The sequence below is a fragment of the Marmota marmota genome, unplaced genomic scaffold (genome assembly GCF_001458135.2).
Source record: "Marmota marmota marmota unplaced genomic scaffold, marMar, whole genome shotgun sequence".
Classification (NCBI taxonomy): domain Eukaryota; kingdom Metazoa; phylum Chordata; class Mammalia; order Rodentia; family Sciuridae; genus Marmota; species Marmota marmota.
This window is the reverse complement of record NW_026000075.1, coordinates 11,906,350-12,037,225: the sequence shown is the minus strand read 5'-3', so window position 1 is coordinate 12,037,225 and position 130,876 is coordinate 11,906,350. Positions and strand designations below refer to the sequence as shown.

Here is a 130,876-nt window from a genome sequence, read left to right as displayed (position 1 = left end):
GCCTGTTTTGGTACCAGTACCATGCTGTTTTTGTTACTATTGCTCTGTCGTATAGTTTGAAGTCTGGTATCGCTATACCGCCTGATTCACACTTCCTGCTTAGCATTGTTTTTGCTATTCTGGGTCTTTTATTTTCCCATATGAATTTCATGATTGCTTTCTCTATTTCTACAAGAAATGCTGTTGGGATTTTGATTGGCATTGCATTAAACCTATAGAGAACTTTTGGTAATATCGCCATTTTGATGATGTTAGTTCTGCCTATCCATGAACAGGGTATATTTTCCCATCTTCTAAGATCTTCTTCTATTTCTCTCTTTAGGGTTCTGTAGTTTTCATTGTATAAACTCTAGAAAAACTAGGGATAACAGGAACATACCTCAATATTGTAAAAGCAATCTATGCTAAGCCTCAGGCTAGCATCATTCTGAATGGAGAAAAATTGAAGGCATTCCCTCTAAAATCTGGAACAAGACAGGGATGCCCTCTCTCACCACTTCTGTTCAACAGAGTTCTCGAAACACTGGCCAGAGCAATTAGACAGACAAAAGAAATTAAAGGCATAAAAATAGGAAAAGAAGAACTTAAATTATCACTATTTGCAGATGACATGATTCTATACCTAGCAGACCCAAAAGGGTCTACAAAGAAACTATTAGAGCTAATAAATGAATTCAGCAAAGTGGCAGGATATAAAATCAACACACATAAATCAAAGGCATTCCTGTATATCAGCGACAAATCCTCTGAAATGGAAATGAGGACAACCACTCCATTCACAATATCCTCAAAAAAAAAAAATAAATAAAGGCATCCATATTCTGATCTGTTAAGTGGAAACAAAAGCAAAACAAGTATGTTTCAATCTCATTTTCAAAGCACTAAATTGCTACATAATGATAAGTGATAAAAATGCCTCTAATTTTCCTCTCTGTTCTTTTCCCTAACTGGCTGGACATTTTCTGGCTACATAGAATATCATCATATTCATGAATTCAAATTAGAGTGTTCTTAGGAAAGATACCAGAATATGCCTTTGTTTGGTCAAGGGAATTTATTTAAGGATTAGATCTTCAGAATTTGCCAGAAAATACCACTAAACTTTATATAATTCCTCTCTATTATGCTTTCTTATATGGATATATCTATAATTTGACATAATTATATTTTAAGTTCTAGGGTGCCAAAAATTTTAGAGGGATTTTATGTTTTCCTTCACACTCTCTGTATAGGACTCATGGTACTTTTTATATGCGTACTAGTAGACCTTATAAGAGGACTGAGATGTAGCTCAGTGATAGAGCATTTGCCTAGCATGTGCAAGGCCCTGGGTTCAATCCTGAGCACTGGAAATAAAATAAAATAAAATAAAAACCTTAAAAGAAGATTTTCATTCTGTGACCTTTTATTAACTATGTTCTATGGCTACACATGTACCTATGTATAGTTATTTAATTATTTATAAATGTGCAACTGTACTAATATGTTATATATGGTATAAAATGTACATCAAATATTAAAAGAATGGGAAAAAGATAGCATAGCATCTGAATTATTGATGCTAATTCTTTTTCTTCATTTAATACTTGTAATATTTTAGCAAGAGCACTGAGTTTGAACTTACTTCATTGTTTAATACTTGGAATTAAAAACATTTAAAATTTTATTACTTGGTTTTATTGGCTTCTTTTGTTTTTGTTTTTCTGGTTTGCTGCAGTGTTGGGGATTGAACCTAAGACCTTGCTAAGCATGCCCTCTATCAGTGAGCTACAACCCCCAGCTCTGTAATGGCTTCTTTGAGATATAAATGATCTCTTATTAATACATAGAATTATATTGGAGAAATACATCATTAAATCATTACATTCTTGTGTCAACTTCCTCCTCCAGTTTTGCAAAGCCTTGCATTAAAATTTGGCAGTATTTCTCTATTTTCCTTGATGTCTTTCAGTTCTTGAAAACTAATCAGAACATGTTGCATTTTTATATTTCTAACAAATGGTTTGAACACTCACAGAGACCCTTGATTAGTAAGATTGTTGAAAAAGGCTTAAAAATTCTATGTTTTCTGTATTTATAACTATATAACAGGACCATTTTAATAGTTTTTATATATCATTTTTAGTAATAAGATCTCATGCATGTCCATATATCTCTTTTCAACCTGGCTTCTTCTTAGCATTAATTTCCTTAGAAAAGCAATTGCTTTTTCATGAGTTGTTATACTACCACGGATTAGTAGTGTTCCTTTTATTTTTAAACTCTTGTTAGGTGGCAAACTTTTGTGCTTTTTGCTTCACTGTTTTTGCTACAATGATTATGTTTATAATGCTGTTGTCAGGATCTTTCTAAACAATTGTTTGTTTGTTTGTGTGTGTGTGTGTGTGTGTAATGTGTTTAGTGAAAACAGACAATACAATATAACTTTGAACATGTAAATTGCCATATACATAAATAAAGAATGCGATGGGAACCTATGATTGGAGGAGGCGGGTAGAGGGTAAATCCTAGAAATTCAAAGAGAGGAGATATATTTGAGAGCAACTTGAAGTGGGAGTTTGCTGAATGGAAGAGCCAGTGAAGGTTGTGCATGACACAGAGTGACTTACCCATTGAAGAGTCAAAATATGGTACGCCTGGACGAGGGTTAGATCCTGGACCCTGGATGGGATATAGACTGCGAAGGGCAACAGGGAGCCACTGGAGATAGGTAAATTTTGAAAATAACTACATTTTTGGCAGTTCTAGAGAAAACTCTGTTCAATCTAATTTAATGAATAACTATTGAATATATTCTATGTGGCAGTCATTGCAAAACAAAAGTATATTTGTGCATATTTTACTTGGTGGAAGATTTAAGCTGAATATTTACAAATGAAATATACAAATACATAAAATTGTCCTCTAACTTGTGACTTTTTTGGGGAGTTATCCTTGACATCCAGAACACATTAACACTAGCTCTTAAAAATACACAATTAAGTGCCCTATAATGATGTTTTAGTTAGTGACAGATGGTGTATACGACTCTGGTCTGTGTCTTGCTCAGTGCTATCATAGCCATCTCAGTTTGTGCGACTGTACTCTGTGACATCTGCACAGGGATGAATCACCTAGAGATGCATGGCTCATTATGTGATGCGTGACGGTGTTATGTTTGGGGTTTACACTGTGGTACTACATTATGAATGAGGCAGTATTACCATGACATTCTTCAGAGACTGAGTCCCTAAATGTCCAAGGCTGACCTAGAGCTAGAGGATTCTGTGTTATCACACTGATGACCATATTTTCAGAAACCCCAAATACACTTTTTTTTCCCCAATTGAGAATTTATACACATTTATGTAAAATGATGCTTATATCCTGAACCCCACTCCCCCATATACATGTGAGCCAAGCTTCCATGCTAAAGAAATCTATTCAAGTGTGGACTCCTGAAGGAGTAGAAGAATCCTAAACTGATACGTGCCAGTTTAGAGAGAGTGGCCGCGTATGCGGTGACCTTGAAGGTGCAGCTTCCAGTGTTTTCCTCATTGCTTGATGAGAGGTGCCCGGATGCCCTTGTGGTTTGCCACTTAGGACACGTTAAATATCTGAAAAGACTCTTATGTCACAGGAAATAAAGATGAATTCATTTATTTCTGATTATAACAGTAAAAATGTGCTTTGAAGAAAATCTATAAAATGTGAAAAGTAAAAAGAGGAAAATGCAAAACCATCCCAAATCAAACTCCTCAGACAAAGGGGAATGAGGGAAAGGAGAGGGAATGAGAATAGGAAAGACAGTAGAATGAATTAGACAGAATTTTCCTATGTTCATACAGGAATACATTACCAGTGAAATTCCACATCATGTACAACCACAAGAATGGGATCCTAATTAGAATAAGTTATACTCTATGTATGTATAATATGTCAAAATACACTCTATTGTCATATGTATCTAAAAAGAACAAATAAAAAAATAAAACCCTCAGAGGTAAAAGTAATTGATATTTTATATAATTTTCTTCTAAGCATTTTTCTATGCTATATAAAATTCATATATTTTCAAAGTAAAAGACTCATTATATATAATTTTTGCATACTGCTTTTAGAATTTAACATGACTAATGAAGATTTCCCATGCTGTTAAACATTTTTTTGAACACGTGTTTTTAGATGGCTGCATAGTTCAGTTGGTTCTTGATTTTGGAGGTGTTCTGCATCTTGGATTTAAATAACCACAGATTGAAAATATTCAGGAAAAATGCATTTGTACTGAAAGTGCACGGATTTGTTTTTTGTCCTTATCCCAAACAATACAGTGTGACACTATTTACATACCATTTACATTGTATTAGGTATTGTAAATGATCTCAAGATGATTTAAGGTACATGGAAAGATGTGTAGGTTGGTTATATGCAATTAGTATACCATTTTATAGGGAACTTGAGAATCTGTGGATTTTGGTATCCTCAGGAGGTGTCCTGAAACCAATCCCCTGGGGCTATCAGTCACCCCTGAGGAGTGACTGTATTGAGTTCTTTTGTTGTGTTGTAATTAATTCAAACAATTTCCATTTTGGGATATTAGGTTGATTTCAATATTTTTGGTTATTTCCCCCCTGTAATAATAAATATATTATTTAGCATAAACTCTTGGCCATATCTCTGATTATTTATTTTCTTGGGATCTATTTCTAAAAGTGATTCAAAGTATATAAAATCTGTCAGAGGTGAACTGTTATTTTACAGAGTGATGGAAAATATCTCCATGTCGGCGAAAGTGCAGTATGACAGCGAGGGCCTCTGGATGATGGAGAAATATTTAAATTTAATTTCCATTTATTCATTTCTTTGTGTCTTGCTCAGTGCTATCATATTTTTAAAAAATATTTTCAGTTGTAGTTGGACACAATATCTTTATTTATTTATTTACTTAATGTGGTGCTGAGAATTGAACCCAGTGCCTCACACATGCTAGGCAAGTGCTCTACTACTGAGCCACAACCCCAGCCCAACAGATATTTATTGAATACCTTTCGTATCCCAGGCTAGGCACTGGCTGCTGGGGTACGGCAGGAAGCTAAAGGGATGTGTTCACTGTCCTCTTGGCAGTGACCTGGGAAGTTAGAAATCGTGGGTCAACTTCTTGTTTACACATAAAGAAAGAGGGGAGGTGGCTTGCCCATGCTTATGAAGCCAATGATGGAGAGCTGAGTGCAAGCCACTCACAGTCAGGGCTCTGTGCACATCTTTCCCCTCAGTGGTACCCAAGGCTTCATTTCAGGGTAGATTTTTGGTGTCCTCTAGCCTATCATATTTACATTTAGCTCTGGGCAAGGTTGTAAGTGTGTCTTTGGTACCCTGGTCTCTCCCTTCTGTGCCCTTTCCCCACTTTGGGTTCCCCCCAACTCTTCCCAGGCATGCAGGGACCTCATAATCTTTTTTGTTTTTCATGATTTATGAAAATCTGCTTTCTATGAAGGAGCCTATGGTATCAGTCATTTATATTTCATGGTGGACAAGTTAAGACACTGTGTTCCTTCTTCTGGGGGGAGTTAGCAGTGAAGGTATTTAAAGATTCCCTTCTTATTGAGAAACACCAGACTTTGTTTCCAGTGGGAGAATTCTAAGCATCAGGCAACAGATAGGGCAGAGGTGCTTTTCTCTGCTGGGCTTCAAAGTTCCCAGCTTGCTATGGAAGGATCCTTGGCAAAACATCTGCTTCTAGGGCTGGGGTTGTGGCTTAGTGGTAGAGCACTTGCCTGGCCTGTGTGAGGCCCTGGGTTTGATCCTTAGTACACCATAAAAATAAACAAAATAAAGGTATTGTGTCCATCTACAACTAAAAAATTAATAACAACAACAACAAATCTGCTTCTAGCTGGGTGCAATGGGGCACACCTGTAATCCCAGTGACTCAGGAGGCTGAGGTAGGAGTATTGCAAGTTCAAAGCCAGTCTCAGCAACTTAGCGAGGCCCTTAAGAAACTTAACGAGACCCTGTTTCAAAAGAAAAATTGAAAAGGGCTGGAGATGTGTCTCAGGAGTTAAGTGTCCCTGGGTTCAATCCCTGGTACCAAACAAACAAAAATAGAAACAAACAAACAAACAAAAAATCTGCTTCTGCTTCTCTGCCCTTTCCACCAAGTTTGCTTAGCCCAGTTTCCATCTTCTTGTACAAGACAGACAAAGCTGGGAGAGAATGTCAAGGACATTGTATCAAACCTTGAACAAACTTAATCCCAGTCTTTTCTAGAGGCCGCTTTGGAGCTTTATGGAACAGGGAACCCCATTGCCAGGAAGCCCCTTTCCTTTTCCCCACCCCTCCCAATGAGGAGGGTCTCTGCTCGGAAGGAAATTCAATCATGGTCGCCCAGCCACCAGAACTGAATTTGGATGGACTGTTTCCTCTTTGGATTCGGTTCCAAATTGCATTCCTGTTTCTGTGTTTGAAGTTAATTAGAGTCACAAATCATTTGTATTTCCCTTCTATGAAAGAAAGCCTGCCATGGTACTTATCTCATCGAGTTAATTGACTAACAGAAGGCTCGTTCTTTCCTGAAAACACTCTAAATGGCACCGATGGGTAAACACCAGGCTTGATCATCCATGTAATAAAAGCTTAGAGAATTGGAATTTCTAGGTTTTAGAAATGGGGGTATGTGATTTCTTTCTCTGAGCCACACAGCGAAGCATTCTGATGTCCTGGATTTGATTGAGACGAAGTTGAGAATGGATGAACCTACCCACTGGTAGGGGACACAGTGTGTGTGGACAAAGGAGAGGAAGTGAACAGAGCATAATAGCCAGCCAGTGGGCTATTGACAGCTGGAAATCAAATGTGGAAGCTCTGTCAATGTAATAATGTTTGAATTATGAGGACCCCTTAAATTTCTATTAGAATATTTAATTTTTAAAAGAGTTTTGAGTTATAACCTCAGGAGAAGATGCCTCTAAACCAGCTTTGATACTCTGAATAAACTTTTAACCTTCCCCAACTTGAAACAACTGTGATGAAATACACATAATGTAAAATATGCATGTTAACTATTTTTAAGGGTAAAGTTCAGTGGCACTAAGTATATTTCCATTGTTTTGTGATTTTCATCACCATCATCTCCTGAACTCTTCATCTTACAAAATGGAAACTCTGTATCTCCTAAATAATAACTCCTCATTCCCACTGGCAACCACATTCTAGTTTCTGTGTCTAGATTTTGACTAGTCAAAGTACCTTATGTAAATGGAACCATACAGTATTTTTCTTTTTTTTGGGACTGGCTTATCCAGTTAGCACAATGTCGTCAAAGTTCATCATGTCATAGCCCGTGTCAGGATTTCTTTCCTTTTCAATTGTATGAATTTTACCACTTGTGTAGTAGCATCTATATTTTGGCTAATGTGAATAATGCTGCTACAAGCTGGGTATACAAATGTCTCTTTGAGATCCTGTTTTCAGTTCTTTTGGATACATGTAAAGATTTGCTTGGAGGAGGTCAAGGTGCAAGTCTCTTTGGTCATCCTGAATCTGGCTTCATTTGACACCAGCCATCTCTACCATGCCACCCAAGTTTGATCCCAATGAAATCAAAGTCACGTACCTGAGGTGCACTGTTGGTGAGGTTGGTGCCATGTCTCTCTGGCCCCCAAGATTGGCCCCCTGGGTCTGGCTCCCAAGAAGGTTGGTGATGACATTGCCAAAGCAACTAGTGATTGGAAGTGTCTGAGGATTACAGTGAAACTGACTATTCAGAACAGACAGGCCCAGATTGAAGTGATACCTTCTGCTTCTGCCCCATCATAAAAGCCCTCAAGGAGCCACCAAGAAACAGAAAACATTAAACACAGTGGCAATATCACTTTCGATGAAATTGTCAACATTTCCTGACAGATGTGTCACCAATCTTTAGCTAGAGAACTTTCTGGAATGATTAAGGAGATTCTGGGGACTGCCCAGTCTGTGGGTTGTAGTGTTGATGGCCACCATCCTCATGACATCATAGAAGACATCATTAATGGTGCAGTGGAGTGCCCAGCTAGTTAAGAAGTACATGGGAGAATTTCTTTCCCACAGAGTTAAGAAATACATGGGAGAATATTTTAATAAAGGATCATCTGATATAAAATAAAAGAATTGCTAGATCATATGGTAATTATATTTTGAATTTTTTGAGGAACTATATTGTTTTCCATCGCAGCTGTACTATTTTACATTCCCATCAATGTAAAAGGGTTCCAGTTCTCCACATTCTAACACTTGTTTTCAGTAAACTTTGAATTGCAAGATCCATGTAATGAAGTTATATTTTGAAATATTAAATAATTATTTTTTATATTGATAACATAGTAGTGCCAGGTTGGCCAGTGACTCCTCTTGGATACTCTATGGTTTCTTTCATGATAAAATATGGACAACTCTTCCATGAGTCATGAGACTTATTGTCCCTAAGAAGAAGAATGAGGTGTAGAGTCCTTGTCAGACAAAAGGAAGAATGGAAATCTAGCCCCTCCTGGTCCTGCTGGATGGTGATCTGGGGAAGGGAAATCGAGGTAGGAAGGGGAGGGAAAAATACTGATTCAGACTTTTCCCTCCTCTATGGGTAGAGGTGTGGCAGGAGTGAGGAAATTTAAAAACTGTGAATGAGTTAGTGGCGTACTTGGTTGAAAGGGATATAAGCTGTAGTGTGCTGGTAAATATTTGCAGCCAGCTCTTTGTAGAAACTCAAATTCTCACTTTTGTATCGTGTGCCAGTTTCCATGGTCTAATCCCACCATGGCCAATTTCAAGTTACCAAGGTGAACTCTCCACAATGCAACTGGGGAGAGATGTGCAACAGCTCATCATTAGGGAGCATCCCTTTCCCCAGACAAAGCAGTTGTAATTAACTTCAAGAACATAAATAGTAAAATGTAATAAAAATAATTAGCTTTGAGTATTTATTACCTTTTTTGAATATTTAATTTTAAGTTTTAATAATGGTTGTGTTTAGCAACCGAAAAGTCATGAAAAATTAGCCATCATTCTCATGATCAGATTGCAGCACACCACTGGCTCTAAGCCTGCATGGACAGAGCCCAGAGATGATAGTGTTTACTGATGGAGGAAATGGCCTGAGGTGCTGCTCCTGGTTCCTTCCTCAAGTCTCAAGGCAATATTACAATGGATCCTAAAGTGGACCAGCAAAGTCTGGAGTCTGAACAAAGAGGCATCAATGTGCAAGAACTTCACGATTGATTGAATTCAATGCCGGACTAGTGGACTTTGAAAATAAACATCCTCATGAAGTCTACATGACTGGATGGACCGGTGATCACCTGTCCAGGAAGAGTCCAGGTAGACACTGTGCAGCAGCCTCCATTTAAGGTCCAGAGCATCCTATTTCTCATCTGCAACCCCAATCTCCTCCTCCTTAGGAGATCATATAAGCTCTGTTCCCAGATGCCATTTTAGAGAGAAGCAAGGTGTTGGGTAGAGAGTGGTAGGAGGAGATCCAAAAGATTGAGCATTTATCCCAAAGAGATTCACCCATCTAAAAGACACTAAGCTGGAAGGTAACTGTGATTCTGTAAATTAACACATTTAACATATGTTTTTTTTCCTCTGCTACCCAGGAAGGTGGAACTGTGCAAGGGAGATCAATGAGTTGTAGGAAATGAAGAAGTTGTAGGTTCTTTGCATTTCATGTTTTGTGGAAATTATGTGAGTCTGTTACATCCTCTACCTTTTCTTCAGGTGTCAACCTGTACAATCAAAAAGAAAAATAAATTAAGCCACCATTATGCTATGGTAATTGGGTTTGGGGCTGAAGGCAGATAATATATTTTTTTAAAAAACTTGGCTTTAAAATGAATAGGAACAGTGATGTAATGTTCTGTATTAACCATGCTGAGGGTAGTGAGCTGCTATGGCTTGAGTAGCAGCTGGTACTGGGGATGGCATAATCAAGGAGGCAGTATAGTGAGCAGGGTCCAGATATAGACCTTGTATCTTTATTAGAGGGAGAATGAACTTCACTTTGGGTTATCCCAAGTTCACTAATGTGGAACTTCTCTGCTCTTCTTTCAAAAGTCAAGTAAATTTAAAAAGGTTGGATGGTACTGACTTTCTTCAAGTTTAAATTTTATTAGTCGATCAGCTGTCATTTTTAAAATATTTTTATTCTGAAAATGAATTTTCCACAATAATGCAATAAGTTTCAAAATGAGATATTTATCTGTCTCTTCTACAAGGAAAATTAAAACACTTAAGGCAAAACTCACTCATTCATCTCCATTTTAGGATGTAAAAAAAAGTAACAGACTTCAGATACTTGTTAAGGTTAGTATAATATGGGAAGCTTCTTTGATTTTTTTCCCCCTCTTTCTTTCTCTCATTGTCTCCTATGTAAGAGCTTTCCATTACTATGGATATTTTTAAAGTAAGACACTTTTGTTTCCAACTTTCTTTATAAACTCATTTTTAAATTTAAAGGCACACCAAAAAGCTTTATGCATTTATTAAAATATACACATTTTGGTAAATTTAGAATTTTCCCTTAGAATTTTGACAAATCAATATATTGTCAACATCACAGTCATTTAAAAATAAAATACACTCCATAATACATCTGCATATTATTTCTTTCTTCATGGTACATTACAACACCCCATTGTACAGTGCACCAATGGGAATTAAAAACCACACAACAAACAAACTTTAACAAGTACAGCAATTCTATACAGAAAAAAAAAAAGTAGCAGAAAACGACACCAGAAATCACCATCTGCAAAATGCAAGTTGAATTTCTCAAGGACCAAACAAAAAATGAAACAAGTTAGTAGAATTTACAAGCTGTATTTATAACTTTGGATATGAATTAAACAGTAACATTTCTTTACCACAGTGAGAGAGACTAGAATGTCAAGTCCTGTTGTCAGATGGTTGGAACCACACGGAATGAGGACTGTAGCTGCTCTCTTATAAACTTGCAGCCCCTTCTCTCAGCCCAGACAGTTGAGGTATTTATGCGCCATCGTAACATTAACAGTGTCTCTGCTTGGGAAAGTGAGGGTTCATGGTTTCCAGTGTAAATTCTCAACTTTGGGACCATGAGTGAGACAAGTGTATCAGCAACTGCCAAGACCAAGCAATAGGTGTGCATGGAACAAACAGTTTCCCCATCCCAATATTGGAATGAACACAATCCTTCAAAGTCTGTAACGTTGGGAAAAATTCACATGACCCACAATTTCCTTTAGACAATGTCACCCATGTCAATGTCAAGAAAGCATAATAGAAATAAATAAATAAATAAATAAATAAATAAGCACAGAGGAAGTCCCTAGCATGAAAATCCAGGCTGCCCTTGTTTCCTATTAGTAATAAAGAGCCATTTTCTTTCCTCATATGCCACGGACATGCACTGCATGTCTCAAAGAGTTAAGAAAGCAGAGCTACCTGCTGTCAGGCCCAAGCTGATTCTGGGAAAGTTCTGTATGGGTTGTGGAATTCCATGCATGTAGTGTACTGGTTAGTGACTTATAACACTATTTTAGTTGATACTACAGAATACATGTTCACTTTTGATGGGCTTTCAAAATTCCACTGATTCCTTTCAGGCTTTAAATCCTAAAAAGAAAAACAAAAAGACCATTCTATTTTTCTTAGAGAATTAATTTTGGCAAAAGGCAACTGCCTGGGTATTTCAGAATGATGCACACGCTCCTCCAGCACGTGAGAGAAAAGCATTTCAGAAAGGAAGCTGCTCTTGAGGAGGAAAATAAAAATCTAAATAGCCTCCTCTCAAAAGTCTTAGAGAAAATCAAAGTAGGACACAGAACTAATTATTATTTGCACAAAAGGGGCTTTTTGCTACCCATCACTATTGAATGGAGAAATGCAAAGGAAACACCTCATGAACAACATTCCGGCTCTTGCTCATGGCCTGGGATGCTGTTTCTGTGCTTGCAGATTGTTTAATTACAGATATTGGCTTGTTCATGGCCAGGCCACCACTGGTTCCCTGCTGGGGTGTCTTTATTAGGGTCTCCAAAGGAACTCTGTAGACAAATGGATCTACAGCATCAGAGGGGTATGTGTGAATGGGGAAGCAGAGGGTCCACGAAAATTGTAATGGAAACACTTATCTGAACAAATCTTGTTGCAAAGGGCATGAAAATGGAACACTGAGACACAGCCTGAATGGCCAGCTTTGGGGTGAGTTTCCTTGCTCTCCTTCCTCTCTCTGTTCCACAGGAAATTAAGGCCATCTCTGGATAGCTCACTAATCTGAGGTTTCAATCCAAGAGTGGACCGACCACTCACTGCCACCAGAACTCCACATGAGCAGATCCCAGCTCTGGCTTCAGATAGTTTCCTATCTGTCTTCACACAACAAAACAGTGTAATCTGAGACTCAAAATTAGGCCAACCTGTGATTGACTTGCAGGGGATTTTCTACTGACATCTCAGGTCCCTGGTAAAACCTGGTGGTAAAGGGGACAGCGATTTCTTTAGCCCTGTCTGTGGACTCTCAATCTCCTGTAGCTTCTATTTATGATGCAGAGAAGAGGTAGTCTCTTGAAAGCAGGCTTCCAACAAGCATGACTTAAAGGATAAGTTTGTCAACCTTTTCAGCAGTAGAGAGTAAAGACATTTCTTTGAGTTTTGTTTCCTAATAATTCCTGGGTTTGTATCCTGACTGATCCATAGGTTCTAGAGAAGGATGAATTGTTAATTTCACCCACTTTCCCCCCATTTATTTAAACAGGTTCATCATGACCACCATATAGGTATTTTACTAGTTACTTTTTACTAAGAAGTAGAACTGGATTCTTCACCTAATTCTACTATTCAGCTTCTTCTCTATTTCAAAGTGGCTTCAAATTGAATAAAACCAGGAGCTGAAGTTTTAGTGTTTAGATAAACATAAAAATTGTTAGATTTGTTGTTGAAATTTATTATTGAAAACTTTAAAGTAGCTGTAAATAACTTTAGATTGTGAGCTTGCTGTGTTAGTATTTTAACCTGCCTTCCCAGCATCATTTTGTATTGTTCCATGTTTAAATCATGCAAAAATTGTAAGCTCCAGTCAGACTAGCTCCTTGCTTTCCCTTGAAGGAGGCACAGTACAAATTATTAGTCAGAGGACAGCCATCAGCCACAGTCTATGTTTTACTCACCCCCTGCTTGGCAGGCCTTCCTCCCATTTCTACCTGGCAAGATTCTGCTCACTCCACAGGCTCAACACAGGGCTGCCTTCTTTATGATCTTTCCAATGGAAGGAGTTCTTTTCCATATTCGAACCCCCACAGCATATTCTCATCTTCATCTCATCTGGTCACATTCACTGTGGTTCTTTACTTGTATATCTCAGTCCCCTATTTCTTAAGGTCTGGATTTCTATCTTACTGATTATTGTATCAACATATGCCATGTCATAGGGACTCTATGAATAATTGCTGAATAAAATTTTGTTTTCCTTCAGTTTGCTCATCCATCCATCCATCAGACATTTATTGAATACCTACTATACACCAGGCACATACTTAGTGAAATCCAGGTTTAAAGAGTATCTACGATCTGTGACATTCAAGTCTTGTTATTTCAATACTTTGCCATAGCCTTCTGTTTCTATATTTATTGAGTTGCTCACTTTTGTGTATTTTAATAGCAGCCTCACACCCTTTAGAAACAACACAGTACCAATAAACAAATAAAGAACTTTTAAAAATCAAGTAACTAGCTCCAAACCACAAATCCACACACTGAAACTTCACTGGAAGAACTCTTGCTGTAGAGAAAAATTCAATAAAATGTAGATCTTCCATGAACCTTTTTCAAGGGAAATGAGTTTCTAAGTTAATTATTATATGATCTTACTTCTAATGTGTCCCACAAACATGGTGTTCAGAAATCTGATTAGAAAACCCTGATATATTAATTCTAGTGGTTGATGGTATATGACAATTGCATTGTGAAATCTGGGACCATTTCCCAAGCTGGGAAACATGAGAAAAACACGTCTACATGCCTTGAAAACTTTCCCTACCATTTTAATTTTTATTTTTGAGCCAAGGTTACCAGGATACAAAATTTTTTTGCCATCAACCTAGGGATCTTCCCAGGTAGTCATTCTGAGAACCCTTCTAATATCCTTGCATCCATTAGGATGCTTGTAGCTACAAGAAGGTTTCCTATCACCTTTTAAAAAAAGGAGAGCAAGGCTTAAAATACATAAAGATACAGTTTTGGAAAAATGGCTTCTGAAATGTGAGTGGCTCCTAGGATCTGTACAAAACCAAGACCAATCGTGTTAATTAAAGCTTGTGTTTTCTCTTCTTGTGCTACAGAAATTTCATATACTTGTCATCTGGCTAATGCTACTTTAATACCTAAATGTCACCAGTAAAAGGAAATTATTTACCCACATCCTCACATGGGTAAATTGGTTATTTTGGTTATTTTGCATTCATATTTCTCTTGAGTGTATTTGATGATTATCTAGATATATATCAAGCTTAACAGATTCTATTTAAACTGAGAAGATTCCTTGATCTGTAAAACTGATTTAAAACTTTGTTTTCATGAAGACTACCCGATAGTTAGTTTACAGTAAATCCCCAAGGATATATTGTCACAAACCAGATCCTCTCTTTATGGTTCAGCTTAGGGAGGAGAAAACAGCACTGTCAAGTCTACATTAAAATACAAAATGAACAGAGACAGCTGGCATTCTAAACAATTAATATGGAGAAATAAAAAAAGAAGATCTAACAGATTGTTGTGTTTGAATTTAATGGTATACTTTGGCTAGGGAAATGAAATGCAATTTATCTAAAGGCATATTTTTAAAAAACCTGGTTTCAATTGATCTTGGTTATGTTAAAGCCCAGTTCACCAGTCATGAAGACTTATGTTTGTTTGTTTCATCTACATTTGTCAGGCTCCAGAGCTGCTCCTCCCTGGATTGTAATCTTCCAAGGGCAGCTGTTGTAATTGTCATGCCCATGGTTAGCACTTGGTATATTATCAATCACTGTTAGTTGATTGAAGAAAAAAATTGGACTTTGGCCTTCTTTCCACAACCCTAAAGTATTGCCAAAAAGTCATGAGCCTCAAATTTCAATAGATTTGCTGGGTGCAGTGGTGTATGCATGTACTCCCAACAGCTTGGAAGGTTGAGGCAGGGGGATTACAAGTTCGAAGCCAGCCTCAACAACTTAGTGAGACCCTGTCTCAAAATTAAAAAATAAAAAGATAATAAATAAAAAGGGCTGGGCATGCAGTTCATTGGTTGAGCTCCCTTGCCCCTGGGTTCAATTGCTGGTTATATATTAAAAAAAAAAAAAAAGACTTAAATGTTAGTTGATGTGTTTTGGTAAACTTTCGGCAAGATGATAAATTGAGGAGACAGAGGGCAAAGATTTTTTCCCCCCTTTCAGAAAATTCTCATGAAGATTTTAACATTATACATCTCAACTCTGCCATTGGAATCCTTGCAGGGTTAGAGTAGAATTTACAGCCTTTGTTGTTGTTGTTGTTTTCCTTGTTGCAAATTCTCTCATCTATCCTATTTCTGAGATAATTCTTTTAAGAAACCCTCTGTGGCCCCAATTCACATCTATTCTGGTAGATATTTTGCTGGACTTTGATGAAACTGCTTTGGGAAATAATAGGAAAAATAAAAGTGGGTTACCCCAGAGAAATAAGGTTCTGAAGTGCAATGTGATCTCATGGAATGCAATTACCTAAGTGGATGTGCTTCCACATTTCTTTGTTTCCAGAGTGGCCTTCACTAATCAAGTGGTTGTATGTCTCAAAAAACTACATAATTTATAATTTTGGAAATATGAAATAGAACTTGCAATGTGATCTCAGTGGCTGGGTCACTTATCTTTGCAAGGATTTTTATCTGATTCTAAAACAAATGGGCTACTTCTTCAAGGCATATTAATGCTATGAAATCATGTTCCACCTTTGCCCCCTTTCATGTCAGCAGGAGCTTAGGGAAGGTATGACAGACAGTTCATTTCTGCCAATGCGTTTCTGGCCTTCACTTCAAGAGAAGGCTATTTCATTTTGTCTGGGCCTGTAAGTAGAGCTTTGATGGTGCTTCTTACTATATTATTGGGTCTGCATGATGCTTTACAGTGAATCTAAAATCTTTGGAGGAAAGATCTCAAGAGTCCTTGACCCTTGCTGGGTTCTAAAATTATAGTGTGGAAATTAAATAAAAAGAAGTTTGTGTCTTCTTCATGGAAAATTTTTTTGGGTGAGATTTCAGGACCAAATGTTGCTTATCGAGGGAGAGCTGACCCCTACCCACCGTGACCCTGGAGAGCAGCTGTCAGCCCTACAGGCTGAGAACAGAGCTTTGCCCTGGTGGTCTCCGGTGGTTGAAATGCTGCCTTGTGCCCATATGGCCTGCTTCCGTGCATCTCCAAAGGAGTTGCACAGTCTTTATGGGGTCCAAGAAGTTTTCCCCTTGCTTCTTGGGAATCTCAAAAAAGAAGCAAAAACGATTCAACCAGCAAAGCAAAGGCCTGAGAAATATTTGCAGCCAACAGATCATGGTTGTACCTAAGATGGAATTTTGTGTAGCCTTTTGTTTAGTGTTGTTTACAAGGGGACCAGTTAGGAACCCTGGGTTAAACACTTTGACAGATCTATCCTGAAGAGCAAAAATAGCAAATGACAGGCTATGACTGGGGATTGACTCCGAGAGCAGGCTGGATTTGTGAAATGAGAATCAAAAAAGTTTTCGCCTTCTAGCCCACAGGTTAAATTACTGAAGATCAATCACCATCATCATCTCTACCCTCTTGTGTTTACTCTTACTCTGGAGAGTAATCTAACTCATCATTTGCAATCAGGGCCTCCGAGTTCTGTTTGTGTTTGCTTTTGCTCTTTGCTTTGCTACTCGTCCGGCTGTTTGTCTTCGCATCTGACATCTGTTGGTAATAGAAGCCTTTGTCTTCCGCCGGCCCGCCGCAGTCCTCCTGGCTCTCGCCCTCAGTGGCGTAGGAGAAACCGTCCTCCACCGAGAAGGGCTCATCCACGTCGTAGCGCTGGTACGTGCTTTGATGCAGGGCCTCCTCGCGGGCGCTGATTTCCAGGGTGCTGTTCCAGATGCCGTATCCAAAGTAGATGAGCACACCTGCAGAGGAAGGCACAGGCGAATGAATAAGAAGTTGCTTGGGGATCAAGGACACTAGCAGGGGAATCACCTTCGCTGAAACCAGAGCAGGAAGCGATATGTATTCTTGGATCTGTGGAGTGTCTAGAATTAGATGCTGTTTAAAAATTAGGAGATCTTGATAGGGTGTGGTGGCGCATGCCTGTAATCCCAGCGATTCAGGAGACTGAGGCAAGAAGATCGCCAAGTTCAAGGCCAATTTAGAAAGACCCTGTCTTGAAATAAAAAGGTCTGGGAATGTAGCTCAGTGGTGGAGTGCCCCTGGTCATTCCCTAGTAGGGGAAAGGGTTGGGGGGTGATCTTGCTGTAAGCATAATACAGCTTCCCTAAGGTCAAAAAATCTGACAACATTGCACCCACATTCCTATGTGGCAATTTTTGGCTAGAGGTGAGAACTAGCTACCTTTTAGACAGGATACAGACCCACTTCCCCTGCTGACATCCCGTTCATTACTGTCATATAACTGCTAGCCAGGAATTTGCATTTTCTGGCCTGGGTTAAATATTTATGGATCAGCAACAGTATATTCCCAACCTTCTCATAACATGTTATTATCCCTTGCCTTCACTTATGGACTCCGTCTCTTGTTTCTTGGCTTAGCAACATGTATGAATCATTTTATTTCGTATCTTACCATTTGTCAACTTGCCAATAGCATAATACATTGCTGCCCTCCAAGTTGCCCACTTTCTTCTCTGGGCTCTCAGAGTGTCTAGTGCACAGCACTTCTGTGGCCCTTAGAACATCTGTTGTGTGATTATCAGCACAGGGTGGTTCTGTTTTACAGGCTGCAGAAAACTGGCACTCAATGTTTGCCAAATGAATGAATGAGAATTCCTGATGAGCATGAAATGCCCAGTGCAACTTCTCTGTGTGGATTCCATCCAAACGAAATTCACCTCCCTTATGGGATCATGCTTCATTTCTATGATCTTTTTGGAGTCATATGATAATATAGTTTGAGAGCCCCCGTCTTCCACTTTGAAAGGCCCATGAGAACCAGAGTGGTGGCAGCCATAGGGCAGGAGGAATGAGAGTGTGGGCTCCATGTTCAGTATCCTGCCTCTGTCACTGCTAACTGTGCAACCCTGGGCTGTTACTCAACCTTTCAGGTTTCTGTTCTGTAAAACCAGGAGTGTCAGAGCAACTATATAAAGTGGGACTGCTTGAGGATGAAATGAGTTAAGTGATAAGCCTCAACCCTGCTTGTGCTGGAGAGTCACTTGGGGGAGTTTTTGAACAACTCTGATACCCAAGCCCCATCCTTGGAATTTGGATTTAATTGGTTTTTGGTATGACCCCAATGTAGTTTTTTTTTTCTTGGTACTGGGATTGAATCCAGGGGTGCTTTACTACTGAGCTATATCCACAGCCCTTTTATTTCTTATTTTGAGACAGACAGGGTCTTGTTAAGTTGCCAACCTGCATTGAACTTGCAATCCTCCTGCCTCAGTTTCCTGAGTTGCTGAGATTATAAGCATGCAGCACTGTACCTGGCTCTAGTTAAATATTTTTTTGTAGTTGTAGATGGACACAATATCTTTATTTGATTTGTTTCATTTTTATATGGTGCTAAGGATTGAACACAGTGCCTCACACATGCTAGGCGAGTGCTCTGCCACTGAGCTACAGCCCTCATAGTTAAGATTTTTAAAAGCTTCACAGGTTATTTCATTGACCAGGTTGAGAACCCCTGGGACAAATTGTCTGATGCATATTCTCTACTGCCCACTAGCAGAGCCCTGCCACTTGGGTCCACCAGTCATGCAACCTCTTTCAGACCCTCAACACCCTCTTCTAAGTGGCACTGGCTCCTTTGACTTTACTAACCCTTGGTCCTTTGTGGTATCTGCTTGGTTGTTTGTACAGAACCACAAGTTAATCCTGCTTTCCTGTTCTGGGCTTGAGAAATCTTGCTCCCTTTTGCATCCAAAGTATGTCTTTTTAAGCTTGGATTTCTCCCTCCTTGTCTCAAATGACATTTCCCCTTCCTCCTCCCTAGTGCCCCCCCAGTGAAATAAACTTTCCAGGAGCCAAAGTAAGCAGAGATTTATAGTCCTAATTGGTAATAAATCCTAGAGTTAATCATTTGCAGATGTAGCTATTACTGCTCAAATAGCAACTTCATCTTTTTGAGCATGGGTTTTTACTCTTTCTTGTCTGGTGGGGGGTGGACATGGGAGGTAGTTATTATTCTTGTGAAGAACAAGGCATCACATTAAAGCTTATTCAAAAGGGCCAATGGGCCAGTTCTTGGAGAATGCCTGTTTGAAGCATGTCTGGGATCTGAAATGAGTTTTAAGTGACCAAGTGGAACCAGCAGGCACATACCTTGTTTTACCTGATTTTGCTCTTTTGCTATCTTTATTTCTAGATATCTAGGCAGGTGCCAAATCTTACCGCCTACTCCTGCTTGGTATCTATTATGCCATTTCTTTTCTTTCTGATCCCTTACTCTGACCCTATTTATAGATGGGTCATTTTCCTTTCGAACTGACTACAATTTACCCCTTTCCCCTAATTTCCTTCTTCTGCCACTACACAGGCACTACAGAACTCCATCATTGGTAGACACCTATTTCTTTTTTTCTTTTTTTTAAATTTATTTCTTACATACATGACAATAATGGAATGCATTACATTCATAATTATCCATTCACACCTATTTCTAAAAGGCATTTCCCTTGCCCCCACCTGGAGTGGGAATTCCATTGGGAATTCTCTAAAAACGTTGGTGTGATTGCTCATAGAATCATAGACGCTTGAGTGGAAAGGATCATATAAGTCATCTATGTATTTTAATGTCTTCACTTAACAGAAGAAACAGACTGGCCAACGTGAAGTGACATGCCCAGGCTCCTACAGGGACAGAACTGTCCTTCCCTATGGGTAAGGCCTTTTTCATATGTAATCTTTCACATTTCTCTTCCCCAACCTGTCTTATAAACATGCTTATTGCAGTAAATATTCAGTAAGTGCTTAGGTGTTTTTAGGGAGTAGCCAGGCCTGGGAAGAGCATGTTTGTGTACATGCATGTGTGCTTGTGTTTGTGTGTGTGTGTACAGACCATGATTACTCTGGAGAAGGCAACCCATGGAGACCTGCTCCATAAATATTTATGGGTCTTTTAATGTTTTTCTAGCCCCTGCAGTTCCAAAGGTGTGTCACTCTGTCTTCAAAAAATACTATTCAAATATGGAACTAAGAAGAGCCTGTGTGAGGCAGCCTGAAGGAACAATCCGTCAGTCGGCTCAGGCAGAGCCATTTTCCCAGGTCTTGGCATTTTGTCCTTTCTGCTGGGTTCTTGAATCAATTCGGGAAAAGTGGTATGACGCAGAGGAGGGGAGAAAAGGAAATATTGGAGATGGACAAAGAAACAGAAGGGAGCAAATGAAGGGAGTGAGGGAGGGAGGGAGAGAGGAGAGAAACGCGCTCTACCATCTGTCACACATAAACAAGGGCTTTGTGTGAGGAGTAAACAGCGCTGCTAAAAGCCTCCTGTGTGGAAGCAGGGTGTTTTGTTTCTGCTCCTTTTTTTTTTTCCACTTGGCTTGGAGAACTGTGCATGAGGTAGCTTCTGAAAAATCTGCCGGATTCTGGGAAACCTGAATTATCTAAACTAAACTTCGCACAACACCTGCGTGCTGAAGCTTTCTAATCATGGCAGTGAAGCTGCCCCTCTCTCCTGAGGAGCTTGAAATGTTACACAAATACTGTCTTGTTTAGACTCCATCTGGCCTGTTTGGGAAGGTGTGATGCGTGTGTGTGTGTGTGTGTGTGTGTGAGTGTGTGTGTGTGTGTGTGTTATGGGAGAGGTGGTCATTATGAACATCTCACAGACAGGAAACTGGTGGGCAGGAAAATTAAGGGACTATCCCCAGCAATGTGGTGAGAGACTGGACCATGACCATAAATCCTTCCAGGTCCTCGTGCCCTAACACAGGGGGCTTGGCCCTCTCTTATTTCTCCCATCTGCCAGAGGAGGCTCTGAGGTACATATTGATGGGAAACAATTTTGCACTTTCAAACATAAAGGAAAGGGTGATGAATGGTATAATGAGTCCCATGTCCTCTCCTGCCTGCTTCTCTTTAGGTTATTTTGAAACAAGTCCCTTCTATTGTGGGTTTCATCTGTAAATATTTCAGTATCTTTAAAAATAGGTCCTTTGAAGACCACTATTTAGAATCATTACCACATCTAAAAATTAGTAATAATTTCTTAAAATTCTCTATTATCAGTAGTATTAAAATTTCCCCCAATTATTACACACGTAGGGGAAAACTTTCCACCTTATGAGCCTACACACGTCTTCTACCAATGCTATCATTACTTGAAATAGTTTTTGGGCACTGTTATTTAAGAAAGTCATTGGTCTTGGCATCATATTCTCCTGTGAACCCTTACAGATAGCCAAGTTTTATCTTTTGAGGGTGGATTTGATTATCCGCATAAAACAGAAGTGGAAGCAAGCTTCAGGAATAAGGTAGCCAATTAAAAAAATAAGCTTTTTTTTTTTTTTGTTCTACCTCAGTATTGTGTTCTACCTGTTCTTATCCACTTTGATCTATTGCTTTGCAATTACACATCTTCTATTAGTAATGAATTATTTAAAGTAGGTGTGGTGCTAAAAATCAGAAGGGAGTAGGCTTTTGTGTTGTAGCAGGGTCTGGAGGCCTCCCTGTTGGGCTGCAGTGGTTTTCTTAGTTGTTGGGTTACACAGGGTGCGGTCAGGGCAGTGAGCCCAGAAACGCATCAGCATTTTAACAACAGCCAGGGCTGCACCGGGGCTCACCGGGCAAGTGCCAGCCCTGGTGGGGGTTCTGGCAGTGGGTCCTGTGAAAGGCTGCAGTGAAGGGGGGATATTCAAAGGGAGGCTTTGGCTTCTTTTCCAGGCAGAAGTTCCCTGGTGGAGAATGTACCTATGAGAGGTTCAGGTTAGACAGGATAAAGAACCATGCCTGTAGCAATCGAATGGACTTTGTTTATATAATAAAATATTCTGAGATCTTAAAGCCCTTAATGAAGAAGTACTGTCTCAGCCATCATCCCAGAGTGATGTCAGTCACTGAAATAGCGTTGGAGCTCACATCTCCAGATGCTAAAGCTGAGGGCTGTTCCTGGCCCACTCAGGCTCCCCTTGAGAAGATTTAGGAATGTCAGGCCTGCCTCTAGATGCTGGGGTACCTCAGCATCATCAACCAAGCACTATTCCCCTATTTGTGTTGATCCATCCTGTGCAAGTTAAGCAAATGATCCTCAAACTATAAATGAGAGGGGTCCGGGGAGGTGGATCTCCAACAGGTGGGAGAAAACCTAGAACAAAAACTGAACTCTGAAAAGAGACTGGGTACCATAAGCCATAGCAGTAGATTTCTGACTCTGAGGGTACAAACTCGTGTTGAAGAACAGGTCTCTGATCTCTAGAGTCCCCAGGGAGTTTCTTGCCCTCTGTCTGAAGCTCCATACTCAGGACCAAGAGGAGAGGGGCCACTTGACCTCAGGCTGGGTGGAGCTGCCTCTTCCTGGGGTGTACTTTCCAGCAGGAAGCCCTGCCCTCCACAGATAGCTGAGGCCCTCTGTTATGCCCGGAGGGGTTTTTATTTTGACTACTCTGGGATCAACTTTCCAAAACAGACATTTGCCAACACAGGAATGGAGACTGGATGGTAATGAGAAGGTGTCCTCCCCACCCACCACCGTCCCCACCAACTCCCAGTCTTGCTGATGATTTTTAAAAATACCACTGTGTCCTGTTGATTGTGATAACAATGAGGGTTGTTTAATATGGTGTGGTCAGGAGGAGCAGGCTTAGCATGCAGTTGATGGGAGAGGAAGGTTTTCTCCCCGGTCTTGCAACTGCTCCGAAATGAAACCCTGTGACTCTATGCTCAGTTTCTCATCTGCAAAATGGAGTTAGAGACCCTTATTTTGTTTGAGGCATATAACAGCCATGACAGGTAACGCGATCCTCTTAAAAGAATGTGGAGCCCATGCGTTGGCGCATGTCTGTAATTCCAGCTACTCAGGAGGCTGAGGCAGGATGATGGCAAGCTGGAGACCAACCTTGGCAACTTAGCAAGACCCTGTCTCAAAATGAAAAACAAAAAAGGGCTGGGGATGTAGCTCAGTCGTAGAGCACCTCTGGGTTCAGTCCCCAGGGCTGAAAGAAAAAAAAAAAAAGGTGGGGGTGGGTGGGAATCATCCAGTAATATGAACCGCAATTCCACTTCTAACTTAACAAAAATTCTAGAGATATGTCTGTATGTGTCCACCAAGGACATGCACAAGAATGTTCATAGCAGCTGTGTTCTTAACATTCCCAAACTGGAAACCACCTAATGTCTGTGGACACTGAAATGGATAGATATTGTGGTGTATGAAAGAGGTGAAGGCTAGCCAATGATACAAATAAACGATACAAATAAAACTATAAAACTACAAGCAACAATGCCAGTGAATCTCACAAACATAACGTTGAAGAAAAGAAGCCCATTGTCCCCTGTTGGTGGCTGGGTATCTGTTCCAGGTAAATGTTCAAACCAGCTCCAGGGCCTTCTACCTCTGCAACAGTTCTCTCCCGGGGCATCCTTTTGGCTCAAAGGTAGTCAACATTCTGGCTGCCACTGGTGGCAGAGCCCTGCCATTGCCCTGGCTCTTCCTGCCCATGCATCTCTGGTTGCCCTGGCACCCACTGCCTGCAGGCAGCCCCCTCTGCTGCAGGATTCATCTGCATACACCCTCTTTTTGAAATGGTATCAGCCCTATGCCTTCCTCATCCTGGACTTCATGACTTTTTTTTTTTTTTTTTTAAAGCATGATTTTGATGTGGAAAGTACAAATTGTTTTCTGCTCTGCCTCTGAGAAGAGTTTCAGACCTATCTATGGGATGCGTCATCAAGAATTTGGTCATCTTGGTGCCTTCTCTGACCCAAATTCATAACCCTCTCCTTCCCTCCTCTTCTTTCCCTAACTTTATGCTCAGTTCCCCATCTGGTCAATTTCCAATAGGACTTCAGATGATAGCTCAGGTAAAGACCACAAGGGTGTATCTTTTCTTTGGGATTTTTACATTTTGGTATGGGATTTATGAAGTCCACTGTCCAAATCCCAAGTTCTGCATGTTCTCTAAATCTATAGACAATAATCCATTCTCCTCAGAGGGATTGAAAAAATATTCCAAATGAGACCTTGGCAGGTCTCAAGGTAAGGGTGCCAATGAGCAAGGCTACCAGATGATTAATTCATAGTAAAGGCCCACAGAGAACAGTAAGCCTGAACCATGTCCTGGAAAACACCATGGTAGGGTGTTCTCTCTGAGTCCCTGCTAGTTTCACATTCCCCCAGACTCTGCCTAACCCCTTGAGATGTTCTTTTACGATTCTGCGTCAGCTAAAAGGAAATGAAGGCAGCTTTGTGTTCACTTTGTTGGGATTAATAAACATTTACTGTTTGCATTATTGCTCTTGTCTGAAGGAGAAGAAACATGTGCTGGGTAATCTTGTTGGAGATTGTATTACATTTTACTCTATGAGTTATGCTTTTCTGAAGGTCAAAAGCTTAGCAAAACATTGTTACAAAAATGCTATAATTAAGATTCATTTAGAGAAGGTTGAATAAAAAAATGTATCTAAGATTATCAAGTTATGACTCAGCTTAACCATGTAAATTTTCTTTTTAAAAAGTAGCTGATGTTTCGTAAGAAGCTCCATTTAAAAATATCTCTACTGCTCTTCCTAGGAAACTTATACTGTGAATAGAGAAATTGAGAAGAAAAATCGGATCTTTTAGAGGCTTAGAAGTGAAGATATGGGTTATTTATTCTATATGATCATTAAACATTTGATAAACCATCCGGGCGGGGTGCATGCCTGTAATCCCACCAGCGCGGGAGGCTACTCTGCAAAGTGGGCTGGCCAGTCTCAGCAAAAGCAAGGTACATCCCTAAACAGCCCTATTTTGTATTTTTATTTAGGGATGTTGCTCAGTGGCGAAGTGCTGCTGAGTTCAATCTTCAGTACTCCCCTCCAAAAAATTTGATAAGCCAATTTGGGGTTCTGGGATGACTATATTTTAAAATTTTGTAAAAATTTTTTTTTGAAAAACAATTTTTGTAATGAAATTATTTGCCCTGCTTGTTAATCTATTCTTCTTCTCTTTAGAGCAGTGGCTTTCAAATTTGAACATCCATTAGAATCCCTGTGAGGGCCTGTTAAACCCTAAATAACCCTCAGAGATTCTGATTTGGTGGGTCTGGGATGGAGTCCAAAATTGCCCTCTAACTAGTTCCCTAGTGATATTGCTGCTGGTCTGGGACCACACTTGTAGAACCATTGATCTCCATCATTGTAAACCTCACTGCCCACTAAAATTACCTGGGGGAGCTTTCAAAAGTACCCCAAACTTAGCTAACCCAGGCCAATTGAATTAAAAAATCTATGGGGGGTTGTGTGGGGAAGCCTGGGCTTACAATATTTCTAAAGGAACCCACAATATTATTGATGTATAGCCAGGGTTGTCAATCCTTGGTTGCCTTAAAAAATGCTTGATACCAAAGCAATTAGCAGCAGCTGCCCAGAAATACCAGCCATTTTCCCCAAATGTGGTTTGTGGGCTGCGCATCATGATCAGTGTGGTGCCCGCTGTCTGGCCAGCCCACTCTGCAGGGTGGCCTCCTCCTGAGTCAGTGAGTAGCGGTTTCTGCAGGGACCTTGGAATTTGTGCTATCAGCAAGATTACAAGAGGCGTTCAGGGAGTTTTCCTCCGTTTGATAATTAGAAGGGCAGCCTGAGTCAGTACATGTTCACATTGTGCTTTGTGATAACTAGTCTGTCCACACTGGCAGACAATGAATCATTTTTAGAATTTTCAAAAGAAAAGCAGGAAATAAATATTTCTTATGACTTTCTCTAATGTTTTCTCATTTGCTCCCCAAGCAGGAATCAATTTAAGGATGATAGAATTATCTGCATTTTTACAGATGAGTAAACTGAGGTCCAAAGAAATTAGGTGAATTTCTCAAAGTCATAAGACAGGAGGTAGTGGAGCTATCTATTGTTTGAAACTAGTGCTAATTCCAAAGGTGAGGGCCCCTGCCACCTCCCCAGTTTTGCAAAATGCCTCTGATGCTCCAGAAACCGTAGGTATGCAGAATCAGTTATAGAATGTGTGAAAAATGAACATATGAGGACTCTTGTTCAGAAAGTATAAGGAATTCAAGATGGCAACAGCAGAGCCTTAAACCAAGCTCAGGAGGTTGTGCACAGGTTGTATGCCCACAAAGCTGATCCTGATGCTAAGTGTTAATCCCTACCAAACATTTTTTTTTTTTTTTTTGGTGGTGCTGGGGATCAAACCCAGGACCTTGTACATGTGAGGCAAGCACTCTACCAACTGAGCTATATCCCTCGCCCTCCACTAAACATTTTGATCAAATAAGAAAGTCTGCTATGTAAGGGATATAAAAAAAGAAGCTATGTAAGGGACATAAAAAAAGTTAATAAGGAACTTTAAAATCAGGCTTCTTTTAGGTGCTTAGAGGCACCTGGTAGATAGGAGCCCCACACCTGAGTGTGAGCATATTGGATTCTAGTAACAGCCCTTCAAATAACTTCCTGTTGACCTTGCATGCTATCCAATTTCTTAAAGCTTTGTTTACTCTTTTGTAAGCCCATAGAGGGCAGGGTAGGGAGGTAGTGGACTACATTAGTGTCTCCCCACCTCTAGTTATTTATATGCCACATTTTTAATATAGTGGTTATGACCATGGACTCTGGACCCACCCTTCCTGAGTTTTAATCTTGACTTTAGTTAAGTGATCTCAGGCAAGTGCCTCAGTTTCTTAGTCTGTAAAATGAAGACCGTGAGATTAAATATGTAAGATGAGTAAATGAATTCACTAATAAAGCCTTCAGAATGATGGGTGATGTGTGATACATGCTTATTAGTATTGTTACTATAAATCATATGGCACCTTTACTAGTACTACTAGTACAAATGCTTTTTTTAAAAAACATGATTTGCTTTTTAAGTTAAAAAATCATCTATAGTTTTGTCCTAAGCAAAATTATCTGTGAAACCCCAGATTCATGTGTATGTGTGGTTTTTTTAATACATGTGAAAATCTAGGACTATGGAGTATTCTAGAAAGTTCATTTAATGTCTCTCTAAAACCAGCTGAAATATTACCAATGGGATGGGCACCACGCAGTGGGTGGCACTGTGCTAGCGATGGAAGCCCCTCCAGCTTTAATCATTTGTAAATAAGGGAATCTGTATCTTCTTTCACTTGACATATTCATGACTGAAATATTTCTATCCACTTTGGTCACTTCTCCCCAGAATAAAATCTTTCCTGGTTAGCTACATGTTCCAGTGGCAAAGTATTTAAACAGAGATGAGAGATTGTAAGTAAATAATATAAATGGTGAAAATACTGATGAATCAGTGGAGTCCTCTCAAGAAATCTCCTTAAGTCTAACAAGGGAGGAGACTTAGAGCATTGAAAGATTGGGACAAAATACAAACAGGAAGGCACAGAGTGGTCTGTAGAGGCAAGGAATCTGCTTGAAGATCCATGCCATTTCCTTTGACTGCTGCGTTTTACCCCAGTTCCTTCTACCTAAATCTTACATCACAGTCCCTGTTCAAATTCTACCTCTTCAAAGTCCTTTTTGACTGTTCTAACTTGAAGTTCCTTTTTCCCCCCATTTGCAAAGTACTGTATAATAATGTAAGACATATTTCTTAAGCATACAGCATAGGCACTGTTCTAGGCATACAGGACACATGCTAAACCCCAGTACCCTAGCCTAAAGCAGTGGACAAGTTGCTAATGAATAGGAAGGAGTTCTGTTCCCTTGCCCAGGATGGTTGATTCAGAGATTGTCTTGCCCCTTGCAGGGGGATACTTAATCTATTGCTTTTATGTTCCTCAAAGCTCTGAAGGATCCTCCTTAGCTAAGTATTTGTTATCAAAGAAGCTGTGTAAGGGACATAAAAAGAGTTAAATAAGAAACTTTAAATTAGGCTTCTTTTAGTTATCTCAAGTTGTCATGAATTCAATCTCTGACCTTCTCATAAACATCAGCAATTGTTAGATATGAAAAATCTGTAATGCAAATATAATACACATTGCTCAGAAGTAAAATTTGGAATTTCAGAAGAGGTAAGACCTTGAAGTCAATGAAAGTGACTTTACAGAACAACTTGAATTCATATGTAAAGCTGTGAACAGTTGATCTAAGAGAGTCATATTAGTTATTAACAACAGAAGAGAGACAATCAACAAGGATGATGGCATGGTGGGCACTCTCCAAGGGAATGGTTGGAATGAAGAAAATACCTTGGGGGAAGAAATGAAAAGCTCTTGAATATTCTACAAAAGTCAGTATGAAGTGAAGGCTATTAAATGGTACCATGATAGCAATGTTGTCAGAAAAATAACAGAAAAATGTTGCCCTCAAACCCACATTTAATCCATACTTTGTTCATTTTAAAAACTAGAGTATAATTGTTCTTCTCATTTAATTTTGCCAAATGAGAAACAAATTTTCATAATTTTTTGTTTCATCATTTTTATTTTCTTTAAAAAAGTTTTAAAAACATTTTTATTTATAGATGGACACAATACCTTTATTTTGTTTATTTAGCTTTTTTTATGTGCTGCTGGGGATGGGACCCAGCTAGGCAAGAGCTCTACCACTGAGCCACAACCCCAGCCCCTCACCATTTTTATTTTTTACAGCAGAATTCCAAGCAAACTCTTCCTCTTTCTCGTGTCTATGCTATTTTTGTCCCTCCCCTCTTTTATTTTTTTAAAATATTTATTTTCTAGTTGTAGGTGGACACAATACCTTTATTTTATTTATTTATTTTTATGTAGTGCTGAAGATCAAACTTAGGGCCTCGCAGGTGCTAGGCGAGTGCTCAACCGCTGAGACACAACCTCAGCCCCCTCCCCTCTTTTAAAAAATGTGTTTAAGCAATTTTTTTTCTGATACTAATTATCCTTGCACAAGAACTTCAGTCATTCACTATTCAATTCCATCAGGGTTGATCAGCATTATTCTTCTAGAACCAATGACCAAGAACAGCAGGAAGGAAGGGGACAACTGGCTTTCTTGATTCTAATGCAGAGAGCAAGGGTTCAGTTTTTCACAGATAAAAACACTTCTAAAATTCATTTAGAAAAATAAGAAACCCAGAATGGCCAAACCAATTAAAAACAAAAATAAATGCTGAAGGCATCACAATACCTGACTTCAAATTATACTACAGAGCTGTAGTAACAAAAACTTCATGGTACTGGCATAAAAACAGACACATAGGCCAGTGATACAGAATAGAAGACACAGAGACTAAGGTGCCAAAATCATATGTTGGAGAAAAGACAGCCTTTTTAGTAAACGATGCTGGGAAAACTGATTATGCATATGTAGAGGGAGAGATTAGTTCATATCTTTCACCCTGAACTCAGAGTGGATCAAAGAACTAGGAATTAGACCAGAAATACTGCAATTTCTAGAAGAAACCACAGGGCCAACCCACCAAAATATTAGTGCAGGCATTGACTTCCTTGATAAGATCCCTAATACTCAAGAAATAAAACCAAGGGCTAGGGGGCTGGGGTTGTAGCTCAGTGGTAGAGTACTTCATTAGCATGTGTGAGGCACTGGGTTTGATCCTCTGCACCACATAAAAACAAATAAATAAATAAAATAAAAGTATTGTGTCCATCTACAAACAACAACAACAACAAAATTAAAACAAACAAACAAACACCAAGGGCTGGGGTTGTGGCTCAGGGTGGAGTGCTTGCCTTCACATGTGAGGCACTGGGTTTGATTCTCAGCACCATGTTAATCAATCAATCAATCAATCAATCGTGTCCATTTACAACTAAAAATATTAAAAAAAGAAATTAAACCAAGAATCAATAAGTGGGATGGAATCAAATTATAAAGCTTTTGCATAGCAAAGGAAACAATAAAGAGTGTGAAGAGAAGCCTACAGAATGGGAGAAAATCTTTGCTAGCTACTCTCTGACAGGGGATTAATATCCAGAATATATATAAAACACTCAAAAAGCCTCCACCCCCCCAATGATCCAATTAATAAATGGACAAATAAACTAAATAGACACTTCTCAAAAGAAGAAATACAATGATCAACAAATATATGAAAAAATATCCAACATCTTTAGCAATTAGGGAGATGCAAATTAAAACTACACTGAAATTTCATTTTACTCCAGTTACAATGGCAGCCAGCGAGAATACAAAAAATAACAGATGTTGTAAAGGATATCAGGGAAACGTTGTTAGTGGTGTTGTAAATTAGTATAACTGCTATGGAAATCAGTATGAAGCTTCCTCAAAAGATTAGGAATGGAATCACCATTTGACCCAGCTATGCCTCTCCTCAGAATATATCCTAAAGAATTAACACATGCATACTCATGATTATAGTAGCTTAATTCACATAAGCCAAATTATGGAACCAGTCTAGGTGTTTCCATCAACAGATGAATGGATAAAGAAAATGTGGTCTACATACCCAATGGACTTGTATTCAGTCATAAAGAAGAATGAAATTATGTAATTTGCAGGAAAATGATGGAACTTGAAAGCATGATGTTAAGTGAAATAAGCCACATTCAGAAAGCCAAGGTCATATGTGGAAGCAAGAGAGAAAAAAGAGGGGGCAGGGGAAAGCAAGCAAGCAAGCAAAGGTCCATAGAACCAGCCAGATTTCTCTAAGAATGGAGGTGTCTAGTCCAGTTAGGAGGTAATTTTGGGATAAGCCTATTCAAGACCTTAAAAAAAGGCTCCAGGGGAAGTTGCTTACCCACAAAGCACCAGACCGCAAACCGGATCCATGTGATGGTGGAGAGCTTTAGCATGAGATAGATGTTCACCAGCATGGCAAAGGCAGGCACAAAGGGGAGGCAAGGCGCCATGTAGGGCAGCTTCTTGGGGTTCTCTGGCTGCTGCAGGATCACAAACACCAGGGCGCTGATCAGCAGCACCATCAGAACAACCAGAAGGATGGCCCACCAGCTCTGCTCTGAGATGTAGTCAGAACCAAAGATGATGAAGGAGCAGAAGATGAACATGAGGATGAAGAGCAGGAGCACGCAGATGGTCACCGTGTGCCCGGTTGCTGCTGTGGGCCGGTCCATTTTGCCTGGAAGACCCAGTCGGATTCTCAAGGTGTAGTAACGGGGCCCAATCAGCTTCTTCAACTTGATGAGATAAATGTTTTCAGATTCATCAGCTTCTATGCCTGTGGTCATGTCCACGGTGCCATAGTTGGGGTGGTTGACATTGTAGGTGGACTTGTCTGATTTCCCAATGAGCATCTCATTGTCTCCCAAAGATGGTAGGTTTTTGGCCCCACATGTATTGGTGGCCGGGCTGGAAAACTCTTCCCCTTCACTCACAGGAGAACAGGTTTCCTTCTCACATTCGGCCAGAATGCCCTCCTTCTTCTTGGTGTGCTCCTCAGACAAGAACTTGACAAAACCATCAATGTCACTCTCAGGTTGGTATCGAAGGAGCAAGACACAGACGGAGACCAAGGTGTAGGCAAGGAGTGTGCCGATGGACATCATCTCTATCAGGTCTCTCAGGCTCACCAGCAGCGAGAGCAGAGCTGCCAGGAACCCTGACACAATGCAGGCCACCACTGGAGTCTCTGTGTAGGAGCTTACGTGAGCCAGGAACCTGCAGCAGAGGAGCAAGCGGAGAGTTAATGGCATGCCACACAGATGGTGACTGATTCTAACATGGCCAATGTAGGGGACCAGAGTGTTTGTAGGTTTGTGTGGTTAGCGCCTCCTCATCCTGCCCTTCCAATTTACTTGTGCACACTGCCTTAATTCTAATTGCTATTTCTACGTTATGGGTTGGCTCCTGGAGTGTCATTTAGAGAGAATTCACTTTAATTCCTTGATTTTGAGGCAAACGTCTTCATTAAATTTTCTATTCACTATGAGACAAAAAAGGCGGAATCTAGGAGGTCTGTGGGAGATCTAAATTAGAGCCCAAGGCTATGCTGGGAAAAAGGGATGGTTAGAGGAAGTCATGCAACTGCTTGGGAATCCCCCGAACCTGTGGGTTTGCAGCATCAGCATCACCTTTAGCTTGTTAAAAGTAGATCTTGTCAGGTTTTACCAAGATCTGCTACCTCAGAATCTCTCAGGGTGGTGCTTAGCAAATTGCTCTTTAAAAGACCTCTAAAGGGTTCTAGAGCTTGAGAAAGACTGCCTTGCAATAAAAGTACAGAAGTGTAGCTGGACAAATAGCCCAATAATTAAGAAGCTGTGCTCAGAGATACAGGTTCAAGTTTAGCTAGTTACTCCCTAAAGAAGAGAAGACCAACAGGGCCGTCAATGGCATGCACTTCTGTTGCAGTTCCTATAGGATGAAGGAGGCTTCCTCTTCCTCTCTCTTCTCCTGGTCCTGCCTCCTTCATCCTCTATCATTTCTCCCTTATTTTCAAGATTCACACAGAACTATAAATTTGCCCAAAGTCCCTGCATCTTCCCTCTTTGTTTTCTTTGAAGCATAAAGCATAAAAACATTTTGGATGTGTGATGTGTTCACTCCTCCATCAATGTAAGCCCTTCTTTTTCTTTTCTTTCTTTATTATTATTATTTTTTAATTTGTTCTTTTTTAAAAAAATTTTAAGTCATTGATAGGCCTTTATTTTATTTATTTATATGTGATGCTGAGAATCAAACCCAGTGCCTCTCACATGCCAGGCAAGCGTGCTACTGCTAAGCCCCAGCCCCAGCCCCTTAATTTGTTCTTTTTAGTTATACATGACAACAGAATGTATTTTGACATATTATAAATACATGGAGTATAACTTCCCATTCTTATGATTGTACATGGTGTGGAGTTACACTGGTTGTGTATTCATACAGGAACATAGGAAAATTATGTCTGATTCAGTCTACTGTCTTTCCCATCCTCATCCTCCCATTCCCTTCTTTCCCCTTTTAGACAACATTTGGTCTTTGGTAAGCTCTTCTTGATCTGCTTACCAACCCATACATGGAGCAGATGACAGTTGGTGGTAGAGATAAAGTACCTGGGGCAGCTCTCTCTGCACTCCTGAGAGTTCCTTGGCTTCCCATGGTGGGCCTGGGGACCAAGTGGCAGGGCCACATCCCTTTATGCCCTGGGAAGATAGGCCAATTCATTGCCAATGTAGGGGATTAGAACTGTCCGTCCATATGTTAGTAGTTAAGAGTTTGGCTTTGGGAGTCAGATAGTTCTGGGTTCAAATCTTAGCCTCTGAATCAGAGATTTGAGGTAATATTTGTTTTTTAACCTCTCTAATTCCTAGTATACCCATCTGCAAAACAGAGTTGTTGTGAGAACTAAATGGGATACTATACACAAAGCACCTGGGAAAGTCCAACAATAGTAGCTATTGCTGCTACAGTTACTAGATTCTGTTGTGAGGGTTTTATCTTCTTTCTGATTGTTAATTTTTTTTTAAACTTTAGTGGAGCTGTGAAGATAGGGACAGGCAACTGGCCTCAATATGAGGGCAGGTCTAAAATGTCCCCTGGGCAGGTTCTTCCCTTTGGAGCCCCACCTACACCCTTTCCTCTAGTCCTTTGTATAGTGATTTGACACTCACCATCTTCACAAGGGGTATACAATGTCAAAGAGAGAAGGGCAGGTGAGGGAATAGGTCCATTAGTACCAGTTAGTACCAGACTGAGGAACCCTGAGTCACTCTGAGGGACTGTTTTAGGGCCTGAGCTCTTTAGACTCAAACTCTCTCTCAAGATATATAACAAGGTCCACAGTGTATGTGAAAAGCACTTATCAAAATTCTGTCCAGTTGACAGTGGGTGACAGTTTTCCTTGAAAGACACAGGACGGCAGAGGACATTTCACAGAGCATAGCCCTTACCTGAAAAGGAGCCCATCACCAGCCATGGCATAAATGACCCTTGGCATTGGGAAGAGGGAGCCCAGCAAGCTGACTGTCAGTCCTGCAACCGACCCAATAGCTACTACAAATTTTGCAGCATAGAAACCGTGAGCCACAAACATCTCCATGAGTGGGGATTCTGTGTCAATGGCGTAATATGGCACCATCAGAGTTAAGATCATGCTCACCTGTGAAAAGAAGAGAAGATATGGCTGGAGGTGGAGAAACTGACAGCATGGTAGATGGCCTGCAGGAGAAGAGGTCCTCTGGACCTGGAGGCAGAGCCTTGCACAGCAGTTTGGATCTACCACTGATTGGCATGTGGCTTTATTTTAGATCAGTTATTCAGCCTCTGGGGCTCTTGGCCTCCATTTCTTCTCACATGCAACTTTAGCGAACTGGTTCAAATAATGTCTAATATCTCTCTGTGGCCTTCTCATATCTGAGGAGTAAGTGTTTCTGCCCCATGAAATCAGAGCTACATGGATAGTGCAATGGGGACAGACACTACCAGATGGAAGGAGCTGTATCCAGGAAGGATACAGCTCCGTGAATAGCTGCCCTCAAGGACAAGACTCTCAGTTCTTTTATTCTTTCAGGGTCCTACAGGGCCTTATCTGTACTCCTTTTACTCCAAACACCCAAGATCAAAACTCCAAAGGTAAGCTCCTAGGAGGCCCATAACCAGTTAACAAATGGGACCACAATGCAGACTCATATTTCCATTTCCTCTCTCTAGCTCAGTTCTGGGGGTCATGCAGGCCAAGGAAGACAATATGGCATCAAGATGGAATCCAGTCCTACCCTGGTAAGACCACGTGGCTTTGCTTAACCAGGGAATACTTGGCTGGGGGCTCCAGGACCTATCTTCCTTCACATGGCATAGATCTTCCATGACATTGGTCTTTCAGAATTGGCTCAAGAAAATGGAGCCACCAGTCATATGATCAGATATGAGTTCCCTCAGGCCTGTGAAGACCAATCCTGAACTAAGGGAGTTCAAAGCCTGAAAGGGAGAGGGTAGTCATAGGTAGACCGTTTCTTTGCCAGGTCCCCAGGAGCCAAGATCCTCTAGTGAAAATATGAGATACTAGGGAAGATAGCAAGATGTATCATCATAGTCTAGCAATTTGGGTTTTACCACAATGATGGGGCCTGCTGACCAGTACAAGAGCAAGCAGCTCCCGAGGCAAAGCTAAAGCCCACATAGTCTAAAATAGAATGCTTCCCAGGGATACCACCACTTGCTACATTCCCTTTGGGGATGGGGTAGGGTTGGATTACAGCAAGGCACATTGAGTCTCCTGGCCATGTTAGATCAGGATGAGCAAAAATTTGGTAGAGGCATAGACTCATTCTGTAGTCTATAATGTTGCTCTTCTAAGAAAGGAACTGTGAGTATTCACTTTGTTGTGTGTGTGCTGCAAAGGCCCCTTCTGGAGAAGGGGAGGCATGAGGAAAGGGCAGAAAGCAAATGTAGAGCAGGGTGTCTCTGCTGCCCCTACTACCCTGCCACCTCTCCCTCAATTTTCTGCCCTCAGGGATAATCAAAGTGCGCATAGGATGAAGCCACTTGCACCTGTGTGTATAGAGGGAGGTGATAAATTGACCCATGCATAAAACATTTGTCTGGGCACTAAATTGCTCTCAACCATATCTAAGGATACTCTCCTGTTTTTGTTTGGCTTCTAGGACAATCCTGTTTTGCAGATTGCCTTAATCATGAATAGGTCAGACTTCCTTAATTGGTTGCTAAAGATGATTTTTTTTTTTTGAATGAGGAATGGCAGGGCTGACAGGCTGCACCCCCAGCTGCTAGCTCTTTCCTAATCATGACCCAAGTCAGTAGGACCCTCAGGACATTGGAGCATTTGTGTGACCCCACACTTGATGGCTCAGCAGCCATCAGGTTCTCTCTGTTGCAAGGCACTTAGGGGATATTGGATATGGCTGAACAATCTCTGTGATAGAAATTGGAAGTGGGAGCTGGACGATGAAACATCAAAGATGTAGGAGGAGCGTCTCAGGGGTCCTGAGAGAGGAGGCTGAGGGCTTTACTCTGAGAGCCACCTTAGGCAGGGAAACCCCGAGGATGGATTTGAGATAGTGTGAAAAGATGGGGCAACAGACGAAAGAAATTGCATCTCCCCCACCCTAGGATGAAGGGGAAGAGAGTCTCCAGAGGACAATGGATTCTCTCTCCCCATTGCGGGAGCCTCGCCTCTTTGCTGCCGGGAAGCTCCCAGAAGACAGAGGAGCATTGAGGGCTGTGCACAGAGGCCACAGTGGCTCTGCTCGCACACCACCCGTTACTGCCAGCCTATGACCTGAGCTCCTTGGACGGCAGCCCACTCCCTGCACACCATGCCCTGGGACAGCGGCAGGAACTGCGAGCCTGGGTGTAGCGGGGGATGAGGGTGGGGACTCCAGAGGTGAAGGCCGAAAGGGTCTGGGGCTGCTCCTCTCCTGAGGGAAGTCCTGAGTTTCTTCTTGACATCTTGGCATCCAAATGCCCAGAAGGCAGAAGGCAAAGCCTACTTCCTGACAGAGGAGGGGACACAGTCCTAGAGCCACATTTTCAGGTTAAATATAAAAAGTCCAGGAGGAGGGTCTGTTCAGCATTTGGTACTCACAGACACGTAGGCTGTCAAGCAGATGACCAGGGAGGCAGTGATAGCGTAAGGGATGGACGTGTTGGGATTCTTGGCTTCCTCTCCGGTGGTGGCAATGATGTCAAAGCCAATGAAAGCATAGAAACATGTGGCCGCTCCTTGCAGCACCTGTAGGGATAATGGCATCTGTCAGGCTCAGGAGTTTAGGGCAGGACCAGGGCCTTCAATGTGGCACCCACAGTGGCCCAATGTCCTGCAGAAGTTACTGAGTAGAGGAGGGAGTAACATTGTAGAGCTGGCACCGAACACCCAAGTTCTGGTCTCCTTTGCTTTCTCTCTGTGTGACTGAGCAATTTCCTCAGGTGTTAAGTGGAGATAAGAATTTTTTATGGCCAAATAAAAATTGGATCATTTAACACATTTGAATCCTTTTTTGGAAGCAAGTGGGAGTATCAGTAAATCAATATATTGGCTATCTCTATGTCTTAGGGAACTCATTAGCTTTTATTTTCCTCCAACAGTTCTCAACCACAGCCATGGGCTATGTGGCTTAAGGATGTTTGGCGAGGGAGGGAGCTTCTGACATTTAGTGGAGGGGACTCAGGTACTTCTGCACAAAGAAGAATTTTCCTGCCCCATGTCACATTAGTGTTCCTGATAGATAATCTCTGTGAGTAACTTCCAGATCTGAAATGATATAAAAGATTTTCAGATCTTTAGATGTTCTGTTGCCTTCAAAGGGAAGACAGTAGAGACGGAGTTTGATTTTCTGTTCCTTTTGGAGGTTTAAGTGACCTAGCTGGGCATGAGGCAGGAGGTCAGAGCAAAGCTGGGGAGTGGGCATCCAGCCACATCTGCTGCATGTCTGTCTGTCAGAGCCTGAAAGCCTCCAAGGGCGATGGGGTCTACGTTAAGACATCAGTGAAAATTTTCCACTGAGGAATGTGTGACTTCCTTCTAAAGAATCTATTGAAATTTAAATGAGTTTTCCCCATCTCAGTATTTTCATTATTAGCTGGAAGTAAAAAATCTTCCTCTGAATACTCGGAGGATGTCCTTGTAGGGGAAGATGAGAGATTTTTTTTGGACTTGTGTGACTGGTTGAGGGGACAAGATGCAACCTCCAGAGGGGTCCAAGAAGTGAGGTCCCTGGTAGATTGGAATATTTCCCCTGCTTTTTCTCTACATTCAACTTATAAATGATGTCATTCAAAGCCGAGCAGATGCTTGTCTAAAATTTTTGCCCTTACCTTACACACTAACTTCTTCATATGGAAAAACCAAGATACTGGATACTAGAACCTACAAGGTATATCAAAAAATTGAAGAGCTTCTTAAACCTTCAAAAGCAACCTTTGCTCATCTGTAAAATGAGCTAGTATCTTTTACAGTCCCTCCCAACTGAGATTCTAATGTTTCCATCCCTAGCCTAGCTAGGGGTTCTTACCCTCAGGGCAGGGACATTTAGGGGCTCTGCTGGGAAAGAGTTACATTTTTTATTTTCAATAATTTCCAACTGGATGTTAGCATTTCTTTCCACCATGAATGCAGGTGACTCAGAGTACCTGTGATTTCTGTCACCAATAACAATCTGATATAATAATAGATATTAGTATTTAAAGCACTAATTAAGAAGCACATTGTTTTTGTATCACAATTAAAAATATTTATTACTCTATTTAAATATGATTGATTTGCCTCGAATTACTGCATAATTGGGTTCTTCATTGAAAATCCTAATTTTCATAAGGTGTCCATAAGCCTCATCAAACTGCAAAGGGGTCTATGGCACAAAAATTTAAGAATTCCTGTCTATTCTATTAAGTCAGGCAAAAACAACTTCCCAAACATAAGTGGTTCCATCTTGCGAGTGCTACTTTCTGGAAAGCAAGAGAGCTACTTTGCCTCCTGAAAAACCCTTCATGTCAGGGTATGGAAAGTGGATTTGGCTGCCAGACAAGGAGAGAAAACAGATTTCATCTCCCTATCCAGGGAGATTCACAGTCTTGAAATGGTGCTGGCTTTCACTTGTCTAGAACATATCACTGGTATTCAAGGATGAGCAGATGATGGGATTGCAGGCTCACTAGGTTATCCTGACCAAGCCAAGCCTCACTGTAAGACAGCTTCCAGAAAACAGGTCTTGCTTTCCTTTCCTTTAGCATCTTTCTTCCCTTCCACAGAGGAAGACAGGTAGACACTCAGCCATGGGCACATCCCACTCCTGTAAATCACACGGTACCTGGCACAGTAGCAGGTAAATTTGAATAATATCCTTAGAAAAAAGCAAGAGGTCTATGAACCACAATACATGAGGCATAATGGGGGACCCAGGGATGTGTAACCTGAAGAGTGGGAGGCTCTGTAGAAAGCATGGATACCTACAAATTTCTGAAGTACCGAGAGTATCACAGCTGAGGTGGAGGTGCCCTGTAGGCTCCAGAGGGGACTCCAGAGCCATGAATTTGTGGATTTTTGTTTATTAGAACAGTAGTCCTTGTAGACTGTCAGACCTGGGCTGGTTCTGCCACATATTAGCTTGATGATGTAGAACAGATTCCTAACCTCTTAATCCTTAAGTTTCTTTATCACTAAAAGGGAGATAATAATAACATGTAGTTCAATTTCAATGAATATTAACTTTTACCACCATTACTATTATTACTATTATAAATTTTTCTAGAGCAGATAAAACCCAAGAGAACAAATTCCTTCTCCTCCTATCTTTTTTCTTTCTCCTCCTCTTCTTATTCTACTCTCCTTCATTTAGAACTGTCTCTCTCTCTCTCTCTCTCTCTCTCTCTATATATATATATATATATATATATATATAGAGAGAGAGAGAGAGAGNGAGGGGAGAAGAAGAAGAGGAGGAGGAGGAGGAGGAGGAGGGAGGAGGAGAGTGAGAGAGGAGGAGAGAGAGAGAGAGAGAGAGAGAGAGAGAGAGAGAGAGCGCTGCCATGTGTCAGGCACTGTGTTTGGTAATGGTGATAAAGTCATGAGCCAAAAGTACTCTGAACATGACCTTGGAAGATTTGAAGTCTGGAATATTTGGAGTCTGCAAGAACCTAAATGCAAACTTGACTGTAATAACAAACTGGAAAATATTATTAGGTATTTACATTATTTGGAAAACATAAATGCTTTTTATTTTCCAGATGAATGAAAGAATGGATGGCAATTATTGATAATGATTAGATACCAGAAAATTAAGTATTATCAAGCTGGGAAGAGAGAGAATGTTTATAAAGAGGATGTATGTGAGCCTGAATTTGCATCTATGGAATATGAAAAGCAATTAGAGTTGAAGAAAAACTGAACAGATCAAAGTTAGGACATCTGGAGGTTTTCCTGCATTAGGCAGTCAACAGAATTTAACTCGGATGATACAAATGAAATGACATCAAAGAAGGGACTGTAGGTGAGTATGAACCAGTGTGTAAGGCAGGGTTAAGGAGCCAACTTGGGATGTTGAGGAAATAGTAAGATGGTATAATCCTAAGCCCAGAGGCAGGGTAGAAGTGTGTTCCTGGATGCCATGGGGAGCTGGAGAGGTAGAACAGGGACTGCCAGTGTGGTTCCAGGGCTGGGAGGGAATGAGGAAGAAATCCCCTGGCCTTTTCCTCTTCTCGTCTTCTGCTCACCTGATAACATCTTCCATTGGCTAAACCCAACAGGAAGCAATGAGCAAGGAGTCTTCTGGAGCACAGGACAGAGCATGAGGGGTGGAGAATGGACCTGGGCAGTGGAGGCAAAGGGGCAAAGACCAGCACAGCTGCTAAGGTCAAGCATACCTGGCTAATCGAGACACAGATTAAATAAACAGATTATCAAAGGGAAGACAAAATTAGCAAAAAGGTTGCCTTTTTCCTTGAGTTAATTCAAATGAGTTTTTCTTCCCTGCAAATGGTAAATATAAAAGAGTCATGAAATGAGACTGTGTAGGTGCATCTCTACCCAAATAATCACTAAAACTGTTTTCCACTTCACTCTCTCCAGATCTCCTATCTGTCCGTTTATGATTAGGATACCTTTACATGCATGAAAGAATATGTGAGGTTCCCTGGGAGTGAGCATCTGGGAATACAATTGGTGAGTAAAGTGGTGTGTGTGTGTGTGTGTGTGTGTGAGAATGCATGTGTTTGTGTGTTTCTGGGGTTATTGGTACTTTATCCTAATTCTTTCCTTTAGCGTCTTACATAATTTAGAAATTGTATTGACTTTTAAATTTGATGGCAAAACTGAAGTTGTTTTCCAAAGTAAGCCGGGTGATCCAGAATGGGTCCATGCCTCTAAGAGCTTTGTGGGGAAGCAGCATGTGCCTCAGTTGCTGGAAGGCTGTGGCTTACCTAGTTGTAAAAAAAACAAGGTCACAGTGGCCTGCTACTCAGTGTGTGGGGTCCTTGAAAGCAGGCTCCCGTGCCTTGATGATATTTGAGAGGCATTAGGATGCGGTGGCCCTCCCATATTCTGTCATGGTCAGTCTGCCAGATGCCTGGGTGACAATTAGGCACCTTTACATAATTCACTTCCAAGGTACAAGACAAATTCCCACTTTAATAGCATTTTTCAACCACCCTCGTGCCCCAGCTCTATTAGCAGCCCATCCACCGTTGACACTGGAATGTGCTAATAGGTTCCAACAAATGGATTCAGATGTGGGGAACATGAGAAACAACTTTCCCTTTGTTTGGGAGGTTGTCAGAATTCCCCACACATGCTTGCTGCCGACCATTTTCCTGGGAGCTATTTGTGCTGGTAGAGTATCTTACGTGGTGAAAGAAAAACTGTAAGATAGCATCAAGAACAAATAACATAAAGGGAACACATATCCAACAATTTTCAGGGGATGAGAAATTGCAGATGGAAGCCGGGGTTCAGCTCAGGGCTGGAGTTACTTGATATAGGGGGAAAATGTTTGTTGTTCTTAAGCTCTTCAAGACCCAAGAAGCATTTGACCCAGACCTGTAAGTGAGTAAACCATTCCTTAAGCTATTTTCTTTGGAAGGAAGCAATTGGAGCAGGGGAACTAGCAGGCTTGTGAGGACTGGCTGTTCCTTAACCCTTTTGAAGTTCTTGAGAATTATGTTTAATGTCATCCTTACAAATGCATCCTTACGAATGATGGCCCCCCAAAATGGTATTCCCCAGTCCCCGAAAAATGGTGATCCCCAGTCCATCCTACCCAAAGTAGATTGGAACTCTGCATTAGTCTCCCAGTCAGCAGTAGGGGTCAGGGTTTCCCAAAGGAGTGAAGAGTTCATGCAGCTGCTAAGTAGGAAATACACTCTTGTTGATATTTGTTAGGTAAGAATGGGAAATGTGTTTACTACCTCAGTGGATAATATGCTCATGAGAGGAGACCTTCAAAAATAGGATTTAAATTCACAGGGGCCTTGCTGGACTGGAAAAGTGACCTGAAACCAAAGTTGAGAAAGAATAGGGCCAGGCCCACGTACTAGGGAGGAAATGTACTCTGTAGCAATCCAAGGCCAAGCAGAGAGCAGAGAGGATGAGTCAGCAATGTCTTCACACTGGGCTGGGCCTCAGCCTCAGATGATACTTTTAGTCACAGTCACTAGGACATACACTTGAGTTCCCTTCAGGGATAATGGATTTGCGCTGAAAATCCAAAATCCCAGTTAAGCTTTTTTGGTGACAATGACAAGTCTACTGAAGAGAGTAGGTGTGTGTTGGAGGAGGTGGTAACCAAGGTGCAAAAAAAGACAATGGGTTCCACAGGTCCAAACCTGGGGTGGGGGGGAAATGGAGTAAATATGGGCGTTGGCTCATCCAGGATGGGGATTGGATTTTCTTCTATTACAGTCCAGATCTGTGATCTTCAATTTTTAAAACCCGTTATTTTGGTCTAAGAGTGGAGATGGTCATACTTATTTTATAGGGCTCTTATGAAGATTAATTGAAACGTATATAAGAAAGAGTTTATCACACAGAAAATGGAAAACGGTAGGAAAGTCAGACTTCTTTTCTTTTTTTTTTATGCCTAAATTCTGATCTTCCCTTGGTACAGAAGCTGGTGGGAACCCCAGGACAAGGGACCCCTAAGGCTGACTTGATTACTCCTTCCTTGACAAGGTGGTCCTTAATGGAGGAGGGCTGTGGAGCCCCTGAGAAGGGAAGAAGGGACCTCAAAAGAAAATCAAGACCCCAGAACAAAGCACCAGGGGAAAGAAAAGCCTACAAGGCTTGTTTAATCTCCTTTAGAGTGTGGAAAGAGCTTTTTCACAGAGGATATGAACTCTTTCTACTCTACCTGGGGCCTGAGCTACAGTGTGCGCCATGCAGGTGAGCCATTAGGAGGACTCTGGCAAGAAAAGAGCCCGATTATCTTTTAATGTTCCTCCCAGCTCCAAGATTCCAAGACTTTGTGAAAATTTAAAAATAAATAGAACATGCCACATGAATTACCTTATTATTTTATTGTTTTAAAGAAGACTTACAACAAGGTACTTGATAAAGTAGAAAAGAGCTTGGGAGTCACACAGAACTGGGCGGGAACTTTAGTCCTGGAACTGACTGGCTAAGTGAGATCAGGTAGGTTACCCCACATAGGCTGCCCCACAGCTGGTCAGGGGTGAGTTTCTCTGCACCCTGCATTTTCTGCTTTTAAGTTGGGGCTAACATCACCCGCTTTGAAGTATTATTATAAGAGAGATAATATTCAAAAGTGTGATTCCAGCATTCAACAGGGTAGTCAGTAAGTGCCAGCTCTTTTCCTCTCACCACCATAACTATTTGTAACTGCAAGAATGTACGCATAAAAACAGCTAAGGTTTTGTTCTTGTTTGAAAGCATTTGGTGCAATTTGTTTTTCCGCTGATACGAAGAGAATACCAGGAGCACGAAGGTTAACTGATGCCAAAGTCTTGTACGGAATCCATGACCCGATAATTTCTTATGTTGTTAAGAAAATGGTGAGAACATTTTCATGAACTATAAGAAAAAAATGCAATTGAATTCCAGGAAAACATTCTCTCTTTTCACTTTTATATTTTGTTGTTTCTTTTATGTGATAGGAAGGGAACAATTTGTATCATAAGAAAATAAAGATGTGGAAATGCAGAATAGGGTCAACAGTATTTCTTTGTCTCTTCTTATGGTTTTAACCAGTTTCATTGTTTTTTCATTTCAGAAGGGAGTGATGAACTTGGTGGTTCTGCAGAATTTTTATAGATAAGCACAAAGATAGAAATTTTGATTAAATTGCTCCCTTGCTTGTTTCTCTGCATTGAACAGCATGGCACAGTTCAGAATAAACAGAAGTTATTTTGAGTGTTCTCCAAGAGTGATTTCGGATCCCTGGACATCTTGGAGGGAAACCAGTTTAAGCAAAAGCTATACAAGCAAAGCCAGTAGACTCTTGGACTTGCATTTTTGCCCCCAGAACTAAGCAGACTCTTCTCTCTTGGCCTCTGGTTATTCATTCTTTTGTCAGATGAGGGAATAGGACCAGAGGACCTCTAAGATTCCTGCCAGCTGAAAATTCTCTAGAGGATTTATGTTCTATCATCAAAAAAAAAAAAAAAAAAAAAAGCTTGTGAATTTTACCAATAAATCCCAAAATGAGCATTTTTAGTTATACTAGAGAAAGAAACCAGACACAACTTAGAACCACCTGTCATTGTAAGGAATTTGCCACTCTGACCTTCTCATTTGGGTTTAACATAAACCACACCACCAGATCATGGGGATGAGACCTGAAAATGTCCTTTGGTCTAGCCTGCTCTCTTGCCAACTCCCTGACAACACTAGGTAGATTTCTCTGCTGTGAACCATGCCTCTGGAATGGAATTTACAACCAGCCCTCCAATGAGCCAGCTCAAATGCCCTCAGACTTTCAGCGGGTCAAATGTTGGGACTGGATTAAAAACTGTCCTTTGCCTAATTTTATACCAAGGCAAGCCTCATCCTTCCCTTTTGCGTCCACTCTCCCTGGCTTCCTTTACTGCCTTGTCTGTTTATTTATGTGCCTGTTTGTCTTAGTAGACTGGAACAGACTTCTACAGAACTGAGCTGTTCTTGTACAGGCTTTGGAGTCCACAGTCCTGGTTTTGGGTCCTGATTCTGCTACTTACACAGTGTGCTTAATAGCAAGTCCTTTGTCTTCTCCAAGCATCTTTTCTTTTTGTTTCTTTTTAAAATGTGTATCTTTAAAAATTTTTTTTTAGTTGTTGATGGACCTTTATTTATTAATAAGTGGTACTGAGAATCGAACCCAGTGCCTTACACATGCTAGGCAAGTGCTGTAGCACTGAGTCACAACCCCAGCTCTCCAAGTGTGTTTTCTTTGCCCTGACTGTAAATATTTTCCTCTTGAGATTATTGGGATGATGAAATGAAATATCAAATGCAGAGTACTTTGCACTATGTTCGGCATATTGCAAGTGGCCACATGGGGGGTCATTATTATTATTTGTATAGAATAGAATCATGATAGATGTTTGTGAAACAAATACATTTAAAAAAAAGCCATTTCTTCAGAACATTCCAATTAAATTCAGATTATAAGGATGAAGAGGGTGCCATGAGAATTATGGAACAGAGCAGCATTTTCTTGAAAATATGTCTTAGACGGATCTCAGGGTGGGAGACAGACAGCATCTACAGGGCTTTAGGAATGAACTCACCCCTGACCAGCCATGGGGCAAGAACTGGCCTTCCGCCCAGTACTTTCCATTGATGAAGAAGAGGCCTGCGATCATGATGAACACCCACACTGCCAGGTTCAGCACATTGAGCACGTTGTTGAAGCCCACGGAATTCTTCACCCCCAGAGCGACAATGATGGTCACAATGACAGCAATCACCAGAGCCAGAAGGTCTGGGTATGATTCTTCACCTTTCCCTAGAGCAGAGGGACAGGGTTTAGTATTGTCCAGAGGGAAGAAAGGGTCAGGCCAACTCCTGACCCATCCCATGTTCCTGCACTCAGCTCTGTCCCTCCAAGTGATGGTCAGTCTGTAGGGAGGAGAAGGAACTCTGTGTGTGTGAGTATGTGTGTGTGTGTGTGTGTGTGTGTGTACACATGCCTATGCTGTGGTCTACAAGCAAATATAAGTGTCCATCAGGTAAGATGACCTGATATCCTGGACCCAAAATTGGGATGTGTGATGTGACAGTTACGGCAGTATCTATGGAAACATGGCGCAGAGTATTTGAAATCAGGACAGTCCTAGAACCTTTGGAATATATCTAGAGGTCTAACATGTTCTTTGAAAATGGTTTTATCTTCATGGTGGTTAATTTCCTAGTGTGTAAAATTTCCATTACCTTCCAACAATCTTTTATTAACAAATTAAAAAATTCCTGTCTCTCAGCTATCCTACTCCTCCGTCTATATCCAAAGGACTTAAAAACAGCATACTACAGGGACACAGCCACATCAATGTTTATAGGAGCACAATTCACAATAGCTAAAATGTGGAACCAACCTAGATGCCCTTCAGTAGATGAGTGGATAAAGAAAATGTGGATATATACACAATGGAATATTATTCAGCATTAAAAGAGAATAAAATCATGGCATTTGCAGGTAAATGAATGGAGTTGGAGAATATAATGCTGAGTGAAGTTATCCAGTCCCCCCAAACCAAATGCTGAATGTTTTCTCTGATTTAAGGATGCTGAGTCATAATGGGGGTGGGGGGTTGATGGGAGAAATAAATGAACTTTAGATAGGGCAAAGAGGAGGGAGGGGCCATGGGGGTAGGAAAGACGTGGAATGAGATGGACATCATTACCCTAAATACATGTATGAAGACATGAATGGTGTGACTCTACTTTGTGTACAACCAAAAATATGAACAATTGTGTTCTATATGTGTAACACGAATTGTAATGCATTCTGCTGTCATATATAACAAATTAAAAAAAATACACTGAAAAAAAATGCATGTCTCTGAAAACAATTTTAAGAGGAATTTTCTTTCGATTCGTGGGGATGTAATTGTAGAGAGAAAATGACCAGCACACAGGACCTGCCTGCTTAGTGTTGCCCATTGGTCAGTGAACTCCTGCCCTCTATAGAGTAGAAAAGGCACTGCTGCTGCAGGCATCTATGGAATATAAATGAATTTTGTGCTTAGATTTGGGTCCTGAATTTTAGCTGTGCTTTGGCCAACAGCCGGTGGTGTGGCCTTGGGCGTGTTGTCTTGTGCTAGACCTCATCTGTAAAGTTTAGGAGATGGATGACTGAATTTTGGGCCATGTCACTCCTAAATTTTCTGAGATCAGTATATGGCACAGGCACAGTCTGCGTACTTTTTATTTTGTCATGGTATCTCGGTGCTCAGCATTTTTGTCAGTTTTTCTGACACTGAATTTAAATGACTTGTCACAGCCACAGACTCATTCCTTGGGAGTTTGGAGGAAAGGCTGCAAGACTTCCTCACTTACAGGTTAATTTCCACAACTTTGAAAGGATGGAAAGTGAGTGGCAGGTGACAGATGGAGCCTGAGGTCTTGTGGTATGCTAGGTGTTTCACTGTCACTCAGCTCTATTACCCTTCCTTGACCTTTGCTAGAATGGAATCCATTTTAAATATTTTATTTTAAATTTGCTTACTTATGAAAATCTGAAAAATATATTCTGATGAAGCTACCAGAGAAGTTCTTTCCAGTTCTTTTTTCTGAGTTTGTTTTGTTTTATATAGTCATTGACATGGTGCATGTATGGTGCTTTTTATATCCCTTTATATGGGGACATTATGTTAAAATATATTTCATATTATTATCACAGGCTTCCTTAATCATCTTTTTAATTGTTATGTGCATAATATGTACAATTTACTTACTTACTTGTTCCATTAAAGAATATTTAGGCTCTTTCTAATTTTTTGATTATTATAGGTTCAGCTTCCCTAATCCAAAATTCCAAAATCTTAAATGCTGAAGAATTTGAAACTTTTTGAGTCCTGACATGATTTTGCCACAGTGGAAAAAATCACACTATGAAACTTTGTTTCATGCATGAATATATTAAAAATATTTAATGAAGCTATCTTTGGGTTATATATATAAGGCATCTATGGAACATAAATGAATTTTGTGCTTAGATTTGGGTCCTGTTGCCAAGATATCTCATTAAGTATTGGCAAATAATCCCAAGTCTGAAAAAATCCATAATTCAAAAAATTCTGATCTCAAGCATTTCAGACAAGAGATACTCAACCTTTTTAAAAATAAGGCTGTAAAGAACAACTTTTTATATAAAGTGTTCAGGGAAGTTAGAAAAATTTTCTTAGTATGAAGAATTTGCAAAACCAAAAAGAAGCAGGTGAGGTTCTTGATACATTTTGCCAAATTACAGTCTGAAAGAGGAATCCATTTGTTTGGCTCAGTAAATTTGCATGTTGGGGAAAGAGGCTACAGCATTCTCACCCAGTCCATTGAGGGTTCCCACGCTGTTCACCATCCAGCGACTGATGGTGTGGTTTGCCAGTGAGTCAAACATGCTGCTCAGAGCACTGGCGCCAGCTGCAGTGCCAATCAGGTACTCCAGGATCAGGTTCCAGCCAATGAAAAATGCCACAAATTCACCAACAGTGACATAGCTGTAGGTGTAGGCAGATCCTGTGGTTTTGGGCACTCGGACTCCAAACTCTGCATAGCACACACCTGCAAAGGACAAACACACACAGATGGTGGACTTCAGGAGTGAACTCACTTTTTGGTGGCTAACAATCTTGGGTGGAAGATATTGGGGATCTCTGGGATTTTAGAACAAATACACAAAGTTTTATGTACCAGTCATGTGTCACCTAGTAGTGGGACACTTTCTGAGAAATGTGTTAGGTGATTTTGTTGTATGAACATTAGAGAGCTTATTTTCATGAACCTAGATGGTATAAGCTACTACCTACTGAGGTTATATGACATTTATAAGTATATATATGTCTATATCTATATATGAAATAGCTGGTTTACAAGAGAAAATGATATGATCGAGAGGTGCAGTAAATACAGTATGAGGCTATTGCTCATGTAACACAGCCTACTGTTTTACAGTAACCATTTTTTATAAGTAGAAGGAGTACAGTCTAAAACACAGATAAACGATATGATATATTAAAAACACAAGCTAGTGACATAGTCATTTATTTTCATTACAAAGTATCATGTTCAGTTCATAATCATATGTGCTATATACTTATAAGCTTGGCAAGGCAATAGGTTTGTGTATACCAGTATCCCCACCAACATGTGAGTAAATGTGTTGCACTACAGATATTGAACCATTATGACAACTATGATGTAATTGATCGATAGGAAATATTCGGCTCCATTATAATCTATGACACCCCAGTCATATATGTGCTCTCTCATTCACCAAAACCTCATTATGGGACACATGACTGGACATGAATTAATTCTACACTAATGTTAGCCAATTCCAATCTCATTTCCAAAACACTTTTAAGTGGAATGTCTGGGAAGGCACACAGAACTAATTCTACAGAACTATTAAAAACTGATCTTTATTTAGAAAATTTCCCCTTTGTGTGTTGTCTCTGTTGTATTCCTTAGGTGACAAAAATCCTGAGTTACTTGGACCTAATTCAGTGTGATCTCTCCAATGGCACCAGTGTGCAATAACATTCTTTTTTCTTAAATTTTTTTTTTAGTTGTCAATGGACCTTTATTTTATTTATTTATATGCAGAGCTGAGAATAGAGCCCAGGGCCTCACACATATTAGTCAAGTGCTTTTTACCACTGAGTTACAACCCCAGCCCCCTGCAATAACATTCTTCTCATTCAGTGTTGACATGTTATAGAAGATACTCCTCATTTGAGAGTGATGCTTTAAGCAGCCTGTGAAAATGCTTTACTGTATCAAGGGGGTAAATAAAAATATAGTTATTAATAAGGAAGTTAGCACATGCAGATTATAATTTGACAAACACTTTTGGAGTGCTCTGCAGAGTGTTAAGCGCTAGGAATAAGAAATGCACATGCTGTGTACCCCTACCTTCAGGGGAAGATATGCCATAAAATCAGTGCACATGGTTGGCTGTACACACCCAACAGTGTGGAAACGCAGGAGAACAACGAGAGCCGAGATGTGAGATGTGTACTCAGTTGTTTGAGGTCTAGGGAGGAATTCATTGGATAAAAAAGAGATAAAGACATGGCAGAGAGAGACAGTGTGAAGCATTTGGGTGGAGGAGCCATGTACATGGGGTTATCAGGAGATGAGTCTGGAGGGAAGCAGAAGCTGTACATTTTCCAAAGCAGGTTCAGGGCCTCTTTTCATCAGATCATCCACTGAACCCTAATTTCCAGGGGAATTTGCAATTTAACAAGCACCTCAGTAATGCTCTTGTTCACTTACATTTGAAAAATATCAGAACATTTCTTTATTCTTCAATGTGATTAGAGACCAAATTAGAAAAAAAAAAAAAAAACTGAGCATGCACCAAACTTCTGGAAGCTGGCAACTTCTTTTGGCTGGCTGCGAATTCTGGTGTGGGGCCAGTGGGAGCACAGAGTGGGACAGCTTGGAGAAACACCAGGAGTTGGACAGATGTAGGCTGATGTACGTGGAACTCAAACTTTACCTTCAGTCCCCATTTTATTAAGGGTCAACCCTGAGGTTCTCTCATCACAAACCAGGGAACCATAGTTCACTCTTTTGTGAATAAAGAGAGCAAGTTTCTTCTCCTTTTGAAGGGGGTGAAATCAATGCAAGGAAGTGAAAACAGAGATGTCAAAAGCAGTGACACAATACACGATTCAATGTGATGTAATCTCTCTTCCTTCCCCTCGGTTGCTTCAGTTGTGAAGATGTCCCTATGGAAGAAACGCTGTACCTGTTAGGCTGGGCTCCTGTCTCCTTGACACCCCTTCAGATTCAGTTTCCTTCTTTGTAAAAGAAAAGTATTATACAAGATGCTGTCATAAGGGTCTCCGAACTCTGACACTCTAGAGTTCTATATGTTGTATTGAATCTTGCTGCAAAATATGCTGAGCATAACTTTTCTTCTGTTTTTAAGTTAACTCTTATCTATCAATTACTAAATTGTCCTGTATTATGCAGATGCTCTTGGGGATAGTCAAGCCCTTTGTCCCCACATTAAATGGCCCAGGTTGCTATTTAGTTTTAGTTCCTATGTCCTCCCCCAACTTTGAAAAATAACTTTTCTGTTTCCTTCCTTGATGTCAGACTGTCAGTTTTTACTTCTTGTTACTGTTGTGGTGCTTACCTGGAGCAGTCAGACCACCTCTTTTCTAAATTGCTGCTTCTGACACAGGATGTTTAAATTGTTAGAGTGAGTCTAGAATTAAGAGGAAATGGTCTTTGAAGGAAGGCCTGAAGAACTCTGTCATGAGGAGAGTAGAGAGTATGCATTAAGTATGAGGACCTAATGATATTTTCTTGAAAGCCTAGAGACTTTGTGTTAGCTTCTGAGTTCTTGGGTATTGAGTTTGCACATACAGATTGTGTTGATCTACTAGTTCTGGGTGAGGAAGTGATTAGGAGGCAACTAATTTCTTTTTTTGATGTAGCTTTATCCAATAATCCCTGTATACTATGAGCTTATTCTCTCTACCCATTTGAACTTCCTAAAAACGTTCAAGGCTCATAAATAGAATTTTTTTTCCAAGTGATGCTTTGAAACAGCATTGATTTGACTGTAGATTTAATTTGGAGAGCCTGTGAGTATTGTGGAGTTTGTGCAATCAAATATTCCCTCCATAATATTTGATCTGCTAGTTAAATGTAAAAACACCCAATTCACCATTAGACCCCACTTGTTGAGGGTAATTTAGTTGAAAGCCAAGTCTTCCATAGGTCTTGGGAAGGGACCAGTCCTTTGCTGTCCTGAGTCAGAGGAAGAGGACCTGACTATGCATGGTTTAAGCAGTCTTTGGAATCTCAGTCATTCATTTCACAAGGTCCTGGGGGAACCTGGTGACTATAGAGTGGGGAGAACAGGGAGAAGGTCAATCAGCCAGTAACCATAGAACACAATTTCTGTTTCAAGAAATTCTTCTTTAGACACATCTTAAGTGATCTTCTAGTGTTTTCAATTCCTTCTGATTTGTTTGTATGCAGGAATCCAGGCTTCCAGTGGGTAGGCACCAGAGATTATCTAACTGGTCATTGAAGCTTAATGGAGAAGTGAAAGTTTACAAGCCCAAATATCCTTGATAAAACTGGAAATTTTGTCAGTCAATCAACCATTCAAAAATAGCTGATGCATGAGAGAGATACATTTAAAAATATCCTTCTAATTTCAATAAAAAATAAAAACTATGGAAAGGGAAACCTGATTTTCTTCTTAGATTACCTAGTAACTGAATGTCCAAGACTAGGTTTCTTACCCCTCTCGTGGGTGAAATGAAGAGACTTACTCGATAAGCTTTAGAGTCTCTTCTATAGTGCATCCTCCTTGGATTTCACAACTAGAGTCAACTTTTATCATCTGGGCCAATGGGGGAAGCCTATAGAAAATACTGCCAAGCTGTGGTTATCACAAAGGCAGAACATTCTGCTAGGAAATCTTTGGGTGCATCTATGATTCTCACAATGATTGTGGTCACTTGTGGCATTAAATGGTCAGGGGCCTGGGCTGCTAGACATTCTGTGAATAATGTCCCAGAGCATAAAGCACTGTCTTATGTTTTACATGACTTCTGAAGGTTCCAATGGACATTCATTTAAGTAAAAATCTGTTCACAGTTTCTGAACCTGAAAGTATCTCTATTTACATATAAACTTTTTTTTTTTTAGCATGGCTTTATATGCATTTTCTAGGACTGTAACAGCGGGATCAATTGAGGGACAGCTGGAACTTATTTTCTTTGGAATTTATCAAGACTTGGTCATCATTTTGGAAAACGACATTGTCAACACAACATCACTCACAGTCTCTGAGCATCACATATACACCCAGGTGAGTGTGCGTTTGTGACAATTGTATTCATAGTGGCTCTACAAATGACTGCAAGCCTCTGACAGCTTCATTATGTCTCCTAATGTACTTGGGACCCAGCGTTCACACAATGAAATAAATATTGTTTTTATTAGAAATTTGCTTATCTTTCATGCTCAGGGCATGATTTTTTTTTTTGAAGAATTAAATGTATAGGAACATAGCATTATCTCTAGTTTTCATTCCAGAATACTAAGGGAAGCATTACACAGTGTTTATTAAGAGCTGTTTTAGCTGTACTAGGACAGAGAATCACTATTCTAACTGAGAAATAAATGTATAAAGAATCTTTACTTCGTTTGAGAATACAGTAAAAATATTTTGTCCTAGAGTTATCTTCCTAATCATATGTGCCTTATGTTTTTATCCAAGTGATTTTGCTTTTCTTGATTATCCATCAAATGAGTGGAGAAGAAGAGGCATATTGATTCCACAAGAGGATCACCTTGTAGCTGGAGAAAATCAATATTGAATACAATATTGGGGTGCAGGTGGCTGTCAGAAAGTGACTGCATGCTGTAAAACACATGCTGAAAATTTTCTCATTAGAGTTTTTCAGAGCTGGGAACTCCAAGGCAGGCCCGGTAGGGATAAGAGTGATTTCCCACAGTCACAACTTCAACACCTTATCCCATCAGCCTTCCTTTAAGAATACTGTAAACATATCCTGATTTACATTTTGTCATATCCCTGCTGTTCAGTTTTATTTCTATATCCAGAACTATTTGAGGGTTAATTGACAAGTAGCTAGCCTAAAAGCAGTTAAACTTAGAACTTACACATTTAAAAGAGGGTTGGTAAAGACCAAATGTTTTCTCTGATATGCGGATGCTAATTCACAATAAGGATGGGGGAAGAATAGAGGTCATTTGGACTAGACCAGAGGAATGAAGGGAGGGGAGGGGGCATGAGGGTAGGAATGGTAGTAGAATGAATCAGACATTCTTACCCTATGTGCATATATGATTACATGACCCATGTAACTCTACATCGTGTACAATCAGACAAATGAGAAGTTATATTTCATTTATGTATGATGTGTCAAAATGCATTCTACTGTCATATAGAACTAATTAGAACAAATTTTAAAAAAGGGGATTGGGATAAGATACCAGGAGGCTCTTTATTTGAAAAAGCCCCCACTAATTCCCTCTTGTATATCCTTGGTGATGTGTGATATGGGGTTCAGAAAAATATAATCTCTTCAGTGTAAAGTTCTTTCCAAGTCAGAGTCTAAGGTTCTTCCATATGTAGGAAGAGTCATCTTGAGAGTTCAATGTTCCCAAAGAGCCTGTGTATGATGTTGAACTTCCAAACTGGATCTCATACAATGTTGCCCAATAGTAAACATATTTAGTCCATGTAGTCCCACGGTACCCCTACCCCAAACCTGCCCCAGATCTCGTCATGTCACTCACAGCCTGCCCTGGCTCTTTACATGGGCAAAGATTCTCCATCCTCAGAGGTGGGTGATGGAAAATGACTCAGCTGGAAGTAGGCAGAGGGTGGAGAAGAACTTCTCCCCTTAAGCATTTTATTTGCCTCCACATCCCACCAAAGAAAGCTATGAGATAAATAAGTACTTCCAAATAGGTGTACTTTCACCTGGAATGTTGAAGTCTCGTGGTTCTTCACTCTTGAATGCCAATCACTCTACACAGAGAGGGATTCCCATTAGCATGTAGCTTAGCTTACTCTAATTCCCTAACCTACTTGCCAGCTAACTTGGCAATTTTCTAAATTCTGACTTCCTAATTTGCTTGCTTTATGTGACATGCATTAAGTGCCTACTAAATCAGGCACTGTAGTGAATGTCAGAGATATAACCTGTAAGTTGACCTTGAAGCATTTATTTTCCAATCAGGAAGAAGCTTAATAAACAGCTGAGCCCACAATATTAGCTGCACACATTTGATACTATAGAGTACTTTTGAGGTGCCTGGGGGCCCAGTGGGGTGAGTGTAGCTCTTAGGGAGCACTTTCCTTTACTGCTGGGGAAATAGGAAGGTAGGGAGGCTTTTGAGTTGCATATTGAAGTGTGAACTGGGATTTGCCAATCACAAAAAATGGGGGCTAGGGTAGTTTTAGGCAGAAGAAGGGGCATTGCTGGAATGCCACGTGAGGCTCCTTTGGGGATTGAGGAGGAGTCTGCAGAGGTGGGTCAAGTGATTGAAGGGCTGGGCTTTAATACATTAATAGGATTAAGCAGCAAAGGACTATACATTGCACCATTTTCTATAGTTTTAAAAACTTTCTTGGTTGTAGAATCCTTTTTTTCACTCACAGTTTCATTTGAGAGCTTGGTACATACATAAGCAAAAACAGGACAGCTCTATCTGAGGGGGTGGGGAAACTGAAGGAGGTCCGCTTAGGATCCCCTTTATCCCACACCTCCCCAAAGCCCTTGACACCCCTTTGTGGACCCACAGAGTAGTTCTGAGCACAGGAGAGGGGAGACGTGTCAACTACTCATTGGGGTTGTTTCTTTATTTGATAGATGATGCCACTGAGCCTCAGACCTAAAGTTGTCTGTTCATTTAATGACAGAGCCAGGGCTTGGAACTGAGGCCTCCTGATAGCCAGTGTGGTAGCTTTCCAATTCATTCATTCATTCTGACATTTATAAAATATTATCTAAGTGCATCTGTGTTAGATTTTTGGGATTTAATGGTGAGCAGGAAGAATGTAGTCCCTTTTTTTGTGGGTCTAACAATCTAATGGAGAAAAGTGATCTGAAAATCTACCAGCCAGAGGACTATCCAGAGGGGGAGAGAGATGGGAGGGAATGGAGCAGGGAGTCCAAGGGAACAATCTTGCAGTTTTCATCCAGGCCTCTGGGATGGGCAAAAATGTGATGGGTCAGAGGTCATAGGTATGAGGCCTGATTGATAGTTTTAAGCATATTTTATCTATTATGCTGCATATGGGGGAGAGGGCAGCAGGTTGGGGTGGGCTGATTTAGTCAATTCTCTTTAGTGCCAGTTATCTGCTCTCTCCCAGGCCCAGGATGGAACCCACTGCAGGTCTACACCAGTGCACTTTCAGAACATCCTCACAAAGTATAGCATTTTGCAGAGACAGTTGTTACCCATTTTCTTAGTTTTCATAAGACATCTCTGTTTCTTTTATAAATTCACAGCAGAGCTAAGACATGTATATATCCCTATGGTGGCCAGTCCTGCTTCAATGTAGACTGGAGATGGGGCATGAAGAGAAATTATAGGATCAAAGAGAAAAATAGAGCGTGAATTCTCTGGGAAATGTTTGTTTTCTCTGTGAAACCGAGTTCCAGATGGCAGGTAACAAGGTGTCTCCATCATTGCTGTTTGCCTTGAGAGGCAGGTTGCTGAATTCTGAGAATCACCTATGTAGCCTCAAGTCCCATGGGATCCAACTAACCAGTCCTCATGTCCTCTTTCTGATGCTCAAGAAAATCACAGTTTTCTTTTTCAAGGGAGTGATCTGTCAGGCTGTCTCTCTACCTGAACAACCTTGGTTACCCCATCGCCTGTCAGGGAAACCCAGGCAATTTTTACAAATGTGTCTGGAAGAAAAGCAATTTGTCTGGGAATGCCTACGTATCTTTGTGTCAAAGAAGAGACTTATGATTACTCTGCCAAAGCAGGGCCCAGGTGGACAGTAGCAGCCCGTGTTCAGGGGCTGGGCAGCATCGTCAATCAGGGAGGGCGTGACACCATTAGTTATTGAACCTGACAGGGCTCCAATTAAAGCTGGGTAGGGAACAGAGAGCTCTCAAGTCCCCAAACCACAGCACCCATAGATCAACATATAAACAAGGAGGAAAGAAGCTGTCCTTGTGGCCAGAGAAATGACTCCAAAATCTGCTTCAGGAAGTTTAATCACTAGCTGATTAAATGTGTGACTAGCCTATCTGTTTACTCTCTTCTCTAGATCTTCTTCTATGAAACAATTTCAGATTATTAGTGGTGCAGTTTCCATAATATGATCAATTCAAGAATTCTATTTTTTTTTGGTCATGCTATTATTAATCATCTTCATTGATGTAATGCTCATGGGACTACATTCACAGGGTGAGCTGTTCCTGGAGCCAATCTTAAGCCCTAGATTGGTCCCCACCTGGGAATGGCAATGGTTTGGGTCTTCAAAGGATACACGTAAAGCTCCTAGCATAAGGCAGGCATTCCTTTAGTGGGAGATGTGGCTATTATTTACAGATGAGGAAAAGAAATTAGAGGAGTCTTAGTTAGCAGTAGCTTTTGGAGTATTCACATAGGAGAACGGGCTTTGGATATGGGATAAAACAGGTTGGAACCCTGTATTATTGACTGATGATTTTAGATCCTCAGCAGTGACAGATTTGTTGGAAATCATCTGGAGTATAGACCAGGTCCTACATGAGCTCAATGCATTTCTAAAATAGAGTCTGGAAAAATTTCTTCTTATATTTAAAATCTTTAATCTAGAAACTTCTTGTTCCATTCCGTGACTTCAACTAGAAATTGTGAGGGTGAAGAGAAAGTTCCCATTTTCTTGCTAACCTCTATGAAACCTGCTGCCCCTTGTCCAAGTGACTTTGATAAAACTGAGCTGAAAAGACTGTGCACACAGGAAAAGGAGTGGGAACTGAGGTGACCACCAGCAGTTCTCTCTCACCCAAATATTTTCCAGTTGCTCACTCTCAAGGAGCAGGCAGTGCCCATTTCTACTGCAGATGAAAGTGACATGGACAGAGACAACAGAAGCTCCTGCGTGGGGATGAGGCCACCATCTATTTCCTTGAGAACATGATGGGCAGGTTAAAGGTGAGTGCCTCTGGGACACTTCTGAGCACTCACACGTCCTCCTCAGCTCACTCAAGGAGCATGCACCCCTGAGGTTCCACAGAGAGAGGTGCATTCTAATCAGGTGCCCTGGGAGGGCGGGCATAGCACATCTTTTGAGGACATGAATCCCTCTCTATGGGAAACCTTCCCAAAGGCATGAGAGACCCTCATGAGAGGGATGCCACCTTGACTTTTTTCGAACAGGGCCAGCATGTATGGGGCTGAGATTAAGGATTTAGGAAACTTGCTGGAGAGACTCTTTTGGGCATGGGGATTTGGTTACAGCTCTTACTTCCAGTTCTCCCTGCTCCTGTGATGTGAACACCAACCATCACCTCCCTCTTCCTCCCCTGCTCTTTATACTCCTTGACCCTCAGAACTATAGGAGAGACTGGTCTTCCAAAGGGCACAAGTATTAAATTTGTATTTCCAGGCATGAGTGTTGCCACCTGCTGGTCTGCGAGATCAGAGGGTTGGTGTGTGAATGGTGAATGGTGGCTGCAGTCTCTTCTGTGCACAGGTGACAATAGATCAGGTTGCTATTCTTCCCAAGAGTCTCACCTACATGGTCCTGATGGATGACTTCCACCTAGACAATCCCTGATGAATGAAATGGCAGTGGTGGGTTTTGGCTGAATTTTGTATGATGGTACAGTAGGGAATGAAGAAGAATGATTCCCTTGGATATGTTGGTGGCTTCTTGGAAGAGGCATTTCCTCCAAGGAAAACATCAAATGTTCTTAGCTGGACTGACAGTATTCTGCCACATGAATATTCTCAGAATTAAAATATTCTCAGAAATGTTTTGAAAGGGTGTTTATCCCATGCTTGCTGGCAGGCACCTTACTTATGTCTGCATACCTGACACCTGTTTCAGTGCATAGAGATGAAGCTACTTAAAGATCACTTCTTCTGAGAAGGAGGGAGGGAGAAAGAGAGAAAGGGAGAGAGAGAACTTTGCCATGGTGTCCTGCTTATTTTCCTTTATGGCACTTATCAGATTAGTAATTATTGTATGAATTCATTCCTGTGTTTTCTGAGGCACAGCCTATTTATAGAAGGCTATCCCTGTGGAGAAGAAAATTTCTCTTGGTTAAAAACCTTCAGGACCCAAAGCATGCTTTTCTGCAAGGTCCACCTGGAGAAAGGTGTGTAGGAGGCAGGCCTCCTGTGTTCTTTAGCTAGGAGTGCACTTCAGGACTTCAGGATGGGAAACAGGGACTGCTTGTTTGCAATAAGAAAGACTCTAGCCTTGTTAGGTTGGCAACTGGCCCATAGTATTGATGGTGATGATGATGAGAGTCAACATTACTGAGAATGTACTATGTACATAAGCCATATTAAATACTTTACAAACACAATCTCCATGAAAACGCTATGGTGCAGAAGCTCATGTTCAGCTACATAGTAATTCACTTACTATCTTATTATGTTCCTCTACAGATGATGAATCCAAGGTCTAGACAGGTTATCAGGTTATCCCAATCTTTACCATCTTATACCACAAGCTTAGAAAACGATATTTGTATGCATATGGCAAAGAAGTAATGTGTGAAAGGGTCAGACTGTTCACAGGCAGAGGTGACTAGCCTGGGGCCCCTGTCACATGGCAGCTGCCCTGAGGGCTGAAGGATCAATACCTTGGCACACCTGTAACTTTCAACCTGTCTGGGAAGTTGTGGGTTGAGTATACTTGTCAAGTCACTCAGGATAAATGGCAGAGAAAAAATTGGATGGATCAGCTCAGCTACAGGGAGTAAGTACATCTGGCGCCCAGATGCTGGGTAGGATTGGAGGGCCTGTATGTGTGGGGAGTTGACACAATGGGCCTTTTTAAAACACATCTTTTCCTTCCTGAGTTTATCCTAACTCTTGTTATGGACAACCACACTCAATCTCTTCATTTTGCAGGGGAGGTACCAGACATCAGGAGATGTGGATATCTTGCCCAAGGGCCTCGAGCTGCCTAGGGGCAGACCTGGAACAAGATCTCAGGTATCCCTACTTCTGACCTGAGCCTGATTGTATCTTGCAGCCCTTACAATTGTTTCATGGGTGCTTGTCTTGTTTCTTCTCACTTCTTGTTGCTTTGTCTCAGAGTTCTTTCCTATGTTCAGCAGCATGTGCTGCCATGTTGAGCCCAGAGCAGGTGGTCAGTCCCTTCTACAGCCATACTAGGTGCTCTTGATATACACTGTCCACTCTACTAGGTCCTGCAGAAGGTGTAGAAGGAGTCCAGGGTTTCCTGGGATTGCCAGAGGAGGCTCAATTTCACCATCAGTGATTTGAGAACCTTGCAAATTTCTTTTAAAATGTGATCACTGTCTCTGAACTAGTAACTGACATCCTTCCTACAAGGGCTGTCAATCAAGCCCTATATAGAAGAGCTACATGAACTTTATAACACCTTTCTCCTCACTGCTGACAGGTGACAGAAAGATGCTGAGCTTAGGAGTCATTCTCATGACCTAATTTCGAGAAGTTTTGATCCAGGAAAGTGCTCTCCTAATCAATAGAACAGGATGAGATACAGGATCTTTTGAAATCCCAATAAGTGTGAGGGTTTCCTCTACGCATTAGATTCTCTTTGGTAGGTTTTCCATTTGGGGCTGTGTGTCTTTATGAAGTAGCTTGGGAGTAAGAGTCTCTGGGTCAGGGGCAGATTGAATTTATACTCAGCCTTTGTTTTTGACCATTTTGTGGTTCTGGATAAGTCACCTAACCTGACTGACCTTGGTTTTTTCATCTGCAAGATGCAAAATGGCATTGATTTTGTAGGGTATTGTAGAAGGATTATGTAATTGGTGTCCAACTAGGGCTCGGGATGTCAAAAGTCCTCAAGATTTTGGCTATCATGATGAGCCATCACACAGAGACACTAATATCCAGCTGGCAGGGAAGCTGAAAGGACTAAATGAGGTAAAGTGGGCCCGATAATCTGGTGCATAGTATTTGCCTAATAATAATAAAAATAATAGTAAAGGCTAACATTAATCAAATGCTTGCTAAGTTATATCATGGAGTTTTATAAACTTGGGGGTAGCTGCTACCCTTATTAAGATTTCAGCATTTGATTGTGTATTGAATCCTAGTTTGGAGAGCTAGTCACCCCTAGGTTGGAGGACAGACATGTACACATTCATCTTTGCATTTCCTCTCCACCCTCTCAATATTTTTGTTTCCACCATCCCCAAGTGTGGTAAAGAGCAGTCCTCAGAGGTGTTTCAGGGAACAAGCAAGTGCAAGTTTATGGCACGAATGAGCGATCTTAGGTCACTAAGAAGGGGTTGCAAAGCACCAACCCTCCTGGTTCACCTCTCAAGTCTGGCTTCAATCTGAGAAAGGAAAAATTGGTTCGTCGTTCTGAAAAATAAAACCAGGGAATTCATCAGGCTATATATAGAGACTCTGAATCTTTAGAAATCTTTCATGGAAAAGATTTTTATGTCATGGAAAATCCAACCGGAGATGAACAGCAGAATAGGACACTGTGTTTGTGCCCCTGGGAGAAGGCTGAGAGGCTCTCCAGAGCTCTGTTTCCCTACTACCTCCCCAGGGATTCCATTATGATCCGGGCTCACCTAATGTCCATGACAAGATGCAAATGAAGGTGGCAGGAAGCACAATTTAGAAACCCAAATGCTAAACTCTAACCTAAGAGTGCTAAGAAAAATACAATTCAGTGTGATAGCCCTTCATTGCCTTTTAGATCCAATCAATGAGAATTGATCACAACTTGTCAATCCATATTGAATGAAAAAGATTGACTTGCTTCAAACATCTCAAGAGACAGGCCCACTTCAGGGGAAGTGGAAGAGAACGAGCTATGGAGTCCAACATATTAGCTTTGAGTTCTGACTCTGAATACCTGTGGGACTTTCCTTTAACCTGTCATCCTGCTCCCCCTTGGTACAGCAGAACAGAAGCCACCCGCCTCTCTCCAGAGGGTGGGTGAGAATGGAGGGAGGATTCGCACTCAGGCCCCTTCTGCCGTGCGCTGTCCACACCAGAGCCCAGAATCCCTCAGGTGTTCTCTGGTGGCCCTTTTGCTAGAGTTTTCTGTTTCTCCTTTCACCTTCTGTTACAAATACTGTGTTGTAAAATTTGTTATTCATTAGTTATGCTTTGGGGAGAGGAGAGATTGGGTGGTTTCTGTTTGATGATAATCTAAGGAAAAGAAGCAACGGAGGTAATGTGCTGAGTGGTAACAGAAGCTCTGTGAAGGAAGAGGTTCAGAGCTAGAAAAACCCAGAAAAATGTAAGCTTCACAACACCCTAGACATAGTGAGGGGGACTCTAGATTTTCCAACTGCACATTGACAGGAAATCAGAACCAATTATTTTTTTTTTTAATTTTTTATACCTTTATTTTGTTTACTTTTTTTTTCTTTTTATGTGGTGCTGGGGATCGAACCCAGTGCCTCACGTGTGCTAGGCAAGCACTCTTCCACTGAGCCACAATTCCAGCCCTCCAGAACCAATTTTATTTGAATATCTCAGTATTCAGCCTACTGGAGATCTTAGGGGTTATACATTTATTATAGATGTGGTAATGCCAGCCACCTAAAGGTGTCATTTGGGTTAGGGACAATTCTTTTTCTATTTTTGGTACTACCCAGGATTGGTATATGGTGGGGACCCAATAAATTTTTACTGAACCATATTTCATCAGATTTTTGCCAACTATTTCTTATGGGTAGATGATAAAAATGACTAGCATTGTGTACCAGGCAGGGGATGCTGTGTGTGCATACTGTCATTTAAATCCTTACCCAAATCACTTGAGATATGGGTATGAAGGTTTATTATAGAAAGTGCACGAGTTTAGGAGTCACTTAGACCTATGTTATGCCTGAAGTTCAGCTTTAGAAATATTAAAAGAAAACTGGACATAAACCCAGGAGGAAAAAAATCAAACCTGCCATTCTTCCACCATTCAAGTTCGGAGAAGCCTCTTTGGGCTTTGAATGGCCAGATGTTGCTGGCTTGATGACTTTGCTTTGTTTCATCCCCAGCCAACTAAGTTAGAGAAACTCCATAAAGCATCCTGCCTCCACCCCTCCGTCTCTCCACAAAGCTGTAGGTGGGAACCAGGAAGAAAGAAAATGCTTTCCTTTATCTGGGTTTTTATAATCTGCAATATACAAAGGGGTTTTTAGGGTTGGCATGGGCATGGAGCCTGGCGGTGGCCTACTGAGCTATTAAAGAGTAGATAAGCCCTTTAGGCCACAGGGGGAAAGGTTACAGGGCCAGCTGCTTCCTCTGATAAGTTGCCTCCACTTGTGATAGGCCTGTGGGCAATCATGGTGTTGGAGCAGAATTGGTAGGAGGAGCTTGGGAAGTTACTGTGCCTTTGGGTCTTGTCAAATGTAAAGAACGTTTCTCTCTGAGTCAGATTTGCCTCCTATTATAAACTGGCTTGCAGAACATAGGGAGTGGAGCCACATGACCAAGAGAATCGCTGGTCAAATGATTCTGCTTTAACATGTTTCCTCTTTATGTGGGTCACAGCTGCAGCAGAAGGTGGGCCCTAGTTCTTACAATGCAGTTCTCAACTCTGGCTGTACATTAGATCTCCCCTTGGGAACCTTAACAATTACCAATCATTGGGCTCCACCCCTATCCAATCCAATTAGAATTTCAAGGAGTGAAGTCTGGGCATCAGTATTTTTAAAAAGAAATAAATAGAAATTAAAGGAAAATTAACAGAAAAGCCACAAATTACATGAAAATATTTGCAAAAATACATATCAAATAAAGAATGAGTATCCAGAATATATATATAGAACTCTTAAAAGTTAATAATAGAAAAACAAATAACCTAATTTAAAAATGGTAAAAGGTTTAAATAGACACTTCAACAAAGAGAACATTTGGATGGCAAATAAACATATACCAAAATATTCAACATCATTTGTAATTAAGGAAGTGCGAATTAAACCACACTAAGATATCACTGTGTACCTTTTAAAATGGCAAACAAATCAACAACCAAAATAACAACACCTGAAAATTCTGGGGGCTGGTAAGGAATGGAGCAATTAGAACTCTGATAACTGGCATGAATGAAAAATAATGCAGCCTTTGGAAAAAAAGTTTGGCTCTAACAAAGTTAAACAGCTACTTACCATACAAACCAGCAGTTCCACTCCTAAATATTCACTCACGAGAAATCACAACTGTGTTCACACAAAAACCTGTACATGAATATTTACAGTGACTTTATCCATAGTGACCACAGACTGGAAACAATCCAATTGCCCTTCAGCAGGCAAATGGATAAACCAACTGTGGTGTTCTCACACAATGAGATACGGCTTAGTGACAAGATGGAACCAACTTTGAATGCACATGACAACATAAATGAATCCCAACAGCATGTCTTACTAAGTGAAAGAGCCAAGATTCAAAAGGTGATATGCCAAATGATTCCCTTTCTATGGCATTCTTTAAAAGGCAAAATTGTAGGGTCAGAAAAAGGATGAGTGGTCGTCAGGGGCTAGGGGTAGGAGGAGGAGATAAATAGAGGTAGCTTGATGGAACATTTGGGGTGTGTGGAACTCTTCTGTACCTTGATTGTAGTGAAGGTTATATGATGGTATGTGTGCATTCAAATTCATAGAAATGAAAAAAAGGTGAATTTTACTATATGGAATTATAACTCAATAAAACTGACTCCCAAATCCATTATTCCAGAAAAAAGGAAAAGCTCTCAAGTGATTGAAATCAATAGTCATGGTTGAGTGTTTTTCTTGGCATAACAGATTTGTACCCAGGCTCTGTCATTTAAACCTTGGTTTTCACATATGTAATTTTGGAGATAATCAAACCTACATCTATTGTTTGGATGTGGTTTGTCCCCCAAAGTTTTCATGTTTTAGTAGCTTGGTCCCCAGTGTGGTATTGTAAGAGGTGGTGAGACCTTTGTGTGTGTGTGTGTGTGTGTGTGTAGGGGGTAGTGCTGATTGGGAGATGCTTGGGTCACTGAGGGTGCTACCCTCAAAAGGGATTAAGGTGGTTCTGGTAGGATCCTGGCTAGTACCTTTGAAAGTAAGTTGTCCTAGAAGAGTAAAACTGACCCCTTTCCTGTCTCTAACTTTCTGTCTCACCATGTGATCTTTCCTTTTCTTTTTTTTCAGATTATTTAATTTATTTATTTAAAGAAATAAATGACAGTGGAATGCATTAAAATTATTATTACATGAATACAGCACAATTTTTCATATCTCTGGTTGTATATAAAGTATGTTGACACCAATTTGTGTCTTCATACATGTACTTTGGATAATGATGTCCATCACATTCCATCATCCTTGCTAATCCCCTGCCTCCTCCCATTCCCTCCCTTCCTTTCCCCTATCTAGAATTCATCTATTCCTCCTATGCTCACCCTCCCTACCCCACTATGAGTCAGCCTCCTTATATCAGAGAAAACATTCGGCATTTGTTTTTTGGGGATTGGCTAACTTCACTTAGCATTATCTTCTCCAATGCCATCCATCAATCAACAAATATATGAAAAAATGTTCATCATCTTTAGCAATTATAGAAATGCAAATCAAAACTACTCTAAGATATCATCTCACTCCAGTCAGAATGGCAGCTATTATGAAGACAAACAACAATAAGTGTTGGCGAGGATGTGGGGAAAAAGGTACACTCATACATAGCTGGTGGGACTGCAAATTGGTGCAACCAATATGGAAAGCAGTATGGAGATTCCTTGGAAATCTGGGAATGGAACCACCATTTAACCCAGCTGTCCCTCTGCTTGGTCTATACCCAAAAGACTTAAAAACAGCATACTACAGGGACACAGCCACATCAGTGTTTATGGCAGCACAATTCACAATAGCTAAACTGTGGAGCCAACCTAGATGCCCTTCAGTGGATGAATGGATTAAAAAGATGTGGCATATATACACAATGGAATTTTACTTAGCAATAAAAGAGAACAAAATCATGGCATTTGCAGGTAAATGATCTTTCCTTTTCACACATGATGCCATCTGCTATGATATGTTATAATCAAAGGGGCACTTCTCCAGAGTTGGAGCTATATGTTATTTGTATGTTACCCAGATTCTGGTATTTTTTATAGCAATGGAAATAGACTAATATGCTTACCTAAAAAATACAATTACCTTGAAATATTGTGCTATATGGTGAGCACCTAACATAGGGTTTGGCACAAAATAATAATAATAATAGCTTATTCAGTGCTATGTGCTAGGCAATATATGGGCAATTTTTAGGCATCCAATTTAGTTTTTACATCGATTCTATGAAGTATGTATTTTTATTTTTAAAGTGGAGAAACTGAGGCTCAGAGAAGTTATGAAACTTGCTCAAGCTGACTGAACCAGATTCCAAGCCTGATTACTGAACCATTTCAAAATCTGTTTTAAATATTCCCTTCTGACCTCATTTTCTAGCCTCCCATCTCACTTTCTCAGTATTTATATTCCCATGATTTCCTGATCTCGTTGAAACCTCCAGTTTCTACAGATCCTACCACTATTCATGAATCATCACTGCTTTCATGTTTTCACTTTTCTCCTCGATCAGCCAACATTATGTTGTTCAGCATGGTTTGCTTTTCCTTTCCAAATGCCCTTAATTCCACTGCTCTTTTCTTCCTAGGCTCAAAAAAGCCAAATCTAGTTATTCTAATTAGCAATTATTGCTAGAGATAAATACACCACTGTGGAGATTGGACTTACCTCCAGGTGAGCCAGGTTTTAACAAAGGCCAGAAAGAGGAAATGGCCATGTACCCACAGGGTGGAGATAAAGGGAAGGTGGACTATTGTGGAATGAGAAGCAGTGGGAACCTGGTCTGGGGAGGCAATCTGGGGATGAAGATATGGGAGTGGACAGAAGATAGTGGGGTGAGGGGGACTTTAGTAACCCAAGATCTCAGGAGTGAGAGCCCTGGTTGAAGAAAACTGCTGGCAATATGCTAACGTTGGCATGAGTTATTTTGGTCCTGGCCGTGGCTGGGGCTAGGAGGATGCTGGCCGGCCCCAGCAGGGAGATGAGTCAGTTGCAAAGTGCAGAGGCGTGTTCTTCATGGGGCCATGTGTGACGAAGGGGAGAGGCAGGGTTTTTTTTTTTTTTTTTTTCCCTCTGGTGCTTGATGTCGTGGTGAAGACATCAGTTCCTGGGAAGTGCCAGGGTCTATGGTGGAGCTGGGCCCGTGATGTGCTGGTCGATGTTTAACAACTAACCCCCTGAGGAACAGCCACACAATGACAAAAAACACAGAGTCCCACCATTGTTGTTTCAGGTCAACACTGTAAAATCACTGATTGTAAAGTTGGAAAGAGGTTTGCACAGCCAGGGATCTTGGCAGCTGGTGCAAATTGGCTCCAGCACAACACTGTGCCCATCTGTGCAAAAGTCGAGATTCTATAGTGCTTATGAGAGCTGAGGCAGGAGGCAGGTTCCCGGGATGCAACTCGACCAGGTTCTGGTTTCTGTAGCACTGTGAAGGATAATTCATGATTTACTCCCAGGAATCATTGTGGTCTGGGGTCTGAGTCAAAATAGTACGGGGATCCTGGCACAGTGGCACATGCCTGTAATCCCAGCGGTTTAGGAGGTTAAGGCAGTAGGATTGTGAGTTCAAAGCCAGCTTCAGAAACTTAGCAAGGCTCTAAGCAATCCAGTAAAACCCTGTCTGTAAATAAAATTTGGAAAAGGGCTGGGGATGTGGCTCAGTGGTTGAGCACCCCTGGGTTCAATCCCCAGTACTATAAATAAATACATACATAAAAATTTAAAAAATAGGGGTTTAGAGAAAATTGTGTAGGCTTTATTAGCTGGGAAGAACTTGAGGCATCTGCCTCCTAGGTGTGTGTCTGCCTTTTGCCCTATCATCTCTGATAATAATTTTAGACCTATGGATTTCTGATGAATAAATTTCTTCATCAAAGGTGTTTGAAAACAATTGTGATCATGTTACTAGAATTTCAAGTATCCACCAAATTCACTCATGTGAATAATTTATTTTCATCTATAAAGGAGAACAATCCTCCATTCTGCAGAAACTTCAATTATTAGCATATTCATGCATATGAGAGAGTGACTTCAGGAAAAGGGGACAGTGGTAAGACTGACAGGAAGATCAGTCATGACAGACCTTTTTCTTATCAAATTAAAAAGGGGTCTGATGTGAACCTGCCTACTCTCACGTTGTGTGTTTGTGGTCTCTCTTTGTATCCTACATGCATGAAGGCCACCTAGCCTGGATGGATGGTGTCAGTGTCATGCTTTTCTTGTAGTGGTGTATACTGAACTCCTGGTGGGAGTTAGGTCCCAACTTCTTTTGCAACATTTGAAGGGACCAAACGCTCACTGCCTGACATGGGTTGATCCATAAGAGCTGCTACATACAAAAACCATTTTACCTTTGCAAAATCACACCAAGAAGCAGGAAGTTTTCCTTTTCCTTCTTTTTCAAGTTGTCCATTGACCTTCTTCGGATATTTGGGGAAGGTACTGTGGATTGCTACTCAAGAGAAGAGGTGGGAAGAGGGGAAGGCAATAGGGGAGTCGTCCCACAAATTAGAGTCCCACCATTGCTGGTTTCAGGTCAACAATGTAAAATCACTGATTGTAAAGTTGGAAAGAGGTTTGCACACGTATGTCCTGGTACCTTCTTTTTTAAAGTGAGTTTTGTGACTGTAAAGGGAAGAGAAGGAGCTAGTTGCTCAACCTCTGTAGATGATCAATCTGCTGAGGTGGTTGTGGCAGATGGCATTTTGTGATTCTCACAGTGACTTTAAATCTCCTAGCTTGGCTTCCTTCTTGGGAGGTACAGTGACAGTTTAAAGCTTATTGAACCCTAATTACGTCAGATTTATTGACTTATCATTTTGCTACTCTATTCTTTGTTATTATTTTTTATCCTTTGCCCCTCCCCCTAAAGGATTACCTATCTTCAGATATGAGGGAGAGATGAAATAGAAATAGAGCCATCAGAACATAACAGAGAATGAGAAATTGGGAGACATCTGGGCACCAGAATAATTATTTGCATTGAAAAAAACAAAGAAAAAGGAAGATATTACAACTGAGTCAAAACCTAGCTCCAATGCCCCTGCAGTGAAGGCAAAAAAAAAAAACCCTCACAATGAGCCAGTTCACTGCCAATTAGTACATCTCATCACCAAATACGCTGGAAAAATGGGATGAGCAGTACCTAGTTCAGCAAGCACGCCATCCATTTCCCTTCCCTGAGACAATTACCTGATAATATAGATGCAACGGCAGCAATGATGAAGGACACAATGACACCAGGTCCCGCCATTTCCTTGGCCACCAGGCCAGACACCACATACATGCCAGTGCCCACGCAGCTGCCAACGCCAAGAGAGATAAGGTCCATGGTGGTGAGCACCTGGGCGAGCTTGGTGCCATGTGCTGTAGTGGCCCCCGTTCCCTCCAGCATGGACTCCACTGGTTTGGTGCGTAGGATCCTGGAGTGCATGGCATACCAGGCTGACGCCCACTGCACTCGCCGGGGGTCCAGTGAGGCCAGGAAGCCACTCATCTTGAGTAATAGGAGTTGCAGTGAAGGTCAGCTGATGGAAGAGGGCTGCAGAAGACTTAGTGGATGGTTCTGGAATTCATCTAGTGAATAGGGATCTCCCTTTTAGGAAAGTTCCGCAGCAGAGCAGCCTTCTCCTGGGCATGAATATCTGCACATACACAAAAAGAACACAAGAAAGGAGAAGATGAGACCAAGTGGGAAACAAATGATGACTTGGAGGCATGGTTGAAGTGCACATCAGAGCTCGTTTGTCCTCTGTGCTCATAACATGGAAGGTTCCATTTGTCATGCTGTTCCCATCCAGTCCTAAGTGACAGTCTGAAGCTTCTGTGTTGCATAGTTGTTCTGAAGGGGTGCAATGAGTCAGGGCTTTGTCACTTAGGCTCTGAAACCTTGGGTAAGTCATTCCTCTGTGCTTCCATCTCAACTGTCTAGTGGGACAATGAAGTCTCCTAGTGCTCATGTGACCATTAGATGAGCATATGTCTATAAGGAGCTTACAACAGCACCAAACATGTGGAAAGTGCTCCTCTGTCTCAACTCTAAGTTCTTCTTTCTTGGCTCTGCCAAGACTTCACCTACGATTCTTCGGCAGGCTCTGTGGGGTCATGATACCTTTATTTTTTACACAAGGATGTAGAATGAGACCTATGATTCTTGAGAGGGGTTATGCCACCCATGGGGTCATTTTGAACTTGGATTTCAAATAAAATGAAAAATGCCTTGAGTGCTTTTTGCTCTTGAAGATTAGGGTGGCAAAGAGTACCTCCTGACATTTGGGGCTGGGGCAGAGACAGTAAATTTGTAGGACAGTATCCCATCACACAGCTTTCAAATATCTTGCCTGACATTCCTGTAGATGAGCAACCTGGTAATGATGATCTAAGGCTAGAACAATGTTGGATTGTTTTAATATGCAACTACATTGAATTCTCCAGGAAGGTAACTACAGGGCTCGGGGTTGTGGCTCGGTGGTAGAGCACTTGCCTAGCACGTGGGAGGCACTGGGTTTGATCCTCAGCACCTCATAAAAATAAATAAATAAAATAAAGATATTGCGTCCATACATATATGAAAGTAACTATAGGATAAATCAAAGAAAAGTCGTAATTTGTTTACTTTAGAACTGAAGAAGAATTGCCCACCATTTTGGAAAAACAACACTCCACGCAGTGCCACTCATGGTTTGTGTATGTCATTCACACCCCTGTAACAGCCTGTCATTTGGAACTGGCACATTTGCAGTGATTCTTCATATTTTGCAAGCATCTGACAACTTCACTTGGATATGCCGTGGAAATTTACATACTGAAATATGTTGGATATGGGCAGGTTATCCATGAATTCCACTTCAGTATACTACAGAGGACAAAATATTTATATTATATTTATATTTATATTATACAAAAGGATGCTTGGTCCGATAGAGTTGAGAACTATGGTTTTAGGTGATTTCTAAAATTTTGTCAAATTAGAAAACACAAATATTTTATGAAGCTACTTTCCTTGGAAGCCAGAGACTTTATAAGTAAGATTCTATAAAGAATTTTTTGCTGTCTAGCTAAACATTGATTCCAAGTACTATACTGTTAAGCGTAGACATTTACATGTATAATAAGTACCTGCTTACATAATCTACTATTATTAATTAATACTACTTAGCACTTAATGTAGCACTTATCTGTTTCTGAAGACTTTGCAAACACTATTTAATTAGGAAAATCAGGTGTGTGCGGCAGTTTGGTTCACAGGGGTTGGGTGACAGCCCTTCTGGTTTCATTTCCTCCTGGAGCCTAGAGTGTCCGCATTTCCCCTTCTCCTCCTTGCCCCCAATCTCCCCCTGCACCTCCTCCTCTTCCACCAATATACCAGGGAGGCTTCTAGAACTGCTTTAGTTGTAGTCTTGTGGGGAAAAGAGTGAACCTCTCTATTTAGTTTCAACTCATTCAGCATGAACTGAGCATTTGTTAACTGCCAAACATGGTGCTTGTGCTTGATTTGCTGGTGAACTGTTAGTCTGGGATGGTAGATGATGCCCACCTGCTTCATCCTGCAAATGAGAAGCCTTATTTGTTTTTTTTCTGAGAGGCTTGTCTTTTGTTATTTTTCTGATTACGGAAGCATTGCATGCCTGTTGCAGACAAGCGAGACAGTATAAATAATAAAAAAATGAGTAAATAAAGTACTACAACTAGCATCGGCCCATAAGCCCATGGTGTATTTTCTTTTAGACCCTTTTCTGCAAAAAATATGTGTAAGCATCTATTTGTATGGATATATGTGTGAGTGTGCACTTTATAAGTAGGATTATACCACTTATTTTGACTTAAAACTTTCTTGTTTTGCTTGACAGTATGTTAGAATGTTTTCTCAACTCTATGGTTATGGAACTATTTTAAATAACTGCATAGTCACTTCGTAATTCTGGCTTCACTAGTATTCTTACTCAGAAAACTGACTTGTTTGTCTTGGCTTTATTTCATTCATTTATTCAAGAAAATGTGCAAAAGAGTCTTCTCTGTGACAGCCAGCCTTGGGCATCAGTTGCTGGGGTAAATAAGATATCCCTGGTCCTGCTTTCCTGGAGCTGATGTTTGGTGAGGAGAGACAAAATACATCTGTCAACAAATGAACATAAGGGCTATATTATTGGTGGATGATGTCTCTCCCTCAAATTCATATGTTGAATCCTAACTCCCAATGCCTCAAAATTGTGGCTTAAATAAAAACAAGACTACTGTTTTCCTTAGGATGGGTTCTTTCATGCTGGAGTAGGATGGGATCCTAATCCAATATGATTGGAGTTCTTTTAAAAAAGGGACATTTGGACACAGATACACAAGGACAGTACCATGTGTATATGAAGGCAGAGGCTGGGGTGAGGGTCTATAAGACAAGGAACACCAAGAATTGCTGCTCAACCACCAGAAGCTGGAAAAGAGGCAGGGAGCAGATTCTTCCTCACAGTCCTCAGAAGAAACCAACTATTGATACCTTGACATTGGCTTCTAGCCTCCAGCATAGCATTGTTAAAACCAGCCAGTGTGCATTACTTTGTTATAGCAGCCCTAGAAAACTAGTACAGGCTCTAGAGGAAATAAAACAGGGTGATGAGAGGGGAACAGTCTCCAAAGACAGGGTATTGGCTCCTGCGTGACCATAAGGAGCCAGTCGTGTCAGAGGGCAGAGTAAAGGTGGGGTCTCCCCAAAACTGTGTGACTCCTACAGGGCAGGGAGGAAAAATTTGAGTGCCCTAAGTTAGCTGAGTGTCAACTAACTTAATCCTCACAACAAATTTGCCTTTGTAGAGGAGGTGATGGAGGCCAGGAGAGGGCAGTCACTTGCCCACAGTCAAGGTTTCCAAGCTCTTAAGGGACAGAAGCAGAACATGGCCTTGAGCATCTGCTTACAGAGCTCATGTCTGGACTGCTGGATCTCTTGCTGGAAGTGCATAGGGGTCATACTGTTGAGGAATTGGTAAGCCAAGATAAGCAGTTTGACTCTAAACACTGTGAGAAGCCATTGGAGGGTTTTATTATTTCTCTAAAAGTAGCTGCTGTGCAAAGTTTAGCAGAAGAGTCATGCTCTGAGGAACACTTTAAATCAGTCCTGGGGTGGATATATATGAAAAGTGAGTGGGGTACGGGTTTGCTGTAGAGGAAGGCTGCTAAGTGAACACAATCTCTGAGCCATTGCCAGCGCAATTCTGCAGCCAGGGCAGAGAGCGCACATAAAGGGGTTGTACACAGGAGAGAGACAGATAAACTTTCACAGGATGGAGAAGGGCCTCCTGGGCCACATGCTTTTGGAAACAAGGCGAGCGATCCCACGGCAGGGCATGACCATGGTAAATGCAGGTGGCTTCATTCCCAGCTTTTTGAGGAGTGGTGCATGGGTTTCCTCATCTTTAGGCTTCTTTGCAGTGGTCTCTTGATACACACTGGGATCACCCAGGGAGTTTTCAGAAAATCTGGGGTCTCAGCATCATCCAGAGATTCTGATTCAAGTTGTCTGAGATGTGGCTACATATAGGGATTCTTTAAAGCTCTAGAGCAACAAAGCTGAGGCCCCATGTCCCTTGTAGGCATAATGACTCAAGTGGGCCCTGGTGTCCCACAGATACCTCTTGTTTCCTGTCCTAGCCTGGGCTGGTGGTGGGGTCTTTCTTCAGGTCTTCTCTGCGGGCAACCACTCTGGATACTGCACAGGTATCCCAGGATACTTGTCCTGCTCAGCCCTTAATCAGACACCATCCCAAGAACACTGAGAAATAAACCTGGCCTATTAGGGAGACAGCAGGTTCTATTTGCATTCCATATACGTGGTAATTAGAAATCGGGGTGAAAATGTGGATAATTAACTGGAACAAAGATGGAGGGTGGCAAAAATTCCGTGCTGGCTCAATTCCCTTCACACATGAGGCTGAGCTCTGGCTTTATTGATGCAAACAGGGGTTTGGGGGCATTTCCTTTCTTGGTAGGAAATTTACTGGAGAGAACAAAATGTACAAAAGAAAACATGCTTCTAGGTGACTATTGACAATATCCATATTCATTACCCCCAGAATATGTTAATCAAAGACAGTTTTGGAAGCTTATTGCTGTTGTCTTTCCAAGATGAGCAATAAATGCGTGTTGTGCTTTCTCTAGCACTTTAATTCAAGTTTCTCAAAATACTTCACTGCTATAACTAAGGAAGGCTTATGAGGCCTCCGGGAGGGGAGAGTCATCATTGTGGTGTTTGCTGGCATGTTTGAGGGTTCATGGGCTCCAAGTATAATGATGGTAAGAGCAGGTTTGTTTCAGAATGCAAATGATTATGGTTTAGAAACTCACTGAAGAGGTAGGATTTAGAACGAGATTAGAGCCTACCTTTGGAGGTGAGGAAGGGAAGAAAATGAAGGCTAACAAAAGTAAACAGCCAAAAAAAAATATCATTCCTGCCTGATTTTGCAAACACACCAACGGATTACAAAACATTCCTGGTGAATAGTAGACCAGGCTTTGCCAGAGTATCTGGGGCAGCAGAGAACATTGGCTGATAGAGGCCGCCCCTGTGCATGGTTGGACAGTTATGAGGGCTGCAAAATCCTTCTCATCAATGTCCCCAAGCAAAATGAAGTAATAGAGTAAAAGTAGCCTGATTTTATGAGCTCTACCTGCTGATTGCAGGTCCAAATGCCCTTTCAGCCTGAGCTCCATCCCACTCCTGTATCCTGGAGTCTTGTGCTAACTTTCCCACTGGACTTACTGCTTCTCCTCCTCTGGATTGAGCTACTGGCTTCTGATTAAGGTATAATTTGGGAGCCAGTTTCCATAGTTTCAAATTCTGGCTCTGCCTTTACTAGCTAAATGACATTGGGCAGATTCTCTCAGTGCTTTGGTTTTGCCATCTGTAAAGTGGGGTAGCAATGGTACCTAGATCATAGGGTTGGGGTAAGGAGTGAAGGAGCTAATGAGCGAGAAACTTTTGCTATAGTCTTTCTTATAATGAGTATCAGGGAGTGTTAACCAGCATCATCCTGTGCTGGGCCTTAACCAGGTCTTCTTGTCCCCAACTGCAAACTTCCCTCCCATCTTCATTTCCCCAGACAGATCTCTGAGAGCCCTTGGCTTGCTTCTCAGTCTTTACCCAGGGATTGGTTCCTACAGAAACTTCCCTGGGTTCCTCTTGGCTGTAGACTTGGTTACCTTTTCTCAAGCTTGTAGACCCAGGCTTTCTTCTTCCGTGGCTGCCCTTATTTAAATGAACTCCTTGGCAGATTTCTTGGAGCTTAGGGTGCAATATCTCCTTTCATTCTTTGTAACCTTGACTTCCCCCACCTCCAAGATGCACACACACTGGTGGGTGTCTAGGACATGGTGGGTCTACTCAGTTACCAAATGAACCCTGAAATCATGATCCCCTCTGATGTTGGCATCTGCAGCTACACTGTTGCTCTTCTCTTCCTTCCAAACTTGCTTCATATAGCTCTGTGTTTGCACCTCAACTGTGGATATGCTTGTGTATCAGTTGCTATGACTTTATACTGGGTGGCCAGGTATAGGCCAGCTGTATCTGAATCTCAGGGTCTTCTCAGCCCTAACAGAACAACCTAGTAAATTGGATTGAGTTATGTGTCCTAATATCTCTCTTTTATTGTCTGCCATTTTGCCCTCTGAAACTATATCAAGTTGGGCTAATCTATTTATGGCTAATCCACTTCAAGTTTTCAAAGGCAGCTATCATTTTTTAAAGTCTTATGATCCCTAGGCCAAACCTTTTTAATTTCTTCTGTGATCAAATGTGGCTAACATGTTATAATTTCTAGATCAATCAATTCTTATTTGTAGTTCTTGAGCAGGTTGCAATTTATTATGGTTGATGTTTTTGACCATGAGAGAATGGTAAGGGAGATATTTTTGGTTGTTCTGGCTCCGTGTGTGTGTGTGTGTGTGTGCATGTGTGTATGTGTGTGTGTGTGTGTGTGTGTGTGTGTGTATTCCCACATACGAGCATTAGCATGCACCCTTAAATCATATAATACTGGTATTCACTTAGATATACAACTGGATTTAAAACTAGTGTTCCCTGCTTCTAATATTCCTAACTGCATCTTTGCTACGTGTTGATTGATTAAGCCACTTTTCAAATATTTTTTGCTACATATAACTTAATGATGTGCTAGCCTCCTTTGTATATGGCATCTCAGACACAGCTGACTTTGTTTTGCTTGGAACGTCTTTTGCATCTATTGCAACCCCATATATCTGCAGAAGAGGTGGTACCAATTCAGCTTCCTTTTCAAGGTTACTGTTTATTTTTCTACTTCTATATAAGTCATTGAGTATACTAATCGGTTTTTGCAGGAGTAACAAACAACTCTAAATTTCAGAAGGTTACACATGACATTTGTCTCTGGCTATGGCTCTACTCCAGGATGTGGGTTGGTTTTAGGTCTCTTCCTAAATCCAGACTGTGTATCTACTCCACATGTTTTCTTATTCTTGGACTCAGGATGATGGAGCAATCTCCATCTGACACAGGCTCTTCTCTCCAGGTGCAGGCCTGGGTCTCAGGACTGCTGGAAATGTGAAATGCCTCTTTTGCTTCTGGTGGGTTCTGGCACTTCCACTGGCTCTCTGTTGGCTAAAGTAGGTCATATGACTAAACCCAAAGTTAGTGGGAGGGGATGTATCCTCTCCCATTGGAAGCAGGTGAGTCACATGGCAAGGGACAAGGTTGTGTAATATTCTCATAAAGGAAGATGTGACTAATTGAGTTGAGAACATCTCACTGAGCCCTTGGTATGTATGAGGCAAAGCAATTGTATTTTTCTTTTGAGACTTTTTCAGAAATAAGCAGAAATCTGTTCACCTGAAACATAAGTTTAAAGAGAGTCTGATATGTTTATTCCTGTACTTCCACAATTAATTCTTTATAAAGATACAAATATTGATTTCCTTTAATGTCCAGTTTAAATTAAAAATTCATCTGCTCCACACTGAGCAGAATAAAACAAAGAGAAATCAGTTTGATTTTGTTTGCTTGAAATAAACAATTCTTTAAAAATGCTTATGAGGATAGTTGATCTTTTTCTGGTCTGGGATGATATCTCTACTTAAGAAAAAAGAAAAGTTTCACCAGGCATTGTGGTACATGCCTGTAATTCCAGCTACTCAGGAGGCTGAGGTGGGAGGATTTAAAGTTCAAAGCCAAACTCAGTGACTTAGCGAGGCCCTAAGCAACTTAGCAAGAACCTGTCTCAAAATAAAAAATAAAAAGGGCTGGGGATGTAGCTCAGTTGTAAAGCAGCCTGGGGTTCAATCCCCAGTACAAAAAAAAAATGTTTCCCATTCTGTTTTAGTTTGTCAATCAGCCTATGTATTTGGTGGGAATTGTTGTGAAAATGCTCTCAAGAGAACATCTGGCATCTACATGGAGAAGCAAGGAGAAACTTGTTCAGAGATTGGCTATTACCATAGAACACTGCTGTTCTCTAAAGCCTCAGCCTGGGAGGGCATCACAGTCTGACATCACCTTTCCCCTCCTCTCTTTCCCTCTCCCACAGACCCCAGGTCCAGGGCCTCAGGTCCCTACTGGGGCCCATGGATCTCTGAATGTGTGGTGACAGCCTGAATCACTTTTCCCTTCCACTGATGCCAGTTTGGGTGCCCCAGGACCGTGCTTTGTTTCATGTGTTCTTTGCTGGACCTACAGTCACAGTCACAGAGCCAGAGCTCAGGAAACGGGAAAACTGCATTCATCAGATTTTTGTTGGGAAACTCTTCTTTTAGAAGGACAAAGAAAATCAGTTAAGTCTTTCATGCCTCCAAAAAATATTTAAGAAGTTAAATTAGAATAATCTTCAAAGAAATGTTTAATGAGTCCTACTGTGTGCTTCACTCAATGGCAGATATTATGGTCATAAAAAAATTACTATGAGAATATCAAGAAGTTAGATGCAAAGTGTCTTCCGGGCAGCAGGTATCCTCTGTTCGTCCTTTTGGATTCTCTCACCAGTTCGCCAGCTGTGTCCTGGGGAGCTGACCAGCATGGAGCACATCAAAGGCTCCATGCCCTTTGGCTGGATTGGTCAATGGGAGGATGAGCAAGCCATCAGGAAACTGGAAGAGAGGGAGGCTAGGTATTTATCCCTAGCTGCCCCCACTAGGTCAGTGTGGGTTGACCAAGTCCATCCATTAGAGACCACTGTCCTTCTCAGGTGGCCTCTTTATGTGTTCCTTCTCTCTGGTCCTGATAATCCTTTGTTCTCCTTGTCCTTTTAGGCAGGGGGTGCTACCCATGTGTTTAGCTCCTGTGACTGCAGTTTGCCTCATAGTTTCTCTCTCCACTCCCACACCTTTGTATATAGTTCTTTTTATTAACTTGCCTCAAAATATCAGTTTTGAGTATATGCTTCCTGATGGATCCTGCCTGATAACATGGGTATGACCTGAGGGTGGGAAAGACCCAGGACAATCAACCATACTCTCTGTGGCTCCAGAGATATTGGGTTTGAACTCATAACAATGAGATCTGGGCTTTGACTCTGCTGCATGACCTCAAGTTTCTTAAAATCCCTGAGCTGCAATGTTTTCATCTGATGATGAATATAATATGGAGTTAAGCATCCTTTATCCAAAATACTTAGGGCCAGAAGTATTTTGGATTTTCAAATGTTTTTGTGGGGATTGGGATATTTGTGTGTGAATAATGAGATATCTTGGGGATGGGATTCAACTCTAAACATGAAATTCATTTATATTTCATATATTCCTTATATACATGGGCAGAAGGTAACTTTTTTAATATTTATTTTTTTAGTTGTAGTTGGACACAGTAGCTGTATTTCACTTATTTATTTTTATGTGGTGCTGAGGATCAAACTCAGGGTCCCGCTCCTGCCAGGTGAGTGCTCTTCCGCTGAGCCACAACCCCAGCCCCCAGAAGGCAACTTTATACAGTTTTTTTTTTTTTTTGGTGGACAAGTGTTCTGACTGTTTGCAGGGCTCTTGTCAAAGTAGGAGAGAGAACCATTTCAGTTTAGAAAACCTTTGAATGAATGGCTGGTAACACATTATTTTTTTTTTTCTGGCTCACATTTGACTAGCCAGAAAATTTAATTATCTAGAACATATTTTTCAAACATTCCAGTAACTTGGGATTTAACTGCATGCCTAAGATTTTGGGAAAGAGGATGAGCCCACCCCATACATAGATCATTTCTAAAACACATAAAGATTTTAAGGTTAACCTGTGAGAGGTGAGAGGGCACTATTGTAGGATGGGCATCTGATTGAAGGTCAAGAGACCTGAGGCTTGTCCTAGTCCTATGGGACAAGCTATAGGTGAGACCTTCAGTAAGCCACAGCTTGCTAAAGGTTCTGCTTTCTCATTTAGAAAAATCATGATAATGACTGACTTTTTGACACTACTGGGTTGCAAAGTGTAGTCATAGGTGATACCTAAGGTGGCTTTTTGCACAAAATTCTGATCTCAACTTCAAATACGATTTTAGAGGCCATTGTGTAATAGTGAGGTCATAGGATGTTTATGTTAGAGATCATCCAGCTTGGCACCTTCAAAGCCATGTGCCATCACAATGTCCCAGAGCCTCCAGATACACCTCCTTGGGTGAGCGCCCAACTCAGTATGTCCTCACACTCAAGACAGAAACACCAACTGGACTCCTAAGATACTGAAGAGACAGCAGGCTTCACTGAAAGGGCCTGACAAAAATAGAGAAATGCTGTCCCAGGTCACAGAGCTTCCTTCTGTGTTAGGGTCCTCTGACTGTTGGAACAAATAGCCATGTGCTCACTGGACAAAAACAAAGTAATTTGTCCTTTTACACCTCTGAGTATGAAGGGCTGTATACCTTGTGGATGCTGTAGGGGACAGTCTGTTCCCATGGGTTTCACAGCTTCTAGAATCTAGAGCTACTTTCCTTGGCTCATTATCCTTTTCTTCATCTTAAAGCCCAGAAGCCTAAGATCTTCTCTCTGAATCCCTGCCTCTTTCTTATAAGGACCTTGTGAGGACATTCGGCCCATCACTGAATCCAGGATAACCTCCCCATTTCAAGATCCCTAACTTAATCACCTCTGCAATGTCTCCTTTACCATATAAGATAACAGTCACAAGTTCCAAAGATTAGGAGTGGATATCTCCGGGGGAACATTATGGAGCACGTACACCTTCTAAGAACCGTTCTTATCTCAGACATGTCTTTCTTCATATTTCCACACTCAGTAACAAACTGTCACCTCTCTCTTCTCTCTTTTCCTGAAAAACAAAATGGACTCAACCTTTCTCTATATATTCTCTCCAAAACCATGTCCCTGATTAAAACAAAAACTTAACCCAAATGATAACTACTTACTGCCTCTCAAAAATACCCCTAAGCTGGGCTCAGTGGCGCATGCCTGTAATCCCAGTGGCTCGGGAGGCTGAGGCAGGAGGATCATGAGTTCAAAGCCAGCCTCAGCAAAAGGGAGGCACTAAGCAATTTGGTGAGACCCTGTTTATAAATAAAATACAAAATAGGGCTGGGGATGTGGCTCAGTGGTCAAATGCCCCTGAGTTCAATCTCCAGTACTAAAAAGAAAAAAGAAAGAAAGAAAGAAAGAAACCCACAGTAGAGTCGTTTGCCAAGCTACTCTCAGAGGAGCAGCTCTGGAGCCTGAGCCCTGCCATGACTTACCCACGGCCATGCACAGGTGATGCCACATCTCCTCACAGCCAACCCAGCACTTTCCCTTCTCTCCATATTTAAGAAGGTCAATGGAACAGCCTGTATTTTCTTTGTATGATATTGATCTCATGCAGGCATGGGATGATCTCATGAGGTTAGTCATTTGCCCAGTTGTCTATGTGGTGATGTTTCTTTTAAATGTATTCCTTGTAGGAGGCGAGGGAAGAGAGAAAGGTGACATAATGTTCTTCAAAACACTTGCTAGTGACTTGGCCTCCCTGGGAATCTCCTCATCCCAATCTGGAGAAGCACAGCTCTAGCAGGAGTCTTCTAAGTGCATTTGCTCACATGATTAACCAGCTGGCTTCCCCAGGGTTGTTCAGGGAAAAATCCTTAAGTGGTTACATCCTGCCGCTACTCACCCCGGATACGCTAAGTAGAGCTGCCCTTGTACGAAGCACTCTCCCAAATCAATAACTGCAATTTGGATGACTGATTCTGTGCCTCTGGGTTTGAAGCTCATATTGGAAACTACTTTTTCCCTCTGTTCCTCTTAACCCATACCAAGGCTTCTTTCGTACTTTGGATTCAGCAATTTTGAAGGCTGGTCACCTGAGATTCCTTCCACTGACCCCAAAGAAAAATTCTAGTATTCTAGAGTCTGTACTTTAAACCAGATAATTTCAATGAGACAGATCCTTTGAGTTTTCAGAATGGCCATTTTACATGATACAACAAAAAACATCAAATACAATTTTAATTTTATTAATGGAGGTTATTATACATGTTCTATGACCTTTCAGTTCTCAACAAACCCTGACTCCAACATGCCTAGCCCCACTCTGCTCTTGGCTTGTACTCTTCTCAAGACACATTTACCTTAAATATATAAATACTTATGATACATCTAGTAAATATCTGGCACTTTGTGTGAAAGATGCAGAGACAAAAAGAGGAAACAGATGGCCGTTGCCTGACAAGAACTCTCTGTTTGGCTGGGGAGATAGTCATGAAGTGGCCATCCCATGTGAAACAGCAGGTCTCTTTGCTAACAATTCAACGTTCTCCTTCTTAGGTTTCTTGTACTCTGAAACTATCCACATTTCCATGTTTCTTTGGGACTCAGCTCATATCCCTTATGTCATAAAATGTAGGTTATCCACCTGAGCCGCCTCTTCTCTGACTTCCTATGGAATCTTCAACTCGAAATATACCCTTAAATTGCCTTGTACAGAAAGTTAAACACTTGAGGGCTAAGATCTCTTGGTGTTGTATTGCAAACACAATGAAATCTAAAGTTCTTACCATGGCCTCCAGGGTCCTGCACAGTCTGATGTCTACTGGATTTCTGAGCTGTCCATCTCCTTCCACCCTTCCTCTGGATTCAATCACACTGACTTCCTTTCTGTTTCTGAAACATTCTAAGCTCTCTGTCTCAGAGACTTTGCACTTGCTCCCTATCTCTGGAATTTCTTGCCCCTGGTCTTTATATCATTTGCTCCTCTTGATTCTAGTCTTTGTAGAAATGTCACCCCGGCTGACATTTAGTTATTCTTGAGCTAAAAGTGGCCCTGGTCTTTTGTATACTTTCCCTGCCTCCCTCCCTCCCTTCTTTCCTTCCTTCCTTCCTTCCTTCCTTCCTTCCTTCCTTCCTTCCTTCCTCCTCCTCCTTCATCTCTCTCTCCCCCCTCTCTCTTTCCATCCATTTGTTTTTGAGTTATTTATCTTGATTTGACACTTAAGTGACAATGCTTTGATTATTGTCTCCCCCTCTAGGCTGTAAGCTCCCTGAGGGTAGGGATTTGTCTCATTCTTTGTTGACTCGCCAGTGACTAGAGCATGTACTCACACGAAGTAGGTAATCAACAAACATTTGTAGAATAAATGATTCCTCTTCAGCCCTTAAAAGAGAGTTGAGCACAAAAAATGTATTCATGAAATGATATCACTTCTAATAGTAATTTTAAACATCCCTGTTATTTTGAGACATCTATTGCAATATAAGATGGCTTTCTTTGATAACAATGTGCATAAAAATCACAGAACAAAAAATGTTAGAAATCATCTGGTCCAAGTCCCAGATCTGACAAATGAGAAAATTCTCTTTTCCTTGAATACTCCCACAAATTCTTTTGAGAAATGAGATTATCAAGAAATAATCATATATAATTATAAATAATCATAAGGATTATGATTATTATATGCTTTTTATCCTTTTATAACCATTAAATCAAGGGAAGCCTGAGTTAAAAACCCACGACCTTATAATATTAAAGTCTTTAATATTAAAATTTATTTAGATGTAGAGTTGTCCTTTTTGATGTAGAGATACCACATGTCTCCTTGAAAACCTCAGGCTTTTACCCAGTCAGCGCAGTGAAAACCTTGTAAATCATAGAGTATTCAACATAGAAGAGAAGGTATATATATTTTTTTATCTTTAGTTTGCTTCATTTGTTTTCATCTGAGAGAAAAATAATTGAGACCTTTGACAGCCTGAAAATTTAAAACTTTTTTGAAAAATGGAGATTTACATTGCCCTGCAAGTGCGCTGTTCATTTCTAGCTTCTGGAATCTTCTTTGAGGAGGCTACACTCAGGATTCACAGCCCAGGGAATTCCTCTCTGGAGGCAGGTCCCCTTCCTACTACCATCCTGCCTCCCATCAGGAGCATCTTTCAATGCTAACAGCCCTAGCTCACAGAAGAATACCAGACTTCACTTAGTGACTTTTAAATGAATTTCTACAAGCTATTCAACCAAGAAGTGCTTGCTTGCAAACTGTTGAGTTAAAAATCTTCTAGATTGCAAGTTCTTAAGTTCGAGTATATTTCTCACAGAGCACAGTAAGAAGCAACTGTTAATGCACATATAAATATGAACTAATACCTAAAAATACATCCACTATCACTAGTAATAATAAAACTTATTTTATTAAAGGAGACATTTTGAAATTATACAGGTGGCAAATGTTAAAAAATATGTATTGCTTGTGAAGGGTCAAAGAAATGATTCTTTCATACATTGATAATAGGAATACATAAAATATATTTATATTTTATATAAATTTATATAAATTATATATTTATATCTTTATGTGAATATATAATTTATATTTAAATTTTGGAGAGCAATTATATCCTGTGGAAATAATCAGGTGCAGAAAAAGATTTTATTCAAGGATGTTTATTGTGATAGTATTTATATGGTGAAAGTCAGAGTGTCCAAAATGGCAACACAGTTAAATGAATAAGACACATTAAGGGAATGAAACATGAAGCAATCATTGAAATGTGGTTCTAAAATAATAGTGACATGAAAAATTACTCAAGATATATGAAATGAAAATAAGTATTGTTGGAGATGCAAATCAAGTCAAGATGGCGCCTGGCACTTTGCCAGGAGGAGTGGTTTGTGAAGCAACGCCAGCGAGCCATTAAGATGATGAGGATTCCTTATTGGCTGACTGCTGTATCTAGATGATGTTAATTATGTTAAGCTATGTGTAATTAGTTAAGTATATATACCTCTGCTGTCCGGCAGAGAAGCGGCTCCTGCTATCTCGGGTGCCCGCTATTTTGAGTTCTCTCTCAGTTCCTGCTGAGTTCACTGGCAATAAAGTAGTTCCTGCTTCAACCTTCAAGTTGCTTGTCACCTCTCAGTTAATTAGCCCAGCCGGACTACGGCAAAGTATGACAACACAGTATATAGAACTGAGGATAGCATACGATCCAATTTTACTCTGAAATGTTAAAAGTGGGTGGTGGGGTCTGGCACAGTGGTGCACACCTGTAATCCCAGCGGCTTGAGAGGATGAAGCAGGAGGATTGTGAGTTCAAATCCAGCCTTAGCAAGATGCTAAGCGATTCAGTGAGACCCTGTCTCTAAGTAAAATACAAAATAGACTGGGGATGTGGCTCAGTGGTTAAATTTCCCTGAGTTTAATCTCTGGCACACCCCCCGCCCCCCAAAAAAGTGGGTGGTAGGATTAGGAGTGATTTTTATTTTCATCTTTTCTATGTTTGGCATGTTTTCCTTTAAAATTAGAAAAAAATTCAGGTAGTCTCTAACTTACAGTTTAACTTAAGATGGTACAAAAGTGATGTGCATCATACTTTGAAATTTGATCTTTGGGGGATGTGATGAAGTTCAGTGATAGATCACTTGCCTAAGCATGAGCAAGACCCTGGGCCTAGTCTTCAGCACTAAAAAAGCAAACACAAAATAAAATCCTTGACTTTTGCCAGGCTTCTGATATGTAGTAGAATACTCTCTTGTGATGCTGGGTGGTGGCTGTGGCAGCAAGCTGTAGCTCCCAGTCAGTCATGTGATCACCTGGTAATCAACCAATCTCTACAGTGTACCATCTTGCTAAGCTATGATACTCAGCAGTTTAGGTGAATTAAATGCATTTTTAACTTATGATACTTCCAATTTATGGTGGGTTTATTAGAATGTGACCCCATAGTGAGTCAAAAAGCATCTGTATTTAATTAAGAAACAAAACAGGGCTAGGAATGTGGGGTAGTGGTACAGTGCTTGCCTAGCATGGGTGAGGCCTTGGGTTCAATGCCCAGTACCACAAAAACAAACAAACAAAACCAAACAGGACACAGAAGCTCCTAGAAAAATGAGCATGTTTCTGCTCCTGACCATGAAGAAATATCCCAGTTTTTATAGTTATGCTTATATGAATCTCCATTCTGGCAAACTGATTTAGGATCTGTTCTCCCTACTGGGTTAGATTCACCAACATTATCATTATCGTTCTTTTCACAATTTTTAGGCCAAGAGAAAGGTCTGACTTGGTTACAGAATCACCCGGAGACTGGAGTGGAATTATTCCATTTTTACATAACTCTCAGGCCAACATCCTTCCTGGAAAGACAGCATCTACTCTTGAAGCCAATAACTCAGTTCCATGACCTTGGTTTCTCAAACTTGGTTTTCTATGTTGACTCTTCCAAAGACAACCAATTCTGATAATTTCTTGGGCTGTTCTAAGAATTTTAATTATTCTCAACAGCTCCATCTTACAAAACAAATAAGTAAAGCCCTCTCCTAACACCATGTCCTCCTTAGGCACTGCCACATACTGGCTACTGTCCTCCGGACCTCCCTTCTTTACATGTTGTCGGCCATTGGCCCCCTCCATTCTGCCTTCCATAACTCCTTCTTCTGAGAGCATCAATATTTTCCATTTTACTAAATCCAATGAACATATCTCAAGCTCTCGTCTCCCTCACGTGACCTATCAGAGCATCAACAAAGCAACAAAGTTGTTACTGTCCTCTTTTAAGTGCTCTCATTTCTTGACTAAGAGATTTGGGCTCCATCTCAGCAGTGAGAGCCCGGGGTTGGATGTGTGTGCTCATGTGCAAGGCTGATCACCTTATATCTTTCTTTTAAGACTATGTCATTGTGATCTTTTTCTTCTTCAGTATACTAGGGTTACAATGGCTGTTGGGAAGAATATGGCCTCTAGAAGATCCTTACTGCTAGCACAGTTGCAGTCCTTCAAATGGTGTCTACTACCAGGTGGAATCACATGAGTATGCAGAGGACAGTGTGATATGACACCAGTCAAACATTTTGCCAGGATGCCAGGAAGATCTTTGCTGAAAGAGTGACCTTCAAGGGGAGAAAAAAAGACTATCTAAATGGTCTTTAATTCAAGAGAGAATCTACTTGTCAAAGTTGAACAAGAATAAGAATATCCCTTGAAGTCAAGGGTCAGATAGTTTACAAACTTGCAGGTCTATCTGGACCATTTGGTCATCTCTGTACCTTGGCCCAAGCTCTGAGAGTGTCTGAGATGTGAGACTCAGTTTGAATTGTAAAGTACCGTTGCCAAGCACGGCAGGTGGACCTGCTGCCCTTCTTTTGGACCCTTCCAGAAGAGAAGGCCATGATGCCTGGTGTCAAGCATCAGCCCAAGAAGAGCCCCTTTTATTGTGTTCCGCATTGAAGAGACCTTTGAACTCCTGACCCTCTCTGCAAGACGCATGGTCTTTCTTGGGTCAAAGGGTTGGGAAAAGGGATGGACGAAAATACATCTCAGATTTCAACAACTGAAGAGTATCCCAGCAAACAAGTCTCCACGTTCAGAGGCTGGTATTGAAAGTGCTTAATTTGTCTTGTCCATCATAAGACAAGAGCACGGAGTATAAGTTCTGTTTGCCTGTGGTCTGCGTCTGGCCAGGGCCTCCATCCCATTCATTTAGTGAGAAATCTCCAAATAAAAAGGGGTAAACTCCCTTTGGGACACATTGTAGGACTGATATAGCCTCCTTATTATTTTGAACTCTGGGTCTTAAATTTTGTTGCAAATAGACAAAGGATAAAATGAAGCAAAAGAGATTCTTTTTTGTGTGAATTTAATACCTGAGAGAGAAGATTGGAATCACAGTGCTTAAAAAGAGATCTTCCTTCTCCTTTTTGGAAGTGGGTGGGTGTTGAACTGTGGTGCTCTACCACTGAGAAATAGCCCCACTTTTAAACTTATTTTTTATTTTGAGACAGTTGCTAAGTTGCTGTCACTAAGTTGCTGAGGCTGGCCTCGAACTTGTGATCCTCTTGCAAGTTCGAGGGAATCACAGGTGTGTACCTCCACACCTGACTTCCCTCTCTGTCTTTTATGGTTACACTCCTGAGGTAGAAACATTTGCCAATCCCCTCCTGTGTACCAGATGCTGTCCATATCTTGACGTAGGTGGCCTTCACCTAAATAGCAGCATGACTTTATATCATGCTCACCATGTATTGGGCACAATTTCAATGGATTCATATAAAGTCTTACAATAACCTTAAGAAATATATTGGTGTTAACCACCCTCAAACTAAAAATGAGGAAACTGAGGCACAGAGCAGTTAAAGTACTTGAGGAAAGCTGTGCATTTCCTGAGGGCAGAGGTGGGATATGAATCCAGGCGGTGTAGCTCCTAGGATTGGGCTCATGGGGGCAGTAATTTCCTGTGATGAAAATGTTTTCCATGGCTTTCAATATGGCAGCCACAACCCTATCCCAAATCTTCCTTCACTTGGAATAAATATGTGCCATATAAATAAAATAGTTTTGGCTAAACATACTGAAGTTATTTCTACCTCACACTTGGCACCTGTGGCCTCAGAGCACTTAAAATGTGGCTAAGAACTGAAGAACTGAATTTTAAATTTTATTAAATTTTAAGTACAGGCATACCATGGAGATATTGTGAGTTTGCTTCCAGACCACTGCAATAAAAGTGAGTCCCATGAATTTTTTTGGTTTCCCAGTGCATCTCTAGGTTGTGATCACACTATACTCTAGCCTATTAAGTGTGAAATAGCATTATATCTAAAAAGAAACCAATGTGCACTCCTTAATTAGAAATATCTAATTGCTAAGAAGTGCTAACAATCACCTGAACTATTGGAAAAACGGTGCTGATAGACTCAGCTGAAGGCAGGGTTGCCACAAACCTTCAATTTATGAAAAATGCAATATCTATGAAGCACAACAAAGCAAGCAATAAAAGGGGGCATGCCTGTAATTTAAATTTAAATAGCCACATGTGCCCAGTGGCTATTGTACCGGATGGCACAACTTAGGTCTGTGCTTAATAACTTCAGAAATAACACCTGAAGGGTGGATGGTATCCTGAACGGGTCAGGGCATCTGGACAGTTGATCCACACCTCTGAAGACAGTCTCTAGAGCTCTGGCCACCAGCACTGCCTGTCCTACCCCCATCCCACCTGTAATCCATTCTCTTCATATCTTTCCACAGAGGATCTGAAAGCATATCTTTCTTCCTTTGCTCTTATCCAGCAGTCTTTTTCCCTTCCTCTATTATTAACATAGTAATAGTAGAACAGCCCTTTGTGACAGACTGCATGCTACATGCGTGGGGGCCGTGGGATGTCCCTGTTAATGGGCCAAATTGGAAAAGTTCAACTTGATATTAAGTGGCATATTTATCTTAACATCCTCAGGGCTTATCCCAGACTATTCTTCTGTTGTCTCTTTCTTGATTAATCTTTCCTCTACCCTACCCCAAATCTTCCTTCATTTGGAATAAATATGTGCCATATAGATAAAATAGTTTTGGCTAACGTACTGAAGCTATTTATACCTCACACTTGGCATTTAATTTGAAGTTTCCTCTCCTCTGCCAAGAGACCTTCTTTCTATTAGGTTCATATTATTATTATTATTATTATTATTATTAAACAAAATCATTTATGATTGGGGAGACTGTCACCTTTTCCTAAGCAATATTTGGAATAAACCAACTTTATGGTAATCCACAACAAGCCAAGCAAGTGTGTTGTACCCAGTAGCCTCTCAATGACTGTTAACACCAAGTCACCTTCCTCTACCTTCCTTTAGCGACTTAGGACTAACCTGAGTAGGAAACTTCACTGTGACCACTGGGAAAACAGTTCAACCAGGAAAAGCCAAATTCCAATACTGGTACATCCAGGCTTAAAGCACCCAGGCAATTTCTTATGGTCGGAGAAGTGAAGGAATTCTGCTACTTTGTCAGATAACAGCCCACCCAGCTAGTCACAAAGTGCAATTGCTGTATTATCTGGAAACAAAGACTCACCCGGCTCCCAGACAGACCAGCAAGAATCTCATGTTACCTGGTGGGGAGGAGCACACCAATATTTCCAGTGACCTGGAAAGTACAACCCGTTGGAAAACAGCAGGAGGAAGTGACTGTGGAGGACTCTCTTTTAGGACAGTGAAAACATGGGCAGAAAGAGCATTTGTGGGTAGGTTTCCTTGATGCCGCCAATTCCCTTGTGATATATATTGGAGTGGGAGGGTCTCAAAGGAAGATTGACCTATGTCAGTACAGCCAAACTGCTAGTATTTAAAAAAATTCAGAAGCTTGATATCAATTAGTGTTACCATTTCCAGGGACTCGTTTAGAGGGATCAGTTCCTATGGCGGAATGAACAGTGGAAGAGAAAAGGATAAGAAGACATCTCAGGGCTGGGGTTGTGGCTCAGCGGCAGAGCGCATGCCTCGCACATATGAGGCACTGGGTTGGATCCTCAGCACCGCATAAAAATGAGCAAATAAAATAAAGGTATTGTGTCCATCTATAAGTTAAAAAAATATTTCCCCAAGATATAAAATCCACCCCTGTGCTTTTGAATAGAAGTTCTTTCCATTTCCAAGCAATCAGACCTCCTGGAACAACCTGATATAAAACCGTGCCTGTTCCTTGGTACCAACACAAAGCCCTCTGTAGGGTGGTCCCTCACACTGATGGACAGCTGGCTGGAGAAGGTTATTTGGGCCAATCATTGTTTTCTCCCTACAGACTGGACTGGACTGGGTACTGCCAGGGAGAGCTGTAGCACCACGGACACTGTAACAGGCAGGTGGATGACGGACAGATCTTCTTGGTTTGTTAAGACAGCTCCTCAGGTGTTCACAGCTCTGGTATACTGTTAGAATCACCCGGGGAACTTTTGAAAATAACAGTGTCCAGTCCTGTTCCTAAGATATGAATATTTAATTGGTTTGCGTAGAAACTCAGCATGAGGAACATTAGAAGCCTCCCAGGTGTTTCCCATGTGCACCGAGGGATGGGGCACCTAGACAGAGATCCTTTCCTTCTACCCTCTCTCTTCCTCCTCCTCCTCCTCCTCCTCCTCTTTCTCTGCTCTTCCTTTCCCCTTTCTTTCTTCTCCTTTTCCTCTTCCTCCCAACCCCTGCTGTATCCTGCAGACTCTATGAACCAAAGGGTGTTACTTCCACTTTGGAAATGGACTATTTTGCTTTCTCTTATGAACATGGAGATATTTTCCATCTCCAATAAACAAAACAAAATATGCCAATTGTAAAAAATCTCAGACAATTTAGAGAGATCTCAAAAAGAAAATGAAAAACTACTCATAACTTTCCACTAGAGATAAGGATTGTTAATATGTTGGTGTTCGACTTTTTTAAAACATTTTATACAACTATCGCAATATCTAGATATTATTTGATGCCTCTTTTTTCCACTTAATATATCAGAGATGTCATATATCCAAGACAGAATATATACATCTACACCATCTTAAAGAGTGACAGGGTTGCTCATTTGAAGTATATTCAACAATGGTTAAATCTCCTTTTAATGGAAATTGAAGCTAGTCTCATTACTTTGCTCTTATGAGCAATGCTGCAGATGACATATAATTCAGACAGACATTCCTGAGGCTGAGTTCCTAGAAGTAGAGTAACCAAGAAACTGAAGGAGCTTTGAATTCTCCTACCCTGAGCTTCTAAGTATTTTAGTGTACATAAGAAATCACCTGAGCATGTTATTAAAATGCAATTTCTGCCTCTAGTAGTTGTAGGATGGAGCCCAAGGTTCCACATTTCTAAGAAGCTTCCAGAAGATGCTTCCATCTGTGGGTTGGTCTGTATCTAGCAGCAAAGCTCTTCAGCTGTTCCAGCTGCCTGTTTTGCTCTTAACCTAACCTACTCTTGCCTACTTCAGTACCTCAGAATTATCTGGGAATATTAAAAAAAAAGCATAAATGTTATTCCTTGGATTCTTCCACGGAGCTTTTGAATCCACATATCTGGGACTGGGGTCCAAGAATTAATATTTTAAAGAAAACCATTTGAGCAGATTCTGGCAATTGCCAATGAGTCAGCTCAGTTTACTAACTTTCCTGGCCTCACTTTGAATATGGCATCTGACCTCTGAATGAGTTTTGCTTATCCCACCCCTACAAAGTTTTATAGCATCCTGTACTTTTCCTCGGAAGCACTTCATGTGTTAGATTAGCTAATTGTGTCATTATTCAGTCTCTGAATTCCCTGAGGACTGTGTCTGTCTTCAGCCCTATGGTGTCCCTGGTGCCAAGCCAGGGCCTGCTGGCAAGTAGGTAGGACTCAGGACACAGGATGAATAAACATGTAGACATATCTTCTAAAGCACTCTGCAAATATCCACATTCAATTATCATAAGCCTGTAAGACAGGAGGGATAGACGTTAATATCTCCATGTTATAAGATGAAAAAACGGGAGGCTTAGAGAGAGAAAATGACCTGTTCAATGTTGACACTCTGTTCAGACTCAAACGCTGGTCCTCTGAGCCCCAGACTAGATCTCTCTGCCTCTCTCCAGGCTGCCCATCTACAGCTCTTTCACTGAGTCCACGTTGAGGAAATTTGCTTAAACATCCCAATGTGACATTTATTATGATCTCAGAAATTAAAAATGCTAACAGCCGTCCCCATCTGACATCCTGGGGAGAGGCACTTAGCTTAAACAGTGACATGGCCTTTGAAAATAAACAGTGGTTCCCCTGGTCACCTCCTTGGCTTACTTTTTTAATATGAGCAAGGGAGAAAATGTACTTAGATCAATCAGCTAAAAACCACCTTTGCTCAAAGCTGTGGAGGTGTGAGAGCCTGAATCCATGAGAACTGGAAAGCAATTTAAGCTCTCTACAAGGAATCTTTATAATTCCAGGGGCAGAAGCCAGATGGGTGAAAGCATTAGTCTAGGGAACGGATGAAAGCCGTGGCTACTTGGCTTTACCTGCCTGTAATTTTATGCACAGAGGGGAAAAGATGGAGCCCTAGGGCTATAATTATAGGCTGATTGTGACTAGGCATGTGTGTATAATGAAGGGTTGATCTGAAGTAGGTCAATGGTCCTAATTCTATTAGCCTATTGTCACCCTCTTAATAGCATTTCAAATGTGATGGGGCATCACACCCATCCCCATTCTGAAGTGAAATCCATAGATAATATAACCAACCCTCACCATTATTTTATGAAAAATCAATATAGTGCACTCATGGTAGTATGAAGAACTAGAAGGCAATTAATTAATAATTAAAAAATGCTCTTCCAGCTGTAAATGCCCAAGTGCAAAATAATGAAGTACTTAAACTTGCATCTAGGCACAGAATCACTGTGGTCTCAATAGCCACCAATGATTAAGTTGTGGGGTGTTGGTGGGTCATGACTACTGGCAAGGGCTAGTGGATGAAGTGACTTTCTAAAATGGTAAATGATTGCTGTAAACTTCCAAACTAAACCTAATGCTGCCTTTCCTCGATTTGTATGTTCAGTTGTCTTTCTGAAAAATTCAGCACATATAAATTTTAAAACTTCAGGGATAATACACATCCTCCAAAATTTGCCTTTTAAAAACATATCATTGAGTTTTTTTAGAGTCATGTGACTATTACAATAATCTAATTTCAGCAAAATTTTATCACTCCAAAAGGAAACCCATAGTCCTGAGCAGTGACTCCCCCCTTGGACTGTCTTCTGACTCCTGGCAACATTAATCTACTTCCTGTATTTATGGATTTGCTTAATTTGGACATTTCCTATACATGCAATAATATAATAAATATGTGGCCTTTTGGACTTCACTTGCCATAATGTTATCAATATGGATGATAATCATATCATCATCATCATCATCATCATCATCATCATCATTGTCACAGCAACAACCAATGGTGAAAGTTCTCTAATGCAGGAAAGTCTTTTGGTTCCATAAATAAAGAGGCAGTTTAAAATACAAATTCCCCATGTGAGATATTCAAGGGCAGGGGTCATGTCTGGTGGAAGATGGCAGAAGCTATGGAGACAAAAGGAAGCCCTAATGCTTAAAAGGAGTCATAGTGCTGGGATCTCTGAAAAGACAGCAGGAGGGAGGATAAGCTTGTGGAGTGGCAGCTACTATGTTTAAGTGACTTGCTTATAAACATTGGTACTAGGTCAACCATAATCACTAACACCCCTGTTTTAGCCCTGGTGCCCAGCCACTGTTAAAAAAATTTTAAAAAAAATTTTGCATGGTTTGACATTTTAAGATTAGTATTCCTCACCCCCTCCACCCCAATTAATAGATGCCAATTAGAAAAATCTTAAGAAACATGGCTAAATAAAACAAACAATGCCAATCATCATGAATTCCACTGCTGTGGATGGCACCATGAATGTTTGGTGTATATGCGTCCAGTAACTTTGTTTCTCTTCAGTATTTTCAACCTCTCCTTGGTGTAACTCTGAGAGTCATTTGTTAGGGAAAACTGCAAATTCTGAGCTATAAAAGAAAATAAAAGGCAATAGCAAGAGAAGGGAAAGACAAGAATTATTGAGAGGTTTTCCAGCTCTTCTCTGTTCAGGGACTGTGCTGGGCATGGTTAAGTGTGATGAGAGTATTTATGCTATTACATCTTCCACTGCACAGCCATGACGTCAGTAATGCAATTCACAATGATCAGAATGAAATAATCCATGAGTCAGACAGCAGCTCCTGGCGTATTAAGCTAAGGAGAAATAGTTTTGTAGGGGGGTTATATTAAGTCAACATTTTCTTCTCTATGTCTGTGTTTCATTTATTCAGTACATAGTCCAGGGGCCATATTGACATTGTGCCGTAACTGATGTTGCGCATTTCTTTCTGATGCTGGGAGGCTCCTTCTTCTCCACAAATAGCTCCCACAAGGCCTTTGCAGGGCAAGAGGCTCTTCTTTTCCCTCAGGCTTCATGAGCCAGCTGCCCCCACCACTGCAGTCACAGCCTATCTGACCTCTTCTTTCAGTCCTTGCCTCCCATTCTGTGCTCCATGGCAGATGCTCCTCCTAAAGCCCAGCTCTGGTTATTACTGCTTTGCAACAACGCCCTACTGCAAAGAGAAAGAAGTTCATACCCTTAGCAATTTCTGTTACCTTTCCAGCCTTACATTTGCTTACTTGAAGTTGGTTCCAGTGCAAAGTAATCTCTAAAGAGGTTGCCAAGCATTTTGAAAAAGAATATTGCTTGTTTAACTAATTGTAAAATTGTAATGCTCATTATAGGCAGTTTGGAAAATACAGGGAGTGTAAAGAAGAAAATAATAATCACCCATAGCTCAATGTCTAGAATTAGCCACTGATAATATTTTGGTGAAAAATGGTCCCCAATAATGCACAAGCTATACATAAATATTGCATCTGCTATTTTCACTTATTTTATTATGGACATTTGCTCAGATCATTAACATATCCTTATAAAATATGATTTGAATGGCTGTTAAATGTTCCATTATATATTTGTGCCATAACTAATGTAATCATTCATCAATTGTTGGTTTTGTTAGACATTTAGGTTTCTATAAAATTTCCACTATTATAAATAATGTTCCAATGAACTTATTTGCATATAAATCTTTGGTCACAGTTTTGGGGTTTGCTTAGAAGTTTTTCCAGAGATGGCACCTTACAACTCTTCTCCCCATTACTTTAATAATTGGCATGCTTGTTTTTATCTACCTATTAAATGTGCATTTACCCTGTGCAAACTGTCACAAAGTTCTGCCATATTGGATGCACTACACAAGGTAGCTGAATTAAGACAACTTATTTCCTTGAGCCTCAGTTTCATCATATGTGAGATGAAAAGGTTGAATGTCACTTTGAAAAGTTACATTCTCAGGGTTTTGTGCCATCTAAGATATGATATTCATATCTTAGATGGGTAGTGATTACAGCCCATTTCTTACCTGGGTAACTAATTTCCTATGGGGCTCAGATGACCTGTAGCCTGTACTAGACTGGAATTTAGTCCAGAGGCAACATGGTGAGGTGGGAAGTGTGATGAGAGTATTTATTCTATTATCCATACCCAAGCTTCAATTTCCCATGTGAACTTGGGCAAGTACTTCAGCCTTTCTGGATTTCAGGTCTTCCTTTGTAAACAGCACTAATTGTGCCTACATTCAGGGTTGGTGGGAGGACTAAATGGGATAATGCATACAGGGCTCCTTGTAAGAAAAGGGCTTTAATTGTCGCAGCTCTTACAGTAATGGTCATTTCACTACATCACTTGGGAATCATGTGACCAGAAGGATCACAAAATAGCTGGAAAAACCAGGGCTATTCTTTGAGGAGGGCATTAATCCTCTTTTTCAATGTCACCACATGAGCCTATTTTCTGCATGTGTATTTGAATAGCAGAATCTAGACACAGGGCCTATTAGGCATCTCCCCCACCCCAAATCTAGAGAACTAGGTATTGATTTTCCTTAGCTTAGACAGACAAACTGAAAGAAGCCAATTCATTGATTTTCCAGGTGAATTATATGAAGGTCTTCATTATCTCACTGAAATAACCTACCAGGCCCAGGCCCTCCTCAGCTCATCATGACGTTTGTAATGAAAGTAATAATAAATGAATAAATGTGAGACTCAGTTAAAAGTAATTTTCATGAGGCCTTTTTGTCCCTGTGGAATTTCTCTCTCTTGCCCCTGTCTCTGTGTCCTAATCAGTTAGAAGAATGGATCCCGGTTTCCTGTGGGTTCTCACTATCTGTGCTCTCCAGTGGTTTCCCAGTGGATTATGGGGCACAATTTTCCTAGTAACTCTCTGCCTTTTGGGGGGAGGTGGAAGGTGGGGAGGATGAATCCATTGATCCCTTTACCAGGTATGGGCCCTCCAGGACTTAATGGGATCTATTTTGGGGATCCACTGGTAAGGTCATACTTCACAGTGTGGAGCTCATTTTTCCAGAACTCACATGGTGGTTGGCTGTTCTGCTGCCCAGCTGAGCCTGAGTCGTCAGGGGGGATGCAGGAAGCAGAGGCAGAGCTGGCCCAGCAGAGGAGGCCAAGTGTGGATGGGGAGCGCTGGGGCAAGTTATAGGTAAGGTGCTTGTGGCCCAGGTGTTGGGTGTTGCCTGGATCCCTGCTGGGTTGTACCTCAGAGGAAAGGGCAGCCATGCTCAGGGCTCCCCACTGAACTATCTGTGCCTTGGTGTCTGACTCCTGGGTCCCCAGGATTATTCTGAGCAGCTGGAATAGGATGAGGATGTGAATTTTTATATTGAGAAACAGATAAAGAAATTTTGGGAAAAACATCAAACTGACTGGATTTAACACAGATCTTACATTTATATTAGTAATATGCATCCTTTGGACCTTGTTTGGTGGGGAGAGCTTGTTTGTTAACAGGGGAGCACAGCTACTCATATATCCTTGACCAAAGAATGGTCCTCATCTGTTGGGTGTATGCAGCTTTGGGAGGGACACACGTGGAGTGGTGAGGGAGGAAGGAACACCCACGTAGCCAGCCAGATCAACTGAATCAACTCTGGTGAGCAATGGGGTGACAGATACTACAGTCAGCTACCCTCACACCCAATAGGTGTCCTTTGGAACAAGACATTACTGTGACAAATGCCTGCTTCTACCACTTACTAGTTTCGTGGCCTTGGGCAGGTCCCTCTATATCCTCAAGTTTTCATTCATTTTGTCAACTGTAAATTGCAGGGAAGAATAGCACTTGTCTTATTGTGTTGTGAGCAGCTATATGAAATAATACATACAGTGCTTAGCCCTGTCCAGGCACACTGGAAGTGCTGAAAAACACACCCAAACAAAGCCCCAAACCAAACATTTTATTATTTAAAATAATAAAATCAGGAAATTTTCAATCAGATCTTATTTGTAATTCTTCCTATCATGTAATTACTTCATGATCCTAAAAATAGTACAATTGGAATTGGCCAATTTTGTTACCTAGAATAGTTTAATTTCATCCATTAACATTTTAAAAGATGCTGATCCAAGACCAGTAGAGCGGAGGAGGGGGTTTGAGAGGAAGGGAGGAGCATGGGGGAAGTACTGAAATCTACCAAATTAGGCTATGTTCCCATACAAACATGCTACAGTGAATCTCGTATGTGTGTGTGTGTGTGTGTGTGTGTGTGTATGTGGTTATAATGCACTAATTAAAATAACAATCACAATAACAGAAGGGAGATTAGTAGAGCAGAACAAGTGAATGGGGAGGAAGGAGGAGAGGGAAAGGGAAGTACTGGTGAATGAAATTGATCAAGTTATATTATGTGCACATATGAATATGGCATAATGAATCCCACTATTATGTATAATTATAATGCACCAATGAAAATATAAAAATATTCTGATTCTGTGTCAGATACTATCCTGGGTTCTGAAGCATGAGATGAGAGGGACCAGGTTCTTGCCCTCAGAAATCTCACACACAGTCCCTTGTAGCCTATGTAGGAGAGATGTTATTAGATTGGGAGACGTGGACCCGAAGGTAGTGGTAGGGGTTAAGAGTGGAGATCTGGTGCCCAGCTTCGCTGTTGGAATCCTAGCTTGATCATGGACCAGTTGTGTGGCCTTGTTACTTGAGCTCCACATCTCTGTGTGATATTTTCCATTTGTAAAACGGAGTAGTAATAACATTGTTTTAGTCAGCTTTTTTGCTTCTGTGACCAAAAGATCTGACAAGAACAGCACGGAAGAGGAAAAGTTTATTTTGGCTCACCGTTTCAGAGGTACGGTCCATGGTCAGTCAACTCCATAGCTCTGGGCCCAAGATGAGGTAGAATGTCATGGCAGAAGGGCATGATTAGGAAGGCAGTTCAGGACATGACAACCAGGAAGCAGAGAGAGCTCCACTCACCAGACATAAAATATAAATCCCAAAGACACGCTCCTAGTGATCTACTTCCTCCATTCACACCACACCTGCCTATAGTCATCACCCAGTTAATCCATGTCAGTGAATTAATCCACCGATTAGGTTAAAGCTCTGTAATCTAACCATTTTACCTCTGAACCTTCTTGTACATGAGATTTTTGGGGGGAACACCCTATATCTGAACCCTAACCAACATCTTCTCCAAAAGCATCATTGTAAGGAGTTTTAAAATGAGATGATTTCTGGAAAGTGTTTAGAAAATGGGAGCATATGATATATTATTGTTGTTATTGAGAGTCAAGGACCTTGAATTCTTGTCTTAGATATCCTCTTGAATAGTTTCATATTTCTATATCAAAAGGCAATGAATATCAAAATTGCTAAATCACTGGACTGATGGGTCCTGACTATCAAGGGGGAAATTGGGATATACTCACTAGGGGCAAGGGGAGTTTGTCTGGAAGAAGGAAGTGCCCTGGGGCATCTCAGCACTCCCATACCCTGAGGTTGAAGGCAATGGAAATTGCTTCAGCCCCGTCCAAGAGAACAACTGTAAACCATTCTCAACTTGAAAAATTCAAGGACAAGGTGGGAAGGGTTGATACAAGGAACATATCTGGATGGCATATTCCAATATGTTTCTGCAGCTATCAGTAGGGAGCATGCTAAACACTGGAATATTCTGCCTGGGGATAACCAGAAACACCCATGGGAATAATCCAACACACCCATAGGCGTAACCAATGAATGTTGAGCTCAGTATCAATTTGAACCGAAAGCAGGAGACTACCGCAGCAGCATTTGAGGACACCCCAACAAGACTGATCACCTGTCTTCATAGGAGGATGCTGACCCACCAGCCTCTTATCTGAGTCTGTTGGAAGGAACCACGGAACCATGTCCACTTTTCGGCTAGAAGTCACATGGCCTTGGAGGTACTCTGGGACTTGTAGTTATCCCTAGGGTTGACTGTAACTATTAGCTGAAGTGTTCACCGTATTTTAACATCTGTGTGATTGTATTGGAATTATAGCTGTGTGACGTTAGTGTTAATATATGCATTGCACGGAAAGACAATCCACCTCTGAGTTATCATTCAAGTAAGCCACCTGCGACATGATTACCCAAATTCCCCTTCAGATTTATAATTCTTGAGTTCTAAGTCCCCATTCTACTTCTCCCTTTTTGGGTGTTGTATGCCAAGGTATCTGGGCAAATAACCAATTTTATTTTTTCAGATCACCATGGTCGATGTGAATTGTTCAGTAATAAGACCATGTGGCTAAAGTTCAAATAGGAAACACACCCACTTCATATGGAAAATGTCAAATGACAGAGTTAAACATGATGTTTTTCCTACAATGTCATTCTATATGGAGAATTACTAAGTTGGATTTCAATGACAGGGCTTTTTTGCTGGCTATAAATATAAGGTTATAGTATAAAAATGGCTTGTTTAAGCATCTCCTTACACCTAAGCAGAGGGGGTGGTAATTCCTTTCTGTTTTAATAGTGCTTAGTACTAGTATAAATGGTTCTTTCTCTGTGCAGCTCTGCTCAACTGAAGGATGTGAGCTGCTGATTTCCATGCTAGTAACTGGTTGGCTTGGTGACTATATTGGGAAGTTTCTATAGGAATCCAATTGCATGGAAGTCCATTTCATAAACCCACATGTGACAAGCAGTTCTTTCTAAACTTGTAGCCTACAAAATTACTAGTTAATATATTCCTATTAATTGTTGTTATAATACTGATAGAGGACTTATTTAAATAGTGCATTAGTGGTTACAAAGGGTTTCTCAACTTCTAGATTAACACAGGAGGAAAATACAGAATTCAATTCTTTTCTCTTTCAAAAGGTGGATTGTACTAAATGAAAACTGATTAAGTTTTTGTAAGATTGCCTTAAGTTATTGTAAGATTGTCTTCTGGGTACCAGAAGAGATGCATTTCTCTCAATCAGTAGGACTAATTGATTTCAGAAATATAATACTATCCCATTTCTTTAAAAAAGTTTTTTTTTTTTTTTTTTTTACTAAAAATGTTAATACTTGCCTTTATGGAAAATGTATTAAGTGAAAAAAAGAACTAGCACCTTAATGTACCTATGGTTACATCCATTATAAAATTATTTTTATGTAAGAAATGTACCATTCACAGAGTTATTTTTTTGCTCATTTCTCTTTCTGGGAAATTTATTTTAACCTCTGAATACTCATTAGTTTGCATTATTCCAGAAAGGAATATTGATTCATCCATGTTCTAATTAAAAGCTATAGATAGATCTTTTTTTTTTTTAATTTACCAATTCCAATACTTGGGTTTAAAAACAAGCCAATTTATTCAGCTTAAAACATACAATTTTCTTTCTCACTTTCCCTCTTTTTTCTCCCTTGAACTTAGGAAGCCACTCTGTGGTTGGCTTTATTAAGTGGGACACCAATCTCACACGATGTATAATTAGCAACCAAATTGAACCAAACACTTTCAGTCCATTGGCCTTTCAGAGGGGAGAGGGACTGGCTCAGTCTTTGCCCGGTATGGCCTGGCTGAAGTATTCTCCAGTTAGGTGATTTCTTCAGGTTCTATAATACAGGCATTGTTTTTTATCAAATGTTTTTGGAAAGACACAGCAGTATTATCTTTTTTTCTCATCAGTAATTTCATAAGAAATGAGTGACTAAAAGCATTATCCTGACTAAATTCCCTTCTTACATTAGCTATTGGAATGAAAACAAAGCAGCACAAGAGGTCGACATTTGCCTTCATAATTTTAGCATCTTCAATAGTAAGTTCAGAAAAACTTAGCTTGATGGGAAAGAAAGATTCTTTTCTGCATTTAGAATTCTGTAAGCAGAATGTTAAGCGTAAATAGCTGTAAATCTTCTTGACACCATAATAAACCAACTATAAAAGGTGGTGGTTGGAAGTAGAGAAAGAAAGAAAAGCCACAGACCCAGAAAAGACACAATCAAAGCATATAATTAACAAAAGATTTTTTTTTTATAAATAACGTACATTATAAAATATCTACAGATGCATAAGAAAAAAAGTAAACACAGCGGAAAATGGGCAATGGTTAGGAACAAGCAATTTGCTAAACAGGAAATCCACGTGGTTGAAAAAATATGAAAAGATCTGCACACATATAAAGAATAAACACATGAAAAGACCTCACGAATAATCAGACATACAAATTAAGCCCATTTGAAGTTATTTCAAATCCATTATTTAAACAACAATGGTAGAATCTGCTAACACTAGGTGTTGGTGAAGATGTGCAGAAGCAGGCACTGCCTTCTCCTCAGATACCCTCATAATGTGCGTCACACAGGATCAAGGTTTTGGTTCATGGAAAATAATAGCAATAGCAGAAAGTGGCCTGGCATTTGCAATTGCTCTCAATAACTGAGGAGAGCCAGGTTCAATGTCACACACTTGTAATCCCAGCTACTCAGGAGGCTGAGGCAGGAGGATCACAAGGTAGAGAACAGCCTGGGCAATTTGGCAAGACCTTATCTTAAAATAAAAAGGGCAGGGGATATAGTTAATGTAACTCAGTGTAGAATGACCCTGGGTTTAATCCCCAGTGTGACTAAAAGAAACTTTTAAATCAATTTTTAAACATTTATTTTTTAGTTGTAGATGGACACAATACCTTTATTTTTATATGGTGCTGAGGATCGAACCCAGTGCCTCATGCATGCTAAGTGAGTGCTCTACCTCTAAGCCACAACCCCAGTCCTTAAATTAATTTTTAAAGAAGGAAAATTTTAAGCATAGCTGAACAGTGCTTTTTTTCATTTCTAATGAAAAGTAATACTGAGTGGAGAAGGGATTGAGAGGGAGGGAGGGAAAGAGAGAGGAAGGAAGGGCCTGGGAAGTACTGGGGAATGAAATCTATCAAGTTATGCATGTCCACTATAAATATACCACAATGAATCCCACTTGTTTATATAATGTACTAATTAAAATAATAATAATAATAATAATATAGTAATAGAAGAGATATCAGAAGAATAAAGCAAGTAAAATAGGGAGAGGGAGGAGGAGCGGGAATGGGAAGGTACTGGGGAAGGAGACTGATTTTGTTACATGCACGTACAAATAGAGCACAATGAATCCCACTCTTACATATAATTATAATGTACCTTTCTTCATTCTCTGGGCCTCAGTGTAGGCCCCACGACTGTCAGCTTCCTGAGGACACAGTCCGTGTTTCAACCTTTTCCAGAGTTAATATAGAACCTGGCAACCTTCTTGCAACTAATATTTGTTCATTGATCCTCAGATGTCCCAGTTTAGGCAATTGCTATGTTATATCTTCATAATGAACTGTTTCAGCTGTGTTCTGCTGAAACAGAATAGACCGGATAACTCAAGGCTCCATTCCTGCTGGAATGTCATAAAGCGAGCTCTGAATGAAGAGTTAGAAATCTAGAATTTTAAAGACTGACCCTTTTAGAAAAACTGTGTGTCTTCAGACAAATTGTTCTACCTTTCTGAACAGGTTTGTTGACAAAATGCAGATAGTACATCTGCTCTGCTTAGCCCGCAGCATTGTAACAAGGATTAATGACAAATGCCATAGGGAAGGAAACGTGGCAAACATGCTGACAGGCTATCCACTGGGTGCTGCTGAAAATAAATTGTTCATGGACCAGGACATGGTAAACCACACAGGCAGTGACGAGATATTCCGGTTCTCCCTGGAGAACATTGCTTATCCTGGCATTGTCTTGCCTTACTGCAAGAAATGTAGTTTTTACCTGTCAAATCCCTTTAATGGTCACCATGCCTACTAAGGAAACCTATGAATGTTCTTTTTAATTTTTTTTTAACTCATACATATGAACATAAAAGTTGTACCTATTATAGGGGTACATGTGATGTTTCAATATCTGTATACATTGTATAGCATTTAAATTAGGATAAAGATACCTATCTCCTCAAACATTTATCAGTTCTTTACGGTGAAACATTCAAAAGCCTTTCTTCTAGCTTTTTTCTTTTTTATATTTATTTTTCAGTTGTAGTTGGACACAATACCTTTATTTATTTATTTATTTTGATGTGGTATTGAGGATCGAACCCAGCCCCTCTCACGTGCTAGGTGAGCGCTCTACCACTGAGCCACAACCCCAGCCCCTCCTAGATTTTTGAAATAGACAATTATCACTGCCTGGAGCCACCTTACTGTGCAATGGCACCCTAGAACTTATGACTCTAAACTATAACTTATGGCCCATAGATCAACCTCTACATCCCTCCCCATTCACACTCTTCCCCCCTCCTCTGGTAACCACTCTTGTAGTCTCAACATTTTTAGATTCTGCATGAGTGAGGTCATGTGGCATTTGTCTTTCTGTGCCTGTCTTAGTTCACTTAACATAATGATCTACAGTTCAATCTATATTTGCCACAAATGATAGGATTCCCTTCCTTATTATGGCTGAACAGTATCCCATTGTGTAAATGTACCACATTTTTTTCTATCCATTCATCAGCTGAGGGACCCTTGGTTGATTTCATTTTCTTGGTTATGGTGAATAGTGCTACAGTAAACATGGGAGTGTAGATGTCTCTCTTTTTTAGGGCGGGGGATGAACTCAGGGGCACTTGACCACTGAGCCACATCCCCAACCTTATTTTGTATTTTATTTAGAGATAGGGTCTCACTGAGTTGCTTAGTGCCTCCCTGTTGCTGAGGCTGACTTTTGAACTTTTGATCCTCCTGCCTCAGCCTCCGGACCCACTGGGAGGTTTACAGGTGTGCGCCACTGTACCCAGTGCAGATGTCTCTTTAACATACTGACTTCATGTCCTATTGATACTCAAGTGACTTAGAGGAAATTGCCCTTTTTGATGGTTTAACTCAAATAATTACATCAAATATTAACTCTCCTATCAACCAATATTTTTATATTAAAAAAAAAATAATACAGCCTTGGCCACCACAATGCCTTTCTAAGCAGAATAGCTCACGCGTGTTTTTCTTCTACTTCTCTCCTTCCTTCTCTCCCCAGTATTCACCCTGCCCCTCTGTATATATTCACACCCACAGGTTTTCCTGACACATGAAAAATGCACTCACATTAACTCATTCAATACTGGTCCCACAGGTTGGGTGTGAAGTAAGACTTTTGCAAACAGAATATTCTATTTTCACATCAAATGGAACACTCTCCCTCTGGTCTGGAGCTGTTTTCAACAGCTTCAATTCCCAGTGCCTTAGATTTGGTACCTCTCTCTCCACATATTTAGTCTTTGATGGACTATAAACACATGATTGGTCAGAATCCTGGGTTATTCCTTTTCATTAAAGGAAGAAACCTTGCCATTAAATAATTCCAATGCCATTTACCATTAATATGTCATTGTAATGGGTTTTCATATAAAGGATATGTGTGGGTGTGTCATATTTTCTTTTCTCCCCATTTCACTTTTGAGTCACTACCCTTTTAAACACATCAGTGACAATTATTGGGCACAGTTCCTCCCTCTGTTGTCACCAGAGAGTGCCATGAAATGGTGAAGAAATAAATGGCAGTGAATGTTACCTAAGCCAGTCCTGTCCAGTGGGAAATCACAATCGTACCAATTATAGGTTCTCTCAGGTGAACAGAATTATTTTGTGAGTCATTTCCAGGATCTCTGCAGTGGCTCTTCCTGTTGTTAGAAATCTGTTGTGCTAAGGGTTAGATATTAGTTGCAGACTCCTCTGGAGGAGGCACACGGGGATTAGATAGCACACTCCCAGGTGCTAGAACTGGAAGAAATAATTGGATTTAACATTCTCCTTTCATAGATAGAAAACCCAAACTCAAAAGATGTGTCCAGATCTGACACTCTCATTTCACAGACAAAGAAACTGAAACCTCCAAATCATGCCCAGGGTCACACTGCTAGTTAGAGCCATAGACCAAGGAACCAGGGGCTTCTCCTTCCCAGTGAACTGGTTTGGGTCCTATTTTATGAAGCTGAAGTTTTAGCTATACAGTTTCTGAAATCAGACACATCTGTGTCCTTGCCCCATCTGTTTATGATTTTACAGTTTTTCTGAGTCATGGTTTCCTTATCTAAAAAATGAGGATAATAATACCTACTTTGTAGGATTATTGTCTATATCATGTTAATGAAATGCCTAATAAGTACTAGATCAAAACACAGATACTATTAGTATTATTATTGGTACTTGGGATGGACTGACTTGTACTTTCTATAATGCTTTTTTGGCAATTAAGTCTTTCATCATCTTACCAGCTTTGAGTTCTTTGTATATTCAGGTTCCCCATAAACTGATCTTGAGAATCAGGTATTTCTTTTTAAGGGTTGCTAGCAAGCTGGTTCTTATTGCAGAATCCTGGTTTGTCAGGAGGAAATCTCCAGTCTCCATAGCTTGCGAGGATCAGGAGAAACAGATTCTATGTTCTCCTCTTAATATTTCAAGGGCAACATCAGTTGTCTCATATGAGAGGGCCAGATTGTCATTGGAGGGAGGTGAGATGTCCAAGCAGTAGGGAGGAAGCCCTGGGCTGGGGCTGAAGGTGGAGGAGGGTAGAAAGGTAGGGGAAAGCCTGCTGACCTTAGCTCCAGTGGAGATGAGCAAAACAAGGACATGATGATTCTCAAATGTAATAGTAAGTCAGGGAAATAGAAGGCAAGTGACTACTCAGGGTCTGATCCTGAGTAGTCAGGGAATGAGGTTGCCATGGTCTGCTGACCTTTAGGATTTGAGCAGGTAGTAAGTAGAGCCACTGCCCATAAGGGGCTGGGAGCTGTGGATGTGGATGTGCATGTGGGCACTGTGTCTATTTTCCAGCTAAGGTTTGTGCAAATCACCTCCCTCTTTAATATTTTCCCTATGAAAAGGAAGTGACAACAGTCACCTTTGCTTGCTGGGTCTGCAGGTGGTAAAGAGGAGAGTTGTCTAGAACATCTGGAAGCCTGCAGCTTGGCAGACGAAGAAGTAATAAACAATAAGTTAGAAGGAAGGCTGAGGTCATCTTTCTCTCCTTGCTGGTACAGGGTTGAGGGTCACCAGAAGAACAGTCTGGAAAAAAGCTGGCTGGCTAAGCCCTGCCTTGGCCCTTTGTTGTCCTGCGGATAAACAGATGACCTCAGCTTCTTGTCTTTTTGAAGCAGTTTCTTCCCTGCTGTTGCTGGAAAATGAAGAACAACACAGAAGAGGGGGGGAAAATACTGCATTGGAAAGTTAATGGAAAAAAACATGAAGTAAGGGGTAGAAAAAGAAAGTGAGGAAACAAGCCCTTAGGAACTCTGGCATTTTATACAATGGTGCATCCTGCAATTGAATTGAATTGAATATGATCCATGAAAGGCATCTTTAAATTAATAATATACTGCTGATGCTATAAACTTTCAAGCTGGAAAGACCCATGGCAATCATCTGTGTTTGCCTTTCTGTCTTACAGATGAGGATCTCAAGCACAGACAAGCAAAGGGACCAGTGCCAGGTGAGGCTCATGCAGCTGGAGGAGGGCTGCACGGACACCACTACCCCACTCCACCTCTCCAGGGGCTTTCTTGGCATCAGTTTGGTTCCAGGCATACAAAGGCATCTGTTTTTCTTCCTCTGCTCCTCTGTTTCCCCCACCCCCAATCCTTTACCAAGCAGAGTGACTCCTGCCAGTTGAGAGAGAAGAGGCCATTGAAGTCAGGTGTGAAGCCAAAGAGAGACGCAGTCTTTGGAGTTGGGCTTTTCTCAAACATGATTTAGGCAACATGGTTCAACACTAGCCAACATAGCAACAAATTCTACAAGCTGATTCTACAAGCTGTGAAATGCTCTTTTTCTTACACAACGTCCACAGTTTAATCTCCTGATTTGATTATTTCTAGCCTTTCTTTCTCTCTCCACCCTCTCTGCTTACCCCCTCCCCGATGTCCCACTCCCTGTTGTCGCAACTTCTGTCACTCTGCCAATCATAGCCAGGTTTGGTGGCTCCCACTGCTGTGGCTTAAAGCCTAATCTCCTTAGCTTTCAAAGTCTAGGAGAGTTGAGTTTCAACCATCTTATAGCCATTGAGCTTGTAATGAACGGCTTCTCTAAAACATGCAAAGAGCTAAGCCATAAACAAACTCAGGTAAGGACCATTCTATATATATATATATTTTTTTTTAACCTGAGACTTTTGCCTTAACATTTAAAGCAAAGTAGAAATAGACCAATCTGAGTTATGGGATGCAGTCGCACCATGAGTTACACCTTGAACATTCCACTCTCCCCCAATGTTACCCTACTTTTTACTAAAAATTGGCCCTGTATACATGCTGAGCTGTAAGTTTTGGCTGGTAAACATATCACATTTTCAAAGAATAGTGGTTTCCTCTAGTTTTTTGTTTGTCTTTGGTCTTGGTCTTATGCTAGATAAGTCTTGATATCCCTCTGAAGATGAGAAAATCACCTTCAAATTCTAAATGTAGTTTGCTGTACATAAACTAGGCCTCTAGGCTTGGTGCAGGTGCAGTCTTTTTAGTTAATGGCTTCATGGGGATGTCTCTTGCACGTGATTCCTGGAAATTAGGGACAAATTCAATGACTCAGAACTGAGAAAGAGCTGGCTGCTCATTTAAGTGTACTTCTTACTCCAAAGCCCAAGACACTGGTAAAGCTTAGGGGCAATGAGATGTATTTTCACTTCCTGCCCAGCAAATACCCCCACACTTTCCATCCTGACTTTCCCTTTCAATGAAAAGTACTTTAAAAATCTGCAATTTCTCTCCCCTTCTTTTTTGGTTCACATAATTTTCTTTACTCTATCACTCAGTCTTCCTGCCACACACTCCAGTCCATCAGCAAGATTAAACTTTAGAATTCTCTTAAGTTGAATTAAATGACCTTTCAAGTTACTTGCCTTCTTTTCAAATCCTCCCTTCTGTTTTACTTAATAAATATCTCTTCTGCCATCAGTTCTCTCATTATGGCTCATTAGTCTTTTCGCACTATATTCTTGCTTTGGGGTAATTAAACAATCTCAGACTTCATGAAAAAGAAAAGAGTTCCTGGCATATGATAAATGTATCGTAAACTTCTAAAATATTAATTTATTTGGCTTCTAGAGACGTGGTGCCCATTGCTGACACTGTAGGACAAATCTCTTTTCTACAAACCACTCCCAGGAAACTGGAGGCTCTAGGTCTTTGCCTTTGTGAGCTGTAGCTTGCACCATGTTGGCCAGTTAAGTCTGTGATTTTGGTTTCTTTGACAGCTGTGTGAGGAGAATTTAAATCACTTTACTAATTAAGAAAACTAAACCAAAATAACTAACCTTGCATATAATCCTGCACATATCCTAATCCTAGGCAATGAGAACTTTAAATTGTTTTTGTTTCAGTAACGCTACTCTGGACTGTGGCTCCTATTTTTATTCACAGTTCCAGGCTGTTTTTATTTTTCCTCCTGTGCTTCAGTTTTTAGATTATTTGTTGAAGAAATGAATAACTAAATGAATAAAGAACCATTATTTCTCTTTTTCCCAGAAGGAATGACTGAGTCTTAAAAAAGGCACAACTTTGCTAAAGTCCCACCCAAACTTGTGGACCCCTGGCTCTCATTCTTGACTAAGGCAATGATAGACCTGCTAGTCATTCTTGTTGTTGACACACTCACATAAGATGCACTAGGATTGATCTGTTCCAAAGAGAATTGAAAAATGGTGAATGGACTGTATAGATAGGAAGGATAGTCTGTGTCTGATGGCACAGCATTTCTTGACTCTAATCCTTACTGGCTAAGACTTACCTTACTGGGTAAGTCATTTAAATGCTCTAATCTTCATCTGTGAAATGGGGAGCATAATACCTGCTTCATATGATTAAATAAGTAAATGTGGGAGATTGCTACTATTATCAAAAGTATTATGAGGGGCTGGGGAGACAGCTCAGTTGGTAGAGTGCTTGCCTTGCATGCATAAAGTCCTGGGTTCAATCCCTAGCGCGCGTGCACGCACACACACACACAAGTATTATAATATAGCTATCCACTTATCCTTGACCTTAAGAATGCTCAGTCACTTGCCACTCTGGAATCACATGCATATAGAGATGACATCATGATGCCCCAATGACCGGTGATCTCTAAATTCTTAATATACTATCATGGCACCATAGTATTTATTTATAGATGAAGGTTGGAATAGATTGGGAGTAACAGGAAGAACAGAGGCTATTCACTAGGATAGTATTGAAGCAGAGAAATCTTGTTTCTATTTTGATAGTTGAGTTCTATAGTGGCATGTTTTAGTTGTCTATATTAGGAATTTATTTCTGGCACGACAGTCTATGCTCATTCAGATATTTTCTTCCTTTGCATTCTGATGTTGGAACAGAAAGTGTGTCAAAAGTCTTTGTGACTAGGACAGAACCTAAAAATCAATCTCAAACTGTCTGTGTAGTTTGTTCCTACTTGGAATCAGGATAACCAGTCAGCTCAAGGGGAAAATAAAAATAGTAAAAAAAAAATTTGTCCTCTTTTAGAAGCAAACAATATTGTCTGATTTTTAAAAAACCTTTTGAGAGTCAGTTTCTTCTGCATTTAGAAGATGAGTCATAGCCACCCCAGGACTGTTCTCTGTATTAAGTGATGAACAGATACAGTTTCAAATGTCAGGGTCCATACACAGTGACTACTGAGGAGGATAAACCAGACCCAGGTGGACTCAGAGCAAGACCAGATGATAGCACCCTCTGAGTGGAATAAACAGAATCAGCACGAAGTACAGAGACGTGTCCACTATAGAAATAACTCAGTCATTCAGATGCTTTATTCATTGTTGGTAGTGAAGCTGCAGCATCTCCCTAAGGGAGACTGATGTAGCTAATATAAGGCCACGAGGAAAGTAGTTACCACACGTCTGCAGTAATATCCTAATAGAAGATACGGGCTACAAGGAGATCAGATTAAGTCTGTATCTTTGTCAAAAGAATTTTCCAGTTTCTCTGCCACTAGGGAAATAGAAGGAACAAGACCCTTTATTTGAAAGGTACAACTATTCCAGTAACCTGAAAGGGGTTTGGAAGAATCCTCTCAATCTGCTGCATCCCAGTGGGCACTTTCCAGCCCCACTGGTGCTGGTGTTGTGCCCACAGGTTATATTTGATCACTTGTTTGGTTTTTTTACTAGCTCAATACTAGGAAAGGAATCACCTGGGCCACACCCATGAACATAGGCCATTGTGTGTGGCTAAATTTGCATCTAGAATACAAATTAATCTCTTGGGATTTGGAGAATGTGGCTTGGTTCTGCAGAGCTAGATCACTCTTGATAGAACTGATAAAATTGAGTTTCTGTACCTAATAAGCTTGGGCAGATTATGAAACGATTGTGACCCTATAAAGCCTTACTTGGGTAGCTAGTTTTTAGTTTCTCTCTCCTCTCCTCCACTTCTCTTTTCAATATAATCCTTACTGAAACATATCCTATTTTTGTCTTAAAATAATTCATCAGAAGTAATTTAAACAGAAAATAGCCATTGATATAAAAAACAAAACAAAACCTTTTATGACTATAAACTTTGTCTACACTAAATGAATTATGTGGATTAATTCAGTCAAAACACTTTGACCCTGAAGCAGAAATGGTTTGGGAGTTGTCTTTTTTCACTTTCTTGGCCACTTCTAGTTTTTAAAAGATCCATCTGATTACCCAATTTTGGGGCTCTAGGATTAAGAGTCTAATAACCTGGCACTTACAGTGAACTTTGGGCAGTCTTTCTTTATTCTTAAATGATGGGAGCCATGGACCCTTCCCACCCCTCTTTCTTCTTGGACACACTGTTTCTTGTGGTGATCACCCCCTGAGTGATGATGGCCTTGATAATAAGTATCCTCTAGACCAGAGAGAGTGTCTTGACATCTTCCCTAACCAGCATCTCAAGGTGACGGATGGACCTAGAGAATAGCAAGTTGTGGGTGTTCCAAACAGGTTTTGGGATGATCCTCTGAGCACAGTACAATCAGCCACTTCCACCTTTATGCAATGAGAGTGAGGGAATATGAGAGTGAGAAAATACTATGTCATCTCTGATGTTTGGGAAATAGCAGTTTGTTGTGGAAGGAAATGCACTTGACTGGGAGTCCAGGGATCAGTCACAATACTTTATTTAATTTAACTGTGCAAACTTGGGCAGTGGCTTCACCTCTCTGGGTCTCAGTTCCCACTCTTGTAAATTGAGTGGATTAGTTTAGATGATTTCTATTGGATGTGTATCAGACAAAAGGTGGTAGAAAGATAGCTGGAGAAAAAGCGGAGTGGGAAACAATTGATCTCAGAAATCTAAATATGCACAAACTAACTTGACTAAGAGGTGAAATTTAAGGTAAATTATTAGGACTTTGCAGATGGGAGAAAACATTAACCCTGTTAGAAACAGGGCTGAAGCTTTGCAGCCTGAAATTCTATCTCTGCTGTGCTATGTGCACAGGCAGTTTCATCTTTCTGAAGGTTCCCTCATCCAGAAAATAGAGACGCTGTGATCATTTATACGTGAGCATGAACAACACATTATTTACAGAACCACCAGAGATTAAGATGCCGTCTGTTCAGGCTGCGCCTCTATAATCTCTGGCAGTTTGGAAGGAGGAGGCAGGGGAGGATGTGTGAAGTGGGGGAGGAATGTCATGCCCACATGTTGGTATGCCATTCTGTCTGCATTTCTGAAAAGAGTGCTCATGTGCAGACACAGCCCAGGATCTTAACTATCACCTGGTAGCAATGAAGGAACCATGTCTTAATAGTGAGCAATGGAGAACTTGGAGCTTCGTCAATACTTACTCTCACATTGTGCATTACATTGGATTATGTTCAAATGATGATTAAAATTCCCAAAGGCAGCACAGAGCAGGGCCGAATCCTGTGAACTGAGGATGGACTAGGTTCTGGACCTTATGTTAGCACTAACTTGCTGGTTGTCCTTGGGAAAGTCACTTAATAGCTTTGAATTTTAATTATTTCAGCTACAAAACCCAGGGAAAGGAGAAGGTCGAGATGACTTCTGAAATTTCTTTTAATTGTAAGTCTAGACTCCTTGATTCTAGTGTCTACTGTGAACTAACCCTGAAGCCAACAATGTTCCTGAAGTACTCATAAAATCCCTGTTCAAAGGATAAGCTCTAAGCTGAATGCGTACATCTACCCAGCTGCATTCAAGTCTCGTCAGAGTCTTTCCAATACAATCTCCCAGCCTTCCCAGGTAAGTACATCAACCTGTACATGTGTCATTGCTGGTCACACCTCCAGCATCTGTTTCTTTTGTTCCCATTTCTACAACAGTCTTCTCTCCCATTATCCTCCTGAGAAAATCCTCCATACTATTCAAAATATGGTTCAACTGTAATTCCTCTTATGGAGGTAAACTTTTTTCCTGGTCTTACCTCAGAGACTCCTTTACAACATGTTACAGCATGTGTCACATCACAGACATAATTAGTGGAGTTTGCATCTGTCAGATTACTATTGGTGACTTTAGTGTAGACATTGTATGTCCAAAGCCTAGCTAGATTCATGTACATCATAAAATAAGGGCATAATCCAATGTTTCTTTAGTAAACTGCAAAGAAGTGGTTTTTGGAAACATGATCTATTGATTTTGGGTCCCTAAATCCAGACCTTTAGGCCAAACCTTTTACATTATGGGAGTATTAAACTACTGGGATTCCTTGCCCCAGCTGAAGTTAAGAGAGGCTTCTTGTAGAATTTTGGGGGGCTGATTTTAAAACCATTGTTCTCTGATTCCATTTTTTGTTTTACTTCTTCATAAAATTACCAAAATCCTGGTAATGCTTCTGAACTATTTTAAATCTCACATGGATGGATTTTATCTGGGGGAGGAGACCAAAAGTAAATTCTGTCTGCATTAATTGAAGAATGAGGGACCATGCATACCATATTGCTTTGAGCAGTATTTCTCAGTGGAGGAGGAGTGCTATTGGCATTTTGGGTGGAGCACGTTCTTATGTTATGGTACTGTCCTGTCTAGTACAATATTTTTAGCATTCCTCATCCCAGCTTCAAAATCTAATAGTAATCCCCTTCCCTGGTGTCTATGACAAAAAAAAATACTCTTTATTGAAGTGGCATTGCTCATGTTGAGAGTCATTGATTTTAGAAGAAGCCAGACAGCTTCCCATATTATAATAAATACCATTTTTCTGAACTTGGAAGTTTAGATTCAAGATTTTCTTAACCCTAAACACATAGACTTAGCTGTCAATCCTAGTTCAGCAACTGGAGAGTTGCTTTTGACTAAGAAAAACTGAAAAGAGAGAAAACATATGCCTTTCTTTTGTCTAGACTCTTTAGATCACAAGGAACTTTAACAAACACCATCTTATTTGCCTTTTGTGTGGTCTGAGGGGCAGTTTCTATAATCCCTATTTTAAGAAAAGAAAAAAATCTTGAAGGAGTTGAATGGTACTGACTCAAGTTTCACAGCCATATATTTCAAAGCCGAGACTGTAAATCAGGTCTTCTGACTCTTAGGCCATTTCACTCCTCACAAAGTGTCTAGAAAAACCACAGAGACAGAAGTTATGCATCCTATAATTACCTTTAATATTGGTGGGATATGTGGCTAGCTTACCAAGCCAGAAACTAGACCTAAAGAATATGTGTGTGTGTGTGTGTGTGTGTGTGTGTGTGTATGTATGTGAGCATTCTCAGCTGATTGACATGTTCATATTAAGTGCTGAATGCCCATTAGGAGATTTAGCATGTATTAAAATCCACAGAGACAAAGATGGGTACTGTGATGAATTGTTTTTATGACTAATTTGGTGGCACAGGATTAATGGGAAGAAAATGAATTTCACAACATGATTTTGAAAGTCTTAGTCTTACACTTTACCAAAGCTCATTTTCAAGAAATGACACTCTAGGAGCTTTCCCTGTCTGCCTTAAAGGCTGTTAGATTGTTGCTCTGAGTCACAAACCCAGAAGCAAAAGCCAGAAGCCTCCACTGAATAGTGAGGATGTGGTGGGCTGACTTTTACAGCCTTAGGTGGTGCTGGATCCTGCACTGGTATCCATCCATTTCTGGTGGTTCAATTGTCTACACTTCCTGGAGAAAGGCGGTAAAGTGTCATCATTGCATGCAGCAGCCTGCAGAGCACCAATACTCAATGCTGAAATGTTGAAACAATTGAGCAATAATATCAATTGCAAAAGGACAAGAATTATCTCCTAGAAAGAAAATGCTGATTCCTAATGGCATTACAACTGCAGACTCGAGTTCTATTCCCCTTCTGGATTGCTCTTCTAGTCAGAAAAGGGAAGTTAAATAGGAATTTCCTAGAGAAGCAGTTTGGGTGTTAAGTGAACTATAAATGATGGACATTAGTTATCTGAGAAACTCATGGTTTTCACAGAGGAAGTGTAGCATGGGAGTTAAAAGCACAAATTGGTTAGTTGTGTGAAATCTGGACAGGTTATTTAACTACTATAAAGTAGGAACAATCAGCTTATAGAGTCATAGTAAATGTAAATAAGTGCTAGCTATTACTGTAATTATTGTTATTATGACTATTGCCTGGTGAAGTACTATAACAAAATGTCAGTACTTTCAATCAGTAATGATCTAAAAAGAGGAGTTTTGATTTCTGATTCTGTAGGCTTGACGAGGAAGAGTACAGATTATTCAAGGCTTTGGTCCTCTTTAATAGAACCGTGTTAGAATGTTAGAGCTTTCAGGACCTGGAACACTATTTAGAGATTTAGACTAAATCTCTAAAACATCTTTCTTGTTTTAGAGATGAAGATGGAGAAGGAAAGAAGAGTTAAATCCTTACCCAAATTCTTGCAACAAGGATTCTCAAGTTTTGAATCTTTCTTTTCTTTCTGGCTCATAGTTCTACCTATGAAATTTCTACCTGGTGTATCCTTAACCACTAGTTCTTTCACCTGGAGGTGCAAAAGGAAATAATCTAAAATCAAACTACTTCAACTTTCCTACTCCCAGAAGCTCTGGTACAAGTTTGGTAGAAGAAGCTAAACTCATTGACTAAGCAAGTTTTCATGACTTACAAAAAATATGCATGCTGTTTAAAGATGCAAAAGGGCAGTGGATTGAGAGAAAAGAGACTTCAGTTTTGCTTTTTCCTCTGCTATTAACTCAAGGGCCTGTTCTAAGTTGCCATTTCTATGGTTGGGTTACAAAATTTTGGTATGATAATGTTTTGTATAGATATAATCTCTAGTGCACAATCAATGAAAACAAATTATGAAGACTGTTCTGTCAATAGAATGTTCAAACACCTGGGTGTAATTGTTTTTTGCTTACTGGTTATTTTAAAAACAAATAACAAAATTTTAAAAAATTAAGAGGCCATGGAAACCAGCTTGCTCATTTCTAAGGCAGTTTATTGGGTTGGAATATTTTTGCCTTTGGCAAATGAAAATGTTAATTCTGAGCATTTGTTTATTGACTTGTTGCAGTAGAATGATCTGTTTTTCTTTCATTTTTGTCAGTAATCACCAGTTAAAACTCTTAAAGCCAGGCCTGGTTATTTTTGGAAAAGGATAATATTCCATGACCCATCAGGCTGTGATGTCATCTGCTCTCCTCTAACTAATAAATGTTCTTTCAATTTAAGCTATGCTTCATCTGAATATAGGAACAATAGGAATTCCTGCCACTCTCATGAAGCCTGACCATGTGAACTTTCAAGAAAATGGCAAGTATCTTTTTAAGGTGAAAGTGGAAACGGACACACGACTCCACTGAAGTTTTGTGTTTATAAGTTGCCTTATCGCAGTGAAATCCAAGATCCTGGAGCTGATGTGTCTCTTGTTCTCTGGGAAAGACAGCAAAACATAATTCTCAGGATTAGTCTATTTTGGCCATCATTACCCATCCCCACAGAGGGGCTGGAAATGTGGTTGTCAGGGTAAGATTTGATGATCTATGTTTCCCTCCTCTTTTATGTGCTAAAGAAAAGTGCCGCAGAGAACACTGAATGCAATGAATATTTATAGAGCACCTATGTGTCAGGTTATAGGAGTTCCAAACAAACACACTTAAACACAGTATTTCTGTGCCAGTATAGGATGAATTTCAAAATGAGTGATTACATGCTATAAGCATGAGTATCAAAGCCACATTGTCAATTCTCTTTGTTTCCTGGGATATAAAATTAGAGAAACCCTTTAAGTTACTGACAGAGAAAATTGAACTCTCTTCAGCTCTGAGATAATGGTAAGTTTTCCTTTCCAAAATTCAGGCCCTTCCATGACATACACAAGATACACCAAATGAAAAACAAGACTCCAGACAAAATATGCTTATTATTAAAGCTAGTATAGTATACTAGAGGCCAGAGTTGACAGCCTCACTAAATTTCCCTTCAGTAATATAATTTAATATGCAGCAAAGGCCAGAGAATGGCATACCTTACCAGCGTCAGGGGCTAAAAGAGCACTTACAAGTTACTACCCATGTCTTTGTTAAGACATAAGTCCCCAAGAAGAGAAATGACCTGTCAGAGACCCTGGAACCAGAGATCTAATTACTGATAGATAAATGAATAGATAGATAGATCAACAGCAGACAAAACGACCTCATTGAGTTTTCAAGATGAATAGCAACCATAATAAATAGAATTAAGAATCATCTGATAGAACAGCTTTAATTTCAGGCTTACTTTCTACAATGCCTGAGCATTGTGTTAGCCTTTGTGGTAGAAGAAGAAAATATTTAAGTACCAAACAGTGATTCATTAAAAAAAGTATGGTTGCATTTGAAAAATGGCCCTGCTTTAGTCATAAAAAGCACAAAGCAAAGTACAGGAGTAGTCACTAAACATTAGGAACACAAGATTTGAAAAATAAATGTTAGCTAGACACTCAAGTTTCTACTCATGACCCCAACAGATTTTACTTAGGGAATAGATGGTATAAAGACTATTTATTTATGGTCAGAGTCCTCAAAGGAGCCTCAAGAATTTAGTCAAGTTATTGGATTTACTTGGATTTGGGGTTAAGCAGTGCATGAAATAAAATTATTTTTGCTCACATTGATTTATAAGATGGATAGAAGCTCATTTCAATAAGTAATTAGTAAAAATATTTCTATTTATCCCTTTCACCCACCCATATTGAGAAATATCTTTAATACTTCTTTGTTAACTCTGAACTCCTATTATCATGACAAGATAATTATTGAAAATTAACTTAAAACTATTAGTTAAAAGGCAAAAGCTGATTCAAACCACTGAGCCTTCTTAGTTAATTTTTTTTAACCTTGAGATAGAAATGTTCAGGATCAAGTAAACTAAACCACAAATAATGCACAGTTTTTCCATTAATTGAACCTAATCAAGCCCAAATCTCTGCAATCAAAAAATTTAATTCAATATTTCACTTTTCAGTAAAAAAGATAATAAAAGCAAAACATATTCATGTTGAAGCTTAAAAACATTTAGAAACACATTCAACTTGAACTATCCTGTTGACTGTCCCATACCTATATGAAATAATCAATAATTGCTTATTCCATCATGCTCATTACAAGGTGCCTTCAAATATCTACACTTTGTGTCTTGCCAATAACTTTTTGAGATAGTTATGTCAGTTCTCATCAACATTTTGCAGATAAAGGAATGGAGCTTTAGAGGATTTTATAATGTTGCCAAGTTGTAAGTAGCACACTTCCTACTGACTACAAGTCTTGTGTCATTTCCATGTTTATCATACTGTACTTACTAAGACAAGGCGCACACACATGCACACTTGAATTAAGAACTTTTGGATTATTTCTGAGTTGGATTTCAGGAAATCAGCAAACTCTTTCATGGAAAACTGTACTTTATGGTAAAATGGAATTTATATGAAGCAAACCCTAGCTCCTTAATGATAGCATGTGCTATCATTGTTACCCTGGTTGTTCTGGGCATCTTTGGGCTGCTGGACATGTACTAGGTACAAGTGGTATTTTCTCCTTTCTCAAAGAACATCTAGTTCTTGGTTACTGTGAGGATGTTTTTTAGCACATTCTAAAACAGCATTGTCCAATAGAGCTTTCTGCAATGATGGAAATTTTCTATATCAGCACTATCCAAAAAAGAAGCCATTAGCCACATATGGTTATTGAGCATTCAAAATATGGCTAGTGTGACTGAGGTACTGTATTTTAAAGTTTTAAACTAATTAAAATATAAATTTAAATAGTTATGTGAGACTAGTGAGTAGAGGTCAGAGGATATCTAGACATCTAAGATTCTGGTCCTTGGGACTCAGAGTACCACAGCAATAGCATCCTTGTAGGATCACTGAGTGAGGGTACAATGGAAGCTATGTATTTAATTTTGCACTTTGCCTTAATTGGTTCTAGAGAGGGTTGGAAGCAGAATGCTGCCATGAGCAATAAGAAAGCATATGTGAATCTTTAAGGAATAACAAATGGAAGAGAATGTGTTGTGGTAAATATTAAGAGATGAAAGAGCTAAACACTGTCATTTGAATTGAATTTGAATTTCTAAACATTATGTATTGGAACAGGACAGAACTATCAATTCAATATAAAAATATCCTCCTTGCCAATGCAATTGCAGTGCAATTACTAAGGCCACAGAATTCCAATTAATGAAGATGTAATTTAACTATGAGCTGGAAAGAAAAGCAAGAAGAAGAAATGAACAGAACATTAGTTTCTGCTATATGTTAGAATGAATTTTATCTCTAATGAAGCTACTTACTTGAAAGAACTGTGAATATTCAATGAAATGACTGATGAAGGGACTTAGCATAGAACCCAGCAAGTGGTAAGCAAGTGATAAATAAATAAATAAGTATATATATATATATATATATATATCATTATAAGTACTAATATATATATATTAGTATCATATATAATTATATATTAGTATCATATATAATTTTATATATATATATATATATATATATATATATATATATATATTAGTACTTATAATGGTCTTTGTTTCTCTCTAGATTTTTGTAGAGCCTCTTTCAAATTCCCATGACAGCTTAGGAAGCTGCTTACAGTAATCAATTTGGGGAAAATTATTTTTGGGGGAGGAATAGGTCAATAGAAGGTGTACAGACAACATAAGGGCAAGCTGAGAAATACCACGGTACAATTCCTATTTGTGAATTGCTACTGTAGGGAAACTGTTACTGAGGAAGGTTGATGATATCTCTCAGGTGTGTTGAGACCAACAACACTGTAATAGTAGAACTAAGCAAAGTGCAGGAAAAAATAGTAGCTAAGAGGTTTGCTTATAATTTAGTGTTTTTGCATTTTGCTGATATTCTTGTCAAAATTTGTGAAAAAGGAAGCATGCAAGAGTAGTAGGAAGGGCCATGGAATCAAGTTAACCAGGTTCTAATCCTAACTTTTCAATCATGTGACTTAGACTGATGACCATCTTTGGGTTCCCAAGTTCTCCTGTGAGACAGTGGTGCTGAATGGATCTTTAAGGTTATTCCAGCCCTAAACTCAATAGGGTAACTCAAAATATGATAGCCTATATGGATTCTGGCTTTCCAGTCTTTCTGCAGTTCCATTGCTGTTTCAGAAAAGTCTGCTCATTTATTTCTCTAACCTGTTTCTGTAAACTCAGAGCTCAAGTTGTGTGAACAGTGGCATCTCTAGCAGCATGCATAAAAGCAGTTGGGAGGGTGGGAGTGAGTGACAGTGGGTGGGTGAGCAGATTAAAGAGGAGATGGCTGGGAGGGAGAGTAGTATGTATAAAAGAGAAAAGCAGGTCTCCCCCTTTATTATTCTTTTGCTATATTCCCCTATAACAGCTATTTAAAGAAAAACACCAAATCAAGGGCATGAAAATGGCTTGGACACTGGAGGTGAGCAGAACTGAATTTGAGTTCAACCTTTTGATTCAGTATTTCTAACTTCAGTTTCCTTATCTGTGTGATACTAATGGTTAGCAGCTACTGTGAAGTTCAAATGTGATAGTGGATAATGAGTGTTCTGTAAATATTCTCTTAACTTGGTCTCCCCAAACTGGCTCACTCCCTTTTCCATCTCACAATAAAGAAATGGACACACAAGGCTGCTTAAATATCTGTATCTAGAGGATGTAAACAGTATGTACTGGAGAGAGAAATGTGCAGAGGAGGGAAAGTCATAACCTGAGACAGAAATTCCAGTCTCCCTATTAATGAAGCCTCTTTCTTTCATTGTAGCCTTACAATTCTCTGGTTCCCGAGAGCCACAGAAATGTTTATTACAACAGCGTCCCTAACTGTGTTGTCAACACTTTACAGACAGGAAGACACACTGCACAGGAAGAGAAAATAGGATGAGGCAACACCCGAAGTTTCAAGCTGTATCCTGGAGTGATACGGGCTTTTTGGCTCTTCCATCCATAAGTGCCAGCGAACCTCTCAAGTGGATTCCGGGGTGCGGGTGGAGGCAGAGAACCGGGAAGTCAGAGTACCTTTACAGTTTTCTAGGTAAACACCAGATCCTCTTTACGTGATTCAACGCTTGCAGGGAATGCTGGCCTCCAGTGAGCCACCAGCTCCTGGGGGCAGCTTCTGACAACTTTCAGAACCGTGGACAGCGCTCATTCCTTGGTCAGACCTGAGGCCAGGGCTCACCCGAGCTCTCCCTGGCCCCTCACCCCGGGGGGTAGGCGGGTTATCCGGCGACCCTTGGCTAATTCCAGCCAATGACTACCTTCTCCACTTAGGCGAGAACATTTAGAAGGATGAGGAGTGCCAGAAACAGGCAACAGCCCTGCTCCAGTCTTCCCGCATCTTTTCTCTGCCTTGCCTTTGAGCCTAGTCTTTTGACAGCTTGTATCTTTACCCTTCAATCACAGTATAAAATACACATGGGGGTGTTCAGGAGAGAAGGAGGTTCGGGGCCACGCTGCCCTACCCCAGCCCTCTGGATTCGTGGGAAATTGATGTGCTTTGGGGTTGGGGGAGAGAAGGGACTGAAGGGGTGAAGTAGTGCCTGCTAGAGTCATCTCCCCAGGCTGCCCTCTCTGGGCAGGAAGCTTCCCTGGACACTTCTCCCGTCACGTCCTCCTCCCAGCCCCCGTATCACCATTCGCTGGGGACGGATGCCCCTCGCGGCTCACCAGCCTAGTTGGGGCGCCGGGGCTCAGCTGGAGTCCCTTTGAAGAGTTTGCTCTCAGGTAAAGGGCAGACGTTGCCCCCGCCCTCCTCTCCCTCTGCGGCTGGGAAAGAGTCTTTTCCTTTCCTTGGGCTCAGTCCGAGGAGGCCGAGAACCGAGCTGCCCAAGCCCGATGCGTGCCCAGGCTGGGAGGAAAGGACGGGCCCGGCGTCTGCCAACACCGGGCGGCCCAGACCCAGCTCCAGCTCCAGCTCCCTCCTCTGCTTCTCGCTCCCGCCGCGCGGGGACTGTGCTTGCCTCCGCCTCGCCTGGTAGCTCTAGCGAGTCCGGAGCCCCGCCGGACCCCTTTCGCTGCCAGAGGCCGAGAGACCCTGACCCTCAGCTCCTGCCTTATTTCAGGGAGCCCCTTCCCAGAGTGCGCCCTCAGCCTCCGCGCCATGTTCCTGCTTCCCCGCTCCTAGTGGCTCCGGTTCCCCGCTCATCCCAGTCGCGGGGTACAGATGAGTCGGGGTGTCGCGGAGGGGTACAGACTGTGGCGAAGGGGAACGTTCACTCACCAGAGGGGCTGGAGGCGATGGACTGCCTGCTGGGGCTGGTGGCTGACCGTCTGCACTTCAGGCGCGGGCTGTCTCTCCGGCTGTGATGGGGGGTGACGGTGGCGGCAAAGGAAGGCAAGAGTCAGCCGCTGCTGTTGAACAGCTCCTCAATTATTCAGATGGAACCCCCTCCCGCAACCTCCCCATTCCTGCCAGTCCTCTCTCCAGCTCGCCTGTCTCCGCCTCCTTGGAGTCACGTGGCTAGCCCAACCCCTTACATTATTGAGTCCAAGCCTCACACCAGACCCCTCTCCCCTCTGCTCCGTTCTGCCTGGCACTCTGAACTCCTCGCTGGCCTTCTGAGCTTCAAGGTGAGGCCTCAGTCTGTCAGGCTGCAGGGAGGCTGAGGGGGCCTGGAATGGGGACAGTTCTCTGTCCTGGGAAAGCAGGCCTGGCAAGACTCTGCAGTGTTGGTGTGTCAGGAAGGCATCTACCACTTCTCTGTCTCTACTACCTCTGGGACTCAGCTACCCAGGCCTGTTGCCTGCCCTCTGGAAGCTTCCTGCTTCCGGCCTGGAGCCCTCCTTGGTCTTAAACTTCTTCCACTCTCCTCAGCCCTACAGGAAAAAAAAAAGGACCTGGAAGCTGATTCCCTCACTATTCACAAAGAAGGCAAGATCCAAAGCTCAAGTGAGCAAGTAGGCCAGTTTATCTTGGGGTTCACAACATCTTGTGTGTGCAAAGACCATGATTTGAGATTTTAAAGACCCACTAGAAATTTTAGCCTCTTTTTTTTTTTTTTGTAATAGAAATTGAACCCAGGGGTGCTTAATCACTGAGCCACACCTCAAGACATTTTTATTTTTAATTTTGAGACAAGGTCTTTCTAACTTGCTTAGTTTGTCTTTGAACTTGTCATCCTTCTGTCTCAGCCTCCCAAGCCACTGGACATATGGGCATGCACCACTGAGCCTGGCTAGAAATTTCAGTCTTTATGACTTTGGAGTTTTTAGTTTCTTTCTTCTCTCATCTGTGAAATGACCAGCACAGTAGTGTCATGAGAAGTAGAAATCATCATGTTCTTAAAATTGCCTAGCCCAGGCTTGACACATATTTGGAGGTTAGTAAATGAAAGTCCATCTTCCCTTGTCAGTGTTTTGATAAATTTCAGAAAACAAGGAGAAGCTTATGCATACCATAGAATAGAAATATCTTTTTTAAACATAGAAGGAAGCTTCCATGAGGTCAGGTTAGACATAACTGGTCTAAGTGAGGACAGCAGAAACACAAGCTTGTATTTTACGTTGATTCCTTAAGATGGGTGTCCTAGAGGCATGTTATGTCTCAAAAATATGGGAACTGGACAATACCAATCCAAGTATGTTTGGCCTTATCAGTGAATGAATCATTTAACATGCACTGAGTAGATTGATTTGGATGGAAGATATCTCCATGAATTCTTGCACCTTTATCCAAGCACTCAAAATACATGGGGACTAATAAAATGTAACTCCCTGGACTTTAAAAATAAATTCACTGAGCTTGTTGTTGAGGAGTACACTGGCTGTCTGATATTCTCTTATTAGGGTAGAACAATTCAAATCTAACTTTTGATTTTGGATCTGCCTTGAACCCCAGTGCTCCTGGCTTCTGCTCAGAAAGATGGCTGATCATGACTAGGACAGCCCTGATAAGTCCACATCACTCATGTTCATTACTGCCTTGAGCCAGAATTCAGGCCTAAATATCCATGATTTAACTTCTGAATAGTCATATAGAGTGCATCAGAGCTCTTGAGATCCCCCCAAGAAGTTGCAGAATATTGAAGAAAAAGAGTAAAGTTAAAGAATCAGAAGTTTGGAATGTTAATGCAGACTCTGCCAGTTACTTATATAATCCTTGACAAATCATTTCTACTCTCTGAGTCTTACCTTTTAATTGGGAAATTAAACTTTAATGGGAAAAGAATGTCTATTTTCTCTATAAGATAGTTAGGGTGTTCAGATGGGATAATGCATGAGAAGCCACTGTGAAACATAATGAGTAAACAAATAGGAGCTATTAGTACATAGGTTGAGGAAAACTCTTGAGTCTGCTGTAGTCCAAGTGCATTATAGGGGTGAGAAATAGATTTGTTAAAGAAATAGATTTGTTAAAGAACATGCAGTGCTAAAAAAAGTCATTGTCTCTGTAAGCTTGCTAGTGTGCCTGCAACTTAAGGGCTGTGGTATTTTGAGAACTTCATTCTTTCAGTTTCACACTCCTTTTTGATGGATTTCTGAATTAAATCTTCATTCTCACCCCTTGGCTTTTCATCTTTCAAATACCAATCATATACTATCTAAGATAATTTTGTGCTTTTATTTTAAAACAGCAGGGTTTAGACTTTTCTGCCTCGGCTAGGTAAATTTGATTTGGGTTGGTAATTCAAAATGGATTTGATTTCAAAGACAAAAATATTCAGATTCCAGGAGGAATTTCTGGATATTCAGCAGCAACCTGAATGGTGATATGAGTTTCTAGTTCACTGCCAATGAAATCCTTACCCAGATCAGGAATTCATGGAATCCCCTGAATTTTAAGCAGATTCCAATCTCATGTCCTGGTACACTTTCATTAAATATTGTTTAGAAATTATCAATGTAGACCTCTTTATATTTAGGGAGACCATAAAATCAGAAAGTATCAACCATACTTATATACATATCATTTTTTAAAAAATTGTTCAAGCTAGGTAAAATGTTACATCTGATTCTTATCTGCCTCTGAGTTGTAATCAGGAAGTGTGAAAAAAGGGAAGAATAAGCACGAAAGCATTTAATTTGGCTTCAAAAATGGTGCCTTTATGAGCGGTTACTTAGATGAGCATACATTTTAGAAAAATTTGGACAGTCTCTCTATAAATTGTTTTAGAACTCTGAATAATCTTTTCAAACCAGTTTTAAATGCCCAAGTCAACTTTACTCAGCAAATGGCAGAAAGGGGAGATTAGGGGATAGATCTTGCATAGATTGCAATACCAAGTTACACCTTAACAAGATTTCTTGATAAGGATTCCCTTGAGTCCTTCTCCCTTACTTACAAACTCTTACCTTTTGCTGGTGACTATTAGCTTTATCATAGACCACTGAAAACACTTCCCAGCGAGCATTAACTAACCAATAAATTAGAATGCAATAGACATAACTACAGTTAAGCATTTGGAGCCTTATACATCAGAAACATCGGCACATATCTCAGTTCTAAAGTTAAACCATGATGCTACAGAATGACAGCTAATTAAATCTTAAAAGGACACGCCCTAGTTTTCTTGTTCCAACAAGTGGAATAGGGATATGTTGGTTCATTTATTTCTAGATGCTCAGGATACAGCCATGAACAATACAGAAAAGATTCCTGTTCTCCTTGGGCTTACAGTTTAAGGGAGGGTGTCAGATCATAAACAAGTAAATAAAGCAGTAGAGATAAGGACTATGATGAAAATAAAACAACAATAGAACAAGGAGGAAAGGGTACCATTCTAGTTAAGTGGTGGACATAAGTAAATGTGGGACCTGGACACAAAAGCTATTATACTCCAGGGAAAGGGTAGGGCCCTCTTACCCAGGGCCTTCATCCAAAACAGTTCATATCAGGCAATCACTAAAATCTCTTGATTGACCTCCTTGAATGGATGGTGGTTAGAACACAAGGGAACTGGTCAGATGCCTTGAAAACAATGATGTGTTTTTGTCTCATGATTTATGATGACTACCCACTGGTTTCTTCTAGAACTCTAAGCTCATCAATGCACCTGATTATTTTCTGAGCAGATTCAAAAGTTGAGAAATGAGAAACACTGCAGCAGCCTATTGGAGAAAGGCTGGTCTGGAGCCCTCCAAAGGAGTTGTATTTTGGGGTAGCAGGAGGTCAGAAAAGAAGACACACAACCAGAACCTGGAATATCATAGGCAAACCTTGAAGATATGTTAACCTGCTGCTAGTATCCTACCAACTGGACTGGAAACACTTATCTACAAGAAAATTTTCTTCTGGGTATCTAAATTCCAAGAGGAAGAAGGGCAGTGCTGGCCTGAGCATGTTTATTTCATTCTCAAATTTGCAAATAAGACATGGCACTCTCCCACCTTCACCCCATGCAGAGTAAATAAATGTGTTTAATGAATGATGTGTGGTGAGAGGTCAGGGTCCTTCTGCTAAGTTGTTCAGGTCAGCCTTAAACTTGCAATCCTCCTGCCTCAGTTTTTCAAGTGGTCGTGGATACAGGTGGGTGCCGCTGTTCCCAGCATTATTATATGTTTCCTTTAAATACATCCATATTTCTCAATTAATTTGTTTTATAAAGATTTCTATTACTATCTTAAATAGGAGACTGGGATCAGTTGCAGTAAATGCAGGGCAACCATTTAAACACAATGAAAATAAAAACAATGCTGTGATAACCAAGCCAAATATGTTTGCCTTTTCAGGAACTCAAGGCTTGCTTTCTCCTTAAGAGAGAAATCATCAGCTGTTTGTGAGGTGTTAAAGACATAGTGGCATCAAACTGAGACTTTCTCCATCTCATTATTTCTCTAGTTTTAATATGCATAGGAATCCTCTGAGGGATCTTGTTAAAAATGTACAATTAGATTCAGTTAGTCTGGGGTGGGAGCCAAGAACCTGCATGATCTTAGTGATGCTGGTGCTACTGTTTCTTGGACCACTTTTTGACTAACAACCATCTAAAGTACCAGTCATGGTAAGTGCCCCACATTCTGAGAAATGTTAATCATAGTTTATAGATGAGGAAATGAGGACTTGCAGGGCATAACTAACCTAAAGTTCTAGAGTTGGTCGATAGACAAGACAGGGCTGAAATTCATATTTCATAGATCTCCTTCCTTACAATCCAGTGCTCTTTCCCAAACAACTTTAAGGTCATGACTTTCTTATTGAGGGGGAACCCTGAATATGAAAGCCAAGGTTTCGAATGCTGCATTCTGTAGGTTATTTCATGATAATGAACACACCCAAACTCTCAGCATCTTAGAATGCATTTCTTGATCACTTTGTGCATCTACTGTGGGTCAGTGTACATTCTGCTACATGGACTCACTCCAAGATTGTGATTTTATGATGCCCTGTCTCCTTATGATATTCTGGAGTTCACCTTGGTGAGCAAGAGCAAGGCTAGAGGACCTTGCACTAGAAACTAAATGCTCTGTCCTGGAAGTGATGCTCCTCACTATTTCCCACAACTTGTTTTCCAGAACTGCTCACATGGCCCCACTAGACTGTAATCCCAAGGGGAGTGGAGATGAGTAATACTTCCACCTGTGTGGAAGTAGAGTCAGTACAGTGAACAGAAGTGTCGACCATAGATAGTTTTTCTATCACCAACAATCCTTGATTCTATCACCTTGATCTTATCCCTCTTCTCATAATCTCCCCTAGCCAGGTTTTGCAGGCCAATGGCTTGCCATTAGTCTGCTTCCTGTCCCCACCCTCCAGGCCTTGTCATCATACACAGGGAAAATGTCCAACAGGAACACAGGATGCCAGGAAACTCTGGTGACAGCAGGGTCATCAAAAAAGATAGGTGAGTAAGGAAAAGGGGTCAGTGTGGCTTGGAGGGAGAGAGGGTCAGAGAAAAAGTGAAGGAAGGGGAAGAAAAAGAAAAGATCACTTCCTGAGGGCCTAGTAAGCATTATGCCCTGCATTCGAAATTTCACTTGATTTTGTCCTCAAATATTCTTGTCAAGTTATTGTTAGCCTGCTTTACATACAAAGAAACAGAGGCACAGAGGGTTTATCTACCTTCTCAAGGTCAACACAGAGAGTAAACCAGGATCAATGCCAGACTGTAAATCTAGTCTCTCCTAGGAAATCTAGAAAAATCACTCTTATAGAGCAAGGCCACATCGGTTCTGATGAATGAACTACTTTCACACCAACACTGGAATTCCTGAGACTTGGTTTTTCTGTATTAGGCATTTGCAGACAAACAGCTGAAACATCCTGATTCCATAGTGGCTATTTCTTGAGCAGCCAACATCTTTCTGAGAAACCAAGGTTTCCCTGAAGCCACTGAGAGGAGATGTATTCCTGAGTCCCCATCACCACAAAGGCAAATCCCTCTCCTCATTCTTTTCCACCTCATGAAAACCTCTTTCTGCATAAGACATGATGTACTTCTGCATAAGACATGATGTACATAGTAGCAATGGTTAAAATAAATAGTCTAAGGATGTGATAAAACATTTTCTGAGCTTATGATGAAAGGTCTATAATAAATGTTAGAAAGAACTTTGCAAAAAATTAATGGACTTATCTCACAGTATAGAATGGGCAGATGTTTAAAGTTTGCCCTATGCTAGACAGTAGAGGATATGATAGGCTAGGCTAGTGTGGGTGTTGGGGTGTCTTTCTTTGGAGCCCGAAAGCGGTGAGGTCTAGAATTTTCCCATATATTGCTAATATCTGCAACTATACACTCATGATGCAACTATATACTCATGAAAATCTTGAAGTTTTCTGAGACTTAGTATTTTGACCCATGAAAGGGGATAATAATGCCTAACTACATAATTGTGGTGAAGATCGGAAGTAATTTGTATAAAGTGCCTGGCATATATTGTTGCTCAATATTGATGAATATTCTTAGTGTTATTAATAACAAGAAGATGGATATGAAGGGAATTATAGATAATCAGCCTCTATCCACTGAAGTGAGCTTGGCCATGACAGTTTCCTATTCTGAACACCATTTCTTCTTCATAAAAATGAAGAAATGGGAGTGGGTTTCTTCTAAGATCTCTTCCATAGTCTCAAGTCCCTGATCCAGGAACTGTGTGGTTTTCCTAGGGAAGACTGGGTGTAGCCTTGGTGGGCAGCTTCTTTCAGTGCAACCATGAAAAATAAAAGCTTGAGCTGAATAAAGATATCTCTGGGCCAATCGGCAGAGGTACAAAGTCTCAGGACAGGATCACACTTCTTTTCCAGCCGCCACCACCACCAATCATGATCTACTCCAACCATAGGTTAGAAGGAATGGCCATAGAGCATGGGGCAGTCTTTTTAGTTACCTTTGTACATAAGAAAGGTCACATTGTCAAGGCAGCAGCTATAGCAGCAACTCTGAATACAAAACAAAAATGTCAATAAGAACAGGGGAGAGTTAGAAGGAAAGAAATAACATTCATTCTAATGGGATTGTTAGCTTCTTCTAGTCTCATTAGCCCATGCTATTGCCACCAAGTAGATAATAGATTACACTGGTAGTGGATCAATTATATCCACAGCAGATTCCCTTCATGAGACAGGCAGGTAAATCACTACCCTCTGAGTAAGCATCCATCACATAAAACAGTGATTATTTTATTGTCAGCCTTTTAAAGATATGTATTCCCCTGCTGTGTATAAGCTTTCTCCTGTTTAATTCAATGACTTTTAGAAAATGAGAATATTTCATTCCATTTACTCATTTCTTAAAGCTCTTAAGAAGACCAAAGACACTGTAAAACGTTCCAGCACATTAGGTGAAAGTGATGAGACAATTTAGAAAAGGGAATGAAGTTCCAGTCTTTATTTTTTTCCAGGTCCCAGCTGGAGAAGGCTTAAATCATCCACCAAGTTGTCTTTTTTCAGAATCCACAGGGATGGCGGGTTCACAGCTTGGCTACTTCATTCCCCCTCCTTCCACAAAATGTTGAACTATTTAATCATCCTTGTGTTAAGGTTTCCTATGCCTCATTGGGTCAGGTACCAGGAGTGCCTTTAGGATGACTGAAGGCAAAAACCAATATGTCCTGCAAAGTGGACTCAATCCTTCAATCTGTCTTCAGGTTGGTCAATCACTCTGGGCACTGGCTCTCAGCTCTGTGTTCAACTTGGTCTGGGATGTCTTCCCCATGTGGCTTGAGAAGCTTCTAGTAAACCTCTGAAAACATAATATGACCTCTTGGATCAAATACTGAGCCAGATACGAGCTCACTGCTTTCCAGGTCAGGCAGGTTCCACTTTTAATCATCCTTGTAGAGGGGACACATTGAATTTTTCTTGTTTTGATTTATGCTCTTATATTGATATTCAATAGAGGCTTGATCTTCTATTGAAATGATGATCAAAAAGGAAGAACCTATTTCATGGATAAATCTGCTTTAAGAAATAATGCTGACTTTCCATAAGCAATTGCAATGGCTCGCTTCTTCCATAAGGTCTGTTTCCAGTCTTGTGCTTCTCTGCAAGTTCTCTCAAATCTCTACCTTCTGATGTGAGAATAGGGTAATGAAGATGATGGTGACAATTCAAGAACAGTGTCTATGACTCTCTTCCCACTTTTGCATCCTCAGCCCCCTACCTTGGCAGGGTCGGCTTCTGCTCTTTTTCCTGTGATTTGTCTTGGAAACATTTGTACCAGTTAATGTGTCATCAGAAGAAGTATGGTTAAGCTATAATGGCAAATGAGGCAAAATAATCCCATCTCACAATAGCTTAAAGACTATAATTGTTTTGTCCAAAACAGATGCTGACAATGGCTGGTTTAGCAAGCAAGTGCATGTCTCCTTTGAATTCTGTAAGTAGCTTTCACATTCCTAATACTTTACTCAATGAACTCTGCATAAGATTTGGGTCATCTCACTCATGCTAATGCTTTTGGCTGGAGAGGCACCCTCATAACACAAGGGAAAAGAGGTCAGTGTGAAAGGTGATGTGACCTCTGGCTTTGAGAGGGCAATGTGTCTAGTCAAGGGAGTGGTGCTGAACATTTTGCTCATCTAGTAAGGGAATTCAAGATAAAGGAATCCTAAATTGAACATACTGTGTTTATGTAGGAGTGGGATGGAGGAGTTAAGGTAAAAGGACTTTCCAAGATGTGAGATTTGGAAACGATCACTGTGATCTGAGGCCTCCCCTGCTGTGACTAGGGCTGATTTAGGACTTATGTTGGAGGTGATGCTCAGCTGAACATAACGGAGAAAATGTAAATTAAAATGCACCCTTTTGTGTGTGATTTCAGCCTGAAGAAAGGGCTGGATGACATTTTGTGGTAAAATACATATAACCTGAAGTTGACCAGTTTAATCATGATTGAAAGTGTGTGTTTTAGTGGCATTAAGTACATTTCCATTGGTGTGCAACCATCACCGCTATCCATTTCAGGAATTTCATCTTGAACTGAAACTCTGTACCCACCAAACAGTGACTCTTCATTTCCCCCCCCTCAGCCCCTGGCAACCATGATCTTATTTTCTGTCTCTGTGAATTTGATTGTTCTCCATACCTCATAAGTGGGATTATACAGGTGTTAGTAAGCTTTTCATCACTGAGACTAAAATACCTGACAAGAACAACTTAGAAGAGGGAAAGTTTATTTTGGTTCCTGGTTTCATAGGTTTAGTAGATGATGGGCCAATTCCATTGCTTTAGGCCAGAGATGAGGCACAACAACATGGCGGAAGGGAATGTCAGAGGGAAACTGCTCAGGACGTGATGGTCAGGAAGTGGAGAGAAGAAGTGGGGAAGGGAACACAGGGACGATGACCTTCGAAGGGCATGACCCCAGTGACCCACCTTCTCTAGCCATG

General features: G+C 40.7%; 1 protein-coding gene, 1 long non-coding RNA gene and 1 pseudogene across 2 annotated transcripts; 2 read left to right on the top strand and 1 right to left on the bottom strand.

Moving 5' to 3' along the window:
- The first annotated feature begins 7,534 nt into the window (after positions 1-7,534).
- Positions 7,535-8,107, top strand: LOC107149561 (annotated as a pseudogene).
- Positions 8,108-10,091: 1,984 nt separating this feature from the next.
- Positions 10,092-121,573, bottom strand: Slc7a14 (solute carrier family 7 member 14). Its single transcript, XM_048814308.1, has 8 exons — positions 121,329-121,573; positions 68,751-69,202; positions 48,136-48,372; positions 45,384-45,601; positions 36,757-36,903; positions 34,103-34,311; positions 31,015-31,892; positions 10,092-17,128 (listed from the first exon to the last, which is right to left on the bottom strand). Exons 2-8 carry the CDS (start codon positions 69,052-69,054, stop codon positions 16,806-16,808), a joined length of 2,316 nt encoding a protein of 771 aa, XP_048670265.1. The 5' UTR covers positions 69,055-69,202; positions 121,329-121,573; the 3' UTR covers positions 10,092-16,805.
- Positions 39,658-113,685, top strand: LOC125620062. Its single transcript, XR_007351649.1, has 4 exons — positions 39,658-40,156; positions 40,735-40,827; positions 52,492-52,654; positions 106,122-113,685. It is a non-coding gene; the product is annotated as an uncharacterized LOC125620062 (long non-coding RNA).
- Positions 121,574-130,876: the final 9,303 nt, after the last annotated feature.

Bases quoted from the DNA above. Each gene is read 5' to 3' on its own strand.
- Slc7a14 (XM_048814308.1), bottom strand. From the start codon at position 69,054: ATGAGTGGCTTCCTGGCCTCACTGGACCCCCGGCGAGTGCAGTGGGCG. The intron at 31,893-34,102 runs GTAAGGGCTATG...CCTCTGCTGCAG, and splicing joins GGTGATGGGCTCCTTTTCAG to GTTCCTGGCTCACGTAAGCT. The intron at 17,129-31,014 runs GTAAGCAACTTC...CTTCCTCTGCAG, and splicing joins TGCGGTCTGGTGCTTTGTGG to GTGTGCTCATCTACTTTGGA.